The sequence below is a fragment of the Epinephelus fuscoguttatus genome, linkage group LG3, assembly GCF_011397635.1.
Source record: "Epinephelus fuscoguttatus linkage group LG3, E.fuscoguttatus.final_Chr_v1".
NCBI lineage: Eukaryota > Metazoa > Chordata > Actinopteri > Perciformes > Serranidae > Epinephelus > Epinephelus fuscoguttatus.
The window spans coordinates 28024741-28146636 of NC_064754.1; the positions used below are offsets into that span (position 1 = coordinate 28024741).

The 121896-nt window shown below is 40.7% G+C and overlaps 1 protein-coding gene across 3 annotated transcripts; it reads left to right on the forward strand.

Moving 5' to 3' along the window:
• The first annotated feature begins 31489 nt into the window (after positions 1-31489).
• Positions 31490-112301, forward strand: mad1l1 (mitotic arrest deficient 1 like 1). 3 transcript variants are annotated; one of them, XM_049571371.1, is made up of 18 exons: positions 31490-31564; positions 32180-32334; positions 32419-32559; positions 32758-32937; positions 33728-33852; positions 33957-34038; positions 34664-34794; positions 36364-36478; positions 36893-36954; positions 42309-42395; positions 43169-43313; positions 48098-48238; positions 48780-48836; positions 51326-51417; positions 51613-51703; positions 72498-72729; positions 79765-79958; positions 109512-112301. In XM_049571371.1, exons 2-18 carry the CDS (start codon positions 32191-32193, stop codon positions 109659-109661), a joined length of 2169 nt encoding a protein of 722 aa, XP_049427328.1. In that variant the 5' UTR covers positions 31490-31564; positions 32180-32190; the 3' UTR covers positions 109662-112301. The 3 variants fall into 3 exon arrangements, with proteins under 3 accessions (XP_049427328.1, XP_049427330.1, XP_049427329.1); XM_049571373.1 differs by having other exon boundaries at positions 31496-31524; XM_049571372.1 differs by having other exon boundaries at positions 31508-31599.
• Positions 112302-121896: the final 9595 nt, after the last annotated feature.

The window sequence follows — 121896 nt, forward strand, 5'->3', positions numbered from 1 at the left end:
CTCGTGTTCCTTCAGTGTCAGATGCATTATTTTTGATCACTCTTTAAGCTTCTTTTCAATTAAGACTCGACTGATTGAAATCATTTCCTGACTCCAGCTCCATACTTAATGTGAAAGTATAGTTAGGGTTATCAATCTTCTTCTCTAAGTCTTGGCAAGACACTAATAGTTGACTTTTGATTTAGCAATCTTTCTCTTCCCTGAAAGTGCTTCTCGTAAATCAATCTTGAGCATACCTTTGCGTCTGTATTACCATAATGAGGAAGCATGAAATAAATAATGTATTTGAATGCATGTAAATACTGTAAGATGTGGTAGGAATGAGAGGTCAAAATATTCCATAAATATGATATCAATCAAGCTGTGATTTTCTTTGCAGTCAGCCTGTTTGTGAATTTGCTGATGCCTTCTTTAAGTTTTTACTGAAAACCTTTAATTATAGAGTCTTGTGCCAGCTTGCCTTGTAACTCAGAGCTCCTGCAATATCCTGTACAGTGGGTGTCTGAGGTCAGATAAGAAGAACTGGTGCAAGAGAAGAACAAGGCACAAGCTTCCCTGGCCAGACTTAAACCCAAGAAATCAGAAACACATCTCTAACCACTAATTCTGGACACTCCAACAATAGTGAGATATAATGGAGTTTTTTTGGAGTGGGATCATATGGAAGACAGACAGAAGAATGAATTTATAGTTTTCAAGGTGAAAATAATCAAGCCTCTTACATTTTTACATAATAACATTTGGGTAATTTCACACTCCAGTGAGCCTTTGCATTAATCACTCTGTGTTTGCCGCTGGTATAAGAGAAATTGTAATTTCTTGTTATCCGGTATTAGAATATTTACCAGCCTTTGAAGTGAGAGGAGTACACAGTAATTACTGTGAGAAGGAGGGACAGAAAAATCAGCTGTCAATGAGCAGAACAAATCTTATGGTAAAATTAACTAATTTATACAATGACCATCCTGAAGAGGAATTTTCTAAGAGTTTGGTTTGATGTGAATTGGCTTCCATTCAAACCAATCTTTTAGGCTTTTCGTGGTTGGCAACACGCCTATGGCTTCGTCATCTCTTGGTTCTTTATTTAGAAATAACAACCTTTGTGTTAGGAAAACTTTGGTCATTGTTCAAAATGGTCCACAACTGCTTTAATGAGTCCTTTGTTAATGATGGATTAGTATTTCAGTCAGGACTGCTTTAGTGGAAGTAAACTTTATTTCCATTTGCATTTAATATTTGGCAGTATGGCTCTGTTCTGGGGCCCCTCTCTTTCCTCGGGCCTACGCAGAAAACCTCTTCCACGCACCTATGTGGAAAGCCTGAGGCGAAGAGAGCACACCTCTCCACCCTTCCATGCGCCTGCTTGGAAAGCCATAAGGCAGAGAGAGCACACCTCTCTGCCCTTCCACATGCAAATGAGGAAAGCCTGAGGCAGAGAGCAAACCTCCCTGCCCTTCCATGCACCTACATGGAAAGATTAAGTCAAGGAGGGCAGCAGCAAAGACCCCCAGGAACCGAACAGAGCAGTACCAGTGACAAACAGAAATTACATTGGTAAGTCAGACACAACATGAAAAGGAGGGGCTGGGGTGGAGGTGGGTTGCAAAGTGGCTTGCAGAGGAAGCAGCAACAGTAGGCAGGCCAGAGCAGTTTAAACAGGGCGCCCTGAATGAGATTCACCAACTGGTTGCATAGAAAGGAATCATGTGATCTATCAGCTAACTCCCTTCCATCAATCAGCTGCTCCATCAGTTGAATGGCTGTTTGAGATCAGCTGTGGTAGCTGGGATGTGAGCTGAGCTTGACATCGCTACGCTCAATTTAATATTATAACAGTTTTGTAAGTCTAATAGAGGTTTTTTTGAGATATCAGAAATCATACTTTAAGTCCTTAATACTTTAATTATTATTATTATTATCATTATTATTATTTGATATTTATTTTACAAAATAAATGACCAAAGTTATTAGCTGGCATGTTATAACCTATATCTTTATAATAAATTAGTAACTTAAAATCAGTATTTTTTATGTGTGAAATAGTGAATATAATTTTCTTAAATGTAAGTTTATTTTTTCAAGTTTGCTTTTTTCATTTTGTTATGTTCACACAGCATTCACACACTATCTCATAAAGTGGCTAACATTTTAGCAGACAGCTGCTTTTTACACATCCAGCAGTCATGACGCAACATCAGTATTCATTTGGAGTCCACCTGACAAATTTAAGTGCAATATTCACTCAATACCTGGCTTTTTGGCTCTTATATGTTCCACTGTGTTCACCAGCTAGTTGCTGACTGTGTCTGCTGTTTGGTGCATTGCAGGTAGTACACAACTGGTTTATTAGATTTTTATCCCCAGAAACATGCCTTCTGTAGAGCCTGACACAGAGTTGCTGATTGGGAACCAAACATTGAAGCTGCACTCCGAGAGGAACTGAAGAGTGATGACAGTTCTTGCTGGGTTTCTATTCTACTGCTTTCACATTAAAATCATTTGACCCATTGTTGCTATTAATGATATTATTGCAGGTTTAATCTTTGGTAAATTTGAAAGATGTCTGATAATCCTGCTTATTTAAAGAAAGACATGAATTCAAACAACTGGAGACCAGTTTATACATCACTGATGTTTTCTAAAGCTGCTTCAATGTCCGGCTGATAAACAAAATACACAGAAGTAACATTTTTGTAAGACCATTAAGATTATGAAGACAGTAAAGATCACTGTGTTTCAGCTGCCTGCTGAGAAAGCTTTTCTGTCTACTTCCATCTGAAGTGAGTAAACCCTCTCTGCTACAATCTTTCATCAGTCGAGACACATCTGTCTTACCAGGCTTGCACCTGCTGTGACCACTTACTGTCTGGTACATAAAACTATATTCTGCACTGCAGGCTTGAGCTAGTGGGCAGATTCACAGATCCCAAAGTATACCACTAAACATTGTCATTATGATGCAACTTCTCTCTACAGCTGCACCTGGGAAAATCACATTTATCTTATGGACTTGTGAAGACCTCACTTTATGTAGCATGAGAGTGTAAAACTGTGGGCGAGCGTAGTGTTTAATAACATCTGTTAGTTTGTTAAAATATGTTGTAATCTAGCTCTGACGTTCTGATGTGGATGTAATCCATGTCTACTATTTCTAACCAGGTTTGTGTATGTTCTACTTCCACACTGGAAAAGTGACTAAATTAATTATGCTCTGAGATGTCATTATGTATACAACATTTAATTTATCACAGACTACAGTATTGATTGAATCTGCTATGACTTAATGCAATGCATGAAGGAAAGAAAAGAAGAAAAGAAGAAGACTATTAAGAGTCTTTCTTTAAAGTAGAGGTGAAATAAAAAAATTCCCCTTAACCCTTTTAGACCACGTCTCCAGCCATAGTGTGCACCTATTTAACAATATATATTGAAAAATTAATAAATTTCTTCTTCTTTTTTTTTTTTTTTTTTTTTTTTTACAGTGGTTACTTACTGGCCCACTGGCTAGAATTTATTCCCTTTCAGGAAAGTGGTATCTGCGACAGCTCCAGATTGTGGGCAGTGGACTGCTTCAGCAGCTATGGTTACATATGAAGGACTTTATCTCTCTCTGTCACTGATGAATAGTGTTCTGTTCTGACATGTAGTTACATGTCAGAACAGAACGTCAGCTTTGTCAATGTAATCTTGTAGTCGCCACTGGTCCGGCACAGTCGAAGTATAAATCCATCCTCACACTACTTGCAGATGATGAGACAGCTTCAAAAATGTCTCAGAAATTTTTGGGGGGATTTGAAGCAGGCTACAATTTTCCACAGTCATAGTTTGACTGACATCTGCCTGCACAGAACTGTTAGCCAGTACTAGTATAGAAGAGACTCGGGAGTGTCCTGTTTTTTATTCGAAGGTTAGATTTTTCATTTCATTTCATTTATTTGCACATATGAAATAAGAAAACAGAACATAGAAGTACCTTTCTACCTTACCTACACAGCATGTGCGGGTAAGGTAGGAACCCATTACAGGCTTATGTTAGGAAATCTCACCTAGAAAAATATAACAAAACTATGCAAAAAAAATAATGAAAAACAGAACACACACGATAACAAACAATAAACGACCACAGATTGATGTGGTCTGGTCTGCTCTGCTCAAGCTATAGAAAGTGTATTGGCTAAGAGAGCACACAATTTAGAGGGGGCCTATGCAGTGTGTCACCTCTGAGGCCACTGGGAATAATGATAAAGTGATAGAGTAGGCTCAAAAGATGTGCCGGTCTTCTTTGGTGCCTGTAGCTCCGGGGAAAGCGAGAAAGTCAGGGGTAGCAGGAGATGGGGAGATGGAGGGGCTGATGGGACTGTTTCCATTAATTGTGAAGTTGATTTTCACTCCTTTATAAATCCCAGTGCAGGTCATCCTGCTGGCTGCCTGTGCCCTCAGTGATCTCTCCTTCACAATCTTCCAGCGCTGCATTAAAAACTCAAAACTCATAACAGCTGGTGACCTCTGAAAAAAGCTCTTCCTGTCCTTGCTTTACTCCATCTTTCTTTATCTGCTGGCTTTGTGACTGATAAGGCTGGCTTACAACCAGAGTGCCCACATCATGCAGTTTAGTGCAAATTGTTTGCTTTTTTTGTGTGAGATTTGATTAAATTCATGTTAATCCGACAACTTCCACCACACATAATACAGAATTAACAAAGGTGGAACATGCGCTATCACTTAATCTTAAACAGGGATGTAAAGTTACTTAGTACATTTAATCAAGAACTACACTTCTGTACAGATTTGAGGCAGATTCTTCTTCTTCTTTACCTGAGTTCTCCAACTTTATCTCTCTACTCCACCACATCTCGGAGGGTAATACTGCACCTTTTACGCACGCTTTGGTTTTTTATTCGATTAATACAAAATATAATCTTCAAAGAAGTAATATAATGTATATTATTTTGAATGAGGCCATTCTGCATAATGTGTACGTCTACTTTTAGTGCTTTAAGTATATTTTGATGATAATACTTTAGCACTTTATCATGTACAGTTTTGAATACAAAACTCAGAGTATTTCTGCACTGTGGTATTACTACTTTTACTTAAGTACAAGTTTTGAATCCTTCGTCCACCACTGATCTTATACATTCTCTTGTGGAAGGGCTCTGTAATATAATTATTAATCTAATATAATCATAACTGTTAAGGATAGAGCTGTGATATTGGGCTGTAGAATTACAATTGACCTGACTTGACCTTATACCCAGAACTACATTAACTGATTTTGTTTGGCAGCAGGATCAAGTTGTAAACACAACATTAACATATCAATATTGTGAATATAGTAGCCACCAGTGGTTTATTGACACATTCAGCAAACACAGAGCAACATTACCTGTCATTTGGAGATATATTTGTGTGTACATGATGAATGTAAGTCCAGTATTAACTCTCCTTGTAGCTTTGTTTTCGTCATCAAGCTTAATGTTCCATTATGTTCACTAGCCTGTCGATAATTTCTGTCCACTGTGTGGTACTGCGCATGTAGTGCTTTCTGCTGAAAACAGCTGACTGGGTCTGAAAATCATGTTGGCGGGAGAGTTGGCTGAGAAAAAACAATAATTTTGCTTCAAAAATTGAAGAAAAGAGCTAAAACATCCTTAAAAAAGCTCAGTAGAGCTCAGGGGTTGTGGACTGTAGCTGGGTAATGATTGTCTGTGCCTTTGTTCCTAATAGCAACCTCCTTCACATCCACGTGAACTGATCCGTTGCTAATATAAAAATATTGATTATAGCAGCTTTAATTATTTTAGTCTATATTGTGCTCACATGGTGCATATTCCTAAATGAAAGTGCTTCATCAAATTAGCACTGACACAGAAAACCTGGAGTCCAGTAATTTTCCAAAACACTGGTTGGTTTTTAGGTCTCTCTGTGAACATAACACAGCTGCTACGCTGCAGTGTGCACTGTTCTTAATGAGGACTTGGAAGAGAAAGGGTGTTTTAGGAGGTGACAGTGAGGGGTCAAATGGGGGTCTAACAGTAAATTTGTGCCCCAGGCCATCCAACGGGTTGATCCTGTCACACTGACTAATCAAGATCCAAAAGGGGCAAAAGGTCATCCATCGCAGCAGTCTGAGTCATCCGTGAATTGTCTTTTGTTAAACTCTCCAAGGGCAGCACTGTAGGGCAATAATGGGCTCAACATTATTAGTGGTGGTGGCATCGGTGTCCACTTCTCCAACAGCACAATATGTAATATCTGCTGCCAAGGGTCTCTCAATCATAACACTAACAAAAGACAGACTTTGATTATGTCTTGAGGTAACATGGGATCATGGGACTTGCTGCCTTCACTGTTAGACAAACACCACTGAAGATGAAAAATTTCTGATGTGGCTCAGGCAGAAATTGTGTTTATGAATGGAGAAATGTATTAAAGTTTTATGTAGCTAGTAGCTGGTGCTATTATTCATTGTCAATGCAATCATACAAAAAATAACTTTTTGATCATGTTGTACAGTGTTTCCTACAGAACTAGATTATATTTGTGGTGGTAGCTGGGAACTCAAATTTAGCCAGTAAAAACCCCAGCTCTACTGAGTGCCTGATCCTGGACTGCTGTTCCATCCCACTGCATCAGCAAACCTTCGGTTGCTGCAGTTACACAGATCAGACCCAGCTGCCCACCAGCCCACTGTGACCTCAGGAGCTGGGGTTTGTGCTGGTTGAGCCTGTCTCCGGAGTTGCTACCTGCTCTTCCTTCAGCAAAGTACCCTCCTTTAGGGGAGTGAGGGACCGCAGGGTGTGCAAGCTAGCTAGCTTATCGCTTTTAGCTTGCCTCATAGCTTGTCTCATTTGTGGTCTGTTAAACAGAGAAAGAGAGGGCAAAGCAAGAAGGAGAAGAAAATAGAAAATCAATATGTTGTAGTCAATGTTAGTATTGTGGGGGGCACCACAAATAAACCACCCGAGGAGAAACACTATTGCTGTAACGTTATAGCTCTACCCTATGCATTAGATCCATATCCATTAGCTTGGTGGCTGGAATGAGCCACTTGTCATATTAAGGGTGCTTTCACACCTAACATTCAGCTAACACAAACTCAGGTCCGACTGACCAAACACAGACTACTCGAAAAGGTGAGTTTCGGGGCCGCTTTCAAACAGAGTCTGGTGCGATTCGTTTGTGGTGTGAAAGAAAACAATCCAACCACAAAATTTTATGATAGCAGATGTGTGATTTTAGCATTATTTCAACAGCTAATAAATCCATGCACTGATTGTAAAATCTGTCCCCGATCTCATAATTGAGCCTGACAAAGACCATGTACAGTATATCCCATAACCTATTTACGCTAATGCATACATGTAACCATGGTAACACATATGCACATCAGTGAGGGTATTTTCCCTGATTAAAAAACTGGCATCATTGTATCTGACACCTTGTGCACTGTGTGTTCATTAAGTCCATTGACCATGTGACAGTGATCCCACAGTATAAGGCCCTGAATTACAAGATGCCTTCTTTTCATCCTGTCTCTGTGTTAGTCATTATTCATAACATGATTAATTAATCTAATAACACCCTCCTAATGATGCATACAATCAGTTATTTCTCTTTGATAAAACAAGACATAAACTATTAAGAATATTTAATTGAATGAATACTTTCTTATTTTATTTGGTATTTTTGTCATATACTGATTGGCGCTAATGATTTGCTTGGTATTATGTTTACTGATGTTGTCAAATGTCAAGTCATAGCTAATCTTGCACCAGGGCCCACCATAACAACGTGCACCGGGGCCTGTCCTAACTACCATATGCCACTGCTGTACATGCACTGACTTGCTAATGGACAGCACAAGATTACATTCAAAATAAAGACAGAAGGAATACACAAAGCATATGCACACACAGAAGATCAAGTGACACCAATTAGTGCCAGTACGTAGGAGCACTGCCTGTTTATCCCTGCTGAGACAAGAACCTGTTGTTATTTTTTCGAGCCACTGACTGACAAAGATGAATCTGCAATTAAACTAAATACAGATGGTAGCTCATAAAGGAAAACATCACTGGAAATGAGGACATAAAACACATTTAGGCTGTGCATGGTTGTCATCCTACCATTGAGTCATTGTTGGAAATGGCTTTTGAATGTGAAGGAAGGAAGCTGGGAATAATTATGAGGTCTAGAAACAGAATCCAGTTTACTGCCAGGTAGGTTTTCACGTACTGTACAAGAAATGTGCTTTGGTGTCTTGATGCATTGCATAAAAGAAAATACAATGAAAATACTGTGTTGAATACATGAAAATTATATTTAAAAAGGTTTTAATCAGACATACAGTCCGTTTCAGTGCTCTCCATGACCTTTAAGTCTGCTATTGTAATGCAACATAGTGCAACATAGTGTGGCATCATGCATACAGTAACACACAAGATGTAACTTGTACATGCACAGCAGACAGACACAGAGGTAGAAGGTGTACAGATATCTTTTACCAAGGAAAGAATATTGGGCACACTGTAAAAATACATAATCAATAGTAGAAGTAAAAGGCCAGAAATGTAACTCCAAGTGAATGCTAATGTCGCGCCGTGTCTGCTGGATGTTTAAATAAGCAGCTTATTGTTAACAAGTTAGTCATATCAACTTTGTGAGGGGATAATATGTCCATGCTTACAGCCTGTTCTGCTCAGTGGCACCCTCGATCAACACATTCTCACCCCGACCTCACATCGTCACATACTGATGTTTGATTTCAAGTGCAAGGTACCTTGGGTGCATTGGCTGTTGACCTTCTGGGACGCAGTGTCAAATTCTGCCTGTTACATTCATTGTCTTCTTTCAAAATACACTTCAATTTTCACAGGGAAGTTAACGTTTACATACAGTCTCTTTCAAAGTAAAAGGAAATGCACTGCACTGGTACAACACAGCAAACTGACATATTTTTTTCCTTCAACAAAAAACGCTCATGGTTAGGTTTAGGCAACAAAGGGAAGTGGTTAGGTTTAGGAAAAAAGAACAGGGTTTGGCTTTAAAATCTTTCGGTAGGGTAATACCACTCTCCAGAGGCGGACTGGCCATCGGGAGTACCGGGAGTTTTCCCGGTGGGCTGCTGCGTCAGTGGGCCGGTACGGCTGGACTGAGAGAAAAAAAAAACGACTTTCGGCGCAGTTGGGCTGGCCTTTAATATGATAACCAATGTTTATAGTTTCTCTAGTGTCTGGCTAATCAACATTGGCCCACATGGGTGTGTCACACCCCTTTCACCTCGGTCCTGGGGATGTTGGCCAACCACAGCCGAAGGCCTAGGGCCTCGGTCCCTCCTCCCTCTGCATCTGTCAATCAATCAATCAATCAATCATACACACATGCAAAAATGGAGAAGAAACGGAAAGGAGGAGCGGAGAAGTTGAGAGACAAAAAAGGCAGGCACTACAGGCAGATGCTGCCAAGTGTCCAAAGCTGACACATTTATTTTCTGCCGCTCTCAAGCAGGACCTTAAGCATCCGCAGCAGCACCTGCAGCTCTCGCGTCGCCCTCTGCAGGAGGAGGACAACGTGACCGGGAGGGGGATGCTAGTCAGGTGAGGCGGCTGTAAGCTAATGTGATAATATTATTTGGCTAGCTTGGCTGTCAAAACGTCATTATTGTGTAACGTTACTAGAGCCAGACAGCGCTCAGTAGCATTAGCCAACATCAGCATGGCTAAGTAACTAATAAAATAGCTGAACATCTGATCTAACATCATCTCTTGTGTAACGTTATTTCCCTTAAGCCGGTGAGCTAAATGCTGCTCTGCTGTATATTCCTTTGCTAATTCATCAACATTAAAATGAATGTCAGTTTTATTCTGTTTGTGTGGGTATTGTTGGATAATATAGAAATTGAGACAGTCGGCATACACTGTGAAGGGGAAATGTGTATTAATGTGTTGTTCTTAAAGTGTATTATTTGCAGTTTATAAAACTTAACCTGTGCTTATTCAGTATATACTTAAGAACATGTAATTGTGCTTATCTGAGGCACCATAGGTTAATGTGTTAAACATTTTTCTATATAATATAAATGAAATAGGGCAGCACGGTGGTGTGGTGGTTAGCACTCTCGCCTCACAGCAAGAGGGTTGCCGGTTCGATCCCGGGCGTGGGAGCCCTTCTGTGCGGAGTTTGCATGTTCTCCCCGTGTCAGCGGCTTCCTCCCACAGTCCAAAGACATGCAGATTGGGGACTAGGTTAATTGGTGACTCTAAATTGTCTCCAGGCTCCAGCCCCCCCGCGACCCTCAAGAGGATGAAGCAGTTAGAAGATGAATGAATGAATGAATAAATGAAATATATGCATATTTAAAACATAAATATCAAACAACACGATGTAGGAGAATGTTCTTCAATACATGTAAGTAAATTTTGACATTTAAAGTGCATTTACTATATGTTAACAGTTAGTAGGGTTACAGAATAATATGTTCACTTACATGCAGCCTACATAAAATCAACTTAATGGTGACTCAGATGATGTGTACTGTTGGTGTTTACTTTTCAACATGTTCTCTTTTCACAACACTTGGAATGTTTTGGATGAATTAAAGCCTCATCTTTTTGAAGCATTCAGACAAGACCATCATAGCCTTTTACTAACTTTTACTAAACCTGGTTTAGAGACCATTGTGTACTTGTGAATAAAACACATACTGTATAGTACATTACATAGTACACTTTTCACCTGTGTTTACTTATCTGCTGCAGAAATTGCTACTTCAGTAAGGTGATGATATGTTTATTATTATATTATGATAATTATTAGTGTGACTTACATGTTCACCAGTCTTCACACTATTAAGCGACTATTGCAGACTAACTATTTTAACTAACATTAAAAATATTACATATTTGTTCTAATCAAGGCCTCAGGTTAAATGATGTGTCATTATCCCTTCAATAATGTTTACATGTATATTTTTTTGTCTCCCACATATATGTGAACATACTTGTTCCACCACCAGCATCCATCGGCATCATCCACCGGCATCATCCACCACCATCATCTACCGCCATCATCCACCACCAGCATCCACCGCCATCATCCGCCGCTAGCATTTGCCGCCATCACTCGCCTCCCCGGCCCCTGAGTGGGCCAGTCAGGTACTAAATTCCCGGGCCTCTTTTTTGCCTCAGTCCACCTCTGCCGCTCTTATTAAACTTAACTATTATTGTTGGTCAAGTGGAGCTAATTTTCTAAACTGTTGAATCCATAAATTATATTTTACTTTATGAGCCCATCATATGTTTTTCCTATATGGTGGAATGAAATGGAAATACTCTACTAAAGCACAAGTGCCTGGATGTTGTATTTGAGTACAGTACTTAGGTGAATACACTTAGTTCACCATTGTATAGACACAAGTGAGTCCTTGAGGAACAGTGTTTTAAACTCTCAGGGTACTCAGTAAGTACCCAGCGTATTAAATATTAATCCAGTTAAACTTAATTAAGTCATCTAGTCCGGATTAAAAGATGGAAGAGACTTCAAATAGACACAAAGACTACATAATACATATTATGTTGAAAGATATTCCCTTTATAGGGCAATATTTTTTGTTATGTTAATAATCTTTCAAACTTTCACCACCTAGCTTTGTTGTTTGACCAGCTCCCTTTGAGTATTCATTGTTTGATGTACTGAGGTCGACTGCTGACAGGACCACAGAGGACAGATTTCAAAAGCCGGCTGCTAGAAATAATCACTGAGGAAATGATGAGCTGAACCTTTTGGCTAAAGCAAACAGAAGCCCGATGTGGATTTGTGTGTGAATCAGTGCGTGTTTGATAACAAGAGAGAATAATTGAAAAGGAATGAACACTAATGACAGGAAAGGAAAAAAAAAACTGTCATAACATTTTATGGGAGACATTTGCAAGAGATAAAATCCACATTTAGACAGGAAATTCATGCAATTCTTTCTCCCTTTTACACACACACACACACACACACACACACACCCCTCTGCTAATGTTAGAGGCCTTTTATGTGCGATAGGTCAATCTATTAGACAAGGCTTTTTATATCCCTGTGATTTTTCTCTTTTCTCCGTCTCCTTTATTCTCAAAGACAGGGTGCAGTATTTAAAGCAACAAAACAGGAAAACAGTTTTGACACTGGACTGATGCTTTGTATTTTAAGTCTTATAAATATAGCAATATCATACAAATATGAGCTGTAAATATAGAAGCAAATGAATCTTTTGTCATCCATAATTGCTTTTTAGATTAGCTTGTGGAATTATGACCTATAATATCATATAACAATTATGTGGTATTTATAGGCTGATAAACTTCATTACCTCCTATTGCCTACTCTGCTATCTCTCCAATATGTGCTTGTATGGAATTATTTGCGTTTGACTTGGATCGACTTTATATTTTTCTGTTATATCACATAATTGGAAAACAGTGAAGCAAAAAGCACCATGCATTGCACCTTGATGTGCAGCCACAGGCCACGGGCTTCCATAATGTGTAGTCATATTATGATGTCCTGATAAGTAATAATTAATTCTTAACAGGCATGGCTGCTCTGTGTGGTTTCATGATGCCGGAGGAGGAGTGAGAAGGTGAAAATGCACTAAACCCAGTAAATGAAGAAACAAATCATTGTTAGAAATGAAACACAAACAAATGCTAAAATTTAATATTTTGACTGTATACTATAGTTCTTACCACTATATTTTATTTCATTGTTTTTTACTGTAGGCTACATATGTGTTGGGTGCATGGGCATGCTAAAGCCAGCATGCTAACAAAGACAATTCTAGCATGCTGATACTTTGCAGGTAAAATTTATCATGTTCACCATTCTATTTTTTTTTAATTCCAATCTGGTTTCAGAGCTTTTCAGAGTACTGAATCAGCTTCACTAAGAATAACTGATGATCTCCTCCTAACTGCTCTGTACTCTTGCTCCTAGATCTAACTGCTGCCTTTGACACAGTAGATCTCTCTATTCCCATTCACAGATTAAAGGAATGGGTGAGGGTCTCTTGTTCTGATTTAGACTGGTTCTCCTCATATTTATCCAACAGATCATTCTTTGTCTCAATCAGTAACTAATTTTCTTCCTCAGCTCCCATTTCCTGTGGTGTACCCCAAGGTTCCGTACTTGGTCCAGTTCTCTTCTCCATTCATTTACTTCCGCTAGGCCACATTATTCAGAAACGTAATATATCTTTTCACTGTTATGCCGATGACACACAGTTCTACGTCCCCTTAGAGCCAAACATTGCCAGCAAACTAACTGAACTCAATAACTGTCTTTATGACATCAAATCCTGGATGGCTGCAAACTTTCTCCTGCTCAATGAGAGTAAAACTTAATTGTTATTTTACTGTTATGTTATTTGGACCACAGCCATATTTTTTTTCTCCTCATTTTGGCCCTTTGGTACCCTCTGTTTAATCTCATCTTAAAAATCTTTGAGTCATATTTGATTCTGAAGCTCTGACAGACAAATCAATAGTGTAGTAAAATTAAGTTTCATGCAGATGCGCACAATGTCCAAACTCAGATTAATTCTCTGTATTTCTGACCTGGAGAAAGTCAGAGAGAGAGTCAAAGTCGACTATAACAATTCATTGTATTTTGGTATTACTAATTCTTGTTTATACTGTTTTCAACTAATCCAAATTGCAGCAGCAAGAGTTTTAATAAGGTCAAAAAAGAGGGAGCAGATTGCACCCATTCTTGCCTCCCCATACTGGCTGCCTGTTAGCTACAGGATACATTTTAAGATTCTGATGTTTGTTTACAAATGTTAAACAGCCTCACCCCTCTTCCATTACAGAGTTCCTCCCCCCGAATTACACTAGGTAAGAACTGAGATCATCTAATCAAAGACTTCTGTCTGTCCCAAGATCAAGGACTAAGGGTTACGGGGACAGGACTTTGTCTGTCACTGCCCCAAGCTCTGGAATTGTCTTCCTCCCACCATCCGATTCTCCCCCACCTCTGAGATTTTTAAGAATCGTCTTAAAACACAATTTATTCCATTGCTTTTAACTGCGTATAGTGTGACTGTCTTTGCTGGTGTTACTGTCACACTGTGGTGAGAGTATAAAAAAACCACTATACTTGGGTGCAATAATAGCAGAAGTGATATTATGTTACTGTTATTATCATCCAAATTTTTGTTTCTCTCTTCTCGTTTGCTTCTGTTCTTTTTTTTCTGTGTGCTGTAAAAGCACTTTGGATCAGCTTTAAAGTGCTATATACAGTACAGGCCAAAAGTTTGGACACACCTTCTCATTCAATGCATTTTCTTTATTTTCATGACTATTTACATTGTAGATTCTCACTGAAGGCATCAAAACTATGAATGAACACATGTGGAGTTATGTGCTTAACAAAAAAAGGTGAAATAACTGAAAACATGTTTTATATTCTAGTTTCTTCAAAATAGCCACCCTTTGCTCTGATTACTGCTTTGCACACTCTTGGCATTCTCTCCATGAGCTTCAAGAGGTAGTCACCTGAAATGGTTTCCACTTCACAGGTGTGCCTTATCAGGGTTAATTAGTGGAATTTCTTGCTTTATCAATGGGGTTGGGACCATCAGTTGTGTTGTGCAGAAGTCAGGTTAATACACAGCCGACAGCCCTATTGGACAACTGTTAAAATTCATATTATGGCAAGAACCAATCAGCTAACTAAAGAAAAACGAGTGGCCATCATTACTTTAAGAAATGAAGGTCAGTCAGTCCGGAAAATTACAAAAACTTTAAATGTGTCCCCAAGTGGAGTCGCAAAAACCATCAAGCGCTACAACGAAACTGGCACACATGAGGACCGAGCCAGGAAAGGAAGACCAAGAGTCACCTCTGCTTCTGAGGATAAGTTCATCCGAGTCACCAGCCTCAGAAATCGCAAGTTAACAGCAGCTCAGATCAGAGACCAGATGAATGCCACACAGAGTTCTAGCAGCAGACCCATCTCTAGAACAACTGTTAAGAGGAGACTGCGCGAATCAGGCCTTCATGGTCAAATAGCTGCTAGGAAACCACTGCTAAGGAGATGCAACAAGCAGAAGAGATTTGTTTGGGCCAAGAAACACAAGGAATGGACATTAGACCAGTGGAAACCTGTGCTTTGGTCTGATGAGTCCAAATTTGAGATCTTTGGTTCCAACCGCCGTGTCTTTGTGAGACGCAGAAAAGGTGAACGGATGGATTCCACATGCCTGGTTCCCACTGTGAAGCATGGAGGAGGAGGTGTGATGGTGTGGGGGTGTTTTGCTGGTGACACTGTTGGGGATTTATTCAAAATTGAAGGCACACTGAACCAGCATGGCTACCACAGCATCCTGCAGCAACATGCCATCCCATCCGGTTTGCGTTTAGTTGGACGATCATTTATTTTTCAACAGGACAATGACCCCAAACACACCTCCAGGCTGTGTAAGGGCTATTTGACCAAGAAGGAGGGTGATGGAGTGCTGCGGCAGATGACCTGGCCTCCACAGTCACCGGACCTGAACCCAATGGAGATGGTTTGGGGTGAGCTGGACCGCAGAGTGAAGGCAAAGGGGCCAACAAGTGCTAAACACCTCTGGGAACTCCTTCAAGACTGTTGGAAAACCATTTCAGGTGACTACCTCTTGAAGCTCATGGAGAGAATGCCAAGAGTGTGCAAAGCAGTAATCAGAGCAAAGGGTGGCTATTTTGAAGAAACTAGAATATAAAACATGTTTTCAGTTATTTCACCTTTTTTTGTTAAGTACATAACTCCACATGTGTTCATTCATAGTTTTGATGCCTTCAGTGAGAATCTACGATGTAAATAGTCATGAAAATAAAGAAAATGCATTGAATGAGAAGGTGTGTCCAAACTTTTGGCCTGTACTGTAAATAAAGTTGACTTAACTTGACTTAATTTAAGTGTGACTGCATGCTTATTTGCTAATTAGCACTGAGGCCTCTAGTTTCGCAAGACAGGGCGAGGCAGAGGCGCAGCGCACCTGCGCTTCGCCAACTGGGTGTGGCCAGGAAGATTTTGAAAGTTTGGCACACCGTGCGTGCTGGCGCAGCTACTCCTCTTGCCCACCTCCGTCCCTCCTACCTGTGCAAGTCGGGAAGAGGGAGGAGAGAAGGCGTGGAGTGGGTTTTACACACATCACACCAATCAAAAGAGCCCCTCTCCTCGCCCTTAAATGCGCCGCGCGAAGGCGTAATGAGAGTTTACTCAATTCGCCATGGCGGAAGAGAGCAGCAGCATCAGACGGCCAAACTTCTCCCAGGAGGAAACTGGTGTTTTGGTCCGGGAGGTCCAAGCTCGCAGTGTCCAAATATACGGAACTGCAAGCAGACCTCCATGGGCAGATGATGCGAAGGTAGCCTGGGAGGAGGTCACCACAATTGTAAATCAATGTTGCGTTTCTCTCGTGCGTGCGGGCCCTCTCTTTCTCTCTCACAGTCTCACTCTGTTTCTTTTCTTTTGGCTTTTCTAAGATGACAGATGCTGAATATATACTCCCTATCTGATGCTGTGGCTGTTTGTGGTTGGCTGAGAGGGATGTGAATTTATTAGTTTGCAGCTGTGTTAATCAAATCAGGTTGGGTTTCCATTACACGTGCCCAGGGTGTCTCTTGCCTGGGACCCCCAGATTGTCTTGAAACAGCCCTACGCGTGCCAAATGTGCCAGACGGTGCCAATCCTCTTTGATCTGACATCAGATGTGACGGGACAGTCGATATAGAGATACATTTATATGCTGATTGCAGATAGTTGCATTGAATAGTGTTTTTTTGGGTATTTATTGCATCGTTAATGTGCCTGATATTCTGGAAACCTGCCTGTGAGGTTTTGGTGACGTGTGCGCGCTGTCCGCCGGTCAGCCAAACTTCCGCTACACCGGCTGCGCTCCGCCTGCGCTGACAGTAGACGTGGTTTCAGCTGGCAAGCTTTTAGCGCACCTTCAGCGAAGCCTTTTGGCACAAAACTGTCACTGCGCCAAGCTGGATCTGTGGACACCTCCCCCTGCTGCGCCGCCACACCCATCTCAGCGCACCTTGGTCTGCCAAACTACCAAACTGAGCGCACCTTGGGTTGCGCTGCTCGAAACTAGCTCTGCGCGGGGTTCGCCATCCTGCGCCAAGCCGGGAAACTAGAGGCCTGAGTGTCAGCCTCAACTATAGTTTTGTTCAGATGACAGTGCTTATTCCACTTCATCCTGAGCAGAACATGAATGTCTGTACCAAAATTTATGGCAGTTCATCTGATTGTCGTTGAGACATTTCACTCAGAACCATTTCACTAAAATCAGTAGGATTAATCCTCTGACTTTTTAAAGGGAATATTTGTCACATTTTAAGTGGATGTCCAATTACTGCAGATTGTAAGTGCAGTTGATTGCAGAGATAAATTTCAGCATGGGCAGATGCTGTTGGATGATGTCACCGATGCCAATCCCAAGCATTAAAATGCATAAAAGTGTCATTGTCGAGATAAACTGGAGAAGACTAGCAGGTCTGTGAGGGCTGATGACCACTGAGTGAGTATTTTTGCTACGCTATGCGTTGGCCAACAAAGTAATAGCTATAGAGTAGGGTGGTGATGCATCCTGGTACATGTTCTTGGCCCCCGGCATGGCTCTGGGAGCAGGAAAACGTAGCTTCTTAGACTATGTAACCTGCACTGAGGAACTTATTGCTTCAACTGACTACATTTACCTTAGCCACTGATTGGACATCCATATAAAAGGTGGTGAATTTTCCCTTCAAGTACAAAATTTCATGGCAATCTGGCCAATATAGTTGAGTTACATTAGAACACTACTAGCACAGCTGGCACGCGCGCACGCACACACACACACACACACACACACACACACACACACACACACACACACACACACACACAGAAAAAATTGTATAACTCTTGAATTGACCTATATTTTATTCTCAAAAAAGATTAATTTAAGAGCACACACTCTTTCCATGCTTTAAAGTCTGACCCATATTTTTTAAAAAAAGACTTCCAGCCTTCAATTGACGCAGAACTATATCACCACTTATCACTGCTTCCAGTCTCTCCCTTCCCTCTCGCAAGGAAGGTACTAAAAAAAAGCTGAAAATTGCCATCAGTGTGTTGAGAGAGAGGGAGGAGAGTCTTGGGACACTGAAAGGACATATTTTATTTGTTGTGCCTTGAGATAATCTCCCCTGCTGTTTCTTTCACATCGGTGTGAGTGAATGAGCCTGAAGAGAAACTGCCATCCACTCTCAACACTCCCCTGTGATGGAGTGGGCTGAAGATAAATGACTCCACTGTTGGCTGGTGAAAGTGGTATATTACTCAGATATAGAGGAACACACACACACACACACACACTCACACACACACACTGACAGCAACATGCATTCATATTACAGGCCTGTTTCTATATGACTATGTAATGTGAAAGGTGTCACTCATAGGTGACAAACAACAACAACACCAAACAGCAGACAAAGTTCATGACTGTTGAACATAGCTGAGCATTTAACAGCTTAAGGGCCGGATTCCTTCAGGAGATGGTGGAGATGAGCCTGGTGTGACTATCCTGATGAAGTGAGTTCAACATTCTGCTTCACCCTCTCTGTCAGTCTGGTTCCGTTGCCGTCTCAAACACCTCAAGTGAGCATGAGTACTCACCTTGACAGACAAACTCCCTCAGCCAGTCAGCATACAAAACACCCGGGAACATCTTTTTTTATCACCAAAGGAGACAGTTGATAAATCAAGTCTATGCCAAATTCAGTCGGGAGAGTGGCAAAAATGTCTTTTCCTCTGAGAAACTCTGAATTCACACTCTTGTTCTTGTTTGTTGTTATTGACTCTATTTCTGCAAATACTTCACTTATTTACTCTACCTGGGAGTGGAGCTGCCATTACTGCTCTGCAAGCTGCACTCTGCATTTTACGTCATTGACTACAATGCAGTCCCTGATTGTCTGCTTATGTTGTCAACTATGGCGGGCATTCCTTATTGGCCCTAATTTGATTTCAATTTCTGGGAAGTGTTTGGGGTGGCAGTGGGGCCAGAATTATACATCATCAGGATGGTCTGACCAGGCTAGGTGGAGACCAAAACAGAGATAAAAGGAGAAGGACCCTAAATGAGTGCCAGTGTAAAACTAAGATGTGCTGATCAAATATAAACCAAGACTGCCTGTTTCTTGTCTAAGGTGTCTCCTGAAACACAGGCTGTGTCCGAAATCACCCCCTGCTTACTGTATTATATCGCCATTTTGTAGTGCTGTCTGAATGTATAGTGGGAATTATTATACCCTACATAGTGGACTCAAAGTATCCCACAATGTACTGTGAAAAGTAGTGAAAAACTGATGGTCATTCACCAAGCAATATATCCCATCATGCATCACGCCAAAGGAACGGATTGACTGTATGGGAAGGACACTGAGATGGACTAGGGTTGAGAGAGCAACTTGATTACAAACTGTTGTGCATGTTCACCTATAATGACAAGCTGAAGTTTGTTTAACCAGTTTCTCTGCCATGTAATAAACTGTCTGTTTAATGTCAGCAACTGATCATCTTTAGTGCTAAACAGTCACTGTGCAGAATAGGGCCAATAACGCTAGCTAATGTTAGCAAGCTGAGTCGCTACTGGCCATAATATGTGCTGTAATGTCATAATGCGCAACGTTATACATTCAGTTCAAAAGTAATTACATGACTGACTGGTAAAACAAATGTCAACACAACAAAGGTTAAATGGATGACTTACATTAGTAGGACATGGGACAGTAGGCCAATGTTTAACGTGAGCATAGCAACACATCTTAACACAACACAAATGGCCCCAAACTACTTTGCAATGCAGAGGGTCCGCTGCGAGGGTCCTAAGGACAGAGGGATGTCATATGCTGTAAAGCCCTGTGAGGCAAATTGTGATCTGTGATATTTGGCTTTATAAATAAAATTGATTGATTGATTAATGTTATTAATCAACTTGGGGAAAATATGCTCAGTATAATGTCATGTTTTTATCATAAATATGCATGCCAGTATTTGTTGTGGATGGTTCACCAGCTGATGTTGATATGACATGTTTTAATTGTGTGACAGCAATGACGTAACTAATGGCACCTGAAAATAACCTGAGTAGTGTCCGAAAGTGTTTTTTTATGTTGCAGGTGAGTTCATTATATTGTGCTCTTCATTGAACTCCCTATAGTGAGTGTGAAGTAGTGAATGAGTGAATGATTTTGGACACAGGGATATTTTAGTGCACTATATGGCTGTAATACAAGAATTCGTCAACAGGAAGTGGGCACCATACTGTTTCCTGTATTGGTAACAGTAAAACTAAGCAGTGCTGATAAAATATAAATGAGGATCCTGTCACTGAGTTTCCCATTCCTTGTCTCAAATGTTTTCAGAAACATATTTTAGCTGTTTAACTGTAATACCAGATGGTTTGCTACCAACCAGCTGCCATTGTTTCCTGTGTCAAACAGACAACCTAACTTTACATCTCCCTCTAGCAGGATCATTTGTTGGTTCGTTGTGGTGCTGTACATTCTGGTAGTTGTAGGTTTTCTACCTATTGAGCAAAAGTGAATGCCACAGCCCTTGTCATCTGTTTTGTCTGGTCGTGTAGCACCAGTTTCAAAAGTATTAGTGTCTCTCCACTGCTTACACAGCCTAGTTTTATGAAAAGACTATCCTTCCAGCAGTGAATCATATCTTAAAGTTACTTTTGCTCTCAGAAGATTTAAAGGCTTTAGTGTACATTTGACAAGTGTGAAATGTGACAAAAAGGGCTTAGGGGATATAACTGATTTAAAGTTTTAACGGACACATGGAGTAATGAATTTCTCATGAAGCTCCCCCTCTCTTTGTTCCCTTAAAACCAGGAGGCCCTCTACCCCAAGCCCCCCTCCGAACTGTGATTAATTACCTACCCAGGAGATACCAAATGTAAGTGGGAAGATGGATTTTTCATTTGTATTACTTGGCTCACACTTCATTGATTGATTTATTGTCATGTACCATACTGCCTGACATGTATGTCAGCACAAAAAAAAAAGATCAGGATTATACAGGCAACATTATTAATGTAAGCTGGAAGAATAAGTATGATCTTAAGTTCTCTCTGTGATTTATTCCTTTGTTTTCTACGTGCTGTGATTTCTAATATTTTCGTCTTCTACAGGCAAAATCATCCATCCACATATTGATTCATTTCAAATGAGTTGTTGAAACAGCTGCTGGATCCTTGTGTTTTAATGTGCATCCAATTCCAGATGTTCTGTGAACCAATGGCATCATTATTCTTTTTTTGTTCTTTTTCAAGGCTTTTTCACGGCCTCTACAAGGACTGTGACCACAGCAGCCATGTGCTGCATACATGTAAGGCTGTGCTCACCAACAATTGAAGTTTCACTACAAAGGCAGCTGAAGGTTTTCATCATCTATGAAGGAGGAGTCGAGACAGAGAAAATCAATAGGCCAGAGGTGCTGACTGATGAACTGACTGCATGAGGTACGAGGGGTCTCACCTCTATTACAAGTCAGTCCCTCCCATGTTAACTCACTCCTCTTCCCTGTTGTGAGACACTGAGACGAGTCAGCCTCTGTCTGACTTCCACCTAATCCAGCCAAAGCTATCAGATCTGCAAAGGTCGAGGTGGGTTTGTGTTACGTGGTGTCACACAGATCACACAACACAGCTGGAGCAATTTTTGAGGCTTCAGTGATTACCAAAGATATTCCTTTCAAGGCTGTCATAAGTGCAGTAACATCAGTATTCAGTGTAAAGCCACACCCTGCATGACAGAAGAAAAGAACGTGAACTGGAGGAAGAAACGATGCACATCATATTGTATCAGTGTATTTTACCTTGCTGTAAAACTGCTTGTCAATTCCTCTTACGGTCTTTACCTACTGCTAGGCTTACACTGAAATATCAGTTCATCACCAGTTCCCTGATGAATGTTGGGGATCATTCAGAAGCAGTTACTGAAGTCATACCAGCTTATTGCTGTAAATGCTATAGACCTCCAATTCCGGGAGAAAAATAAAGCAGTGAAGTTGTAAAGGCCATAAATCGAAAATGATCCAAACAGCCTGTCTGTGAGTATTTTAAATGCAGCCAGGAATTGAGTTTCCTCACACATTACCTCTGTACATGTACATAAACGAAGCTCATCATCTGGGAAATAACAACAAACAATGCCTTATAGATATACTGTGCCGGATTTCCCCCCAAAAGCAATGTATAGACTCATACCAAAGTAAATCCTCTCAATCATAACGTATGACCCACTCTCGGTGTGTGGCGGTGTATTTTTCTGCGGAGACTCTGCTCTCTGCCTGTATTTTCTTATTTTCTGTGTTTCGGGATGTTTATGGGCGTGTAACCCCACAGCGCTCACATGAGGTCAGGGCTTTATATAAAGGTACCGACCAGCTGACAGACTGTAGGCAGCAGACATCCCAGAATCACAGCACTGAAAAAATGAAAATAAAGCAAATGTAGCAAGGCAAAACACCAAACGGGAGTGAATCTGGGGTTGGTTTTACTTGTTTACAACAGTAACCGGCAATCCTTTACAGCATACCTTTAAGCCACATATGTAGATGCGTGGCGATGTGTCAGTCTGATCAAACCCAGGAAGACTTTGACTTTTGATTTTTATTATGACTTTATTGCTTCTCTTTAGCCTTCTGCAGTCAGAAAAACTTCTGCCTGAATTTTCTTTCAAAATCTGTTTGCGTGCTTGACTGCACAACGGCTCTTTATGATTTTTGCTCTCTTCGGTGTTTTGCCTGCTGATGCTGACACCCTCTACAAATAGTAGTGAAAAAAACATATTAGTTTTGGTAATAACACTGAAGTTTGAGAGGGTTATGATGGGTTCATGTTTTCTTGATTGACAAGTTTTCCAGGTCGTCACTCGACCTTGACAGCTGTTGTTTGCAATAATGGGCTGGGGACGTCCCAGTAGCACAATGGTTAAGCTGCATACCATGAAACCTCACTGTCCCAGGCTGGCGCTCTTTGATGGATGTCATTACCCCTTTCCAGTCAATCAGCTGTCCAATAAGGCAAACAAAAATGTGAAAAAAGAGCGCAACTGCTACCTCTGCATACTCTGCTTTGTAGGTGACCCTTGTGATCTGACACATGTAACAGTTAAGTTGATCCAAAAATCATTCAACATGGCAGATAATAACTTTGTTGGTGACGTCAGGTCACAAACACCATTTACATGTTCATCCACAATCTCTGGCAACAATTCTTCTTTCTGTTTACCTGATGTGAAGAGAAAACACAGAGCAACACATCAATTAAACAATCTACATCATGCTAGATTCATTTTTGTGAAGGCTTTATATTATGCAGTCAAAATGAATTTGTGTATATTGAGGAGTTTAAATACTGGATATTGGTTTGTTAATATGACTTGGTTGTACATTTATTGTTTATTTAACAGAGGGTTTTGTGAAAAACATATATTTTGTCTTAGAGTGTATTTCATTGTTTAACCGCTATATGGCTTTTAGATCAAACCATAGGCTATGTTATGTCAAAACTATGAGCAAATTACAGTCAAATATGAGACTGAAAACAACAAAAGAAAAAGTCACTATTGTGCTTCAAGGACAGCAGTCATGCTCATTTATATATTTATTATCTATTACAGTTGACATGGCACCACGGCTTGTGGTGCTCAAAGCATCAAAAAATACATTTGAAAAACTCATCAATGTCTCTTTCCAGAAATCATGACCAGGTTACTTAAGATAATCCACAGACCTTGTTGTGAGCAGTTTCATGTAGGAACTATTTTCCATCGAAAGGAATACACCAGCTGACTGGATCCTGTGCAGAAAGAAGGATGCATCTACTCATGAATGAGAGGCTCCTGCTCTTGACGGTGCAAGATGTAAACATTAATGACCTTGTCATTGGCTAAACTGTAAAATTAGCTAGCTCAGTGGTGCTGGGTGAGCTACTAGTAGATACACCCTGCCCTCTGTGCGGTGATACAGTTGGCGGGTGAAGTTTGTGTAACGACCTCAGACATGAAACTGGTGGACTCAAATGCACGACTCGCAGTAGGTTCAACAAAAGTATTTTACTTGGCAAAATCAATTTAAACAAAAGGCGCTCTTAGGGAGGATATTCAAAGTACAAAACAAAACACTCACAATGAGGATCAAAAAAATATCACAACTTAGAATCAAACCTGATAACATGAAAACCTGGCATCACACAGACTGAACAAGATGAACTGGCAACAAGACAAAGGGAGACAGGGACTATTTATACATGAGGTAGGGGAACACAGATGAAACCAATCAGGGCCGGGGTAGACAATCACAATGGCGGGAAAATCACACAAAGGGAGGAAGTCAGGGTCTGAAACGAGAGGGAAAAGGTGAGTACAAAATCAAACAGGAAGTGCACGACGAGGCTGGACATGAGTGACTTTAACTTAACATAAAGTGCTCATGACAACAAAAGACTAAACATGAAACTAAACTAACACATGACATGAAATATGAAACATTAAACATGAACATGAATAAAATTAACATACTTGATGAGACACAACAGTTTGGTGGAATGAAAATAGTTCTTACATGAAACTGTTGAGTTTTTCAAATGCGGTAATGCTGCTAGGTATGCTTCCTGCGTCGCTAAAGCATTGGATGAATCTGAATCTGAAAGGACACACTAAACTCACTATATAAATAATTGTTGTTGTGTGACTTAACATATTTTAAGTCTCTCTCATGTCACAGAAACCACTGAGAGTGAAACTTGTGTTTTGGATATTATTGTCATACTGTCCGTGATGTGTCAGTGTTTTTGCATCGCTGCTCTGCAAAGATCTGACACCTGTCTGCCCACCATCATCCATAGCTCTCTGAAGCTCAGTGCACTAGATTAATAAAATGTACCCAAATTCATATGTAGGCTATTACCACATACATTCCCTTAATCTTGCAGTGTAATGTCTGCCGGGACAGCAGGTGCTGTATTCACTTATGTCAGTGACGATGGCGCTTTGCCGTCCAAAGGGCGCGCATGTTTTCCCAATAATGCTACATTGTGATAATGTGATTGTGCCACTGATCAATATTAAATTCACTTATGTCGATGATGACCTGTAAATATCATATTACGGCAAGAATGATATGATATTCCTGAGCTAACTACTACAAGATCCCATTTTGTTCATAGTCTGAATAAGTAAAAGGAAAACACTTATCATGAAGAAAAGACAATTTATAACTCAAAATGTTGAACTACTAAATTTATACAGTAGCTTATTTAAATTGTTATGGATTTCAGTCATACATTTTACAGTCATATCACATTTGAATTAGGCCCACTTGATTCTGGGGAGATGACTTCAGTGCTCTCTATACTCAACTCCAGATGTATTATTTGTATGTTTGTACATGGACTGCATATATAAAGATACATATACAGTCTGTGCTTTGTAAATTGTGTTTTAAGAGTTGTGATTTCATGTTTAATTTTCAGATACATTTTCAATATACACAAATATAACCATATAACACCAAATAGTTCAGCACTACAATTTGTCCAGAAAACACATTATATTGGGGACCAACTGAATTTCCCCTGAACCCACTCAAATGACCAGCTGTGAGTCCTGGAAATTCACCACTTTGAAAACCTATCAACATCTCTGCAGATATATTTATTTATTTTTGGGCACTTTGAGCACCACAAGCTGAGTGACATCTAGTTGCATTATATTTGAGAGAAGGCAGACATCGCTACGGTCGATATCTCCAACAGTCAGCAGCTCACACCAAAACAATCTAGACTGATAAATAGCACTGCAGATAGGAAGGAAAATATGTATTTTTGATTTTGGGGTGCACTGTCCCTTTAATGCCTCTTTTAATTATTTTCCTGCTGAATAAGTGGGGAGACAGACTTATAAGAGAACATAAGAATAACTTATGTGGATCACTGCACCATAAACAACTGCAAGCCTTAAAGAATTTCATTACCCTCGGGTTATTGATGATGACATCATCCATTAGTGACTCTGTAGATATTGGCATCTGTATCAGCCCTTAAAATCCAATATAAGTGGAACTGCAGTATCAGCACGCCACATTCACATACATCTTTCCATACAAAATGAATTCCTCTATCTGCCTAACTGACTTTTGGTTGCATGCTTTTTCCACATCTTCTCCACACATCTCCCTCCTCCTCCTCATCTTCTGCCCTTTCCTGCCTCCTCTGTTTATACCCCTTCCATCCCTTTCCCTCGCACCTTCTTGTTACTACGGTCGTCCCCCCCCCCAGTGAGTCCGTTCTATATTCTTATTCTCCTTCCATTCACCTGCAGCAATGACCTGATGCTTCTTATTTCCTTCTGTCGATCAAGCCACCCCGCGGACAAAACGCATCTGTGCAATTGGTTGTATTCCAGCTGATGGCTCACATCAGACACACACACACACACACACACACACACACACACACACCAACATAAACACAGAGTCCTATCTTTCATAACACAGCAGGTGAGTCCCAGTGGAATGCTGTTGGTTAGGATTATTGATCTGAAAGTGTGAATGTGTGATTGACAGCAGGTCTTGGAGAGAAATATAATGATAATGCAGACTACACACATAAACACTCACATAATCACATTGTATATAATGCATACTTTTGTGAAATGGTTGAGCATTACATGTTACTTACATAAAGGGTCGTGCACTAGAAAAATGCTCATATTTTTGTGGCGTGTTCTGTGCTGACGATATTGCTGGAGGGCTGCCCTGCGGACTGCAGAAATGTTCTGAATGTTGGAAAACCCCGGGGGGGGGGGGGTTCAGAAAATCAAGTGAGACACACATCCTCTCCTCATCTTGACTGCTCCACTGCCTTTGCTTATGTTATTAATTAGTAAGTGTGATTTATTTTTAAATTCCTCTCTGATTGTGGTTTCCTCTGTGCATCATCGGGAGCCTCTGCATCCCTCTCGCATCCCTCTGTTTGTGAGTGTGTGTGCATGAGCATATGAGCATGCACTTCACCCATAAACTAATATTGTTGAAGTATTCCCTGGGGGCTGGAGAACACAGAAAACCCGAATCAGCTATTGACTCTGTCCTCCTTCATTAGAGGAATATAAAATCACTACTTTATTGATTCCTCTCTTTAACCTTTGTGTCGCTTGATCTTTAACATCGTTTTTCCCCCCAATTTCTGTCTCCCGTCCTTTCCATCCCTCACTGCCCTCCACTTTACGGACCCATCATGACTGCAAATTCCTATTTCTCCGTCCTCACCTTCTGCCCCCTCTTATCTATTTAATATCCTCATTTCTCCTAATTGTCCATTTTCCTCCTCAGTTTCCCGTCATAGATTTACTGTTACAATTGTTACTGAAACAACACATTGTGTCGCGGTGACCTTGGAGTGACCTCTCCCTTTCTGTCTACTGTGAGCGAAACATGATTTGACTGGCTTCATTTCTATTTCAGGCCCTCACACAGCAGCTCCCATGAGGGGTATTCGCTGCATCACGAAGACGTCGTGACTCAAAAGTCTAAAAAGTAATTTTAATAAATGTGAAGCCTGGCAGTTTAAAACTACAAGACAAATATATGAGCACAGTCTGGACATTAAAAGACAATTCAAATGCAATAAACCACTGAAAAAATCTGTAAAAAGCTTAATAGTGTGTAGTGATTGAGTTTAATGACTTTACTACACCACCTCAGATGACTGGGGATTCGAAAAAGCCTTTTTTTATGGTTATTTATATCAACAGATGATTAGTTTTACCAGTCTGACCTTAACTGATAAGATGTAAAAGCTGACATTGCTGCCGACAAGACAAGGTAACAAACTATAATCTAGATTTATACAGATTAGATGTCATCTGCCAAACCCTTTACAACCTACATAAAACTATAATATTTATGTTTGCTGTGATGTTTACATGCTGTGGGTGGAAAAGCCACTGAATGTAAGATGGCTTTTTGTGAGCTGCTCTCACTTTTTTTTTCTTTTTACAACAGATGGCAATGAAGGGCACATCTGCAGGCACTTCTGCTGATTTACTTCTTATGGTGTGTGTGTGTGTGTCTGTGTGTAAACGCGTATGCCCATATAAGTGTGTTTTTCTTGTGCATTTACGTCATCTCGCAAAGATTGCTGCATTCAGGCCGACCTCAGGAGGGCAAGGGCAGGTGGAGATGGCAAGGAGGGTGACAGAATACACAAGAGAGAGAGTGAGCAACTGAGTCAGACTGTGACAGATAAAGAAAGACAGCGGGGAAAAAGTGTTATTAGTCACTAAGCGAGGGAGATAGGGGGTCCAAGAAAAGGAGACAAGAGAGGCGGGAGGGGCAGAGGGTGTGAGGACAGCGGACCGAAAACAGGCTGAACACTCTTGGGTGCGAGGGGATGAAAGAGAAAGAGACAGTGACAGAGCGAACGGGAGCTCCCCTGTCACTCTGAGAGGACATGTCTTCCGTCTGACCTTTTCAGACGAATTCACACCCCTCCACCCTCTCCCTCTTGGATCTCACCCAACCTTTTAAACAACTGCCCTCTGTGGCTCCCCCTATCTCGTATTTTATGTTGTCCGGCTTTTTTCTTTCATAAATATTGGTGAGGGAGGGCACTGGCTCCGACCTCCTGACCTCCTCCTCTCCACTGGGAAGTGGCCGTGGTAATTTATAGTTTTGTAATTAAAGCTTATTCTACTGTTGCCAAAAACTGCTCTGGATTAGTCATTCAACTACTGTCCAAGATGTGAAGGTGCTGCTGCCTTGTCAACAAGGGCTGGGATAAAATATTGACTTAGAAATATATTGCATGACATCCTCTTGCCACATGTTATCAATACACTGGTGCCAGATATTGATATTTTTATTTCAAACATGCAGGCACTCTAAACGCATTTCCCTGCTGATTTGATGTACAACAGTTGACTAATTCACGACTCCTCGAGGTGGCGCTTATCAAATGAAAGAGGGTGCAGATAGCGCAGAAAAACAAATCAAAGAGGAGCCGTCATCGTTCAAATCGAAAGGCTGAGCCAACTTCGACTTTTACAGCACAAATGGGACAAATAAAATCGATAAAGACACATATGCAAGAACTGTAGCTGAAAGCACAGACAACACAACGAACATGTATAGCTTCCTGATTCGTCATTATCGTGATCTCGTCGTGGAGAAAACTGCTGACGCTACCACAGCTGTAAGTCAGCCTACAATGAATACCATGGTTAAAGCACAGCTTCCTTTTACATCCCTACGTCCATCACTGGACATTGGACAAGCTGGAGTCAGAGTGTGTGTGTGTGTGTGTGTGTGTTAAAGAGGCAGTAAGCTAAGACTCTATGCACTGTTTTGTCCATTGTTTCATTGTTTGTCACATTCTGTGAAACTCTTACCATAATGCAGTGAATAAATTCATCATTCCTGATTTTTGCCTTTTTTTATGTATTTTTTCTTCTTTAGTTACACAGATATTGTGATGTATCATAGATGATTGTCTTGCTATGTGTCAATATCGCAAAATCGCTGTATTGTGATAATATTGTTATCATGGGCAATGTATCGGGACACTATCGTTTTGTGAGGCACTCTGTAATTCCCAGCCCAATCAACAAAGTCTACAGTTGACGAGGTGGCGTGACCGCTTCCTGTTAACAGCAAGACAATGAAATACTGTAAAATAAAATCCTTGGATGTCTTGTCTACTACATTTTGATGATTGTTTGGTACTTTCATCTTCCAGGTGAGGCCTCAGTTCTTCCTGAGCCTTTTCTCTCCTCTATGTTTACATAAATCCTCTGAGTCTTCCAGTTTCTAACCACATCAAAAGACATTAATGTATTCCAGGTATATGAAATACTCTGCCTGTTGGTTGGACCACAGCACTTGTCACAGAACCAGAGTTAGTCCTCAGGCGCTTCGCTGTGACTGTCAAATCAGAGGGTGGATTTCCTTGTGGGAATCAATTAAGTATTCATGTAGAAGCAAACTGGATGCATAATAATCAGAGTCATTGTTAGTCAAAAGGCTCGATAACGGCTGTTAGTGGCTAAAATCAAGTTTGAATCAAGAGCATTGTTTGTTGTAGTTTCTCATGAATTAATTAAACATGAATTTCAGTGCTTCTGGACAGGGCATCATGGTCCACATAGACCCAAATGTCATCTATGACCATGGGTGCAGATCCCAGGGGGGATGGGGGGGACATGTCCCCCCCAAATTCTGAAAAACACAAACTGTCCCCCCCAATTCTAAATAGCTTAAATGATTGAAATTGAACAAATGTATACAGTAGTCCTATATACTGGGAGAAAGGGAAGACGATGAGGAGAAATGGGAATCCGTGAGAGGCGAGAGATGAGAACGTGAGTGGACATAACATGCCTGAGACCCTGAAACTAGAAGTAGCATTAACTAACAGTGAAGCAGTGAAAAGGAGGGTGATGGCTGGTTCCATGTACTACTGGCTGTTTAAGAGAAATAAACAGTAAAGGTAAGCATATGATTCTCTTTGTAGTGCTTTTTGAATGACTTGGTGATGGTGATGAGCCTCTATGAAATCATGAAATATACTGGCAATCTCAAGCGCTCTGTGGGCATGATTTGCACACGTGCAATTAAAAAAAAAATCACAACTGATTGTGTCCCCCCCAAACTTGTCATCAGATCTGCACCCATGTCTATGACAATCAGCTCAGCTTTAAAACTGCGCCATCAATAGCACACCTGGGTCCATGTGCCTTATGCCAGTACCAAATGAATGCCACCAGCACCAGATCAGTCTGCTGTGCAGGTACAATATCCATATCCACTTGCTCACACTTAAGAATATTGCACATTATTATAAAGTGACCAGTTTCCTCACCAGGCTGTGTAAAACTGATGAGTAGAGCAGTGCTGCTCTCTGTGGGACAAACTATGCCATTACATTTTCTTGTCAACAATAATCACATACAAGCGCCAGACTGATGATGGAAATAAAATAGTGTGGGCCTACTGTATTTTCCAACGTGTTTTGTTTTTATTTCCTCAGTTTTATTAGACATACCTGAATATATGACAGCTGTGATGACGATGTTAATGATCTTCATTACTTTAGTGAACTGATTATTAGTCCTCCTGATGGTTCTGACTCTATTCGCCTGAAGGTGGATTTATGTCTTGCTTCATCATAAGAAAGCATAAAAACTGTCATAAACAGTTCATCTGCGGCCTAAAACGCTTACATACTTTTACTAAATAATCTTACTCGTTAATCAACGTAGAAATATGTGTTCAGTTTTGTAAAACAGCTCTATAATGCTAGTGTAAAGTTGATTTCTCCATAACCATAAACACAGCTGAAAGAAAAGGCTGCAACTGACACTCTCGCGATACGACGAGAACGCTCGCGATAGTACCACATCTCATTCGAGCTAAACTGGAGGGATTTCTGTGAGTATCTGCAGCTAGCACGCTAGCAGATAACTTATCTGTAAGTAACCTAACCTCTTCACAAACAACTCTGAGGTGAGGACATGTGTTTCCAAGCGAGACTGTAAACCCAGGTTTAATGCCAGCTGGTTATTTTAGGATTACTAGCTTGCTAACACCTTCTGAATAACTACAGAAACTAACGTTAACACTGTAGATTTAACTTAGCTTCGAGCCTAGCCTGCAGTGACACAGAAGTGATAACAACAGTTTAAACCGCTAAACACGGACACATGAACGAAAAAGTGCCACTGATACTTCACATAATGTCTCAACATAACATTAGCTTTTGTTAAAAGCTGAAAAGTTAGCTTGGACACCTTATTTTGCTGTGTGTGTTAGCGAGCATGAAGCTAATGCCAGGTACCGTTGAGTTACATGGCTATGTTTTATTTAGCGTTAACTGTTAGCTTTGGAGTTTTAAATGTTGTGCCGGTGAATCTGACCTGTGGCAAGTAGAGCGTTAACATAATGCAGTGTTATCTGTCTGTCTGATGTGTATTCTGACTAAGCAATAGCTGACATAGCCATGTTGTGTTGTTTGTAATACTGCAGTCAAACTTAACTTACTCTTTCTTTTATCTCTGAACCTTACATCTGGCCACTGCAACACCAGTGACTCTCAAAATGGATTTAGAAGACGACACCACAGTGCTGACAACCTTGAAGTCCTTCAATTCCTTCATCAGCCGCACTGAACCTGCACAGCGGCTGTCAGAGCACCCAGCAGGGAGTGGAGTCCTGCAGAGTCAGTACAAACGCAGCATGGAGGTATACAAAAACTGACAGCATCAACTGTACGCTGTGTGTTTAACATGCAACCTTCTGCACTCACTGACTTGTCTCTCCTGTTAGTTGTTGGAGGCAGCAGAGAGGGTTCACTCCAAGAATCGCTACCTTCAGCTGGACCAGGAGAAGAAGCAGATGGAGCTGAGTCACAAGCGAGCTCGATTTGAACTGGAGAAGGCTGCTTCAGACAGCGCACGAGACTTGGAGGTACATTTCATGCATGCCTACACATCCATATGATACAAATGACTTTTATGGTGATAGTGAACTCAAATATTAAGTTTCATCATAGACTTAGTAAACAGGATTTTTCCTCACCTCTCTTGTCCAGAGAGTCTCACAAGAACTAAAAAGCATCAGCGAAGACATTCAATAAAACCTATTCTCTAACCTGTCATGTCACAGCACGAGGTCGACCGGAACCAGGATCTCTTGGGGAGAATAAAAAAGTTGGAGGAGAGAGAAACTGAGGCAGCTAAGAACCTATGCGAGCAGGTGGAGGCAAATCGTGCACTCCGAAAGAACTTGGAGGGCCTGAACAGGAAACTGGAGGAACGAGATACTCGATTGAACACGGCTAACCAGGTACACACAGACTCGCACACACACTTAACGCAGTTGTACTCTGGTCATTTGGTTTGGATACCTTTCATATTTGAACCGATACGGTACTGTAGAAAATAAAAACATCTCAGTTAACGCATAATTATTTATTTAGAAGGTTTTGTTATATATGTAAGCTATTTTGTTGAGTTGCTTCTTAGCGAAATGCTATAAGTGAATTATAGGTCCTTCTGGTAAGCAGTGATTCTTTCTATGTGGTTACGGTTATGGGTGCTTTTATTGTGAAAAGTAAGAACAGAAGGAGCAAATCTGTGATGAGCTGCAATAAAGAGAATATTACCTTCATAAGTTCAGGTGCAACTCATAAATTTCGACCACATTTATTTAGAACATTTTACACACCACACAAAATAAAACTCCTCCGAAACTTGCACTACAACTTTCAGCCTGTCACAGTCTGTCACCAGGGCATCGTGTGTCATGTGTGTCTCGGAGCCAGCACTGTCAGGGTTGAGTTTTGAAAAGTTTAACTTCACTTGGACTGCTTTCGGCTTGCCATTGCCCTGACTCTATGACTTAAACAAGCTGCAGGGGTGACGTGTCAGTCTCTCTTGTCCTGTCAATGCTCTAAGTTACTCTCTCACCCAGATGCGCTCTAAAGTACAGAAATTTGGCATGAATTAATTTTACTTTCATAGGTACTGGGTAGCACTGATGTAATTTGGTCAGTACCCTTAACAATACTTAGTTTGATGCCCAACCCTTCATGTCTCCTGTCTTATGTTGGCTTACTTCTGTTATCTGTTCCCAGACCATCAGTTCGTTGAAGGATGAGATCAGAGAACTGAAGCAGAAGAATCTAAACCAAGACGCGACAATTTCTTCTCAGACCCTGGAGAACCAAGAACTGCAGGAACAGTTAGATTTACAGCGCAGGTACGGAAGCATACAGAGACTACCAGCTTACCTAGCTCTGTATCAAGCTGTGCTGCATATGATAAATGCTGACCACACACTGTCTGATTTGGTATTCTAATCAGGAAGTATCAGGAAATCTCTCAGCTTTGCCAAAGTCTCCAAGATGCCCAGTCGTCCTGCTCAGAGCACATCATCAAGATTAAGGTAGGCTTTACTTTTGGTCACTCTGCAATCTCAGTTTGTGATGACAGCATTTTTGCGTGGTGGATCATTATCATTATGTGGAACCTATGCAATTGTATTTTTTATAAATACTAAAAAAAATGTTTTCTTATTATAATACTGTAGTTGCTGATAGGATGGGGCAGGGGAACTAAAGTATACAAGTGAAACTTGGCAGTTCATATCACAACCAAGTCACTTATTATGAAGCAGTGGCTAAGCAAGTGGTGGGGAACGGCTACAATCGTGTGATCGGATCTAAATATGGACACCTTTTACTAAGAGGTGTAAATGTAATCAGGTGTAATCATATGTAGATACATTCAAAATATACCAAACATTTAAATGCAAGGTGTAAAGGTGGTTAATGTCACTTGTATAATTCATTAAGTTATAAATGTAGGTCAAAATGCTTTTTTTAAACCTATTTTTTCATGTTTGTTTCACGTGTTTGTTTTTTTTAATAGGTCATAAATTGTTAAGGTATTTTCATTCTTAAAAGATGTCTGTATGTGAAACAAAGGCAGTGCACTGAATGCTTTTGCACTAAATACACACATGGCATTGGTCTTTAATTTGCCTGATTTCTCTCTTCCTGTTTTGGCAGGAGTTGGAGAGGCGTCTCGCCTTCCAGGAGCAAGACATCGCCATTGTTAAGACTGTTAAGTCAGAAGTAGCCAAGGTTCCAGACCTGGAAAAGGAGTTGAAGCGCCTCAGAGATGATAATGCCTTTCTCAGGTCAAATACATTTTTAAATTTGGAATTCCTTTCAAAATGTCTCACCTTTTAATAAAATAGACAGGCTTTCATTTTTAAAGACCACAGCCTAGAGCCACCCTACTGTGCTCAAAAGTTTTGCACTGAACCCTTCGACATTTCAGTGACTGCAGGTCATCACACCAACCCAGGAGGCACTAGGTGACAGGTGACTTTTGGGGAGGGGAAGTGGGAGAAAAGCTGTGCCACATGAGAAATGTTAACCTACAGTCTTGACAGACCGAGTGCAGAAATACAGCATTCAGTGTATTTTTATGCACAGGACTATTTCCCTCTGCTGGCAGTATTCTGATTTCAGAAAGCATGAAACTCAGTTTAATTTCTCAAGATAATGGATGTAAAATAATGCTACTTACACGACTAGAATTCTGCTGAAGGTACTGTAAGAGACAGTTCATGGTCACATCAACTCTTTGTTAGTTTTCAGACTATTCATGGAAAAGAAGCAGAACGGGTTAAGTAATATCATGCTGGAGAGTAACGTCTCTGATAACATCTGTTGTCATTGATAACATCTATTGACTGTCCTCTGCAGGACTCAAAGGTTGTAATTTGCAGCTAAAAGAGGAAAACAAAAAACACCAGTTTCTTCTCTGCTCATCTTTGTTACTGTAGTCCATTTGACCTGTTTTTGGAGAGAAATTATATGTAAGATTGGGTTTTAGAAACATCAGATTAAAGCACTAAAGGTTAATGTTACCCTATTTCCTGCATTAACCTGCTCATTCCCAGAATTATTTGTTTTAAAATATTGATCGCACTATGTCTGAAATCAGACCTATTCTGCTTTTCTTTGTTTTGTCATATATATAATATAACAATGTCAGATGTTCATATTAAACATGACCAAAGTTTTAAATGTACTGTATGAGGTAATCTTATGTAAAAGTAATTCCTGTGAGCTAAACCCTCAGGCTTCAGATGGTTCTGAAAACTCTGTTTCGATCAGTTTATTTTCCATTTCTGAGACAAGCTGGCGTCAACTTGTGACTGATTTCTTTATATGGTCGTCTTCTCCATGCATGCTACTGCTTATATTGTGCTGCGTATTAGCTACATGCTAATGTCGGAGAAACATGTAGGCAAATTTGCTGTAAATATTTTGGTTTAGAAGTTTTTGTTGGTGATTTTTCACAATACAGTGCAGCTGTGTTCCTTTACATCATTCCTCAGTTGCAATGACAGTGCAGAGACGCTGAGATATGGAACGCTGACCAGTCGGAGCAGACTGGGCTTTACTGTATAAGGAGGCAGTTGTAAGAGAGGCGCTAAAACCAAAGAAGTTACATTGCCTCCTTACTCATTGCCTTCTGAGACAGAGGATGAAGACGCATGTAAACATGTTCTAGTAGAAACCCCCGAATACAAGTATGAATCTCAAAATGAGCAAAATAGATCCCCTTTAACATCAAGTCTGAGTGTGAATGTAGCCCTGGATCAAAAGTTTGCTATTTCTACACCAGACACCAAGTCTCAAGCTTTGAAGTTAATTGTGTGTTTTTATTTCTTTGTTTACTGCGGTCTGTCCAGGGAGAGCAGGGAGAATTGCAGCCTGTTGAAAGAGGAGGTGGAGGGGCTGAGGAAGAAGCTGGAGAGGATGGAGAAAACTAAAGAAGAGCTCATCAACATGGAACTGGAGAAGGAGGTAAGCTCACTATGTGTAGTTATGAGATTACATTGTGCATTTCACTCTGTAGCATATTATGATTGTATTCCACTACTCTAAACATGAAGTGAAGAGAATAAATGTGTACTTACATTAGAGCTGACCAAGACATTTGGATTACACCATTACAGGCATTGTCTGATCACATCAGATTATATTTTAAGCTGTATGTTGATATATCTTTGACTTTTCTTGGTTGAAGTTTAAAACATTTTTGTAGTGGTATTTTTAATATTTATTTAATTGCCAGTAAGTTCTACTTTTCAAAATTTAGTGTTGTTTGTTCAACCGTGGTATATAATGTATTTTTCTTGCACTTCATTGCTGTCATAACAACAATATAATGTATTCCCTATGCATGGACAAGTGACCCATATGTTCTTGAATCCTTAGAGGTTGGCAGAGAAGCTCCAAGCATGGGAAAACCTGGGGCAATCGACTGGACTCAACATAAGGTCAGACACGGTGTCAAAATGTGCTTGTGTGCGTGTGTGTGTGTGTGTGTGTGTGTGTGATTATAGACACTTAAAAAGTTTTATCAGTATGTTTTTTTTATGAAATATGATTGAATACCACTAGGTGGAGCTGTGGTCACTCCAAATAAATTTGCCTCATCACTGTGGATTGATTCCACCAGTGTGTGTAGAGGTGTGTGTGTTTGTTTTATACCTGCTCGTGTGAGCGTGTTGAGTGTGTCTCAATGCATCCAGTCAAAACTGGTAATGAGAGAATGATTGCATGTTTCCTTGTGAGCAGTGGAGCAGATCTGACAGATTATAAACACTGCAGTCTTGTCCATGGCATGCATGCATGCACACATGCACGCACGCGCACACACCATTTTCTCTATGATTAACTCTGGCTGTGATGTAAACCGAATGTTAAACGGAACACATCCACACAGTCAGTCTGGTTTGTGTGTGTGTGTGTGTGTGTGTGTGTGTGTGTGTGTGTGTGTGTGTGTGTGTTAAATGTGTGTCACACCTTCCTACAGGGCAAAAAGAAAAAGGTAGACTTAGTTTGAAAATTATAAAATGAAATCCTTCCTCATGTAAGATTTCATTTTCGTGTTATGTGTGTTATGGGACCTGACAAGGTTTGTCAAATTTACAGTTATTAAAAGACCTGGGAGGATCACAGGAATGTAATACCAATCTCAGTTTAATATACACAATGATTTGGTTGGGCTGTCCATCATTTCTCTGAAAATCTAAGTCAGACTAGGCTGTCATCCTGGGTAAATTGAGTTGAATATTTGAAATCCTCCTCAAAAATTAGATGTTCAGACTGCCGTGTCACTGGCTGCCTGAGTGCCTTTGCTGGGAAAAAACCCCCAAAACGAACAACAACAACAACAACAGCAACAACAAAAAAAACAGCGTTGCACATACGGCTTCTAAAGGGCAGCCATATGTGTGAGGCTCATACTGATCAAAAGTAAAGGTTAATGCAGCTTGCAAATCAACAGTTAGAAACTCCTTCAAGCTGTTTTTACTGTTGACTAAATGGCCGTCTTAATTGTCAGGATGTTGTTTTCCCGACACAGTCCTGTGATGTAGAAGCAAATGCAAAGTAAGAGCGTTTCATTCAGCAATCTGTTCACCTTTACTTCACCCAGAACAACAGTGCTGCCTAAAAATGAGTATTGACTGAGATTTGTGCATTTGTGGCATATATTGTGAGTGCCTTATAGACTGTTGAGCAGTCACATTATAATTTGCAGTGTGCTGAATCTTTTCAGGTACATAGATTGTATGAGTTTTATGAGATAGTAACATAATGGTGACATAACAGTGTTTCCCACAGAGTAGGGGCAGCGGGGGTGCGTTAGCTAGCTAAGTCTTGTCTCTTTTGGGGTCTGATAAAGAGTAAAGTCATCAAATTCAATGTCCCGTATTGCTATTTTTCAATGTACCATAGCTATCACATTTTGTGGGACCGTGTAATGGCGGTTTCCATGGGAATGCAGCAGGTTTCTTCTAAAGTAGGTTGGAAAAATGATAGACGCAGACCAGTCTGCTGTCAATGAGTTAGTGAGAGAGAGAGAGGACTTGATGCACAGTTCTTAAAATAGAAAATCAATATGTGTCTGGCGATGTTGATATTGTGCCGAGCCGCCTTAAATAAATGAATGTATGGGAAGCACTGCTCAAGTGGAACTGAATGTGGATTCATGTCATTGTGTCTTTAAGAGTTAAAAATGATCAGTAAGTTTGAATAGAAAATAAAATGGATGACACCACAGTGACAGAATGATAACATCACAGTGCCATCAGTAATGTTACAGCATGTGAATTAATGTTGACATCAAAACAAAGCTTCATCTTGGAGCCCATGCTTAGGCTGCTTCTTTTTCTGTCATCAAATATGAAATATTTCATATAGGCGGCAGCGTCTTGGTGCACTGCTGTGTATTTGTAATATTGATTTGTTAATTTTGCTGGCATGTAAATCATTCCTCATGACTACCAGCCACTGATACTGAATACTTTTGCTTTAGTTTGTATTTTGTAACTCTTTTTGTCACCAGACGGTCATTAGTGGTGTGAAAAGAATATGTTGTGGAGCAGTTGTTAATGAGGAGTAAACACACTGGTGCTGTAGATGAATATTTTGTTTCTTACCGGCCATTTGTGCTGTTTTGCCAGTTGAAAATAACTTTTGGACAGAAGTTAACCCTCCCGAACAACAATCAGCGTGGCTGCCTGGCAGAGTGAAGACAAGCCTCACAGCCGCAGCTTGAATTTGCCAGCAGTTGGCTGGTCGCTGGTGTTTATTTCCTTTCCTTCTGTTACGCAGTCTGATAACATTGTGCTTGCTTATGTGTGCACCCATGTGGTTGACAATTCAATGTAAGACTGACAGAAAGGGAATGAAAATATTTTCTTAAAATTAGGCTGCTATGTGGAACAACATTGGAGGGAGAGATAATGAAAATATACAGAAAGATTTCCTGGAAATGTTTTTTCTTTCTGAGCAACATTTTCACCAGCTGAAGAGGAAATTGAGACTGTTTGGCGTATTTGTATTTCAAGAAGAAAGAAAGAAGTTAGAAATACAGTTTGACGTGTCTGTGTGTGTGTTTGTGTCTACAGTATGTTAGGGGTTTCACAATTTTGATTCTAAATCTAAATTGATTTACCATGGTTCTTTATGATTAAAAAAAATGCAGTCGGTTGAAATTTCTGTCTGAGCACTATAGTGTTTCCCAAAACATTGAAGCTAGAAGAATAATGTGCAACAATTTAGAAACATAATTGCTCGTTAAAGTAATGTATCAAGCACAAATGCCAAAAAATGATTTGTTCAAATCTCTAAAAAGACCATTTGCTGCGTTTCTGTCATTATAAACTAAATATCTTTGGGTTTGTGGTTAGCACTGTTGCAAAGACGTGGGGTTAATTGCTGACTGTAAATTGCCTGTAGGTGTGAATATGAACATTGTCTGTCCATCAAGTGGCAGCCTCTGGGCCTGAAAAATGAAGTCAGTGCATTTGCCAAAAACTGCAGTTCCTCAAAGGGCCACTTGAGGCTGGCTCCAGGAGTGAGTCAGTTCCCATAGACCCCCATGTTAAACTTTACAGAAAAGGAAGCATGTTTACAGCCTGGTACAAAAATGGTTTTGGCCTCTGAAGCTAATTTCCCTGTTCATGAAAACTGTACGGCAGTGAATTTTTATACAACTCAACTGTTAATATTTTATTAAGGCTTAAAGTTATGCATAATTAAGGGCGAGGCTGCTTTGAGTGACAGGCTGCCTATGGATAGTATCCGGGGCTTCTCAGTCAGATCCAACCTTCGCTCCTCCACAGCTCCACCCTCCAAATATGATCACTTCTGGCTCCAAAAATCCAAGATGGTGACAGCCAAAATGCTTAACGGGAGTCCACACAATGTCAGAGTCAGGAATGTGGAAGTATTTTAGATAGCGCAAGTTGTAAGTAGTAGACGTCATCGTACTTCAAGTTTGAGAAGTAAAAAGTAATTTGCCACTCTGTCTGAAAACACACGAACATTGGTAAGAATGGGTTTGTCTTCAGGCCCAGACAGACCAAACGGAACTAAAAGAGCAAGCCGCGACGAAGCCCCCTTGCTGCGTTGCCTGACTTCGCCGTGTCTCGACCAGTTGCACACAAACACACCACAAAGACTCAGCCGTTTGTCAACCAGCACGTACGTTCTGCACCTGCGTGGAAGGAGATAACTCTCCACACCAGGACATGGCGGTAGTTTGTAACCCTCATTTAAAAAGGGAAACTGCAACACTGTCTTGACACAAGTTAGCCTGTTAGCACATAAAACACACAATCTAATGTTGACAGAACAAAGCATATTTACCGTGCACCAGTGAACAGTATAACAGACCATCTCGAAATGCTTCTGCTAAAGAGCTCAATGACTAAAGAAAAATAATCGTACTTTGTGTAACAACTTTTTTGGTCTCACTCCCTCTTGACATTAGTTTTTTTGTTACCTTTTCTCACTTCCGCTTCTCTTGTAGTTCACTGAGCTGAACTGAACTGAGAACCAATCAGAGAGATTTCATTCACCGACAGGTTTCGCTGTTACTGACATTGATTCAACATGTTGAATAGGCCAAAATAAAGCCGATGGGGAATGATGGATGCCAACGGTGCAGGACACACCGCACCGCCAAAGGTGGCAGATGCTCTAATCACAAATGTTTTCTTAAACTAAACCCACAACATGTTAACAAGACTTTGTAGTAGTTCATGACATCTCCCCCAATAATCTGCAACCAACCTGTTATTTGCAACATTAGCAGAGATGGCCGTTTCGTGACCTGCAAAACCCCAAAAAACAGCAGAACACTTAAACAGCCTCTCGTATGGGGAAGGCTAATCCCTCTGTGCTCAGGGCATTGTGGAATTACCTACTTTGGGTACCATAGTTATTCCATCATATGATTCATGAACTCATATTTTAGTCATGAGATTATTTCCATACCTCAGGCTCCACCTCGCTGAATTGGAAGTGGTGATAAATCCAAGCCACCCAACTTTCACACGGCATCCTCTGGTTTTCCAGCCTTGATGTTAACCTCGACTGCTCAGCCTTTTCTGTCCACATGCCTAATTTGTCATATGACTCAGCGGACTGCCTAATGCCGGACCACAATTGCAGGTCTCAGGCTGCCACTGACAGTCTCTAGTCAAAGCTTAAGTTTATTTTTGTTAAAAGGAAAGCAATCTTAAACTGACCTCTCTATGGGTAAGAAGTTTGACATATTTTTATGAGCACACAATGTCAAGTTGCACTGCAGAGCAAGCGACATCCCTTTTTAGGTGTGTAATTTTAACCGCGAGGTTTTGAGCTAAGCTCCCATAATGTATGCCCATTTCACAAGGGATAAAGAGATAATGGCATTCACTTTTTGGACGGATCCATAGTTACAGCCAGGATTTACAGTTTGGAGGTCATGTGTTGCATCTCTGTTGGAGTATGTGACCTTCTGCATTGTTGCCTTCCCATTGTGTGTTGGTGTGTGCGTTTTATAATCTGTCAATCTCTCCCATGGAGTGAGTTTGTTTTGCAGAACTGTGACCAGTATTTAGCCCACTATCCTCCTCTCATCTCTCTTTCTGCTGCTCATGTCATTTTATTTCCCAGCTCCCCACTGGCCGAATAACAAAAGAATATGGAAACGTCGTCGTTTTTATCTATTCTCTGTCCTCTCTGCTCTCTCAGTCATATTGATTTTTCATTGTGTGAGTCTGTGAGTGTGTGTGTGAGTGTGTGTACACATGTGTATGCTAACCGTTCTGTGTGTGTGTGTGTCTGTCTGTAGGAAACCAGAGGATCTGTCCAGGGAGGTGATTCAGATCCAGCAGAGAGAAATTGCTCTGAAAGAGCAGAACTACACACTCAACAGCCGGTAACACACACTCCTTCACACGTACACAAAATCCTTCGCTCTGCCTTCAGACCTTTTTCTCTCATCCCGTCTGCCTGCATGCCTCTCTTCCCCCATGTATCTATTAGAGCGTATCTCTGAGAAGTTCTTAATTGTCACAAAGTTAATTAAACTGGTCCTGATTCTGATAGCACTCCTGACAGTAACCACTGGTGTGTGTGTGTGTGTGTGTGTGTGTGTGTGTGTGTGTGTGTGTGTGTGTGTGTGTGTGTGTGAGATTGTGAGTGAGAGAGAGGGGATTCACTAATTAAACTTGTCCTGTTTAGGCAGAGGTGATGTCTGTAGGGAGGGCTGCGCGCATGCTCTGGTATATTCATGCTGCAGCTCAGTCCAGCTAAGAAAGCTTTCATTAGCTAACAAGCGTCTCTCTTCTGCTGAGCGTATTGGGCTCATTATGAAATATTAGAAACAGCAGAATGGGAGAGTGGTGGGTGTGGAGGGGATATGAAGGGAGCTTGTGGTATAATTATTGTCCTCTGGTATAATTATTGTCCTATTGATCAGACCTGGCACAAATTTCCACTGCAAATAATTTCTGGACAGTCGTCCAGTGTCAGTCAGGTGAGTTATCTGTTAGGGGTATTATTCTACATTGACTGTGAATTAATTTCCTGAGATTGTCTGAACATAGAATTAAACAAACTGTTTCTGTCTTTCCCTGCCCTTTGCTCTCCCATGTTATTAACCCACACACACCTTTGCTTCCCCCCCATTCATTTGTCCTGGTCTGTCAGTGTGAGGAGTGTGGAGCGTTCACAGTCTGAGCTGCGTGCAGAGTTGACCCAGCAGCGCAGCAAGACTCTGGAGGAACAGAAAAAGAGGGAGACACAGGATGCTCTTGTCCGTCGACTACAGAAGAGAGTGCTGTTATTAACCAAGGTGCCCGACAATCAAAGAGATGCACAAAAACAAACCTATAAATCTAGACACATTAGCAAGTACTCATACTCTCATGACACGACCTTTCTGTTATTACCCACTGTCAGAATTCCTCTTAAAACACTCAGGGAACACTGTGATACTTGAATCTCAAGTCCACAACAGAATTCCTAATCTGCCCTTTACCCTTCTCTCCCTCTGATTGGCCAATGAATGTCACATGACTCCTCTGTCTGTCTTGCTTCCTCTTGCTCTGCAGTTCCTGACTAGACCTCCCTGTGATATTGATTTCTCAGTGTGTGTAATTCCCTAGGTCAACACGTTCAGTCTCTTAGTACACAAATCACACACACACTCTCAGGCACCACCATAACTAAGCAGAGCTACAGGCATGCTGGAAATATGACTTGGCCCCCAGACTAATTTGACAGCGACTGCGCTCGACCGTTTGCACTTAACCAAGCATTCAGAAGGTATGAATAATTGTTGTTTACCATCCAGTAATGATGGATTTTAAAAGATATCCATCGCAGTTGTAGTTGAATGCTGGGCTTTTTAAAACTTTGACCCTTTTTATTTATTCAGGGATGGTTTGCTGAACATTTCAGTTCCGGTTAGCCAAATGTTCATAAAGTAATATGATGCTCAATGGCTAAAGTTGAGTATATTAATGTCTCTCACCCAACCATGTCTACAACTGCCCAAGTACATTTAGTCTTAAATTCATCAATTTTGTTTTATTTAATTTGTATAATTCCAAGGAAGCGTACTAAAAAAATGTGGGAGGGATGCAACTAATCAATGTTTTTATTGTCTAATATTATAATAAATACACCTAATGCAGCCAGCTTTAATTATGATTAATTTTGGACTAAAAGTAACCTCTTTCTGCATGTTGTAATAACTTCATTTTAAAGATGTAGATATTTTATACGTCGAGCAATAACAAAAAAATTTGATTAATATATACCGATGAGCCAAAACATTAAAACCACTGACAGATGAAGTGAACAACACTGGTCATCTTGTTACAGTGCAATGTTCTGTTGGGAAACCTTGGGTCCTGGCATTCATGTGGATGCCACCTGACACACTCCACCCACCTAAACACCAGTGCAGACCAGCTGGCCTCCAAATTCCTTGGATCCACATCTGATGAAACATCTGTACGATGTGCTGGTACCTCACCTCATAACCCATGGGACTCAAAAGATCTGAAGCCAACGCCCTGGTGCCAGACACTGTAGGACACCCTCCAGAGGTCTTGTGTTCATGCCTTGACAGGTCAGAGCCAAGTCCGGTTCAACGAGCACCCACCATGGATTGGGGGTACCTCTGGGTACCCCCAATCCATGGGGGTACCTCTGGGTAGCGGCACATTCCTCAGATGTTCAATGAGATCGGGATCTGGGGTATTTGGAGGCCAGGTTGATGCCTTGAGCTCTTTTGCCCATTCCTTGGGTCATTCCTGAGCAGTTTTTCTGGTGTGGCATGTCGCATCATCCTGTGGGGGGCCTCTGCTATCGACCAGTGCCGTTGCCATGAGGGGGTTTACTTGGAGCACATCAAGTAGCATCCACATAATTGCCAGGACCCAAGGTTTCCCAGCAGAACATTGCATTGTAACAAGATGATCAATGTTATTCACTTCAGCAGTCAGTGGTTTTAATGTTTTGGCTGATCGGTGTATATCGCCTTGAGTGTACCTATTAGTCTTTCAGCCCGAATCACCTACCTGGCCTGCCAGCCATTACAGCTCACTGCTGTGGGTGTGTATTTTGTGCTAATGTTAGCTACCATGATCTGCTAAATGAGATTTTGTTGCTGCGCAGCGGCTCGTTTTTTGTGTCAGCGCCTTCAGCAAACATGCCCCCAGGGTTTCAACACATTTACTTTTGCTTTACCCACACTTCAAACTCAGAATCGATTATATCAAATTGTTGTCACTTCACATCACATTGATTATTTATTTGGATAATCAACTAACTGTTTAAACTCCATACAGATCTTCAGTTCCCTTCTCCACCTGTGGAAATGACTGTAGCCACATACCGGCTCACAAATCAATGATGATTAAGTGTTGTGCTCAGCTGCACCTTGACAGCAGGTTGTTAAGGAAGTGGAGAGGAGAACAAATTTCATCCGTGCTTCTCTGCCACAAGGCTGCGTCTCCTTTATGCTTTTGTTTGCCCTGCTCAGATGTTTTGTTTCTCATACACTTTAGTGGGACAGACTCGCTGACCCATTAGAGGCACAGTCACATCTTCACGCACCAGATAAACTGGTTGACATAAAAGCAATTTTAAAAAAATAGGTGATGAAAACAGTAATGATAGTTTTATCACTCTGTCCTCCCACTCCCTGTTTGTTTGTGTGTTTTTTAAAATTAGAGTTTATATCAGAGACGAGGCTACAGATTTTTGATTTAGATTGAGTGAATTTCATTGCACGTTAATAGACAGTAAATAGCCAAAGGGCCTGCTGGTTAGGATTGGCAGCAAACACACACACACACACACACACTGACCTCTAAATGTGTCTGTACCTTTTTGTATTTACTTCTGTACAGTCTGTCCTCCACTTGGTCTTCTTCCCTCCTTTCCAAGGTTCTATTAGGATGTATTAGGCAATTGTGTAATGTCACATGACAAATGATGCCGCTTTGGTGCCAAAACAAATAAAGTTGAATTAAGGAGGATTTCACATATAGTGTTTTTAAATGAACCAGACTCAGTCATCTTTAAATGGATTATGTTGGTTTCGATCTGGCTAATCACAGGCTGAATCTGATTAGGGTAATCATGGTTTGTTTTCAGATACTAGCCTATGAGCTAATCTGACAGAGAAATTGCAGCCTATTATTCATAGATTTTTACATCCAGGAATTACAAGGTGCTTCTGGGCCATTTTAAAAAGACAGCACTACTTGGCAATCAACATATATTACATGTAGTTATCTCAACTGGTATTGACTGCCAGTTTTTATTACCTGACTTCAACCTGAATATCATACGCTTCCCTTTAATAATAGACCATTGAGCTTTCAATGACCCTTAAAATTCAAGGATGGTCTTAAGCAGCCTGGCTGTTTGTGAAATGTTTATTAAAAGCCTGATTGCCACAAAATGCAGCCTGCTTTGCTTTATAATGCAGAGTGGACCAGTGTAGTGAAGGGAGGGGAGGAGACGCATCATTTTAACAGACCTGACTGACAGTGAATGAATTTGCATTCATAAACAGGCCGTTTGCCAGTTTTTAAACAGATGAGTTTGTTCTCGCTCATCAGGTTGCCTGGCAACTATTGCATATTTACTATGTAACATAGTGATTAAATGTAGTTATCATTCATTGCTGTTCAAAGCTAAAAGTTTGTGTCAGGGAAATTTTCAGACTTGTAATGTTATGGTAACGGGCTGTGATGGTATAAATTTTGTCTTACTGCCGTGTAAAGGCAGCGTATCATAGCAGTTTAGAAGTTACCCGCCAATGCTCTAAGCAACCCCACCCAGGCATGGGTGTGGTACGATAGCCTTCATTGTTGATAGGCCATTTCTCATGATGTGTAACCAGTCAGAAAGCGTAGTGGGTGGGACATTGAGTGAGGCTACAGATACAATGATAACATTGTAGCTTTGTGAGATATAGGCTACGCCAACTAGTTGACAGCATTGGTAATAATATATTCCATTTTTGTCCACTTGGAGCAGTTTACTGGCCACAGTTTGTGCTCATCCTACACAGACATTTAAAAGCAGAGCATAACTTTGTTCTGACAAACAAGTTCTCAGAGTTCATTTTTTCACATATGGACTTCAATGCAGACTCGTTACTCAAAGTTTAGTGGTTGAAGAAAGTTTAATGATCTGATGCAGCTACAAGGCCTTTGCTGTTTATGTTTTGTGTCTGTCAACTAGCATTTACTTTCTTCTTGCCCCATCACGATTTCTAATTTCTAATACTGCCTGTAGATGGCTGACTTTTCTTCCTACACATTGTTGGTTGCAGGAACCATGCCGAGAAATGCACGTATCCATGTGTGAACATGAACATACACGCTCCAGTATCAGCATACAGACACACATTGATAGAGACTCGTGAGCTATTTGTAGACGGTGTGTCAGTCTGAGTGACGCTTGTGAAGACGTTGACTTGAGGATGTTTTTATCCTCTCTTCTCTAAGAGAAGCAGCTGCTTGGCGTGTTGATTTACTGGACAGGGTACAGTGTTGAAGCCATGTCTTTTATTCCTGTATTATAGAGGATGAAAAAATTCATTTGAATTTTTAAATTATCTCAGTTAAGAGAGATGAGGCAGCATAATATTATATGCTTAATTTGCAAAGACATTTCTCTGTCATGACTCCGTGATTATTTTTTTAATTTATTATTTATCCTTTATCTACAAAGACATGTGTCTTTGATTTGATTATTACATGAGGAGAGATGCAGATGAGCATGACCATAACCCTGAGTTTCTCTTGTCACAGCTTGGAAGAGAAAGGCACAGCTGCCTCATACTTTGTTCCTCATTTACAAAGGCATTTGCCTGTCATATTAACACACCACATAGTCATGCAAAAGTAACACAGACAAATCAGAAAAACATCAAAGAGCATCGGCGTCCTCAGTGTATTCACTCTGCACACCAACATATCTGCACAGAATTTGCTAATGTCATGACTTTCCTCTGTCTTGGCGTCATGGAAATTTGTTAAGTGTTCAGCAGGATTTCCATTTTGTAGTGTTATGTTAATGTGTGTGTGTGTGTGTGTGTTTTTTTTACAGGAGCGTGATGGAATGCGTGCCATACTGGAGTCCTATGACAGCGAGCTGGCACCTACTGAGTACTCTCCCCAACTCAGCAAACGGCTCAGGGAGGCAGAGGACGTGCTGCAGAAGACACAGAACCACAATGCAGAGATGGAGGTGGGTGTGCAGGCTTGTGCACGCGCATAACCAAATGCAACACTTCCATTTATAGCATCCTGCTTAAGCTTCCATATAGCCAAGTTTATTGTTTTTGAAACAAATTTGAATATAAAGCTCTGATTTATTCTCCTCTAAGCTGCCGGCCAATTCAGCATGCATGTCATTGAGTGACACTTTGCTCATAGCTAAAAGGCACTGTAAATGTGTGATGCTAAGCTGCTCCTTGTCTACACACTCAGTACTCTTGCTTAGTGGACAAATTGACAGATATCTGTACTGAAAACTGATAAAGCTGCACTTGTGGTACACAGGGGCATTGTGAGCAACACTGGAACGAATTGCAGAAGGCTAGAGTGTCACTGTTTCAAAACCGAATGAAATGCACACTTTGGATAATATATGGTCTCCCGGACTCAACTCTGCTCTGCTCACATCCTCCGTTTCTGTCTATGCTGTATATCAGTAGGAGGACAGGAAGCCATATATCACTTTATGTATTTTGAGTATGTTTACCTCTTTGTTCTGTCCTTCGATTCAGGGCCAGCTGACCAAAGCACAGGAAGAGACGGGGAGTCTCAAACTGCAGCTGCAAACAGTAAGTATACATGTGTGCGCAAACACTCTCGCACACACGCACACACTCACAAATGTTATTGGAAGTGATTGATTCTGTCACATACAGATAAAACTCATAGTTTTCCTACATTAATTAACATATCTGACCTTTTAATTAACTTCAATACCTAAAAACAAAGAGAAAAGAAACAAGGATACAAAAGGTTTAAATATAAAACACTTATTACAGCTGAAATCTCAATTAGTACTTCATGATTAGACACTGTAACCTCAGCCATCAGCACTCAAGCTGTCTCAGGTACCTTTTTAGTCACAACTGCAATCCTGGCAGGTGTACTTGGCCTTTCTCTGAGTCAAAGATGCTCTAATGCCTCTGTGACTAACATGCTGACTAACATCTTTTTTTTCCAGTGTTCCGAACAATGAAGTTAATCCTGCAGACCTTTTCAAAGGGGCAGTCTTATCTAGCAGCTGCCTTTGTATTTCTGGTTACAGTAGCTTTCTTTTGTTGACTACTGTTTCCCTTCTCTCACATCCCGGCTTAAGTGACAGTAATTGACGGTTGACAAGAAGCATACTACTAATATTGGAACGTCTATTTAAAATTGTTACTTGAAGTGAGAAGCTGCCAAATTGCTCTGAATAAAATAAGAATAAACAGTATTGAATAAACAGACTGCTGGAAAAGTGGTCTCTCTGAAAATTAGGCTGTCTATGCAGTAGAAAGATGCAAGTACTTTTGAAATTGGTGCTACATGACTAGAGGAAAACAGCTGTGGCAGTTGGCTTTATCTCTAGAGGTAGATACCTACAACTGCTAGAATGCACTGTGCCGAACTGGACCAGTAATCGCTTCCGCTGTTGGGTGATGTAATGCAAGCTTGTCCATTTTAACACAGAAAACAATATGGTGGCCCGCTGGTAACAGACAATCTCGAATTGCAGTTTAACTGTAAGCTACAATATGTTTTTGAAAACATTTGGGGTTAGTAATTGGCAGTCTTGAATCTTGGTTTATGTTTTATCAGCACTGCTAAGTACACTGTGTGATATCAGTTTTTTCAGCCTTCGTCTTTACAGTATAGGAAACATTATGGCACCCAATTCTCAAATTAAAGCAAGGTGGTGCCCTTAAATATGTCTTTGAATACACTTTAGGCTAAAAAACAGGCAATACAGTGACAGAAGGGAGGGGGCTTTGCTGTACCATAAGTATAAATTAACCATTTCTTGGGTGATCTGTGTCTACACAGTGACAGATTAATGAAAAATTAAGGTAGAATGAATGTTAAATTTTAAATTAACTTACTTCCAGGATTGCATCTAAGGAATTTAGTACTGCTATCAGTAGATTAATGGTTAAATCATCACATTTAAACTGGTTGAATTATAGAAAATATGAGTGACATTTTACAACCACCACTACTGAAGAGGGAAGACACTATCTTAGTTGGTTTTGCTTTTCATGTGCTTATTGTTAGAACATAATTACAATTTTTTGATGGCCCCCAAACATTTTGAAAATGCCCCCATTTTTTAGACCGTGGGGGTCTAAAAAAAAAAAAATTGCCCCCAGAATATTTTGTTAATTTCATACCCTGGATAGGAGTTTGGTCTACATTTGAGTGAGGCTGGGGGGCGGGTCTGTCTCTGGATCTGCTTCTTTTCCGTGTCTTTGGTATCAGACAAACAAAAATGGTGAATTACACTCTGGAACAAAACTTTCCATCAGGCCTATACTGACCTGGAAGATAAGCAGGGAGATCCATGCTGGTAATATGGAGGAAGTTTACCAGAGTTCATTTACACATACTACCCACATGTAATGATACAAAGCTGGTTGAAAATCAGCAAAGTATCAATTACCCTCACACTGAGGGTTGTGGATATTACAGAAAAGTTCCAAAAAAGTTGACAGCTTTAAAATATGGTATTAAAGCAGAATAAAGCAGAGTTGGCAGGTGTGACCTAAACTCTCTTACACACTCTGTGACTCTGTCTTTGTGTCTTCACTTGTTCTATGATCTCCTTTCTTTTCATGCTCCTTGTTGCCGAGGAGACATCAACATGGCCATGGCAATGAGTATTGACGCGTGAAATCCACCTGTCTGGTATAGCAGTAATTACTTATCCGTCTTGGGAAGACTGAGAGTGAGGATGAGCTGAGAGACGGACAGATGCTCTTAGAAAAAAAAAAGAGTAAAATGGGTGTGCAAATGGAAATGAGGGATAATTGCAGAGACGAGAGCGAGATTGGAGAGAAACTAAGGCACAGTCGGTCTAAAAACAAGTACTGGGGTGGGGGGGGTGGGACATTGTGAAGTGGAGAATGAATCAGTGGACTAATGGTGTATAAAGGATATATCTGTTTGGATGTCTGTCTCGAAAAGATTGCAGCACATTGGGATAGAGTCCTTAGTCTGTAGCTGAAAGGTTTCTGCCAGGTGCACAGCCAAAGGTGGTGTGATGTTAGTGCACCAGGCTCATTTTCCTCTCCGTCTGTCCCAGGTGGAGCTGGAGCTGGAGTCTTTAAAGAAGCAGCAGGCATCTGCTGCTGACAGCAACTCTTCAGTGACCAAAGAAGAGGTCAGCATACTCAGGTAGTTAACACACACACACAACCTGTTGAAAAGACAACCAATTCAAAACCTGACACATGAAAGATTAATGCATATACAAGGGGTGGATTAACTTGTCTGTGAGCAGCTATACCACTAGGATTAACCTATTGAGTCAACAATGTGCATAGTCATATAAATAAACAACTCAGTGAGTGTGTGTGCTGCATTTTTCAGACAGAAAATTGAAGATTTAGAGGCAGAACGGCAGCGTTTGGAGGAGCAGAACAACATTCTGGAGATGAGACTGGAGAGACACAACCTACAGGTAGGCACCAAGACTCCCTGCGACAGTTTTCTGTGATGGATTTACCCGTCTGGCACAAAGGAACCAATTTAATAACCCCAAGGGCAGCAGACTAGCCCATATGACATTGCAGATTGATTCACACAAATGCTTCCCGTATCTGACAGTTTTTCAAGTACAATTGGACCCAGGTGTGATTCCAGCGGCGTCCAGTGGCCAAGTTGTAGGACCTGTGGCTGATTTAAGTCCTCCTTTATTGGTTGAAGGGATTAGAATGGACAGGGTGGCAGAAGGGTGGGGGTGTGTTGGGGGGTATCGTCAAAATAAATGTAGACCTTCCCCAGTGTCAGCTGGAAATGAAACTGGCTGAAATGAAATGAATCCTGGTTGGAAGCCTCCTTATCACTCACACACACACAAACACACACTTGCATGACTGTGTGCATCTAATCCAGCTACTTTCATCTTGCAAAGTTACTTAACTAACTCCCTCAGTTATACGCGATCCCTTCTCCGTTTTAAATTGGCTGTGTGTGTGTTTCATCTCAGTCAGGTCGTCTAACTCCCCTGACTCATACTGTGCCAAACTAAGCCTACCAGGGCACTTTAATGAAACGTGTGTGGGCAAGCGTGTTGGTTCCATTTAGCCGAGGGGTGAATGAAATCCATGTGTTCTCAAGCATGACCACCACTTTTAAAGCAATTGACAACTGAGTGTGCGTATAGGAGTGAGTGTATGTGCACACAGGTTTCAAGGTTGCACGGTCAATGGATCAGGTCAGTTCTTAGGAGTTAATTTTTATGACTCCACCATGGTCTAATGCACACAAAGAGACCTCTACATCAGACCGAGTGGAGAGATGAGGGACTGAATGGAGAAGCATTTGAAAGGAGAAATGAATGGCTGAATGAATAGGCATGAAAGACGTACAGAATTGAAAGCTTGAATAAATGGACAATGGGATTTTTCATTATATCAACTTGCACTTCAGAGTCTTGTAGCCTAACCCATCATTTCCGCCCTGTCTTATTGAGATCACAGTGACTTGTGTGACTGTCAACCACTCGTATTACAGTGTAATGAGACTGCTTTTCATGGATTCGTGCTCAATCATTCCCACCAGTAATCTGTCAGGAGGTACACTGAGACACGCTGACTTTCTTACATCTGTATTTTAAGTACGTATACATTGTACAGTGGACATTTTTAAAGAGCTATACGTCTTTTAATATGTAAATTCAACACATGCAACTTTTTCAATTTGCATCATGCAATTAAGAAGTACTCATTAAGGATGAGATGGTATAAAACCTTGATGCTACAGTAATCGGGGGTGGGGCAAAATATCACTGTAAATGGTACTATCACAATATTGCATCAAACTTTCCTGGAATAGAATGACTACTACTTTACTTTATTAAACTTTACAAACACTAATCAGCGAACTAGTATCTTGCGTCTCTTTGCTTGTCGGGTAGTGTGAGCCGTGTGTTACAAAGCTGAAATTAAACCCTCATCACAGGCAGAGCTGATTTGATTTGCGCAGTCTTTTGGGAGCAAGTTTTCCCTTTGCCAGCTACATTAAATGCATGCTCTCTCTCTTGGTTATCAGCACCAAAAAACACTTCAGTGACTTGACGAGCTAATGTTAGCATTGTCACGGTAGCTAAAGCCAGACATGAGTTTGGGGCCAAATTTGCAACATGCAAGCTGTGACTTGCAACATGAGATAATTTGCTCTTCTGCTTATTTTGACATGTTTGAAATAATCACAACAAACACCAGAAGGGATCAGTGTACTGGTTAGGGAGGCCCTTGTTTTTATGGAAGCTTAAAATGTAGATTTGCAATTAAAGACTGGACTCTGTCCTCAACAGGCCTCCATGCTGGGCGTAACTGCCATCTCTAATAGAATTACAGATAAGAAATCAAAGTTGATGAATAGATGTGAAATTTGAATGTGTTTTGCAAACTTAATTTCAGCCAGTAATCAGTGGCATAGGTGTATTTTTAGGGTACATCTTTTCTGCGTTTTCCTTTCCAGTTCAATTCATGATCAAAGTTGAGACATTTGTGAATTTGCTTTTGTTTTGATGTTTGGTTTTTTTTCAGTTTACATTTCTTTTAGCCGCTGTGTTCTTTGTCTTCTAATGTTTGGTTGCTGCTGTTGGTCGTGCCAACTAATGAGTTTTCTCCTTTGGAAGGGAGGGAAATGCCAGCTTTAAGATTACAGTATGTATGGGAAGGAGCAGCAGAACCGCAAAGCTTTCATCTTTTTATTTTCAGAACTACTGGATTCTCTATTTATTCCAAACATTCATTATTGATGATGACAGAAACGTAAACACATTATGTCCTGTGCACCAGATTTTTTTTCCCCCACCACCTACTCGGTTGTTCAGAATAGTAAATGCAGAGGCTTTATGAATTGGTTATAGATGCTACCAGCTATCATTTGGCGACAGAGAGGAGCAAAATATAAACTTGACAGATTATTGCTTTGTAGGCTAAGACAGTGATTCGAACAGAGTGTACTGGATGATTGTTGAATTGAGTTTTTAAGGGTGGTTTTAAGGATATTTGGTCCAAATTTGTCCTCCAAAGAACCCGCAGTATTCAGTTCAGTCATATTATGAAGAACGATAATGTTATTTGCGGCCATTTTTTCAGAACCTGTCCAAGTCTGTTCTGCTCCCCTTCATGTGTTCTATCTAATCCTCCATAGCCTCTCTGTGGTTTGGACCTTGTTTTCTTCCTGGTGAGACAGTCATGTTCATTAGCACACGGAGGTGAATTACATAATCATCATGGCTTCAGCAAGTACAGCAGAATTACTATTTAGCTATTTTGAATTTATTCATAACAACAACAGAAGATTGTCTAATTTAAATGTACTCCTTACAATTTATTTTTATTTGTTATTGTCCCCTGATATTTTTTTCTTGCACTGTAGACCGTGACTGTGGCAGCAATAATGGAAGACTTAACAGTGCTTTACTTTGTCTTTTTGCTCTTGCTGTCATGCCAGTGTCTAGACAGAGATAATTGTTGGCGTTGCAAGAGGTTGCATCAACGTAGTGTCTCTGTTGTACATGTGCTTACATGGGCATGCCGAATTGTATAATACTGGGCCACAGCAACGTTATGTTTAGACATTATTTTCAGATTGAAAGAGACATAGTACGAGGTGAAAAAGCTGTTCATATTTTGTCTCGACTGTGGCCTGCTAGTAGCCTGGGAAAGGTCTTGTCCAGTCTTAAACCGTGCCTCTGCTGAGCAATAAATATATTTAAAAATGTGACTAAATGTTTAAGACCTACAAGCAATCCCTTAAGGCTGCAATGTTGGCTTTTTTGCTTTTGCCTCTCCAGTAGTGGGGCAACAACTTCATCCTCTACGCCGTCACTCCACCAGCAAACCCCCCGGCTACCAGGTCATCCACTTGTGGCAGCACATCAGCTGCATTATGGAGGTTCGACCATTTATTCAAAAACATATATCCCAAACTGTTACTCCTACTCCAACTCCTATCTCCCATCACTGCAGGCTCACTGTAACCATCACCTGCACACATGCTGTTTTGCTCTTGCCCTTACACTGTTTGTCTTGCACTCTCACTTGTGCTCACTCTCGCTACTCACTCAATCTGGCACCAAAATGAGGCCCTGAAATCTGCGTTATGATTCAGTCTGGTTGGAACTGGTCGTACAGGATCGGCACCAGGTTACAGTACCCAAACCTAGTCTCAAAATGACAATAATCATGTTTATTGCAATTGTTTCTGGCACACTATATTGTCCAACAAATGTAGTTACGGTGACAGGCCTAGGCAGATGGACAGACCAAGTAAATGCCAGCACATGACACACCTGCTAGCAGGGGAAATGAAATCAGGGCCTTCTCAAACAGTAAGCTGTTGTGACATTAACACTTACCACTTTCATAATCATTTTCCTTTGGGCAACCTTGTCTCCACAATATTTCACTGAGACAATTCAATACAATAGTGCTCAAGACACATATTTTTAATGACAATGTCAAAGACAGTTCTGTTTACTTGTGTCCTCTGACCGCCAGATTTTTTAAGTAATGAGGCTGTTGCATAGGGTGACAGTTAAGCTCAGATTGATGATGATATCGGTGTCTGAAGGACGGCAGCCACAGCTGACGCCAGGAAGGAGCTGTCTTTTCAGTGATGTTTGGTGTAAGTGTCCCATGTGGCCTTCCACATTCCAGCCTTATTTTGAATTTGTCTAAAAGTATTTGAACCTACCCTTTTGAAGCTTGTGTTCCAGTGTCGTATCTGTATGCCGCTGACTGAGCTTCATTCCCACCAGACAGTGTGTCTTCCCATCACCCATCACAGGTCTGGCATGTAGGGGGTTGTGTGCACTGGGAGGGAGAAAATATCATGACGTTTCTGTATAAAACAGATAACAACTTTCTGACTTTTGAGCCAAAGAGATGATGGCAGCGCAGCTCCGTACTTATCCAGTAAATCAGTGAAGTGATTTGAGACGTCAGAAAAGAGAACCTCATCCCCCTTCAACCTGCTCAGTGTAAGATGCAATTTAAGAGAGAAATGTCAGTAATGACAGTTATGGTGAAATGAATTTGATGAAACATGCAACTCTTTTTTCACTTCTATTTCAAGACTTCTAAAGGGGGAGAAATAGGAAAGGTTTCTAAATACTGAAAGAAAATGTTCCTTATACAACCTTTTAAAGCCATAATCAGTGATTTCTTGACCATATGGATTATAGCTCCAGTATATCTTGTTCTATAGATAAGTATTTCAGTGATAAAACAGAGAAACCTATCTGTCCAGTGGCTGGCACAGCAACTGGGAGTCCAATTACCAGCCGAAAGACACAATTAAGGTCACTCTTGGTTCATACAGGTGAGATGGTTCAACGTGACCAACTTCTGATGAGGAAGAGGTTGACATATTGCGCATTCCAGTTGGTCCTGAGGGAATCTTCGGCGCTGTACTTGTCTCCATGTTGAAAAGGTGCTGAACTAGGAAGGAAGAGGGGAGACCTTGCAGCTCAGTCTTCCATGGAAGATTCTGCTACTCTGCAGACCTTTGCCTTCATGCTTGCTAGCCACAAAGTCAACCTACCCTTGCGTATCCATAAACTCCCAAAGCCTCAGGTCCCTGTGGCAGAGCCTACCAGAGATTCTGATGCTAATGCTCAAAAAAGCTGTTTAACTTCACCTTTACTGAGGCCTTTCAGATGGTCCAGTACCCCAAGGCCTCCAAGGAGGAGTAAGTTGTCTATGCAGTCCACCTAAATTAGTACTTGGCTGCTCTTTCTTCTTCTTGTCTGTCATTTTTAGGGACATGGTCGTAAAAATTCTGTTATAATCTATTATTACTGGTATGTGAGATCAAAGACAAGACTAGACAATAGGTAATTAATATGCTAAAGCCACCAACTGGACAGGGGTGTAAATCACTAAAGGTTACCATAGTTTGCCCCCAATGTTCTAATCTGTCAAAATGATGGACGACTTTCAGGTTATATATCATTGTTGCAAAAAAAAAAAAAGAACCAGTCGTTGACAGAAACTATTTCGTTAGTGCGACCCCTGGTCCAGCATCCACTTGTCTGCTCTTTCATAAAAGGCACAGAGGCTATGACTTGTCCCAAGACCCTTTTCTATTTTGTATACCTCCTTGTTTTCTGTGTATCCACTAAGAAAGCTCTAGGATTCCCATATACCCACTTAAAAAGCACAAGAGTATGTACCAACATAGTTTTGTGACAGAACTTCAACTTCAGTAATTTGCTTTTGTAAATACAGAGTTGAAAGATATGACAGGAAACTGTACAGGGCTGCAGAACATGCAGAATGACTCTTGTCATCTTTCCTTGCATTTATCCCAAAGGAGACAACTCATGCTGACCTGTGGATCTTGGAGCCCTTCATCTGCAGTCCTACTGCTCTTTAGAGCAACATGTTCTGTTACCAGTGTGTACTTTTCATGTGTATCTGAGCTTAAAGAATCTCTATGAAGATTTTTGCCTAGTGACATTATGGAGTTGTTTTCGAATGAGTGGGGCTCCGTTTTGTTTATCTCTTGCTCGAGCTCGCATTGGTGATGGTGTCACACTAATCCACTGATCAACTTGTGGCAATAACACACCAAGAGATGCAGCAATATGCAAACAATGAAGAAGAAGTCTTCAAGCTAGTAGACATGGAGGGAAGCAAAAAAAACCCCAAACATTAAGAAGTAAGCAAATGTACTCGACACTTTGTTAGATCTCAAGATTACACACATTGCTTTTTGCTGAATAACACTGAATGTAAATATAACTTTTGTTTGTGTACAAGAAAACTCCACAGCTCTTCTTTACTTAAGGATTTTTTTATCAGAGGATATCAGATACTTGTGCCCTGGATAGAGCCTTACAGAGAGAACCCATAATTATCTGAAGTCATCTAAAGGTCATCTAAAGGTGTGGCTCAAAGCTAACCAGTTTTGTGACTATGCTTAACTGTACTGTTAGAATAGGGTTATGTGCAACAGGGTTGGTGCAGTATAATAGGGCTATGTGCAATATAATGAAATGTGCAATACAATGAAATTTCAATTTTCATCCTCTTTTCAGTTTCTATGGTCACTCCTGATCTAGTTCCTCAGTCACTCCTGACATATTCAAATGTTTTCTACTGTTTACTTTTTACTATGTGTATATTTGTACTGTTTCTCCATGTTTCTAGTGTATCTCGTGTGCTATTTATGCATTTTGTTTTTATGTTACTAATGTAACAACAACCTGCCTAGGGACGACAGATGGAAATTAGCCGTGGGCTATACGTTAATTGTAAATTGTAAATTATCAAACAAATCTTTCTCAGTGCACAGTGGACGCTGTTGCACATCTACCATTACTCCTAACTCCATCTTGAGCTTTTAGGCTCTAGTTTAAGAGAATCTCCATCAAGAAATTAATGCTGCAGGTAGCCAGTTATCTTCAAATTTTACCCATGCAGGAAAAGTCATTGAAGTGTAACCTGTACTTAGATTTATCCATGGTTTCTCTCATTACCTTATGGACAGAGGTACAATACCTGCTAAGCTCTGCATTTATCATGGCCAGTCCACATCACAAAAAGCTGCAGTGGGGATTTGCTTGTTGTGATAGTTTTCTAATTGACATCACACTGTTAAGTAGCAGTTATCATCAGTCTACTCTTCGAGGTGCATGCTGCTTGATGCACTTTTGCCATAAGCAAGCCCACAGATGATATAGACAAAATATGAGGACTAGAGCCGAGGCAATTCACTGTCATTGTCAACAACACGAAGGCAGAGTGGAGCAAGGTGCTCTTGGTCAAAGTATGGATTCCTCCTGAGAACAAGCTGCAGCTAAAGAATCTTGCCAGCAAATTGGAAATGACTTCTCATAGCAGTACAACTGCTATACACAGACACTTGAAGTGAAAGCATCCCGGAGCGCTTTGTTAAAACAGCAGCAGACAGCACCGTCCTGTTTACTTCAAAGGATGGGTTTACATGTGTCTAAGATTTCTGTCACTACCTCAGTGCAGTCAATGTATGCTATAACGTGAAATGTTTTTGCATTTATGTTATGAGTTACCCAAAGACAGCCATACATTGCATCTAGGTTTAATAACAGAAGTGGCAGTAATGGGAAGCAGCCCGTATCGCTGTAGAGTTTTGGCAACAGAACTGGCATGAAATAAGGGGAAAGGGGAAAACCTTCCCCAGAAATTGGGGGAAATGGATCACATTCACTGCAAACAACAAGGGACATAACTGGATCCAGGTATAACTAAGGTACCAGACTCAGAATTATGTCAGTCGAACCAGATTTGGCTGTACAATATGAATATTTGCTGATTCAGGGTTTTTTTTCTATATAAAGTTTTAAAGTTTGAACGGGCTCAGTGGGACATTGAGTGTGACAGCAGCATTCACGTAATATAGCAAACAAGCTAACAGTGGGTTAGAAATGTATACCAACATTTTTTGTCAACACAAGATATCAAACAAAAGCCAGGGATTGTGTGATACTAAGTATCTGTGAGCAGTAAGTTCAACATTTCTCAGCAGAAGAGAGAGGATAATGTGTTCTCAGAGCCTTACAGTGCAGAGTCTCTCTTCCTTTGTGCTGATGCATCTTGTCTTTTGCTCCCTTTATCAAAGAGTATCATGAAAGTCAAGAGCACTCTCTCTGCAGCAAAATATGGAGACCAAACGGCTCTAGAAGTACACCACACAGCACACTGGCTAGAAAAAAAAACAAAACAACTGCTTGACTTGAAGCTATCTCAGTCAACTGTGGGGTCTCCAAATGACCATTTGAACTCCGCACTTTCAAAGGGCAGCCCTACTGAGAACAAGTTGAACATTATGACAGTTGAGTAAGAAATGTACACACTCTCTTGAGGATGTTTTGTCTTTTGTAACACATCTTCAGACTATTGTACATGGAAATCAGCAAAAATTTACAAAATAACCCAACAACTACATTTCCTTCAGAAAGTGTCCCGCATACTGGACGTTTACTTTGAATACTCCACAGACCTTGCTACCAAAAGTTTTTGTTCAACAGTTTTTAAATAAGAGGAAGAAGAAAGTTGTTTTGGGTTAAAATAAATGTTTCTTACGTAACATCACATCAAGGCAACATGACTTTTGGTTTCGCACAGGACATGAACTGCATTCTCTTGGATGAAAGTCCAGTTTTGTTTGACCCATCCAACTCCCCACTCCCATTCTACTTGGACTTTCTTGCTATTTTTCCTCATTGTATTGGGGTAGCACCATAAATTTTGAGGTTACCATTTAAATCTGTATGGTCAGTACCAGTAGGTAAGTTGTGTTTTCTTTTTGGTAATTTAGATGAACCGATCCTTTTAAAAGCACTTGTGTGTTCCTTGTTACAGGTATGGCTCATTTGTAAGGGAGAGTCGTTAAAAAGCCAATAGAGCTCCAATGTGTTTTCAGTGATGTGACTCAGTGGAAGAGGTTTGCCTCTCCAGTGTGTCCTGTGTCTCCCCGTTCTCACTCCATCAGTTCATGGGGGTTAAGGGTGTGTGTATGTGCTTGTTTTTCCTCGTTATTTTTTGATGGTACCCCTCCGCTCTCACACTCCTGCACACTCACTCAGCATCAGTGTGTCACCTGTTCCATCAGTGACTCATGTGTCCCCTGTGGTTGGTACTGTATTTAGTATATAAGTGGATGTTTGAGAGCGATTTGTTCAGCTGTGTTAAAAACAGACATTGTTCCCTGGACTTCTTACTCCCTCTCTGCCCCGTCTCTCTCTCTTTCTCATGCTCTTGATCGACTGCTCTTTTGCTCTCTCTCCCTGCCTCTTGCTCTTGTTTATAACAGACCCTGCTCTCTGGTATTAGATGTGTTGTTATTGTTGTTCTATGAATAAGAGATATGTAGCCTCGAGCACTTAGAATGGCTCTCCACCTTGCTGCACTGTAAATACGGTGTTGAAGAGTAGGCTGTATATATGCATGTTAACACATTGGCACACACAAACTAGGCCATCTGTAATTTTAAGCAGTTTGCAGACATCCAATATGAAACTCAGGCAATTTGTCGTTTTTCTGATATTGCAGCAGTGAACTTGATTATAATTTATAAAGAACACAGTGCACCTCTTTCCCCTTTTTCTGTCAAATGCAGACTTGCATGTGCTGTGAAATGTATCCACCTGGCTAGCTAGTCGCTTGCTTTGCACTGCCCTTAATACTGCAGTTACAGCTGATATCAGAGCGGCAGCATTATGGAAGCATAGCACCCACCCTTTCTGATCTCTCCTGGTTAGCACTGTTAGCTCTGTCAGTACTGTCGCCACTGTTCAGTGGTGGTTATGGTGGCAACACCATTAGCTGCTGGCTGCCATCTCCATGTTTAGAGCCATATCTAGATAAATCATATGCTCTGAGCCCCTTTAATAATACCTTTCTCCATTTGAAAAATGATTATCCCTGTTGGAATTTTTAAAGTTCATGTTTCCCTTTGTCAATGGATCATATTTATGTGCTTGATTGCATTTTTGTCCACCACACCCTGTTTTTCTGCACAGACGGTAAAATGGATGAAGACAAGAGGATGGCCTTTTTCCATTTTCTCACTTTATTTTTATATATGAGGAGAGTTCAACCAATTAAAAAAAGATTTTGTATTTCTTGGCTCACTCGAAAAGCGATGTGCAGTAATGCCAAGGAGAAATACATTTCCTTTGTTTTTTGCTGTTGAGCAGTCAATTAAAACTTTGCCCCACGGCTCAGTCCAGGCATCCAAAAAGTAAACTATGAATTCCACGGCCAAATCATTCTAATTTTCTTTAGCTTGACCTAATTTTAAGGCAGTACGTTTAAAAGAGTTTTCGCTTTTTGACAGCACATAGCTGTTGGCTGCGTTTTGAGGACTTTACTCCTCTTTTTGTGCTGGGTTTACAGCTCTAATCTACATATCTGTCTCACACTATCTGGCTCTCCCTTCCATTTTCTCTCGGTGTTTATCACAACACACATCCAGAGCCATCCTTGAATAAACCCTCCATTTACAGATGTACAACTTCAAAAGATTTCCGCAGGAAGAAAGTAAGCCTTGACTTTATGTGGCTGTGACGTGTGTGCAGTCCAGTTGAAAATCTTTTGATATAAATACACACATTCTCTGTTCCTCATTTTGGAAAGCTCAATCCTTCTGTTCCTTTTAAATTATACAAAGCGTTATTTATAAGCGTGCAAGTCATTTTTCCCTTCATCCGTGCTGCTTTTTCCTTATGCTGTAGGCAATGATACCCCAGCCCTCTTTGTTTTCATCGTGTTCTTTTCTATGTCCTTCACCATTTCCCATCTTCATATCCCTTTTCTCCTTGTCTGCCTCTTGCTCTCCCACACGCCTGTAGTTTATTTGGCAACCGTCGCTTGGGGGCATATGGAATCTAATTTAGCCAGTAATCAAGAGCTCAGATTGGTGTGTGTGCATGTTGTGTGTGTTTCTGTTTGTGTGTGTCTCCTTATATTGGCATTAAGCTAAGATAGACTCTTCTCATTTACCCAGACCTTATAGAGTCAGAGGAAAAACAAAGTAAGAAAAAGAGGAAATCATGTTTTCAGGAAACAACATTCCCATTTTTGCCTTAGCTCCCAATGCTGTGTTTTCTCTTGTCACTAACATCTGTCTGTATTTAGCAATCATCGTGTATTATGTAATTTTGTGTTAGTCAGTTTGATAGATAGAGCTCTACTCTGAAATCTTGTGTAGTAAAATCTAATACTGGCAAAAAGATTAAATGAAATGTTTATGAAAACCTCTGTTGCCAGTGTTCAGTTTCAGATACGTGTTTATTAAAATTCAGTAAAACTATTTTAATTGCCTTCATATTTACTGTGGCAGTATATGTGGGATTTTATTGAATATCACATTATGTGTTTCTGAGGTTAAAACACAACATTACACAACAGAACATTAATAAATACTTACATTCGCTGTGAATCAGTGCAGGGTATTTCTGCTGCTGTGGTCCACACTGCTCTGTGCTGGGGGCAAAGAGTAGCATACTGGGAAATAAAGCAGGTAGGCAGTCTGATGCTCATAACTTCACTGTATGCTCCTGTAGCCTCTGTAGAGGAGATTTTGGCAGGCTAGGTAAAGCAGAGCAGTCATAGGTTACACAGAAAATAAATATCTTAAGATACAGGAAGCTGAAAATAAAGCTACTTGTTTGAATTCCAAATGCCGTCTCCCACACAAGTAGACCTGCTTCATCCATGTAGTATTACCATTACCTTTTATTGCACCAAATAAATGTGATCGTAAGCTTCAAAGCGACTCATCAAATTGCTGATATATCCTGTGAGAGTCTAGATGTTTTTGTACATATATCCCATCACCTCTTTATGCATGTTTTTAATTTGTGCATGAAAGTGGTGATGCTGGAAATTTGAAAAAAGGCAAAACATTGCACTAAGTTTTTATGCTTTGCTGAGGTGGAAAAGTTAGTGTATCGATTAAAAGCTAGTGATGCACCCATCCAGCTTTTTCAGTTTCGATACTGATCCCGATGCTTTGGCTTTGAGTATCAGCCGATACCCGATACTGATCCGATACCATGGTTGACCTAAAAAGCTATATACCCTAAAAAACTACAGGCATCAGGCATTGATGACCGCACAGTTCTTTCCTAAGATAAAATGAAATGCACCCACACAGCAGATTCTCTCCTTCGCTCCATGGCGTATGGCGTAGCTTGTGTCGCAATAGATTTAAAGGGAAAGGATCGCCTCAGGTATAGGTTGTATTTTCTGATACCCGATCCATCTATTTTGATGATATCGGGGCCGATATTCAATCCAGATATCGGATCGGTGCATCCCTATTAAAAGCAAAGGCTGCATTTCAAATTGCATAGTTTTTTGTCTTACTTTTAGGAGTTACTGCAGCTGCCCTTACAAAGTATGAACTATTGCATGCAGTATATACACAATCAGGACACACTACTTTGACATAACTTGGGCCCTGATCTTTGACCCTCTTGTTCATTCAGTTATCTTGAAGATAAAACAAAATGACGTTTGCTGAGTTCATTAGAGATGGAGATCAACCCAGAGAGCTCTGCTGTTGCTGCTTTACAGTTCATGTAGTTTTAACTTTTAAGAAATAACTTCATACATTGTGGATTCTAAGATATTATATTCACGACAGTAAGATTACATTGGCTATGCACTACTGTGTTACTGTTATTATATATTCATGTCCTTTTTTGTCTGTAATCTTTGTGATTATTTTGTTCACTGAAACAGTCAATATTCCTGTAATTACTAATCGACTAGTCAACAGTCACTTTTAATGTGCTGTCATCTGTCATTGCGGCCTCTGACAGCTGTCAACAAGCTGTCAAGCTGTCGACTGTTTGCGGCTCAGTCGATGTGACGTATCTTTCGCTGCAAAGAGGATTGTTTGTCAAAATAGCAAAGAATAGCATGCTGGCTTGCATACCACAAAATCTGACGGGATGCAGTAGGACATCCTGGTTTTTTGTGGCATACTGCATTTGACATACTATATATTGGGACCTACTAAATCCTTTTCTGGCATACTAAATAGTATGGTAGTATGGCTACTGGAACACACTAGAAACAGACTTGGGAATTACTTATGATGTACATTAAGCATGTGACTTGTTGTCACTTCCACTTTGCTAAAGAGATGAAAAATAGTGGCAGACGAAAACATCAGATATGTGTGGAACAATGAGGAGACCATAACCTTCATGGAATTAATACATAAAACAATCATAAATGCAATATTTCCATCATATTTTGCCTGTGGTTTTCCACTATTGAATGTTTGACTCGCGTTCTATTACTCGCCTCATCGCCCTCCTCTGTGGTGGTTAAATGGAACCCAGCCTGAGAATTAGTCCCACCAGCTGTTACTCTCGATGTGCTTGACTCCTAATATTCACATAACAGTCTTTGATTGGAAATTTGCATTTTCTATTGCTGATTTTCTGAACATATGTTAAAAAGTTGCACTACATTTGGAAAGAAACTGAACTTACACAATGCATCAGTGCCTTTTTCTGAAAAATGAATGGGCCTAAATGCTGTAAAGTTGAATTCTAATTCACTGTGAGTAATAGCTGGACCGCTGTTATGTGTTGCTGATTTCCTGGACATTTGGTTAAAATTTCCACTACACTTGGATGGAAACCTGACTTATGCCATGCATCTACTTTCCAGAAAATGTTTGCTTGTATGAATGGATATTTCTGAAAAATCAGTGTGCCAAAAGGCTGTAAAGTTGCATTCCAATTCAGTATGACTAATAGATGGACTGCTATTTCCCTGCGTTCCCTGCGTTTCCCTATAAAATGAATAAGAATTACTTTGTGTACTGTGCAGGATTTATATATTTGTGTACATTGACTTTTTAGGTGCTGTTTTGTCACATAACCATGTACAGTCAGACTTTTTCAGCTGCCTTTTTCAGCCAACTATTGCAACACAGTTGTTGTCACAAGGTAACCTGACGTACAACATACAGTTACTAAAAATATGCTTTAAGACTTGCATCACAAAAGCAGCCTGTTTGTGTTTTATCAGATCTAACAGTGGTACAAAGAGAACAGAGACAGGGCCATATCTTACATCCAAAATCTTTTCAGCAGAACTAGAGTAGGCAAAGTGGAAAAAGAAATATAAGATTAAATGACACTTGGCAACAGAGTGTGTAATATTTAAAATGTATAAGTGGGGTTTTTTTTTTTTAATCATTGTGACTGAAAGCATGGATTGATTTCTTGTAAAGCACTTTTGTGCACACACTTCACCTCTCATCTCCTCTCCATTTATTCCTCTGAATCAGTCAGCACACACTCTCTGATGCTTTCCATAAAACTCTTCCTGGCTTTTTGATTCTGAAAGTCTGTTCAGGCTTTTCTGCCAATGTCCGTGCTTTTACCACACTTCACAGAAATGCGTAAGTACAATGAATGATTTCAGTTCTTGTACGGCCGTATCTGGTGTTTCATGTTCTGTAGCCTTGTGCAGCACTCATATTCTAAAGGCCTGTGAGTTATTATGTGTGAGAACTTCAAATGCTGTTTACTTGATCAATACAAAAAAAGTCCATTGGGGAGGACAAGGGGAGACTCTGTCTTAGATACAAACACTCTTCAGCCCAGTGTTCTTTTTCATCCAAACCAAGACCTGATGGACCTGAATTGACTACCAGTGAATGAATTTGATCTAAAGACTACTTTTCAAAGTTGATGTGACAGAAGATGCAGCTCAACAAAGAATGACCTTGTGCAGTCATTTACAGCTGATACAGTCCATTAATTGATGTGCTTATCAACAGAGTACACAGAATACAAACGTATCCGCAACTGCTTTAATAATCAGTTACTTGCTGAATTATTTGTAACGTCTCTTTGCACACAAGTGAGAATTGTCACATTGGTTATTATAGATCCAACTGGGTGCTGTGATTAGCTAGTACAAGTCATATTAAAGGGCCAGTGTGTAATATTTGGCATGGTTTATTGTCAATCTGAATCCGAATCTGAATATTCTGCCCATTAATATGTTTATACAAGTGTATGATCGCTATAAAATAAAATTCGTTTGGTTTTCATGGCCTTATAATTATGCTTTTATTGATATATATATATATATATATATATATATATATATATATATATATAGCAAGGGCCTTGCTTTAGAGAGATGGCCATCTTGCGCCGCCATGTATGTACGGCAGACCGAGTGGACAATCCAGCCAGCCAGAGAACGTGTTTCGCGTGTATAAATGAACCAAGGAAGACAGCGGAAGGAAGGAAGAAGAGGAAGAAACAGCAGAGTGTTAGTAGTTCGTCGATAGAGAGTAGTGAAAAGTTTTTTTAGTTATAAAGTTTGCGAATGGACCACACTTACCACGCAACAGGAGAGAATGAACCCGAACCGTCATCTGTGAGGAAAAGAAGACGTAACTTCACTCCTTGTGATGCACTCTCTGCTGCGCTTTTCCTCCTGATGATATATCTCCCCAACGATGGTAGCAGTAGCACCGAATCCCATTCTGTGCATTCAGCCTCTCTCTTCCCGCTCAGCATCAAACACATGGAGTTCCTCATCTGTATGCTCCGGCTCAAACAGGTATGGCTCAGGGTCTGTGTCCGCTACAAGAAACTCTTCAAAATCGCGTTCAAAGTCGTCCATTGCAGCTACTATAGTCCGGAGATATTGCTAGGCTAAATAAACAGCTGAGCACTGTTTACAGGCTACGTTGTCAGTGTGCGGGCTGGAGATTGAGCAGAGAGGGGAGGGGGGTCCCCAATTGTTATGGTGAACGAGTATGTGTGCATGGAGTGTTTCTGTTACACTAGAAGAGTCAGAGTTTGGGACGGAGTGGTGTGTTACTGGAGTTTCTGGAGTGCTCAAATAAACTGGCCTTTTTCCCGAACGCTCCTCTGGTCTCCTGCTCATGAGAGATTCATTGCAATATCGTAAGATGGTTTAGATTTCTAAATAAACATACACCTCGTCGCTAGATAGACCTACTCCTGAAAAACTCCTGCGCAAGGCTTTTTGTCCCTACGAGGCCACCGTCATTTACCCGACGGGAGGGGTGAGTGAGTGAGCCCTGCAATCTAGAATGTGACCACTGATGTCATTGTTTTCAACCCATTTTACACACTGGCCCTTTAAAGCATCGGGGTTGGAGGCAATTAGGTTTAGGGCAAAGAGGTCATGGTTGGGGCTAGTACTAGTCTATTTCACTTCACTTTACTTTAATAATTGTCCCTTAAAGGGCGATTTGGTTTGCAGCAGACGATGACATAATCACACAAGTCACATTAAAAAAGGTCATAAAACATAAAACGCACAGGCATGAGCAACAAAATACAACAGGTAAGCCAAGTGTACGTTGTTCAACACATGACAGGTAACTAATCCAGATAATAAATAAATAAATAAATAAATAAATAAGTAAATAGGTTGAACAAGCACAGATACATATACATAAACATATAGCAGCAACTACCTCCTTCTCTCCGTGGCATTTAGAGCCCGGATGGAAGTAGCCACAAAGGAGAACTTATACCTGTTTTTAGTGGCCGGGGGGACAGTTAAGCGCAGGCCAGAGGGAAGCAGCTTATACTCTTGGCTGAGAGGATGAGTGTCATCCTTACGAATGGATTTCGCTTTCTTAAGCACCTGTTTGTTAAAAATGTCATCCAGGCTATTGAATTTCACCCCAGCTATTTTACAAGCTACCCGTACAATTCTCCCAAAGGAGTTCTTGTCCTTGCTACCAAGGTTTCCATACCAACAAATGATGGAGAAGGAAATAACTGACTGATGAAAATGTTTTATAGTGCTTTCATTGAAAGTCCTATCAACCTGAAATTTGGCGAGCTTCCTCAGACAAAAGAGCCGTTGCTTAACTTTGTTTGCACAGCAATTCACAGTTCACATCAAATTTCAACTTGCTGTCAATTATGGTGCCTAGATGTTTATAATTGGTCACCAGCTCAACTGGCTGGCTGTGGACAACACTACGCTGAGGAACTGGGGAGGGTCGTCTTTAATCTATACAGATCTCCTTTGTTTTAGAAACATTGATTTGAAGGAAAGCTTCATTGCACCAAGATATAAAATCATCAAGAACCTGGTTCATATTTTGGACATTCTCTGAGATTAGGAGTTAAATTTACCAAAAAAAAAAAAAAAAAAAATGACATCTACCATCAGGTAGTCGAGGTATGTGGTATGAATAGCAACAAAGTCCATACACAGAGGAAGATGTAATAGATGAATGGCTGATGCACAAGATTTTCACAAAGAAGTGTGGGTTTTGAATTTCGAAGTTGATGATTCATTGGTTAACGATCCGATTATATCGATGCAAAATGAAAACATCGATCCATATCGTCATCTTAAAGATACACATTTGTTTTGAAATTCACATAGCGCGTCTGTGTCACCATTTCTGGGCAAACGCGCCTCCGCTCAAACAACAAACAGTGCTCAGAAATAAAATGGTCAAATCATATTCTAGTTGTTTTTGTGAGTTGATGTAAATGATTGTGTTAGATGGGCATATGATATCGCGTCATATCGATCGCAGGCTCCTGAATCAAATTGAATCAAAATCGTATCATGACAGACTTTGTGATATTGGCAAACATTGTATCGTCATCCAAACAAATCAATATAATATAGTATCGTAGTGAAGCTGGTGATTTACACCCCTAATACCCAAGAGAAAATAGCCACATTAGCTATAAAAGGGTTTCCCATGCATTCATTTATTTGTGTCGGACTGCCATGATACCAACATCTACCACCACGTATTACTTTTTTATTTTTGGAGCTGGACTGTTTACTAGGAGCGCTGTTGGAATATTAACAATTCGAAACATAACCATCCATTGCATTGGGTCTAAAAGTTTGCTTTCACTCACCTGTGCAGCAGCTCCTCTTTTCGTCCATCAATCTGATCAGTTCTCATCAGATCAGCCGATCGATTCTCTACCCCGTAACTCAAATTCCAAAAACTGTTGCAGAGGAAAAAGAGATGCAGTGTAGTTCTGCACCACCAAGTCCATGGACCTGCAAAAAACTTCCAAATTTAGAGAGGGACACACCATGATACAAGAGACACAGACACACACACAGACACACACACAGCTACAGCCACACATAGATTTGAAGTCTTTGGGAAACACTGTGTTTACACTTCAGGTTTTTGCAAGGTCTTCTTGGGTTGACTTTTGCACAGCAAGTAAAGGCATCTACCAATCACATTGCACCTATACTTTAAATAATTACTAAACAACAACATGGAGGCTCCATAGCCCGAACCAAGACTGCAAACGTTATTACTTCTTAAACCTTGACAGAGGCAACACGTACCAGATCCACTCCTTCTATTCTTACCTTTCATAATTAAAGTACTAGACTTATACACTGTGTTACAGTTTTCCAGAGGGAATTCAAATACACTCCGACCATATTACTTAAAGGAAACTCTATAAAATAGCTTACGGTAGCTTAGGCTATACAACCGCTTGCCTCAGTACACCCTGGACAGGTCACCAGACTATCACAGGGCTGACACATAGAGACAAACAACCATTCACGCTCAAATTCACACCTACAGGCAATTTAGAGTCACCAATTAACCTGCATGTCTTTGGACTGTGGGAGGAGCCCATGCTGACACAGGGAGAACATGCAGATTCCACACAGAGCTTCCTCACCACACTGGCTCTGAAACGACAATGCTAACCACTGCACCAGCGTGCCGCCCCCTTATACATGTGAATTCTCAAAAGTGTGTTTAAGTCACTACTAACTGCCTTTCATTTACCTGCTTTAGAAGTGCATGTAATGCTGCTTGAGACATTTGACTTCACAAGGAATTCATTATTGGCACATGATGAAATAAGAGTTAGGGTGGAGGACTCATGGACCCTGCTGTATAGATGTCTGCACTCTTACCACCTATCAAATACTACAGTGGTGGAAAAAAGTTTTCGGACACCCTTAAAATTTTACACAATCTCAAATATTATCATGAAATATTTGTGGAAAAATCTTTTTTGTGTTTCAAAAGGTGTGGCTGCATTAGACAGATACAAACAAATACAAATGATATTTTTTTGTTTATTGTTTACAAGAAAAACTAACAAAACTAAATTCTTGACAGTTTCAATATGTCAGTTCTCAACATTGTCGGTATCAAAGTCAACAAATAACAGAGAATGTGTTCAAAACTGAACAAAAAATAAATAAACCATCACATCATCAAATTAATATTTAGTAGTCCTGCCATTGGCACGTAGTAGAGCTCTAATCCTGGCTGGCATGTTCCCCACGAGCCTTTCACACTGTTGAGGGGTAATCTTGTCCCATTCTTCTTGAATTACTGCTTTTAATTCTTCTAAATTCTTTGGTTTATGCTTTGAAACAGACCTTTCGATAATCCACCACAGATTTTCAATGGGGCTCATGTCCGGGGATTGAGCTGGCCACTCTAAGACCTGGATACTGTGCTCCTGCAGCCAAGTTCTACTGGCCTTGGATGTGTGGCAAGGGCCATCATCTTGTTGAAACATCCAGTTTTTACCTCGACGGAACAGTGCACGCGCAGAAGGGAGCATGTGGGTTTCGAGAATGGTACAATACTTGGTAGAGTTCAATGTGCCATCACAGACAGTGAGATGACCAACACCAGCAGCACTCATGCATCCCCAAACCATGATACTGCCTCCACCATGCTTGACAGTAGGTACTGTACATGCTGGAGATAATGCTCGCCTGGCCTTCTGCATACCCTCACATTAGTAGGAGGAAGATAAAGCTGGAAACTGGACTCATCTGACCACAAAATCTTCTTCCAATTCCTGGCTGTCCAGTTCTTGTGTGCCTGGGCCCAACGACGCCGGGCTAACCTCTGTCTCTCATTGATCAGGGGCTTCTTGATAGCCTTGTAGGACCTTAAGCCATGATCTAAAAGTCGGCCACGTACACTGGACACCAGTTTGGTTTGACCACTGCTGCTGAAGCTCCTGTGATGTCATTCGGCGGTTTTGCCTGCACATGCGGATCAGGATGCGGCCATTTCTTGCTGAAGAAACCCTTGGACGCCCAGATCTTGGTTTGTCTTCCAAGCTGTTGGTTCGTCTGTATTTCTGCAGAGTGTATCCAACTGCTGAAGGACTGCATCTGCACTTCCTGGCTATCTGGCGGCAGCTGTACCCTTCCTGGCTGAGAATCTTTATCTTCAGGCGTGTTTCCTGCGTTAGGTTCCTTGTTTTAGCCATTTTTGTGTCTGAAGAACTTTCAAATGTGCTGGTTTTATGTAGACAGGAAGCTTAGCAACAAAAATTGTGTCTTTTAATAAAAATAACGACCTTCATCACTGGTACCAAAATGACCCAATACTCAAAATTTCTTATGTATTTTTATGGAACCAATCAATTTTAAGTTTTTAATGGCTTTTTTAGGATTTATTTAGTATTTTGGCTGTGACTGTACTAAAAGAAATTGCACTTGAAGACCTAAGAGTGATTCTTAATGCAATATTTCACAAATGCATGGGGTGTCCGAAAACTTTTTTCCACCACTGTATTAATAGTATGTCATCTCTGTATTTCTTTATTTCGATAAATCTTGAGACCAGAGTTTGGACTAGAAGATTTTATTCCACTCAAGTTAAAGAACTCTAAAGAAAAAACTGTACAACTGATGGACGTGTGGTCTTTGTCTTTATGTTTCTGTCTATCACAGGGAGACTATGATCCAGTCAAAACCCGAGTTCTCCACCTCAAAATGAACCCTACCACTGTTGCCAAGCAACAGCGCCAGCAGGATGTTGAGGCTCTTCGGGAGGAAGTGACACGTCTCAGGGAACTCGTGCGTTCATTGCAGGACGGAGGCGCTACGGTCCACTCACAAGACGACTCCAGTATGCACGCCTCCAGCCTCAGCCTCAGTTTGCCGCCATCGAAGGAGGTGCTGGGTAAGATCAACAACTCAAACACACGTTTAGAGACCCCCTTGTACTGAATTACCTCATTAGCTTGTACTACTCTCATATGAAGTGAAACAGGGTTGGGCAGTTACATCCACTTTTCATTGTCTAACACATTATCATAACCGTAAACCTGTGATAGTGCTGAACATGGGTGCCACTGCATTTTAGGAGACATAAATCTTGACTAGTCCAGACAACATTAATACAGAACACTGTAAGTGCACGCACATAAAAGGCTCAACTTCAGCTGTAATTAGGTAGTTAGTTATTTTATGTACCATAGAAACCACTCTGTTTGGTGTGATTGAGCTAATAAAACTGAGATATACTTGACAAGGGTTAATATATTTGAATGGTTATTTATTTGATTACATGACATGGTCATTAAGGTAAGCGCAGGTAAAAGACTATCACAATCAGCATTAAGGAAGGATATTTACTTCTTTCCAAACTGCACATTTTTGACAGGTTTTCACTTCAGGTCCTATTCCTTTTTAGACTTATGAAAAATATGGTCGAGAATAATATATATGATATAAATGAGAGAAACTGTTTACGTACGCCCTCTACTGGCTGTGTTCCTAAACCAGAGTAAGAAGGAGATTGCTTCATCGATATTTGAGGCCACTGAGCCCTTTGTCCTCTTAGGTGTGAGTATATGACAGACAGTTAGATGGGGAAAGTGTAGTTATGACAGGGTTAAATATTTAATTATTTAAATATTTTTAAATATTTAATTGGAGTTCAGGGCAGTTCAGCTGTTGGCTAATTTGTCTTCTGAGAACCAAAGTGCCCTGCCCTCTCTCTGTCTTATATTCACTCCTTCTCTCTCTCGCTCACCAGCACCTAAACTCATTTCTCGTCTCTTCTGTCTTTACAACTTCCTCCCTTCTTTTTCTTTTTTTTTGCACTTAATTTCACTCGTGTCTCCTCTCTGTCATTTTTCCCCTGTCTTTGTTTTGCCTGTCTGCCTGCTCCTGACCCATTCCTCTCCCGCAATGATAATTAAGTTTCTTACCGGTGTGCTCAATTTAACCTCCAGCAGATAATACAGACCTAATGTTCGATATCTCTGCTTATCTTCAGACCAGGGTCAAAGCCATGGAATGTCAGGAAAAGTATCAAAGATAAACTGAATAAATGTCATGTCTTTGAGATCAGCACAGATTTATATATAAAAAAGTATAACTTCATATACTCCATATAGCCAAGAATTAGTTATAGACCCTGTAGAATAGGGCTGGGCAATATATTGATTTAATATTGATAATGTTTTATGAGACTCGATATCATCTTAGATTTTGGATATTGAAAATTGTAATTGTTCTAGGGCTGCCCCTGACCAAGAATTTTCCAAGTCAATCAATAGTCGTCTTTTAGAGCCATTAGACGACTAGTCGCCTGCATGTTTATGATATTAATGTAATTATTAAATGATATATTTTGGGCGGGGCAACACAAGTGTTTGAGTTTAAGGTGTGAGAAAGAATAGTATCAGTAACATTGTTAACACTGCTACATTACAGAGAAATACAAACTGTAATAATTAACCTTCATTAATATAGGCCTATATTTTATCTACAAGTGCACGTCACTCACTGAGCGAGCCGCCTGTTAATGACGCTGTCCGCAAAGCAGTAATGATTGTGCTAAGTGGCTAATGGGCATGTAGCTACTTAGATGTTTCAGATGATACATCATGTTTGTAGTTGACCAATGAAGATAAGTTTACATATCACCTTGGGTTCGTCCTTCATCTTTTCAAAATGATCCCACACTTTGGATTTCCTGCCCGACATGTTACTAACTAGCCTGTGTAATAACCGCAGGTACCAACCCTGTAAATTAGCTGTCTTACACATGCTGCATCTTTATCCGCCTGGAAACGAGATGTCGGGAGCTGGGCGCTACTCTTGTGCCTTTTTTTTTTTTTTTGCCAGCTTTCAAGAGCTTCCAGGCGCTGTTTATAAGTGTGTAGGCCTAGCGTCCGTGGGCCAGATATAAAGCTCTGGGTAGCCTAAAATGATCAATTTTTTTATATTTATCAGATTGATTATTTACAGAAGAAGGGAATATCCAGGGCTTGAAGTTCTCCGGCACGGTGCTGGATTTCCGGCGCAGGAATATTCGAAGGGCAGCGCCCAGCAGCGGAGGCAGTTTTCAATCGGCGCCCATGTTAACCTATCTGACTGACTGTCCACACAGGCCGCTGAGCAAAGTGGAGCATCCACGGAGGCTCGCGCACTGCAGTACTTCAGTTCGGCGTCTGGTCTATTTTTCACGCGAGCTGCGAGCACTTCTGTTAAGCTGGATAGAGCGGATCGTACCAAACAGGAAGTCAGACACAGAAAAGACGAGAGAATCCGGCCAATTTTCAAAATAAAATAAATTTTAAAAATAAAAGCCTGTTTAATTATGATGTTGCTTGTCCGTCTATAAATATTTGTTCAGTTTGGTCTAGACACGAGAGAGATGTAAACACACACACACACACACACACACACAGAGAAATGGCTACAGGTTGGGGGCTGCACTTCAGAGAGATAGAAGATGCTCCTTGATGTCAAAGGTCGTGAGTTCAAGCCTCAACTGATGTAAAATGTACATTTTAATGCAGACGTTTTTGTTGTCTTCCTGTTCTGCCTCTTGTTGCTCAGAATTGCCTAAAATATCCCGGCCCCAACCAGATTAATTCATTTAGATGTCAAAATTTCAGGCACAGGATTTTTTTCTTGCTTCAAGCCCTGGATATCTGTCGGCTGTGATTGGTTTGTAATGTCACTCCTGTCTGACTGCTGAGCGTGGCCTCTTCCTGTGTCTGTCCTTTCAAATTAAATTCCCACGTTTTCTTTTTTTTTTTATTTGCGACTAAGCGACCAAATAAATCTTGCCGACTTCTGGTCGACTAAAGTTTGGTGTGACTATTAGGGGGCGGCCCTACTCTGTTCTGTTACTTTCCTTTACCCACTTAGTCATGATATCCATATTGCTGATGATTATTTATCAAAAATCTCATAGTGTAAATATTTTGCGAAAGCATCAATAGTAAACCCTCCAGTATCATTGTAATATTGATGTATTTGGCCCAAAATATTGTGATATTTTATTTTCTACATATTGCCAAGCCTGACTGAAGCACCTCACCATGAAAGTCACATGTGCCATAAAGACATGACAGATCTAAAGTAGACCTTTCAAAGTTATTTCTTGCAAAACACACAAGTGCTTAATATTGCAATAAATGTTGTGGTAAAAATCCTTAATCGTCCCTCAAGACTCTTTGTCTTTGTTATTTTGATAATAGTGGATATAAGTCGATTTGAACATTTTGTGCACGTGTAAATTGATGTCGCTTATTTTTCATATTTTCACCATACACAGTTTCTCATCTTAAATTCTCTTACATTTTCGAATGTTCAATTCTGTAGGTGCACCATGTTTGCACATAGGTAAGCAGCGTTACTAGTGATAAACCTCAGTGCGCTCTACAGTAATGGTTTAATGAGCCAGTTATGATTTCATAAACATGTAAAAACAGGCTTAAAGTGACAGAAATTATTCTTTAATTTGGCTCATTTTTGCACCGGATTAGAAATCCTTCTATTCTACTCATTGAGCATTTCTTTAAAAATTAAATTAAACCATTGAATTAATCTGTTGTCATTAAATATTATTCTAAGCTTTACAGATGACTGCGTTTTGTGAATGAAGGATTTTTTTTCCATTTTGGAAGCGTCCTGAGGGCTACTTTGCAGTAAAAAATGAAAAATATTGTTGAACAGATTGAGTGTGAACGCACACTTTACTGCTGTAGGGCTTCCACATTGATTTTATTTCAGTAACAAGTTTTGTCACTGCTCTGTGATATAGCCAGGAATTAGACCATACCACAGACAGGTTAATCTGCAAAGCCATAATTATATTTTGTGCCGTCATTGCCCATTTTTACATGTTACATCCAGCAGATACAAGTGCATACTTTGAACATAGTTTGGGTTGGAAAATGAGCAGACAGAAATATATAAATAAGAGTCTCGCTCAGTGGAATTTTTTTGACAGCTTTTAAGAGATGGCACGCCCAGACCCATAGAGACCAATTAAGGGCAAAAGTCAGGAGTCACATACTTTGGCAAAACTTGACAGTTGGTGTTGAAATCTTCTTACCCTTGATTTACCAACTAAACACACACACTGGCACATTTGTGTGTGCGCTCGTACATATTCCTCTTTGCTCAGGCAATAACATGTTCATTTCCCAGCGAACGTGTCCATTTGTCTGCATGTTGCAGTGAATTTAAGCAACGTCTACTTCATTCTGTCACTTGTGAATTTACAGCCATTTTCAGGGCAGTTTGATAGCTGTCATATAGTGACAGTTTTGTCACAATGCTGAAGTCTTGAAACAGTATTTATCAGCACTGACTGACACTCAAGAGAAGCCCAGTCACCCAGGAGACAGACAGGCGCACAGACAGACACACTCACAGACTCTGCTAAGTTTCTACTTTCTAGCCATTTTACTTGTTTGATAATGATGGATAAGCTGTAATAGGCTAAGATGTGAGAAGAGAAGAATGATGAGTCGAAATATTTATCAGTCAAGGCGAGGTTAGAAGCCTTTGCTGTGAAAATGCACCACAGTCACTCTTAACTGCTCCTCCAGGAATATAAGGTGTGTGCCTTTCTGATGGCACAAGAGAATTGAGAATTTGTGACTGGTTGGTGTTGGCTGTAAGAAGGTAAATAGCTCTGGTTGTTTGTTGATTGTTGATGCATTTTTGAGCAACTGAAATGCGTTTTACTTTGAAGAAATTAAACAAGAGCTTAGCTTTTCAGATGTGTTAAGTAAGCCTTTTTATCTGCCTTGGTAGAGTAGTTTCCCTTCCTTCAGATTCTCTTTCTGGTGCTCTTGCCTGACTTTCTGACACGTTTCTAATACTTATTTTTTGTTTAACTTTAACACAAATGAGGAAAAGCCAAGATGGGTATTTTGTGTGATGTAAATAGCCGGAACAAGACTGAGAACAAAACTCACTGCTGTTTAATTAGAGCAATTTGTCCACTTTTCATCATGCATGGCCCTTTGAAAAGAGCAGAGCTTGCAATCCCACTAAAGACGTCTGGATTCACATAAAAGCATCCAAACTAAGCTCCATTTTTCAGCTGGAGTCATAGAAATGGCAATCAAAGGATGTTGACTATTGATGACTCTGCCAGTAATGGAGACCGTGCTTTACTGTGTGGATCAAAGTTTGCCCCAGCTGTCTGGCGCTGTGGTCAGATGTTCCAGTAGGACTTACACAAACCTACTGAGAATGCTTTCAGTAAAAGTGAACAGTTACATCATGGAAACTTTTGCCTCTTTGTGGCTATTCTGTTCTATTCACTCCTTTTACCGTTTCTAATGTTACATTATATTTATGCACAATCAGACACATTGACATGCGTTTGTATCACTTTGAACTTTTAGTGCAATTATAAAACTTTAAATAATTTCCTCCATAACGACTCATTTTTGCTCAGACAAACTCATCTCTCTGCCTTCTCAAATCAAGTCTTCAAATTAAAGTAATTATCGCAAATTGATTTTCAACAAATTAAAGTCAAGCCCCCATCCTGCTTCTCCTCTCCATGAATCTTTTGCTCCCAACTCAGAGACGCAGCTGACTGCTTTAGTCACCACTACAGGCTGTGCATTATAGTGTTTTGTTAGACCCTAAGTGAGCAGCTGGAGTGCCTCAGGGAGTGTATATTTGATATGGAGCCGTCCGTCTATGCTGCATTAGCTAAGTGAGTTGAGCATGTACTTGTGGAGCTCTGTGGAAAAGAAGTCTTGCACATGTTGCAAAATCTTACAGGATGATATCTGAGCTGCTCATGCACAGACGGAGTGATGTTATAAAAATACACTGCTTAGCCACAACAGTAAAACTACTGACAGGTGAAGTGAATATCATCTCTTTACAATGCAGTGTTCTGCTGGAAAACCTTGGTTCCTGGCATTCATGTGGACGCCACTTGACACACAGCAACCACCCATAAATTGTTGCAGACAGCGGCACTCTCCAATGGCAGTGGACCCCCAGCAGGGCAATACACCATGCCACTCTGCAGAAACTGCTCAGAAGTGATCAAAAGATTGTAAAAAAAAATAGCTCAAGGCATTGAACTGGCCTTTAAATTCTCCAGATCCCATTCTAATCAAGCATTCTTGTGATATGCCAGTATCATATCTTGCAGCCCACAGGACTCAGAGGATTCACCACCAACGCCCTGGTGCTAGACTCCAAAGAACAGAGGTCCTGTATCCCCACCATGGATCAGACTTGGCTTTGACTTGTTGAGGTATGGACACAGGGCCTCTGGGTCTCAGCCATGTCCCACAGATGCTCAATTGGATTGGGATGGCCACCGCCATCTTGCGCCATTGAGGTTATTCGGAGCCAAGAGTCTGCCTAGTGATCTCCGTGGTATCGAGTTCCCACCCAAACACCCATCCAACCAATCTGGAGCTCATCGATTGGCACGCTCAGCTGTCAATCATGATGTAAAACCTCCTTTTTATAGACTCAAATAACTCATTAAATCAAACTTTTCAGGAAATCGAACAATTGAACACCCATCAGCATGATAAGAACTACCTAAAATGATAGAAACCATCTTTGAGCAAAATTCTGTTGACATGGGCTTTGACTTTTCAGCTTGGCCCATGTCCCATTCACTAACATAGAGGGGGCGGGATTTATGACCTACACTGCAGCCAGCCACCAGGTGGTGATAGAGTTGTTTTGGGTTCACTTATCAGGAGCTGTCATGTCGTCCATCTTTATTATACCGTCTGTAGTCAAATGGCATCTAACTGAATGCCTGGACCCAAGGTTTCCCAGCAGAAGGTTATATTGTAGCGCGATCATCAACATTATTTACTTTGCCTGTAATGGTTGTAATTTTTTGGCTGATTGGTTTATAGTGTCTGAATATCTGACTGATGTATTCTTCCAACTTTTGTGTGTGTTGCAGATTTGCGTAAGCAGATGGAGAGCTCAGAGCTCAGGAACCAGAGGCTGAAGGAGGTGTTTCAGAGGAAAATTCAGGAGTTCCGCACAGTCTGCTACGTCCTGACCGGTTATCAGATCGATATCACCACTGAGAACCAATACAGGCTCACCTCAGTTTATGCAGAGCACATGGACGACTCCTTGCTCTTCAAAAAGGTACAATTACTTAACATTTAGACGCAATGTGGACAGTTATGTGTCAGTGACATTACTACTTTGATGCTTTCAAAGACACAGTGTTTACACACAAGAAAGAAATAAAAGTGATGCATAAATGTGCTAAACTTCAAGGGCCCTGACACACCAAGCCGAAAATTGGCTGCTGGTCCATGTTGGGCTGTTGGTGAGTGGCTGTTGGTCTAGTTTTTGCGGTGTGTCCCACACGTTAGCATGAGTCAGCACTTGTTGCCGTTTTTGGCCGACTGCATGCTGAATGAACGCCCTTGCCTGTCAGTGCGTGAAATCAGGCTGATTAGCCATTCAGCTCCGTGCATGAGAAGAGAAGCTGAAGTGCAGAAAGTAAACAGATTGCTTAAGTTAAGGAGGTGTGACATCAAAACAAACTTGTTACGTAAGTTAAGATTTTTTTAGCCACTAAGCTCTTATTAATTGTTTGTGTTACTGTTCACTTGCGCACCGTAAATATCCTTTGTTCTTTCAGTGTTGGGTTGTGCTGGTAATGTGCTAACTGTCTGACTAGCATCTTGACTCCATCCTATGGATCATCTAGTTTCCCTTTTTGAATATTGAATACAGAGCACCGCTGCCTGCTGGTATAGAGAGTTATCTTTTCTCATGCAGACGCAGAAGGTATATACTAATTGGCCGTTGGCTGTTGTATTGGCGGGATGTTCAAGTGCAACTATTTGGTTGAGGCGCAGGAAACGTCAGGGGACACAGCAATTGGCATTTGTTGCCACTTGTTCTTTGATGTCGGTTTGGTGTGTCTGGACCTTAATTTAACCTCAAGGGCTGGAAAACACAAATTGAAACTTAATCACAATTTTACCATAAACAAAATCCTTGCTATCCATTCTCATATAATATCAGTATCAGTGTTTATGTAGCTTTATATACATCTGTACCTACACACTCATTGAGATCAGGTATGGCTGCATGTGGCTATGAGCCACTGGTGGTGTCTGTAAGCATACGCACCGCGATCATTAACACAGAAGTGCGAAGTTGAAATGGAAACACTGTCAACATCAAATTTCCTACAGGCTGTAGCATCTGTGCAAGTGCTGATATCTGTCTCAGTGGGATCTTTCATAAATGCTTCAGGAAGTGCAAATTTGACCTTACAAGGTGTTTTGTTCCCCCTTTTTACTGAATCCTCCCATATCCACGTTTATGCACCATTACGCCAAGTTATAGCTTTGTGCCCGAGTCAGCCATGCACAGAGAGGAACACTTCGCCGACAGAGACTCTCTTCTGCTGTGTGTATTGATTGTGTGTGTACCTCATGAGTGGAGGAATGATGGTGTGTGTGTGTTTGTGTGTTTGAGAGAGAGTGATGACTGGGCAGTGTCACAGGGCTGGGCTGCATGAATCGATCACCACTCCCCATACACTCATTGAGTGGGCTAAATAAAAACTGTATGTGTGTCTGTCCCTTAGCTGGTGAGCAAATCCTTTTCTTAAGTAGCTTTTGAGTAAAAACATCCCACTGTGCTCCCTTCGCACTTACCTCTCTCCTTCCTGCCCTTCTCTCCTCCTTCCATCCTGTCCCGCTACACTTTTTCTTTCTTTATCTCTCTCTCGTTGTTTATCTCTCCCCCTCTCTCTGTTGCTCTCTGATCTGAGTGTGTAGCAGCAGTTAATCACCGTGTTGTTGCTGTGTTGTGTTATGATAGGGCGTCTAAAGCTAGAACAGACACCGTGGAGAATCCGTACCGGCAAGGTAGTAGGCAGCTCTATTAACTTGGCAGGGTGATTATAGTGGTCAAGTGCTAGGATGATTGCAACTGGTCATTACTGCCTTGCTCAAGGACTCACTCAAATGCTAGTAGTAGTTCATAACATGAGAATAAGAAATGGGGGGGGGGTTGAACGTGCATGTGGGCGTACATGTATTTTTATTCTCGCTGGTGTGTCCAATCTGCTCCATCGAACCCACCTGCGACCCTGCCAGAAGAGATAATTCACTGTCAATATTTATTAACCTCAGTCTGCATCCATAGAACACACACACACACACCACACAAACACACAGTCGTAATGCCCTCATAGTGCGCACTGTCACACTCAAATGCACACATACTCACTCCAATCTCAACCCTCTCCGTCACACCACACTTCACCACACACCACCTCCCACCCCCCCTAACTGTTGGGTGCACATGCATACAGATGTACAAAGACACACACACAAAACAGATGCTAACACTTCCTCTATTAGTATTCAGGGTGTTCTCTGTCTGAGTGTGTATGACACACATGCCTGGTGGCCTATGGGAGCACAGAAGCCTGTACTACTAATGGAGTACGACACTCACACCGTGCACATGCACACACATATAAAGGAACACCCACACTTAAAGGAACACAAACACATGAATAAGAATATATATATACATAACATGCTCATGTGTGTGTGACTGTAATCTGGGTTATGAGAATATAAAGTGGACTAATTGTAGGATGAAGCAGGAGTAAGTGGAGAGCAAATGGGGGATTTTGGACAGGAAGCATAGAAGTCTTTACAAATAGGATTCTAATGTTATTCACCTCAGCAGCAGGGTTGCCAGATAATCCTGCTAATATCCCCCTCAGCAGAGGCACCCAAATCCCCCTCCTATGGTGTAAGCTGTTTAACCTGCAACTGTCACGTCCCCCCCCCCCCCCCCCTTCTCATGCATTCATTATATCGCACTCTCATTTAAATGATTTCTTTACCCTTTATTCACGTTTAGTTTTCAGCCTTTTCACATCGCTATAATTTGGTAAGCGCAGTGTTTCAAGTTAAATTGCCAAACGAGAAGCTTTTCTCTTTCACTCATTCAGTCTCCTGTGAGTCTGAACAGGAATGGTAGAGAGACATAAAGGTAGAAGTATTATGACTGCAAGAGAGGTTTTATGTATACCATCATTCTAAGACAGTAGTTTATAATTTAAACTACCTTTTCCCCCACTTCATTTGTAAAAAGTGTCAAATGCAAAATGAAGGTTTTGGGGGGGGGAAGGATACTGACACAAGACTTCAGTGATCATCACCAATGTAAACTTGTACTTGAGACCTGGGGTGCTTTCAAGTTGTCTCACTTTGGTCCAAATCAGGGACTAATTTTGTTACAAAGTTGTATAATTGCCTAGAGTTGGTTCATGTTGTCACAGCAGCATTTACAAGTGGACCAGATAAAATGCCTTGTGCGAGAAAGCTGCTCTTGATTGGCCAGAATTTCCATGCAGGAAAAATCCAGGAAGTAAACAAACGTTGAAGAAGAGTACACTTGCAAGATAAATGTGACACTTTCTAATGTCACAATGGAGGGACAACTACGCAGGTTGATTTTAGCGCTGCTCATCGTGGACTATATTGCTGTCATTGTTCATTTTAGTCAAACCATACAGTTTGAAAACGAGGCGCGGCTCCAACTAGAATACAATGTTTTGATGCAATGGATGTGCTGAATGTGCATATTAAGGCAGTACAGGAGGAGGTGCACATTAATAATCCTCCAGGACTGTAACATGCTCATGTTTAACCCAAACAATGAGTAATGTGACAGTAGTTGGTTCAGATCGAGGTCCATACACGTTCTCACCACAAAAGAACCGCACCAGAGTTCATTTATAACTGAACCAAGAACCGGACCTTCAAGAAGGTCTCAGTCCAGTTGTTTTGGTGCGCACCCAAGTACGATTGCTGTGTTCACACCTGCCTAAAGAAACCGCACTTAGGGGGCACACGAACTTGAGTTTGATTGCACCGAACCGAACAGGGCAGCTGTGAAATTACCCTTAGAGAAACCAATTTATGTCCAAATAGGACTAAAACTTTTGTATTTGACTAATCTTCTGAATATTTCCTCAATGAATGCATAGTTTTATCCATAAAATGTAAATGAAATTCAGAAAATGCTGCTCACGGTTCCTAAAGCCAAAGCTCATTAAAAGCATTAAATTAAATGTTTTATTCAACGTAGTCCAAACCTTCAAGATATTCAGTTTACAATGACATGAAAAAGCAGTAAATTCTTGCTTTGAACAAGCGACAACCAGAGGAGGACTGGAGTGGTTTGTAAAGACTAGGAAGACTTAAGACTAATCAGTAATTGACTAATCATTTCAGCTTAAGTTCAAGTTTATCATCTCCTTAGTGCATAGTGATATACTGAATGTCAATAACTATTGGACCATCTGCCATGAAATTTGGTATAGACATTCACTGTCCCCAGAGAGATGATTCATAAGGACGGGTGATCCCTGAGCCCCTCCAACAGATCAAAACCTCCACTAGCTGTAAAGCATTAATAACATCACCATAAGATCTGAATGTAGGACTAAATGAATATTACTGATATCCAAACTTAAATTCACACACCCCTGTAAATAATGACTGAATTCCTGTTATCTTCAGTTGTACTTTGAAAGTAGTGCTAACATGTTAGTATATTCATTTTGAAGGCGCTGACACGCCAAGTTAACAGTCAGCTGTTGGTCTATGCTGGTCTATCGGTGAGCATCTGGTTTTGCGATGTGTCCTGTACTCTTGGCAAATCTGCTTTGTCCGTCTGATTCAGCATGTTGAATCAGGGTTGGAGACCGTGGTGCCCATCATTGAATGAAATTAATCTGATTGGCAGTTCAGCTCAGTGCACAGGAAGAGAAATGTGAGTGAGGAAAGTAAACAAAGAGCCATAGTCAAGAGGGTTTGAGATCGAAGCACATTGTTATATAGCTGAAATTACTTTTCTAGCCATTGAGCTCGCTAGCAGAAGCGGTTCTTATTTGTTTGTTTGCCAACACAGAAAATTTACTAGCAGCTTGAATTTGTCCAAATGGTCTTCTGCTTTCCCTTTTTTTAATTACGAATATAAACTACCCCCGCACGCTAGTATAGAGAGTTTATCCGCTCACAAAGGCACATTTGCTAGGTGGCTGTTGGCTGTAGTCTTTGCTGTGTGTTCATGAGCAACTTTTTGGCCGAGACACAGACGACGCAAAGCTATGTGACGGTCAGCCTTCATTGCCACTCGTTCTTCAATGTCGGTTTGGTGTGTCTGGGCCTTAACATGATGATATGGTAAACTTATGGACTGTTAGTTCTGTGTTCAGAGTTATTTCATTATTGCCTTACCTTTATTTTTTGGTTAAATAAGATGCACACCCCCACAGCATTTACCATAAAATGATTTGAATACATTTGTAGACTTCAAAGTCAAAAGGAGTCTAATTATGTTGCACCTCCATGCAGTTGTTTTTGATAACAGAATAAAGTCAGAAGTTTGAACGTCTGTTTGAGTGGTGGGAGATCAAAAGTTGGGGGTGTCAAAGTTGTCTGTAACTTTTCTATCGTTGTAAACAAGAACCAGAGCAGTGCAAAAAGCTTCTTAGACATAGCTAGTTTATGTGGATAAATGCTGTTTGTCAATTAATAATGGATTAATGCAATGTTATGTTAAAACGGCTGTGATGACAGAATTATTTTGATAGGGAAAGTGTGCAGAGACATGTTTGTGTATTAGCTTGACATGAGCGTGTGTGATTTATATTTTTAGCTCACCCCTAGGTGAGAGGGCTGATTAGCATCAGTGATTAGGTATTTATGAGGCTCTGCTAATCAGCGAGATAAACACCTTAGCTGTGTGAGCGAGTGAGCTATTTGAACATTTTTCTTCCAGAAGTTTCAAGGAGGGGAGGGGGCCACTGCTTGCATTTTAGAACATTTACATTTACTCATTTAAAGGTTCAGACCAACACAAAGTCTATAAAGCCAGTCTGCCGTTACAGGATAGAGACCTCTTTGGCAGTTTTAGTGCACACAGTGATTAGATTGCTGCAAACCAAGAAATAAGTTTTGTTCATTTTTTCCCCTTTTAATTTCCTTTAAGGTATTAGGAAAACAGTGTTTTGATTTTATCACACAATAATTCTGACTAGAGACGGGCAGTAGCTCAAATAAAGCACTGCAATTGTCTCAAGAATAATTAAAATTGACCTGTGATGTTTGTGTTGTTGTAATTTGTACTGGAGAAACTTCAATTGAGCAACTTTAGTTGAGTCAGAGTGGTTAAAAAAACAACAGAGGCACATTTGTAGACAAACAAGTCTTACAAGTTGTGTGTCTCTGTAAGTAATCTCCCAATGCAGGGACCCACTGCTGGGCTCACACACCTCTGCTATTGATTAGCTCATTAACAAATAAACAAACACACATACACAGAGCTGTGCTCTCCACAGCAATGACTAAAAACTTCTAGATGCTCTGTATCGACCGGCTGACTTTTCTGTCTTTTTCTTTTTTCTTTCTTTCCTTCCTTCCCTCCTTTGCTCTCTCTCCCTCCTCCTTCACTTCCTTGACACTCTCTCCCCTGTCTTCCCTTCCTAATGAAAGGAGAAGATAGAATCTCAGGGCCAGCTCATTAAAACATACTCCCAATTAACTGTCAACCTTCTCGCCAGAGAGAGATAGAGGGAAAGAAAAGAATGTATGGAGGAATGGTGGAGGGTAGGTGATGCGCAGACAGAGCGGAACGTTTAAAAGATGGCGATGTTTTAAAAAAAGCAATGAAATAGTGGCGTTTGAAAAAGCAAAAATAATTTGTGTCCGTGCGTGAGCGTTAGAGAGAACAGGACAGTTAATAAAGTACAGTTTATGAACACTGTCGAGTCTTAATGACCTGTCTCTGTTTTATCAGCCACTTGGGAATGATTAACACCACACAAATGTGTGTTTGCCTGTGAGTGCGTATGTGTGTGTAAGACAGATTGTAAGCCATCACTGCTTGAATGGTTTAGTCATTTGTCTGTTATAGCTTAATTTTAAAATAACTTTGAAGCACAGCTCGACTGTCAGGGTTGCTGCTGGCTACAGGGCCAATAAGACCAGAGCCAAGGGAGCGGTCAGGAGCTGGAGCAATGTGGCCCAGCTGGGCCAAAAAGGTTTATAATTGTGTCACTCTTTCTCACCCAGTGATAAGCCTGTTATCTTTGCCTCTCTCATTTTCTGACCAATCAGATTTAATGTCACCAGAGTGTTAGTCTGTTATTTGTAGCAGGCAGTGTGGCAGCTACTTAAAATGATAAGGGCCGATAAAGGTGTTGTGTTTTCTTTTTAAAACATTTTTTATCGATCAGAGAGTAAAGGGGAATGAGTGAGCTCATTTTAAAGCAAATGGCAGTTACGGTACTACAACAACACTATTGACAGCAGCCAGTAGGGTGTAAAAAAATCAATACAGCTGATTTTTAAAAGCAGGACAGTTAGGGAACTATCCGTTTATAATCAGGGTTATCCTAACATGTTGGTTTTCTTATCTCATGTTGGCCCTTAGGCTGCGTTCACACCAAATCCAGCTTTGCTGCTAAAATGCCACTCCTCCCATTCATTTGAATGTGGGCAGTGTGTCTGGGCTGCAGCAGTGGGGACTGGGCTGCAGCACAAAGTTGGGAAGGATTCAACTTTTGAAGAAACGCAACTTGTCTTCAAGCTGTGGTGGCCAATCATGTAACTGACAATCAGACAGGAAAAATGCCCGACGTCCTTGGGAACCATTTCAGTCTCCTTCTATTGTTAAATATTACAGTGAGGTATGCACGTTTAACAGCTTGTGTGTAGTATTGTACGTTTGCATGTGTCTTTTGTGGCAGTTGAGATACTATAGTAATGAAAATCAAGAAATTCTACAGATCTTATAAGCCAACATTAACAAAGTTACCGGAGACAGATACTCATTTGAGTGCACTCCTCCACAAATGGGCCATTAAAGTGACACTCCTACACCGCCGCATAGCCCTACGGCTCATCACCACATCACTGGATTTGGTGTGAATGCAACCTCACTCTCAAAATATTCAAGCAACAAAACACCTGTAATGACTGTGCCATAGATGTTTATACATTTATATCCAAACAGCAGCAACAGGCACAATAACATCGACATAGCATTTGTCTTATCCAAATGATTGAACAGTGAGCTGGCAAACATGCAAAGACATGAGGAAAATGTACCTGCTGATAAAAACATGCCAGACAGTAAACTTTTTCAGATTTTGTGTGGCACATACTGTACCATTTACCAAATTCAGATGTTATCGGCCCATTAAATGGTCATTATCAGGATGTTTCATGTCATATACAGTACAGGCCAAAAGTTTGGACACACCTTCTCATTCAATGCGTTTTCTTTATTTTCATGACTATTTACATTGTAGATTCTCACTGAAGGCATCAAAACTATGAATGAACACATGTGGAGTTATGTACTTAACAAAAAAAGGTGAAATAACTGAAAACATGTTTTATAATGCCACACAGAGTTCTAGCAGCAGACCCATCTCTAGAACAACTGTTAAGAGGAGACTGCGCGAATCAGGCCTTCATGGTCAAATAGCTGCTAGGAAACCACTGCTAAGGAGAGGCAACAAGCAGAAGAGATTTGTTTGGGCCAAGAAACACAAGGAATGGACATTAGACCAGTGGAAATCTGTGCTTTGGTCTGATGAGTCCAAATTTGAGATCTTTGGTTCCAACCGCCGTGTCTTTGTGAGACGCAGAAAAGGTGAACGGATGGATTCCACATGCCTGGTTCCCACTGTGAAGCATGGAGGAGGAGGTGTGATGGTGTGGGGGTGTTTTGCTGGTGACACTGTTGGGGATTTATTCAAAATTGAAGGCACACTGAACAAGCATGGCTACCACAGCATCCTGCAGCGACATGCCATCCCATCCGGTTTGCGTTTAGTTGGACGATCATTTATTTTTCAACAGGACAATGACCCCAAACACACCTCCAGGCTGTGTAAGGGCTATTTGACCAAGAAGGAGAGTGATGGAGTGCTGCGGCAGATGACCTGGCCTCCACAGTCACCGGACCTGAACCCAATCGAGATGGTTTGGGGTGAGCTGGACCGCAGAGTGAAGGCAAAGGGGCCAACAAGTGCTAAACACCTCTGGGAACTCCTTCAAGACTGTTGGAAAACCATTTCAGGTGACTACCTCTTGAAGCTCATCGAGAGAATGCCAAGAGTGTGCAAAGCAGTAATCAGAGCAAAGGGTGGCTATTTTGAAGAAACTAGAATATAAAACATGTTTTCAGTTATTTCACCTTTTTTTGTTAAGTACATAACTCCACATGTGTTCATTCATAGTTTTGATGCCTTCAGTGAGAATCTACAATGTAAATAGTCATGAAAATAAAGAAAACGCATTGAATGAGAAGGTGTGTCCAAACTTATGGCCTGTACTGTATATGGATTAGAGGAGGCCTGCCACACCTACTATTATTAGGTTGAAAGACCATTATCAGCCCCTTTCAATGACTGTTATCAATTTGTGAGTCTTCACTTTCACTGTCCTTAGGTTTAAGTACTAAAACTATGTGGTTAGGGTTAGAAAAACATCATGATTGGGTGTAACTATTGGTTTTACATGGGAAATTAACACAGTTTTCATAGGTGAAAGTCATGTTTGTTTGACCCATCCATCATTATTCCCTCTTACCCTCAGCTGACTCTCTTGCTCTTTATATTACACCAGCTAACGTCATTAGTTACTCCCATCGTAATGCTGATAATGGCCTTCTGGACCTAATAATCGGTGTGGCAGGCCCCCTCTGATCCATATCTGTGACGCTTATCACAACTGATAACAACCAGGTAATACCCTTGTAACAATCAAGCCGACTGTACAGTTTCACAATAAAAATGTATTAGCACATTAAGAGTTTGTTTAATAAAAAGCCACTTTCTTATCCTTTGAAATTAAAGTCTGCGTTGTACCTTGGGTGATGCTTGGCCTGTGGGCTGACAAATATTAAGCTAAAACCCTGCCATCGTTGGATGAATGAGGAGATTTACAGGACCACTTCAATGAATTCCACTCTCAATTTCCATTTAAAATATCCAGCTTATTGCTGGCTTTATTTATCATATTTAGGTTCTCCTGCTTCACCCATGAATACTGTGCAATCTGCACTTGTGCTGGAAAGATAATTCAACTCCTGCTGCAGCACTGTAGTATACCTATTTTTAGCTAAATCTGATCAAACAAGGTCATGATGCAGACTAAAGACCAGTGCATATATAAAAAAGAAAAAAGTTCCACATAGATTTTGCTCGGCCATTGTTTGTGAGTTTGTTGATGAATGCTTGTGTGGTCCGTTAGTTCATCTTTAAACTTTTCATCTGCATAATGGGTCTTGTATAAAACCGCAAATAAGGGTAACATCAATCATGTCTTTTGTTCCCATCATTCATCGTTTTTTGTAATCAAAAAAGTCTTTGTGTGTGTGCACATGCATGGTCTTTTCACATGTGTAACAAAGAGTTGAGAGCAATAAAACTGAATATGGAACTTAAAAGGATACATGAGTGGGTGTTTTAAATATTTTGAGATGAGAAAGAAGGCTTGCTGGGACTGAATTTCACTTTGCTCACTGACTGAAACAAAACACTCACTGATGTATCGCTGATAGCTATGAAGATAAACATGAGCAAAGCACTAATAAACAGTAAACACAAAGGCTGATGGGAATACAAGAGTGAATAAATTAACTGTGTTTTCCTTGGATATGACTTTATGTACTTAAACCTTCAGAGAGAAATCTTGGAGTTAAAATCCCAGAGAAAGAAGAGAATGTTGACTCTGATTTCTCCTGACAGTTTCCTGTCCTGCCTGCCCCCGGGGTGTGTATGTGTATATGTGCCAGTGTGTCTGTGTGTGTGTTTGTGTGCACACCCTTGTCAGCGTCACTGGCTCCTTTAGTCGATGTTTGGAACATATGTCTCCTGTCTCCATGGTAACGTGATACACCAGAACCACACATAAGTCCACCTGAGGTTGTGACTATTCTGATCAGAAGAAGGCCTCTCCAGCTCTGTCATAGACTCACAGTAATTCACACATTAATCTTGTCCTCATAACTCAGTGTTTATGAATTATAGTCATGATTGTATCTGTACTTTGATTTTGTAATTTAGAAGAAAAATAAGATCTCATAAATGCAGTGCAGTGGTTAGCATTGTCGCCTCACAGCAAGAGGGTTCCTGATTCAAACCCAGGGTGGGGGAATGGTTGTCTGTCTATATTTGTCAGCCCTGTGATAGTCTGATGACCTGTAGCCTCCAACAGGATAAGTGATTGCGGAAAATGAATGAATGAATGAATAAATAAGTTATTATTTTTAGATTAGTTTGACTGTCATGTATCAAGATTAGTTGTAGTCCATGATCTCCTGAGGGGTATTCCAGGTAGGAGGTCCAACAAACTCCGAGTCTAATCCTGAACTCTGAGTTGACTTACCCTGAGCTGGGAAACTCTGAGTGTCCGGTTCCAGAACAGCTGATTTGAATTAGTTCAATCAACTCTGAGTAGGTACACCTTGAGTTAAGCACGTGCACAACCACAATAAAAAGCCATCATCAATGGAGCCCCTATACCTCGATTCACCATGGCAACTGGAGAGAAAAGGCAGTTAACTTATTTTACACCTGTGGACTTGGAGGTGCTCATGAATGCCTACAGCGACTATGAGCATATATTTAGTAAAAAAAAAAAAAAAAAAAGTGATATCGCTAAAGCTGCCAAGGAGAGAGAGGCGGCATGTGAAATTTAGCAAGCAGAATCCTATTTGACGGGATGTTGGTGCCATAGTACAGTGGTGGAAAAAAGTTTTCGGACACCCCATGCATTTGTGAAATATTGCATTAAGAATCACTCTTAGGTCTTCAAGTGCAATTTCTTTTAGTACAGTCACAGCCAAAATACTAAATAAATCCTAAAAAAAGCCATTAAAAACTTAAAATTGATTGGTTCCATAAAAATACATAAGAAATTTTGAGTATTGGGTCATTTTGGTACCAGTGATGAAGGTCGTTCTTTTTATTAAAAGACACAATTTTTGTTGCCAAGCTTCGTGTCTACATAAAACCAGCACATTTGAAAGTTCTTCAGACACAAAAATGGCTAAAACAAGGAACCTAATGCAGGAAACACGCCTGAAGATAAAGATTCTCAGCCAGGAAGGGTACAGCTGCCGCCAGATAGCCAGGAAGTGCAGATGCAGTCCTTCAGCAGTTGGATACACTCTGCAGAAATACAGGCGAACCAACAGCTTGGAAGACAAACCAAGATCTGGGCGTCCAAGGGTTTCTTCAGCAAGAAATGGCCGCATCCTGATCCGCATGTGCAGGCAAAACCGCCGAATGACATCACAGGAGCTTCAGCAGCAGTGGTCAAACCAAACTGGTGTCCAGTGTTCCACCCGCACTGTACGTGGCCGACTTTTAGATCATGGCTTAAGGTCCTACAAGGCTATCAAGAAGCCCCTGATCAATGAGAGACAGAGGTTAGCCCGGCGTCGTTGGGCCCAGGCACACAAGAACTGGACAGCCAGGAACTGGAAGAAGATTTTGTGGTCAGATGAGTCCAGTTTCCAGCTTTATCTTCCTCCTACTGATGTGAGGGTACGCAGAAGGCCAGGCGAAGCATTATCTCCAGCATGTACAGTACCTACTGTCAAGCATGGGGGAGGCAGTATCATGCTTTGGGGATGCATGAGTGCTGCTGGTGTTGGTCATCTCACTGTCTGTGATGGCACATTGAACTCTACCAAGTATTGTACCATTCTCGAAACCCACATGCTCCCTTCTGCGCGTGCACTGTTCCTACGTGCCAATGGCAGGACTACTAAATATTAATTTGATGATGTGATGGTTTATTTATTTTTTGTTCAGTTTTGAACACATTCTCTGTTATTTGTTGACTTTGATACTGACAATGTTGAGAACTGACATATTGAAACTGTCAAGAATTTAGTTTTGTTAGTTTTTCTTGTAAACAATAAACAAAAAAATATAATTTGTATTTGTTTGTATCTGTCTATGCAGCCACACCTTTTGAAACACAAAAAAGATTTTTTCACAAATATTTCATGATAATATTTGAGATTGTGTAAAATTTTAAGGGTGTCCGAAAACTTTTTTCCACCACTGTAGATAGAGCAGGCATCATATATGGCTTTTGCTGCAGCAGCCCGGGTTTGACTCCGGCCTGTGGCACCTTGCTACATGTCACTCCCTCAGTCTCTCTCCCCTTTTCACGCTTAACTGTCCTGTCAATTTAAGGCAAAATGCCCCCCAAAAAATATTAAAGAATCCTTGCTAATTTCAGCAGCTGTTTTAAGCACATACAGATAGTTGATGACTTATTTGAAATTTGAATCCTTTAAAAACCATCATACCCAAGAAGCACGTCTGCAGGGTGTCAGATTTGATATGTGTGGCCGGTAAATGATTGAGTCTAAATAAAAAACGGTACGGTTCAAACAGATATTCATTGGGGAAAAACAGCACATCTAAACGGGGTCTGAAGATCCTCTCCCGTCATAAGGCATTGCAAATTAAGTACGCCTCGATATCGATCAGATTTCCTACGTATGGACAACCCATGTCTGTCTGCCAGCTTGCTTCAGGCTCGGCAGTAGGGAGGAGACAGGGTGAACTCAGGGTTTCTTAAAGAAAACCTGCAAGCGAGCAGGTTAGGTTCACAGAGTCAGTTGCCATGGTGATTGACTCAGAGTTTGACTTACCTCTCTTTCTGGAACTGAAAACCCAGACTTTCCCACATTTCAGGGTTAACATACTCAGAGTTTTCACTAAACTTTTCCCCGTTAAAGGGTTTTTTTTTGGGAGTTTTTCCTTATCCGCTGTGAGGGTCTTAAGGACAGAGGGATATCGTATGCTGTAAAGCCCTGTGAGGCAAATTGTGATTTGTGATATTGGGCTTTATAAATAAGATTGATTGATTGATTGATTGATTGATTGATTGATTGATTGATTGATTGATAAACCCGCTTTCTGGAATACCCCTCTGGACTTGTTTGGTTGTGTACAGAAGACTGAATGGATGTTTTTATCTCCATGAGACGTCAGCTTAAAGGGGATCATGAGTTTGGTCGTGTGTGTTTGTCTGTATGTATCTGTCTATCCACAGCTAACCTCACAAACTACTGAACCAGTCAGCCTCATATTTTGTGTGCACTTGCATAACTATATGTTGAGGGACCTCTTATGGTTGTGATGATATGCAGTTGTTGAAAAACCTTTTTTATTGACAAGTTTATACCGTCATTGACTACTGACTCCACACTCTTAACCGGCCTGTAGAGACCACAAGTTTTCTAGAAAAATTAGCTAAGCTAAAAACAATAAGCCTTACTGTCTGTTGCAGGACACACATTGGCTTTTGCTGTCGCTCAAAACCTGACATTCATAGAAATGTTTGATTCTATTTTGAACAGAAGCTTCTTATTCCATAAGTTAGGTGCAATACGGGATGAAATAGTCCGGTGTTTCCTTACCGCCATCCTGACAACAAGGGACCTTGGAGGGACAATTCCTTTGGGCGCAGCTGCACTGCTTTCCTTACTGGCTGCCATGGCTATGACCTGATTTTGTTTAGTCCGCTACACGGTGTTATACCACACCAGGAGCATTTCAGGAGTGGAACATTTTGCCTGTCTGATTTTGTTGATTTGGACATTTACAGTAGGCTACGTAATTAAATATTTTTGTCTGCTTTAATTGTGTTTATTGGTATTTCCCACTTTGTTGTGCTGTAGCCAACAGACAGAGTTCATACCATACAAAGTCCAGCTTTGAATGACATGGATCAAAAATTTGTGGCTATGTTTAAGTTCTTAAAAATACATTAATTCCCCAAATTATATTGTATCTATATTTCACAAACAGTGCCTGTTAGCAGAAAAACTCAGTCGGCTCTGTGCAACCCATTGCTTCACCCCAGGGTGCCGCATAGCAGCCAGAAGGTGGCCGCCTGGTGGAGATCTGCACACTACTGAGTGTACTTTTTTAGTTGATTAATATTTTCTAAAGGGAAACCTCAAAGCCGGTTCATAAGAGAACTGTATAAAGCCTTTTGTGGCTCCTGAGGAAGGTGCATGGAGTTTGATAACTGAAGTTACTACAAGTTTAAAAATCTGGGGATGTGGACTTAGAGAGAAGTGTTTACCAGACCTGTGTAGCTCACTTCTCAAATCTGCCAGAGGCCAGCGGCTCGAGGCTGCATTAGCCGGAGGTCAGTTGGTGGTCAGTTGCATTGAGGGTAATGTTAGGCACCAGGTTTTGAGAAGGATGCATGGAATGAAAAAGATAAAGTTTTGATTCCCTTTTTTTCAAGCTGTCCACTGTGCAATGCTAAATAGGTGAAGTGCTTTTTTAAAGTTTTCTCCTCACTTCCCCACAGTAAGAAAAGATAAGGGGAATGCTAAGGGTGCACTAAAGCATCATAGTAGCTACCATGTTTAATGCTGTAAATATTCCGTACAGTACTATACAACAACACCTGTGTTATGACCTTCCTCTGAGTGTGTGTTTGATAACAAGACTTGTAATTAGCCACCTAATCTCAGCATTCAACATCACTTTGACACAAGGACAGGCTATTTAAATTTCATTTTATTTAAAAACTTGATCTGGGATTGTTTTTTGAAGTCTATTTATCGCTACATATACTGTATACTAAATGTTATGTGCTATAGCTTAAGTAACACAAAGCATCAAATAACTTCCTAAACATCACTTTTTCACTTTGATTTTTCTCACAGACCTGTAAAAGTGAGGATGGTAGCGGAGTAGCGTTAACATCGTTTATCCCAAACCCTTAAACCAAATGTAGATATGCTAGTATGCCTGAGATATGACAGGTTCATGTGTGAATACATAGTCAAATGAGGTCTACACAGTACCTCACTGTGTGTGTATGTGAGGCAAACAGATGCACGCATAAGCTTAGTGATTCCTACAACTTGCAGCACACTTCTGCCCGAAACTTGCCTCTGTAACAGTAAATGAGTCAACAAACACAGCATTACCGCACATTCACAGTTTATTTAGAAAACGCACCTGTTGCTGAGCTTCTCAAAATTCCAACAGCTAAATTTTGTTTACCAGCCCAGTTTGTTTTTGTCAGGAGTCCTGTCTGAAATGCATACTGCATATCATGTTGTTTATTGAGTTCTGGCTGAAAATCACGCTGCATAGAAATGCCCTTTTTCTATCCTCACTTGGAATATGTTGTTTGGAATTTTAATGGTGAAAAATCCGCCCTGGTGGAGCGGTTTCTTCTGTAATAGCCCAGGCTTTGTTTAATACTACACAGAGGTCAGCACGCTGTCATTCTCCCAACTCTAACTGGCTGATTAATGACCTGTCAATCACACATAAAAGGTGACGGCCAGGGCAGAGCAGTATTGCATATTTAGAGTTTTCCTCTCTGTGACAAAATAATTCACAACAGTTCAAAACCAATCATTAAAGGAGGACAAAATATGATAAAATAATTACAGTTTAAAACCATCAGGGAAGCAATTAACAATTATTGATGGCATTTCTGGGAGGTTACACCACCACCACCACAGTTAATAAGTATTAAGCACAAATTTAGAGATTTCTCCAGCTTTATCGAAATGCTCAGAAAATGAAGTTAATGCAAAGATAAGAGAATTTAAATATGAACAAGTTATGACTTCTTTGAACATGTAAGCACCTTGTAAGTTTTAAGGTGTCTTGTATTGACAACTATAACTGATTCTATGTTTTATGTATTTATGCGAGTGAGAATCAGGTTGATCAGTCATTCAGGAAGCCGCTCACAAAACACCTTTCTGTCAGATGTATGTAGTCATCAGTTATTTATTGCCCTGACACATGAACAATGCTTTAAAAACAGTAAACAAAAAGCTGATTAGAATATAAATATGGATAGAATTGCTGCTGATTTAATTATTTTTTGGTGGGAGCTCCACTCTATCTGTCACTCTCTCTCTCACATCCTCCTTCCGACAGCAGAAAAATGCCAAAATCTGCATTTAAATTGAAAGCTATTCATCTGCATATTTCTGATTATTCAATTAATTTGCCTCCTATTTTTTTCCTCAACCCCACCAATCAGCAGCTTTGCCATGCAGTGGAATAGTTTGTTGTTGGTGATGCTGCTGTTGGTGTGTGTATGTGTGAATACTGTATGTGTGTGTGCAGGGATGGAGCAGAGGTGGGTGAAGGTGGAATCTGAAAAGAGGCAAAGGTGTAAATGAGAATTAGATCTTTTGAATTTCAATGCATCTCGGCCTCAGCACAAAGATGAATTGGAGGCAAATCTATGCAGCAGAGGGAGGACAGAACCAGGCAGAGAGGGTAAGACAGGGAAGAAAAGTCCCCTCATTAGCAGTGGAGAGCAGAGATGGAGGTCAACTGATCTGTGAACTGGATGTCACCACCTCAATATAGAGCCATCTGTCACATCCACGCATGCACACACAGGCTGAGGCTCCAAATTTAACAGTACAGTTGCAAAGACCAGCGCAAAGTACTGTAGTATGTCATGTCTGTAAGGACAGCAAGGCTGTCTATAAGCATTTCATATAGGCGTAAACAGCTGGGGGAGTTAAAATATAAATTGTAGGAGAGTGGTGATTAATCATCTTTTCAGCCAGTCACATTACTTGTCTCACCAGTCACATTGACATATCATAGAAACGGCTCATCCAGTTGAAATGAGAATGCGGAGAGCTTTTCCGAGTTAGAAAAATAAATAAATGTTGTCCAGGGCACTCAGAGTGGCAAGGCAAGAAGATGATAAAAACAGGCCTCCGTAAGCAGATCACTGTCCTTTTAAAGTTGAATTCATGTTTGAGTAGGTGGTGTGTTTTCTATGGGTGACTTAATTTATTCTCCTGCAAAATGATAATCCACATTAGTACAATACAAATGTGTGCCTTGTATTAGACAGTTGATGAATAAGGTTGCATTTAACCAAATTTTGTTACATTTACATACAACAGTAATGTAACTGCAACTTAAACGGTGAAGTAAGCAGTAGTTTATTAAAGTCATTAATATGATGGCATCAGTTGACATCATTTCACCAATGACCATCCTCAGAGAGACAGAAAACAGTTTGTTTACCCGCTGCTATTAAATTAAATGAAAACAATTACAACAACAATCCAGCTGTATCACATTATATCTCAGTGACAAATGTGTTTTAAGAATTAAAAATTAAACGCCACTTAAGCCAGACAGAGAGAATGCCATGACACACACGGCTGTTGCCCCCTGGTAATCCTGTGATTTTTGGATGAGCAGAGGGCGGCAGACGGGGATGAGAGAGGGAAAGGGAGAGAGTGTGAGGAGATTGATGAATGGATTGGTAGAAAAGAAATTGAGGGTTACATTTCTAAGAAATAACCAGCCAGTCTAATGTGTGCTAAAGTCTGTGTGGTTATTTGGCATCACTCTGGTGTTTTCTTGCAAGGTTGTGGTAACTGTGAGCGCAGTGGATGGACCGCAGTGGCACTTTTCAAATTGGATGCTACAGATGCATATGTAAAAAACAAGCGGCAGCCTCCAGGGCTGGAAAATGAACCCAGAATGCAAAAGTGCTGAAAACTTCAGTTCCTTGAATGGCCACTTGAGGCTGGTCTAGAGTCAGTCCCCATAGATCCCTATGTAATAACGCTCAACTTTACAGCAGAAATAAACATGTTCACAGCCTGGTACAAAAAACAGTTTTGGTCTCAAAAGCTAATTTCCTTGTTCATGGCAACTGTTCAGAGGGTTGGATTTTTCTAAAACGTACCCATTTAAATTTTACCAAGACTTAAAGTTACGCATAATTAAGGGTGTGGCCTATATGAGTGACAGGCTGTTTGTTAGGCATTAACACAGCCTATGACTGTACATTCAAACCAACAGCGATCAGACCTTCCAAAACAGCGGAAGTCATTAATTTTCAATGAGAGCCTGGCGACTTGGGCAACCTGGTCATCAGCCGCGCATCTTCATCAGCGGGTCAGGAGGGGAGTTAAAACTCATTTAACTTTATGGTAATGAGCTCCGATGCGGTTTGGCGACAACCAATCGAATGCTGATGTGCTTCGATGAAGCGGGTCCCAGAGAACAAGCCATGTAACTTTGGGTCCTACAGCACACTTGTTCCGACAATTGATATCGAGAAGTTGATTACTTGCGTTTGCGCCCACTCAGTCCTTTATAATGTGTCGCTGTTCGAATACAGAGACCAAAATAAAAAGAATGAGGCTTGGGACTGTGTCGCAGAGGTAGTTTGTTGGTCTGATGAGTTTTAAAGTGTGTAATGTTAGTAAAAGAGAAGAGAATTGCAGGGTAATGTTGCGACGCAGCATGCAAGTTGTTCTATTTCTGTTTTCTATTTTCATTGACCAAACATAACCCTCTGTAGGCCATCTGTGAGCTTTTTGACTGGACAACAGCAAGCAGCAACTACACTGCTTTCAAGCCAGTAGTCCGCTTTGCGGCTCCTTTAAATTGACAAGCATGATCGAACGTTCGAGTGATTCACGTGATGAGCGACTAGAGCGACTAAAGCTGCCACAAATATTTTTGACAGCCCTGCTTCTTGGGCGTCCGCGAGAGACTTTGCCTCTTTGGAAGCCTCTGGTTTGAACATACAGTGAGTCAGATCCACCCCTTGCTCCTCCACAGCTCCACCCTCTCGTCCAAACATGGGCACTTCTGGCTCCAGAGATCAAATATGCGACGACCAAAATGCTGAACTTGAGGCTTCACAACAGGAGTACACAAACCAATGGGTGACATCGTGGTGTCTACGTCCATAATTTTCTTACTGTCTGTTAAAAAAACAAAACAAAACTGTAAAAGCAGGTGAGCATGACAGATTTACAGTTTACACTTCCTTTACTAATCCTCAGAAGGGGAAAAGATGACACATACCTGGCAGTGCTGGAGCAGTGTTGACTGTCTTGTCATCCTGTGTCTCTACTTCTCCCTTTTACTTTGAGACTGGGGGCTTCAATTCATGTTGTGTTGCCTTGTTCATAAAAGTTATCATCATGAATATATCTTCATATCACATACTGTAGTCCCTGCTGTTGGCTTCTCAAAGCTATATTGCTTGACACCGAGAAACTATCCTATAAAATCAGCTGTACCTGGCTAAGCGGAACCAGCGTTTCCGTGTTTCTTTTGTCAAACTTGTCCAACTTGTCCAGTTATAACTAAGGGGACAGGTTATAGGATTAGAGTCGGTTGATCAAAATCAAATTAATCGTGCAACTATGTTTATATTTAAGCCACTCTAATGTAAGGATAGTCTGCTTTTCTCTGTCTCTTGATTCTTTTTAACTTCTGATCAGACTCATCAAGATGTTTGAAGATGTCACTTTACGCTTAAGGAAACTGTGCTGCATCTGTTTGTCTTTTTTTACATTTCACAGAATAAACCATTAATATATTAATTAAAAAAGTAATCTGTTAATTGAGACTGATTGATAATGAAAATAATCTCCAGTTGTAGCCCTGATACCAGCCTATCAGGTCTCCCTGAGCCACCTCATCTGCATTTACTCTCCACCTTTGCACTACGTGTGCTGTGCAGGGCAAAAAAAAAGTAAAAATCAAATGTTATGAAGTGTAGAGGCAAAGCTCATTTCAAGGTCAGGAAAACAGCAACTTGTAGTGCTGCCTCTTATCCTTGTGTTGGCGAGAAAACAAAGGGCTCCGTCATTTGCTATTGCTTTCTTGTCTTTCCTGGGTTCCTGTCTAACTGTCTAAGGGCGTGGGTGTGCACCTTTACTCTGACCCTGTCTGCTTTGGGAGAGGAGCGTGATTGTGATTCAGGCAGCATGCAGCTCCTTGGTTGGATGAGGTCACTACAAAGCCCCGCCCTGCATTTCAAGCCAGGAAGTATTGATTTCCTTTAATTGGATAGACAAATGAAAAGAGGGGATGAACGGGGAGGCACTCCTCCTCTTGATTGTTGAGGTCTGTCCTTTTTAGATTTGTGTGCAAGTTTGTCTTGTTAGATTCTTCCCCCAATCTTGGAGAAACCAATACAAGTTTTCTCACATCTTTGTTTATATTCTGGATGCAGTTGGTGTCTCCCTGCAGGAGGAGTCTGCGCTACTGGTTATTACCTTAACCTCACCTTGCATTTTTCTCTCACTTCCTCAGCTGAATGAGGGAAATCCAGTTGTTTTCAAATATAAACAGAACCTTGTTGTTTTCATAAAGGTCATATATTGTTTAAAACACTTTTTAGTGAAGCGTGAATATGCAAATAAGCATTGATAAGGTCAGTATTTGAATAAAGCTGATTTAAAAAAAAAAACCTCTTGTGACCTTTTATTAACTTGTTTTGAATTTTTCCGTGCATAAGAAAAGAGAGAATAAATCTAACAAGTGTTGCCAAATGTGTGGCCCTCTGGGTTGCATTTGTTTTAAACCTGCTCCGTTTTAGCCGTCCAACAAGGCTTTTTTCCCCTTTTCCTTTTTAGAAGAATGCTCAGACAATACAGTTTAATTTTAATTAAAAACCTAATTAATAGGTTAATAAATCTGCCCTTAATGGTGATAACTAGTAGAAATGACTCAACCACTCCATCTGTACTCTGGTGCAAGATGTTTTTAACGTACGTGAACAGAATCACATAACGTTAGTGCCAAGTGCTTCATTATGCAGATTAGCCAATATAAGTACAGCTAAATTCAGGCATACAGGTATTGGCCCCCTGTGAAACATTACCAGAACATGCATGCTAATTTTTATTAATGTATTCATTAAATGAATTATGCGCTTATATTTGTGAAGCAACTATCATCCATTCAAGAATACTTTACATTTTTTTATATTTTTCCTCATTATGTTCAGCATTTTGTCCCACTTCATTGAGCTGTTAATACCTCCAGTTTATTCAGTGCGCACCGGCACAGTCAACTTTGATTAAAGATAAAATAAGAAACACTAGCTTCTTTATTTTCAGACACAGAAACACAGCACATGTACCTGTGATGAAAGAAACAAAAACATAAATAGAAGCTACCGATGAGGGGTTTCTGTGTAAAACATTATGTTGTTCGGTGGTGAAACTTTATCTTCTCTCCATGGATAGTTACTGCCTGAATGTCGATTGTGCTGTTATGGTTATGAGTTTAGCTGGAGAAACATTCTTTTAACAATCTGAAACGCCCCTGGCATGAAAATCACTGTTGTAGTAGACTTTAGTCTGCAATTTAAAATCATCTGGATGCAGCAGGTGGAGAGGGAAGGAGAATATGACAAGGTGAAGTACACACATCATCACAAAGTATTGTGTATGTACTGTAGCATTGTCCAAAATACTAATTCATCGATACATATCTTTTTTGAAAATTTGAAAGAGTCTCAATACTCACTTTTCACCCTAACAATTAGGGATGTTCCTGGTGACTAATTTCCCTGTCGACTAAATGAAAATTTTAATCAAGACTAGTCGACTAGTCTATAAAAAGGTCTCAGCACAGTGTATTCAGGCTCAACATATTGTATTAACTTCCTGAAGCTTTTACCTTCAACAAAGTTAAGTGGAAGCATATCTTGCGAGGTCATTGTCATGATGAGCTGCGTTATCTTCTCAGACTGGGCGGGATTACAGCATCTCCAGGTGAACAGTGTCAATTTGGTCTGAGCAGCCCTCGTTCCATGCAGGTTAACATCCAAATGCTTGAGTTGAACGTGGTTGCGCATTGCTCCAGTCGAGTGATTGTGTGCCAGTTTTCTCTGACACAGCCTACATGCTACCTTGGAGGTCATCTCTCCAATTTCCCACCGTGCTGTTTCAAAATTCTAATCTACATGAGCGTTACAGCGGGGAGGGGGACTGCTGTCTGACGGCTCTGTAGCACCTACTAGTGGCAGGCAGCTGCATGACAGTTAAGCAGCCTTGTACATGAATAAAACACTAATTGGTTTAACCGCACCAGCTGCACTTTCTAACTCTCTTACTGTTAATGTGAACTACAGTCATTCTGCTCTTCTCTGCTTCTAACCAAAAACAGAGAAGTCATCATTGGCACGACTAATAAATAATACAGTTTTTTATTTGTATGCCCTTAATGTCAGTTTTTTTCCCTGAAACATTGATATTTTTGTTGTGTGGAAGTTAGAAATTCCAGTGTTGTGCCAACAGTAACGTAATGCACATCAGAGTGTTACAGTTTAATTTTGCAGATAGCCAATGATTCTCATCTGAACCTCACAACTAGAAGCATTTCAGCATTTTTTCATTATATTGTTTTCTTCTCACTTGAAAAGTTTGCGTCTCTTCCTTGAATACATTTGTACAAGTACCTGAGTGCTTGACTGAAGCTTGACGGAATAACATCAGTGTACCTCAACATTAAAAGGGAAAAAAACATATAGAGAGAAATAAACATTTTGTATAAAGCAATGTGCGTCACATTTACATCTGTATTATTATATTCAGAAAGATGTATAAAAACATGAAATTTAGTGCCATTTTACAGGCAAATGCAGTGCCTCTACACGGCAGAAAATTACACATGCGACAGAAAAAAACAAACAAACCGGAAATGCACTCAGTGCTGTGTTTGGATGACGAAGGGCACTGGCTGAAAAAATATTACAAGCTGAGTCAAAACCTTCTGCGTGTAGGATGTTTGTGTGAAGGCTTTGCACATCAAGTGTCACCAAATAATGAAGTTGTTACACTGCCCTTGTGTATGTTCTGATACACTGTGTACGGCTCTCACTCTCTGTCACATGAGGAGGAATAGCCTCGGTGGAATTGTCTTTAGGTGAACTCTGATTATCAGTGTGAGAGTGTCTGTGCACACAAGTACCTTTGCTTTATTTAAAACATGTAATAGGTGTCATCGGGCCATGCTTGTGGTGTTGCTTTAGGGATGGCACTGTCAGTGGGTCCACCCTTGGGTTGGCAACATGGCCCTATAATATTCTCACAATATTTCAGGGTATATTTACTATAATGATATTCTTGATGATATGACAAAATACTGAAAAATACTGTTTTATTCATGTCAAGAAAATACAACTGCAACAAATTAACTGTTGTGATTTTATATGTCAGCATAGATATATGTATAAATCAACCACAAATCTAAAGTACACATTTAAACTGTTGCCAGATACAGAAATGTATTTTTCAATATGTATATAGTGTACACTGTATACATCAATTGAATCAACAGGCAATTTCAACCATTACTAATAAGTTACGGCTTAGGCTAACTTTTTCTTCTTTCTTTTCTTTTTGAAAAAGAGTCGTTTTTCAAGTTGATGTTTTTTTCCACATGGTGCGGTTTGCTCTGTCGTGTCTCGTCTGCTCCACCTGCTGTAGTCACTCAGCGCTGACAGTCAGACCCCTTCACACAAACACACAGACCTACATTTATTTTGACGGGCTGTTACGTTACGATGATGCTCACATTCACACATATTGAGGGTTTTTTTTGTCAAGCTTCACTTAGGCGTACATTATGACAGGCTTATGACAAAATGACCTGGTGACTGCGATTCCTGTATGCCGAATGATGTGGACTGAGTTTACTCTGAGCAGCAAGTTGCTAAAAGGCTCTGAAAAGTCCAGGGCTGTTCATGAAACATTCAGGGCTGTAGCATCGAAGGGCCAGGACTAACAACGCCACTGATTCTGCACTCCTGAAATCACTCCTTTTTTGTAACCTGACTCCTCTACCATGGAGCTGGTAGCAGTTCCACTTTCAACCATGCTTGTTTTTGCTGTTTCTTAACAGTATGACATCATTACATCAACATGTCTGAATATCACCATTACCATGATATTATGGGTGAAAATCACAAGTTTTGTCACGATACGATATATCGATTCTTCGGACAATGACAGGATCCTTGCTGCTCACAAAAGCCCTGTTTCCACTGAGCAGTGTGGTAGGGTCAGTTTAGTCAGGTGTGCTTTTTTTCCTTCTCCACTGTGAAAAGTTGAGGATGGTACCAATGGAACCGTTACGTACTGACCCCAGTTTTGGTCCCCCCTTTGTTGGGGTACCTAGCACACAGATCTGGTACTAAAAGGTGGAGCTGTGAACACTGCAGTCTGTTGATTGGTCAATAGAGGACGGTCACTCTGCTCAGGGCTGAGTTGTGGCTGGTCTTGAGACTCATGTAACCACTGTTCATACCGTGGAGAGTTTTATTAGTAAACTGTAACTATAAAATGATAAGATGTTTTGCTGCCTCTTGCAGCTGGAGTTGGAGAAAAAAATAACTCAATGGCATATATTCTAATCCTCACTCAAAAAAAAAGGGTCACGGAGCGTTGTTCCTAAACCCCCGAGATTGCCTTAAAAGGACTAAATGCACAAACAAGCTATTTTTAAATATCCCATGGAGAGAGACTCTCACCATAGCCTGTTTTGTATTGTTCTAAAAAATGTCAGCGTGCAACCTCGTTCTATGGACGATAAACGAGGTGCAGACTTTGCTTTGTGTCACCGGTAATGAGGAAATACAGTGAGTGCTGGACAGAGCAGTGAGTGACAACAACCACACCCACATTTAAGAGTACTGTTTGAGTTGGAAACGCTAGGGTCTAGGTACCATGTCTGAAGGGTTACTTTTGGTTCCAAACGTACCATACCCAAAGTGTTTGGTGGAAACAGGGCTTAAGTCTGCCATGATGCGATTCCGATTTGATTCAGTTCTGTGGCCGGTGGTCGATACGTGGTGATATCAGTAAATATTCTCACTGTCTTTTTCTTGGCTGCTTACTAGTGGATGTGTAACATTAGGACGCCAGCCCAGTTTGAATGTTTATCAAAGAACTGAGCTTGGATGGAAATGGTGACACAGACATGCCCTAGGAATTTCAAAATAAAGGCTCATCTTGAAGATGACGATAAATATCAATGTCTTCGTTTGTCATCCATGATATTGGAATTGATATATTAATCCAGGCAGATGTATTGTTACACCCCTACATGATATTAGTATTTTTTTTTAGCATTTAAAACTTATACCAGTAATACTAAAAATGATATGGTGTGACACATTCCCATTAGTCTCAACTATACTGTGTTTAATGCTGATTAGCAAATGCTAGTATCACAGTCACAGCAACAGTGTCATAGTATTGCCAATGTAAGCATGTTAGCATGCTGACGATACATTTACTCGAGACACCACTGTTCCTAAGCACAGTCTTCGGAAGCTGCTATCACAGCCGTAGAATCTCCGTCTGTAAATGGACAGACAAATTGAAACTACAGCTGTTCTACAATGCTCGCACGGTTTCATACATGCAAGGCCTCAGTCATGAGCTAAAGTTGCTAGTATTGAAGCACTGACTGTTCTATTGTTGCTGCGGCAGTTGTACGAACAATATTCAGTCAAAATGGTGAATGTGCCGACATCAATAGATTCTCCATCTTCTGCCTACCTCCTTGTCTTACTGTAACACTCCTTCTCTATCTGAGACCCAGAGCACCGCCGCTTCAGTTTTGTGTCTATAACCTTTTGTAATCTGTGTAAATCTGGATAACCTTTGCTCAGCTCACAACAGTGTGTGTGTGCGTGTGCATTTGGCCACTTGAAATCTAAATGTTATGTGGGGGCACTAGTGTTTCTCCAGAGAATGAGACTGTTATCTTCTCGACTTAACTGTGGGAGTCCGCGCTGTCCTCAGCTCCCATAGGCTCCCATCAGCTTGTCCACTGTGTCTCACACACGCATGCACACACGCGCATGTACACACACGCTCACACACAAAGTCTGTTCCGAGGACAAACTTCGGCAGAAGGTGTTTCAGACATTGAGATCTCCATGGTAACTGGTCGCAGTGTTTTTCTTTGATGTATGTGTTCCATGTTCCCAGAGCCCCAGCAGTTTTTAGATCCGTGTGCACACACGTGTTTGTGTGTGCGCCTGTGATGAGAGCAGCAGCCTGAGGATATGGCATAGCTTTCAGACAGCCGCACAGGGGAAGGAAACACCAGGGACTGTCAGAGAAATAAAGCCACTGAGTGAGGCAGTTAGATGGAAAGTGGTCACGAGAAAGCTGGTGTGATTAGAAAAGCCTTTGGTTTGCTTCACTGCAGTGTCCACGCCTGTGTAATAAAGACATTTTTAGAATCACATCAAGATGACATGTAACAAGTAATTCTTGAAGACGTGACCAGCACCGTGTCCTTGGTAACGTATATTTTCTGTAGACGTGGTATAAATCAGCTTCATATGTCTGCATGAGGTGGTTCCCGGTGTGTGAATGTTTTTGTTTTTATTTTTTTGTCAGTGTTGAAGTTGGTCCATTGTGCAGATGTCAGTGAGATACTTCAAGAGGTGTATTGAAAGAATCACTACTAAAGTCACATTCAAACTTATGAACCAGACTATTGGAAATGCTTTGAATTGTGGGACTTGAAGTCTGTCATTTCATTTCCACAACATATTAGATGATTTTATTTTTTTTTACTATGTCGTCTATTCATAAATCTAACTCAAAGGAAGCACCTTTTTTTAAATGAACAATTATTTTATGTTTGATAACTTTTTGATCATGTCCCAATTAAAGACAGGAGTACACATTTAATCTTGGAAGTACCACTACGGTCGTGTGTCACGCTGGCCTAGTAGTCTAAGGTGCTTATCACATAACCGCAACGAATCCGGCTGGAGACCTTCGCTGCATGTCATCCTCTCTTCCTAATTTCCTCTCTCAGGCCTCTTCAGAGTCAGATTTATTTTTGACTCTTGGCTGTATACTATCATAAAGTGCCAATGGCCAATAAAAGCTGAGGAAGAGGAGGAGTCAGTGCCACAAGGGCCACATGACTTGTTATTTAAGAGCAATGTCAGAATCAGAATCCTTTTTCAAATACAATGAATTTGCTTTTGTGTTTTTGGTGCATAGCAAAAATATTAAGAAAAAGTTAGATTAAAAAATAAAAGCAAATATTGAGAAATTAAGAGACAAATAAAGGATAGAATTTTTTTAATGAAAACATGAAAAATTACTACAAGAAATATTGACAATATATATCTCAATAGAATTAAAGAGCAGCGCAGTATTTAGAAGTGGTAATTGTGCAGAAATTATCCAGTGAATGTGCAGAGTTGACTTGTACTCAAATTTATACTCGGTAAGTTGAATATGCCCACTTCACATACACAAAAAAAGCACTGAAGCCCAGAGCTCCACATACAGACTCTCCACACTTTTGAAAGTTGCTCTGAAAGTTGAAGTCTTTTTATTTATGTCTTGATAGTGGTGGCATCGCCGACATCAAAGTGGATGTGATGTTGCCTTACACTTTGGTGGTGGGGGTAAGGCAGCAGATCAGTCTTTTATTTTTTATTTTTTTGGTCTAGAGTTGCAGACATACTTGGTATTCTGTAGAAAGGGGGCAAAGAAAGAAACAGCTGGTGCAATTAACATATAGACTAAACCCATAGTCATTTCATAGAATGATAAAGTGACTGCGCAAATACTTGTTCTAACTCAAGGAAGTGTTAACTGACTCCATGTGGAAGGCGCCTCCGTGTGGAAATTCCACCAGATCAACCAGATTAAGTCTTTTTAAGTGAAGATGAAAACAAAACTTTGCCAAAAATCAATCAACCCTCACACTTCTTTCAGCTCGACTTTAAGATAATGTCGGTGCGTTTTTGTACGTTTGGCGAAAGAACAACAGAGAAACAGCAAGTCATTCTGTCTGTGTCTCTCCAGCACTCTCCATGCTGCGTTTAGCCTCGGTTTAGCGTTGTGCAGTCAACTGGCAAATGTCATTAGTTCAGTTATCCTCTCCTCTCACCCCTCAGAGATTTGTCGCTGTTCACACAAAAGTGAACAGCTGAGTTCACCTCAGCCTGTTGTGTGTGAGGAAGCACACTAATTGGTTTATCAAGTAGGATTTACTTATTTATTTATTTTTGCATCAGCTACAATACCTTCCAATGTAGCATGCTCAAATCTGGTCCATTTATAAATAATAATGCTGAGCTCAAGTAGGAGTATTTTGTATATTTTAAAATCATATTTTTGGGAACTTATTTAGCTCAATATCACATTCAGTAGGCGGACATTTACTGAGTTGGAGTTTCAGTAAAATGTCCATGTGGGAAATAATGTGACGCCATATGAGATCATTCTCCCACTTCCTTTTTTTGTCCTCTGGACTTTAGTTTCTTGTCTAATTTCTTCTCGGAGTATTTCCCCTTGCCATTTGCTTTATAAGCCTTCTCATGATACATATCAAATAAAGATCTGTGTCTCTTACTCACATTGACACAGGACATTTCTCAGACGTCTCAATATCTTCCCAGCATGCCATGGGACTCTGCTCCTCGCTACCTTCCTCCTTCCCTGCAATGCTTTAATTACTTTATCCCTCGTTTCTCTCATCCCTTTCTCCTTCACTCCATCGCCCCGAGCTGCTCCTCATTCCTTTTAATTAATCCACACAGATTTAGACACCTTCACCCTGCTGTGAATGCGTACACACACACACACACACACACACACACAGACACACGCACGCACTTGACAATCCCCTGTAGACAATAACAACTTTAAGTGATCTTGCTCTCACTTTGAAAGTTTTTTTCTCTGGAGATGGATCTAGTGGAAAACTCAGGTCTTATTGTTTGATATTTTGTATTGTCTTCTGATGTTTGTGTGTTTGTGTGTGTGCAGGGCTCCAGTGGAAGCATGCAGCTCATGGAGACAGAGTTCTCCAAAACTCTGGCAGAGATGGTGGCCCTTCACCTGCACCACCAGAAGAGCATCCCAGCATTCCTCTCCGCTGTGACTCTGGACCTCTTCAGCCGACAAACCACATTCTGAAGTAACTTGACACCAACTCAGACGTAGCGCTGAAAATTTAAGATGGGATTTTTTTTTAATTTCCTGTGTCTTTTACTTTCTTTCTTGTTTTGTTTTTCCTTTATCTCGCATTTGATATTCACAGAGTGCTCTCTGAACAGCTCTGACATGTGAATAGTGAAGTCAGCGCTGTGTTGTGGAGGATGAACACCTTGTTTGATGAAATACTTCCATCTTGTATTCAGAAAGGCTAAGGAAGCAGCTCAGTATCCCTATTTGTACGCTGAATATTTCATCAATGAAGCTCTGAGAAATGCGTTTTTTCTTAACAGGACTAAGTCGTCATGAAAATGACACACAGAAGCCACCGACTTTTGGATTTGGAGTGGGGGTTTTTTTTACAGAAAGGTTTTGAAGTACATTACCCCTCTTAAGTAAAATACACACGATGTGGAGAAACATTTTTGTGGTTCTCTGGATCTGCAGTGAATGTGTTTTGCATGGCCTTCACCAAGGCTGCGTCTTTGTTGACTCCCTTTTATTGTCTTTTGTGTGATCTTTCTTGCTGCCTTATACAAAAGGTTTTACACGTGATTTGTGTTTACAACTAGTCAGAGCCAATCCAAAGATAGTGTCAAAGAAATCCAGTTAAATACAAGACATGTGGATTCTATCAGAATGTCTCTTTCTCCTCATTTGTGTCCTGCTATATATCAAAATTAAACCTCATCATCAGGATAAATGTTGGCATTGTATGTGACTTCCAGCCACGGAAACATACCATTTGTATGGTATCATGTAGCCAATATGTTGAATCATAACATTTCTTTGTGTGGTCATATTTATGCACAAAATCCGCTTGGCCCTGGTTACTCACGGCTGGAAACGTAGCAATGACTCACTAAAAAACAACCAGTGTTGTTGTTTGTTGGTTTGTAACAGTGACCCGCAGCGGTCTGCAGCTTGGCAGCCGTCTCACCTAGGTATCACGCTGTCAGCCATCCCCTCCACCTCCTGATGATGAAGTGAGCTCATAAACATGTAATCAGAACCACATCACCTTAGAAACATTGATAAGATGCATATGAAACAAACAAATGCGACGTAGCTGTGGTCTGCAAAAACATACAATGCAAAATCTGAAGCTAGTTTTCATCAGAGTCTAACTGATTAAGGAAGTACATGCACATTCTTTGTTGTTAATGTATTTTATTCTTTTAATTCATTAGTATGTGCTTAAATATAGATAAGTTCAAACTAAAGTTTCCTGAACTCGGTCTCTGTGGTCTTTTTTTATTAGAAGAGGTAAAAAGGGAGGAAATAAAATGTTAGATGAAAACAGAGATAAGAGCCAACCTTGCCTTTATACTACATTCAAAATATGCACTGTGGTTTGACCATGAGAAAAAAATCCAATATTTGATCTATAATAGCCTCACTAAATTCAGAGTTCACAGTGTAGCACAACAAAAAGTAGAACGCACAGAGTCTGTGAGTGTGTCTCCTGGATCTGTTGCAGTAAGCTCATCAATTGTTGTTTTCGTCTTTAAACTGAAGCATTAATTGTGACACCAAACCTTTTGAGAACTAAATGTCATTTCAGATATTACATATAGCGGTCATACTCTCCCTTTTTTAATAAAAAAAAAAAATGCAGCAGATTTATTCTAACATGACTGCAGCAACAAAAAAATCACTTGTCATTGGTGAGGCAGTGAAGGCAGAGCGAATGAACCGAATCACATCTGTTTTACAATTTAATGTTAGTTTAAAATTAGATTACATGGGTGCTGTTTGAAATAATTTGAACAAATTACATTTTTGTTCTCATTCGTTTTAACCCTGAAAGGAAAAAAAAACCCGTATCAGCCTCATCACACAGACGCAGTTTTATCACCTGCTTCATGCACATGGTTAACCGACATCAGTGTGTCATACAATAAGGATTAGACCAAGAAAGCACACGTGCAGATGCTTGAATGTCTGTAAACATTTGGTAAAACTCACTAAAAATGCATTTTGCTTACTGTTAAAGCCTTTATAACCCAGACAGAAGTCTTAGGATATGAATTTGATTTGAATGAACTATGAATTCCTCCAGTTTCGAATTTAGCTAACGACCATGCCTGTGTGTGTTGGCGCGAGCATGAACACGAGATAAGACAAGGGAAATTTCTAGGCAGCAATAAAGAGAAATGGCAGAAATAAACATGGGGTGAAGAGGAAGCGAGGGAGCAATCCAATAAAACTGAGAAACAAAAGGAAGTGAGCTGAGAATAAAGCCACTTATCACAGCAACAATATAAGAACTCCAGCTGGTGCAGCCATATGTCTCATGAGAAAACATATTCTCCGTACAGTACATGCCACATACTGTCTTTGTTTTGTTTTTTTCCATTTTCGCATGCTCGTCCATTTTTCACAACACAGCACATCTTCTGCTCACCCCGCAGTTCTCAATACAGAGGGTTTATATATGAGAGGGTTTCATATAGGCTGTACAAGACATGCAGTACTGTAGCATACAGCGTTCCCTTTCAGCAGAGTGTGATGTTCTGTGGCTTTATCTCTAATGTCCGCATCCCACAAATTTACTGTACCTTGTTACCGTTTTTAATTTGAAATGCAAATGTAATCAATAAAGCACACTGTGTGACTTGACTTGAAAGTATATTCATTTTACAGCAACTCATTTACTGTACCTCTGAAAGTGACCACGACACACCACATCCAGAGGCTGCGAGAAGCTGGAAGATTTAATGACAATTCTCACCACCGATTTGTTGCGTGACCCTGCGTGCTCTGTTACCAGGTGTAATGGCTCTGTTAGGTTCTTCAAAGTCAGTCCCAGTGAGCTGAAGACTTAAATGTGATCAAATACTTCCATGTAACGGTGTCTTCATGACAGAGCAAAGCCAACAGGGACTCCTGGGAGGAAACATAAGCCCTGTTTCCACCAGACACTTTGGGTATGTTACCTTCGGAACCAAAAGTCAGACATGGTACTTGACCCTAGTGTTTCCACCGCAAACAGTACTCTTGGATGTGGGCGGGGTTGTTGTCACTCACTGCTCCATCCAGCACTCACTGTGTTTCCTCATTATCAGTGACTATGTGGGAAGTCTGCACCTTGTTAATCGTCCACACAACGAGGCTGCACGCTGACGTTTTCAGAACAAAATAAAACAGGCTGCAGTGAGAGTCTCTCTCCATGGGATATTTAAAAATAGCACATTTGTGCATTTAGTCCTTCTCAGGCAAGCTCAGGGGTTTAGTGTTGCCATGGCCTGACGTTACTCGACTCTTTTCATTCCTCCAAGTGAGGTTTAAAATATATGCAGTTCACATAACCTGGCCGAAATTGATTTATATAAACGCTTTAAGATCCACTCATAACTAAAAGTGTATGTCATATAAAACTAAAGTAATGGTCAAAGTTGTCATGTGGAATATTTAAGGTGTGTTGATAGGGTCACGTTGTCGACTCATACATTGAGTAACATTACAAGTTAACGTTCCACCTTAAAAGTTACCGGCAGTTGGCCCAGTAAATAAAGTTAGCTGTTTCTCTGACGCCAGCTGTTGCAAGAGACAGCAAAACATCTTTTCATTTTGTAGTTAGATGGAGCTTAACCAACTGTATGCACGAAACCTGCTCTGGAACCAGACTCTCTGATCAGTCCTGCATCGGGTCCTGGAGGGGCTAAAGGAGGCTTAAAAAAAGAACATGCAGGTCGGATCGTGGGTGTTTCGTAATAAAATTGGTAATAAAATATGTACAGTTTACTAATATATGTAAAATTCTCCACGGTTCGAACAGTGGTTACATGAGCCTCAAAACCAGCCACAACTCAGCCCTGAGTGACTGTCCTCTATTGACCAATCAACAGACTGCAGTGTTCACAGCTCCACATTTTAGTACCAGATCTGTGTGCTAGGTACCCCAACAGAGGGGGGACCAAAACTGGAACGGTACAGAACTGTTCCATTGGTACCATCCACAACTTTTCACAGTGGAAACAGAAAAAAAAGCGCACTGAACTAAACTGAACCGTACTGTACTGCTCGGTGGAAACAGGGCTTAACTTGGAGGGAAACATCTGGTGGCCGGGCCTGTACCCATGGTCATGGTTGAGACCGCATTCACACTGACTTCAGTACATGTACTGTGTTAAATAACAAAGCCCCCCATACGTTTGGATAAGGCCACTCTATTGACACAGTAGAGTTGCAAACACAGAGAGCTTCAGCAAAAAAGAGAAGTGCAAGGTTTTTCCAGTAGAAAACTTATGTTGTCATCTGGCAAGATGTGTTTGCCTATCAAATATGTGCAAGATCACGTTCCTGGATGAATCTGAAAGCCGTATTGCTAGCATTTACCTTGCAATCATTGCAATGAAAGATAAAATTATTTCCACTGAAATCAAATAACTTCATTTTATTTATGTAGCCCAATATCACAAATCACAATCATTTTTCAGAACATTAAAATTCTTCTTTATATGTTATAAACCACTGTGCTGTGTTTCAGCATCTCTTAAACCTTCAAGCTCATGGCTCTGTGTCTCCAGCTGGACTTCCTGTTTCATATCTTACTGTCTCACCAGTGCCTTACACACACCTTCACTAACACAGATCCTTGTATTTTTTTTTTCAAAGCAAGGCTGTTTTTTGTCTGAACACCCACAAAGTGTGATTCAAAGACCTCTGTCTGCTCGTACTAGGATATCAGATGCCCCCGGAGATCAGAGCTTGTAGGCGAATCTGGAAGCTGAGCCTGGTCTACCTTAACCTGAGTAACATGGGGCAAAATCCCACAATCCTGTGCAAGTGCACAGAGCCAGATGCATTCTCAGTTTGGTGGCAGGTGCTTTTTTATGCAGATCCCTAGTGACAAAAACTTTCTATTTTGATGTGCAATTTCAGCTCTTCGTCATCACTGTAGAAGGAGCCTGAGCTTGTGAGAGATGGAGCTTCACCAACTGTATGCATGAAACCTGTTCTGGAACCAGACTCTCTGATCAGTCCTGCATCGGGTCCTGGAGGGGCTAAAGGAGGCTTAAAAAAAGAACATGCAGGTCGGATCGTGGGTGTTTCGTAATAAAATTGGTTGGTCATATGTGCAAGTGGCAGGATGGGTATGGTCTTGCATTTGGCGAGCCAGTTCTGAAGCGGGTCTTGAAATCAAATCCATGCAGGATCTGGGCTGAGCTGGGCCCTTTTCTTTCTGCAGTTATAACCAGTTGATTGCTGGAGTCAGTCTTTTTGGCATCCCAATAACTCAGTGCCGGACACCAGCAGTGAGGGAAGCTGAGGAATGAGGTTTTTTGAGCTTAGTTAGCTTTATTTAAGTATCAGACAAATATCAAGAGGCCAGAAAAACAGGGTCTGCAGTAGTCATGTAAACAACAACTCCGATGTGGGATACGTTTGAAGAGGTCATGAAATGGGACTTATCTGACAAGCCGTCAAATAACCTCCAGAGATACTGTTGGATGGTGGAGGAACTCTTGAACCTGTCTAACACTCTGTGGAAGAGGCAAATTTGGAATTCTCCTTTTATTTTTATTCTTCTTCGCCCCAGTCAGACCGTCAGGACTCCTCTGTGTATTATGGTGCTTACACAATAGTCTCCAGTAGCCTCTAGCTACAGCCGAAAAGGAGCTGTGTTTAAATCGTCATTCATTTTTTAAAGTTTGTGCTTGTAGTCAATTTAACCCATGGTTGGCTCCGTTTCACCAGTGAGAATTAACTGACCCGCGAGTAATAAAATAAAAGGAGAAGAAACAATTATTTTCTCTACATGAAGATAAATGTTTGCTCCACAACGGGTAGGAAGTTACTGCCACGTCATTAGTGCAAAACAGAAGCCACTCTGTAGAGACCCTTTTGATGAGCTTCTGCAGCTGTAATGTTCTGTTCTTTGAGTTCTGCCTACAGGGAAGAAGTAGACCCTCTCCATTCAGCTTTCATCCACGTTATTTCCATTTCTGTCTTTCACTACCTGTTTAACCTTTATTTTCTTCCTTCCCCTCAACCTCTCTGCTCTTCCCGCTTCTCTCCACTCTTTTATTCATTCCTTTATCTTTATTTCAACAGCCCATCATCTCTCAGTCGAAAACAATTAGTACACCCCCTGATATCTCATTAAGTATAAATGAAGAGGTAGGCTGAGGTTGAAAATGCCAAAGCTGAGCTTTATAAACTCTGCAGCGTTCTTCAGATTTTACGCACCAATCCTCATCAAGCAGTAAACAATCTGAAAGGAGTGTTTTAAAAATTCGCAGCAGAAATCATTTCAAGGCGGCACTAAATCTTTAAAGGCAATTCTTGCACATGTTTAATTTATTATAATATATAGGAGTGGCATTTCAGTTTCATCTTCAGCTTTTTTTTTTCCACCCACAGAGAAATATTGATAAGTAAGACCTGCTGTGAGGACGCATCAGCACTACAGAGACAAGCCTCAGCTGGAAACCAGAGAGGCTTATGGGACGGAAAGAGAGGAGAGACAAGACCTGTCACGTCTTTGTTTCATCACTCGTCCCTCTTTTCTTCCAGTCTATACCTTCCTCACTAAATTCTCCATCTGCCTGTTTCCACTCACACAGGAAGCTCCGTATCTTTCCCTCTGAAGTGAGTCTTTCTCCCACCTTTTCCTGCAGTTTCCCATTCTCTCCCTCTCTTAAGTCCCAACAGAGAGAGACAGAGCAGCTGTCATGCTTTAGTTTAGATCTGAGTAGCTTTCCCTTGGGCTCCCCATAGAGTAGAAACAGCATAATACTGTACTCACTGGGAATGGTGTGTGTGTGTGTGTGTGTGTGTGTGTGTGTGTGTGTGTGTGTGTGTGTGTGTGTGTGTGTGTGAGTGAGTGTGAGTGAGAGGGAGAGACAGCATGCATGTGTACATACAGTAATGTGTGCTGTGACAGCAGTTAAACTCCTAACTCTTTGCTACACAAGCTGTTTTTGCACCTGAATTCAGTACAACTTTTACCTGAAACTGCTCTGGGCGTTGTAGCGGATGCATCTCTTTTAAATGGTTTTTCCTGTTTATTACAAACTGGGTCTTGTTTTTACAGTTTTAGCCATCATTTTGTAGCTGTAATAATAACAAGATAAGTGCTGGGATATTGAAACACATCCGAAGTGTTAAAAGGAGTCCAACAGGGAACAGTCAGAAGATCCTGGATGGTTTTAAACTATTGATTAGAGATAGATTAATACAAAAACAAGCCCGCACAAATCGTATCACCACATGTGACGTTTCTGGCACCAGCCTTTCATCAAACATGATCAAGTTAAGGATGAATATCTTCTTCTACAATTGCACCTTGAATTTGCATGTCATCATGACATTTTTTTTTTCTGATGTTTCAGTCATGATATGTGAGGTGTTACTCTAGACACCGCTGGCATTTTTGTAAATTTCGCACTGGTTTTGCACTGTGTTGTACTGGGTTCCTGTATAGCTGTATAGGGGCGGCTGTGGCTCAGGAGGTACAGTAGAGTGGGTCGTCCACTCTGCATGTCAGTACCCTTGAGCAAGATATTGAAACTCAAACTGCTCCAGATGGCTGTTCCATCTGTGTGTGAGTGTGTTAAAAACTGAGTGGCAGGTGGCACCTTGTATGGTAGCCTCAGCCACCAGTGTGTGAATGTGTGTGAATGGGTGAATGTGAATTGTAGTGTAAAAAGCACTTTGAGTGGTCAGATGACTAGAAAGGTGCTATACAAGTGCAGGTCCATTTACTACATGTGTTATCCCCAGGGGTCGATCCTGGGCCCTGTTCCCTTTTCCATTTACATGCTCCCTCTAGGTGACATCATCCGTAAATACAATGTCCATTTTCATTGTTATGCAGATGACACACAGTTGTACATCCCAATCAATCCCGGTGATCAGTCTAATATAGCAGCCCTCCGCAACTGTATCACAGAAATAAAATACTGGATGTCAGACAGTTTTCTCCAACTCAGTCAAAATCCGATGTCATTGTTATAGGTCCATCCACAACAAGAAAACTAATTTTGGAAAGCCTTGGCGATTTAACACCTCTTGTAAAACCCTCAGCCAGAAACCTCGGCTTCATTTTTGACCAGGACTTGAACTTTGAACTTCATGTAAAAAAGTGGTCCAGACATGTTTTTATCATTTGAGAAACATAGCCAAAGTCAGGTCTTTTATCTCAGCCACAGATTTGGAGAAACTCATCCATGCTTTTATTTCTTCACGCCTCGACTACTGTAATAGCTTATATACCTGTCTCAGCCAGAAATCAATTCACCATCTACAGTTAGTACAAAATGCTGCAGCTTGGCTTTTAATTAAGTCTAAAAAATGTGACCACATCACCCCCGTTTTAGCATCCCTGCACTGGCTGCCTGTTCATTTTAGAATTGATTGTAAAATTCTTTTATTTGTTTTTAAGACCAGACTTGGGCTAGCCCCTGCCTATATTTCAGACCTTTTATCCTCACACAAACCAGCTCGCAGTCAGAGATCCACTGATAAGGTCCTGCTAGCTGTTCTAAGGTCTAGGCTGAAAACAAAAGGTGACAGGGCCTTTGCAATCAGGGCCCCTAGACTCTGGAACAATTTGCCTGAGGAAATCAGGTTTTCAGAGTCTGTTCCTCGTTTTACATCGCTCCTCAAGACATACTTTTACAGGAAGGCTTTTATGAAGTAATGTTTAATTTGTATGTATTTTTTTATTCTCATGTCTGTTTTTATTAAATTTTTTTAAGTTATAAAAGATACAATTTGATATACATTTCAATACAATCCCACCCCACAAACAGCCCCACCCCACTGCACCACCACAAGTCCACATTAAAGCACAGGTTCAATAATAAATGTACATGATTTAAAAAAAAAAAAAAAAAAGAAAGAAAGAAAAGAAAACGCATACACACATACACAAAAATCTGCAAATCAAGTTAACAAAACAAACAAAAACATACACAAATAAAAATAAAAGGATAGTAAAAAGAAGAAGGGGTTATATCTATACATTTAAAATGTCTGACGCATCTATCTTTTCAACATGATCTAGCACTGGTTGCCATATAGCATAGAAGTTGAGGGCACAGCCTCTTGTGGCATAGCGGATTTTTTCTAAAGTCAGATGGTGCAGAAGATCCCTGATCCATTGATTGAAGGTTGGAGGAGATTTGTCTTTCCATTTAAGCAATATGAGTCTTCTAGCCAGTAGCATAGCAAAGGCCATCATGTTTTTGCCATGTCGAGTGGGGCATAAATCCTGCGGTGCTACACCAAACATTGCTATTATGTCAAGAGGTTCTATGGGTATTCCTAGTTGTTACCTCGTCTGAGCAGGCGGAAAGGCCTCGTTCCATGTCCAACACTGTCACTGACAGTGGGCGCAGTGAGCGCACGCTTCAGCGCCGCTTGGAAAAGACCAGCTATTTCCATTTTGAGTGAAGAGAGTATCTCAGTTTTCATGTCCATCACATTTTGCTCAGTGGGCTCGGACATGTTGCTAGGTGTGTCAGCGCTTGTCTTGCTAGCAGCGGCCTTCCCCGTATAGCTGTATTTACGCATTTACAAGGAAAAAGTGGGAGTAAACAAACCGGGAGTCTGCTCAAAACTTTAGTTAGTGCTTTAGATGGTTTTCTTGTATCTTATTGTTGGTGTAGGGCGCCAAAAAAAAGAAGTTAAATCATATTTTCTGCAGAGCTCACCCAACTCACGACCTACTCCATTAGCTGCTCGACAGCGCCCCCCAATTTGTATGTATTTTGTGTTGATATTGAGTGTGTGCTGATATTTTATGCTGTAAAGCACTTTGTTATTTATATTGAAAAGTGCTATACAAATAAAGTTATCATTATTATTATTGTTATTATCACATGATCTGCTGGGAGACCACCATTGGTTGTATATATAGAGGTGTGTCTCCTTATCTTCTTCATGTCTGATGAAGGGCTGGTGCCCGAAACATCACACGTGGTGATGCAATTAAAATTTCCAAAAGGAGCAGTTTCTGGTGTGTGGACCTGGTTTTGTATTTTTATATTTTTTCTTTTCCCCCAGCACCCAGTATTTAACATTTTTGGATGTTCATGCTATTTTTTGATATGGTTACATTAATCAAATGTCATTTTCAATTACAATTTTGGCTTCCAACCATTATGAAAACAAGATAATAAATAAAAGGATAATCCATTTTGCAATGATACTCTCGCTTTGTCTGGTGTTACAAATCCAATGCGAGCTGTTCCTTTTGATCGGTGCACTCGGTGTTTAAGATTAAGCAACTCTTCAGAGCCTCTAGCAACTTTTTCTGTTAAAAAAAAAACAAAAAAAAACCACCAATTGTTGCAGCCCATTGAGTTAGTTACGAGGTGGAGCTGTCAGGGTGGCTGCTAACATTTCATTTCGATGGCATCACCTGAATGTGTCGATTAACAGAGTGAGACAAAAACACATTGGAAGGTGAGTCCTTCTCAGCAGTGTTCAGGCAACCTCCTGCCTCAGATTCTGACTGTGCCAAAGTAATAACTAACGCTGTGGATATCCGTCCACACTCCTACCTACTGCACCTTGCATCAAATAGAATACCATATTAAACCATATGGTTTGAAGAGCTTGAGCCCAGCTACAACGTGTCATCACATGTGTATTTTAATCAGTCTGTTGTGCCTATCCTGTGTAAATGAGCGCAAGCTGCAGTGCAGTCAAATGCCTTAACTTACTGTAAGAATCATGGCCAATAAGTCAGCAACAGTTAAATCATATTTAGAGTTCAAGGAAATGTTAAAGTTCAATAAACGCATGATGTTTCTAAAGTATATAAGTACAGTAATTGTGTTAAATAATCGTGTTCTCAGTATTGACCAAAATAATCGTGATTATGATTTCTGCCATGATCGCGCAGCCATAGTGCGAGCAGTTCAAGTGAGTCCTAGTTGTCTCATTTGAAGTGTTTTTGAGGGCCTGTAAAGGGGAGAATATCCGTCATTTCAGTCAAGTCAGAAATCGTTTCTTCATCTTACAACCCCACAGATTCATCATGGAAACCACTGGCTTGGCTCAATCACTGACTTCACATTGTGTTTACTTTGAATTTTTGCTGACCGTTTTCTAAAGCAAACCCTTTCTTGAATAACTTTCAAGATTGATTTCCTGCCTTCCAGGCATCCATTGTGTTCTTGCTTTCCTCAGTTTGCAATACAGCAAGAGACATAGAGACAAAAAACTTGAAATTGGTAATCCATTACATGGAGCACTTTTTGTTTGTTTATGCTGTTGTTATTGTGTAATTCGGCTCTGAGCAAAGACTGCTTTGAAAACTGTGGCAGTCACTACAACAACACAAAAAGCATTGCATTGACAAGCTACAGTATGTTGTCAGAAATACATCAACAAGAAAACTATGTGTTAGGCCTAATGTGATTTTTTTTGTTTTTGTTCCTTGTATGAAGTGAGTTGCTTTTCTTTGGCCAACACCGAAATGTCATTTGTCAGCATGCGCTTGAAACACCAACAAGTAGACCTTTTTAAAACACTCGTTGCCTCCTTCATTATAACAATAACTGAGAAAACCCAAAGGAAAGGAACTGTTTGTCATTCAGGATTACCAAACCCAACCACATTTCAAGGTCCTGCAGGTTGATTTTCATGCTTTCTTGGAATGAACTGATATCAGAGGCTCTCTGGAGGGTGGGAAATCAGTATTTGGAAAATATTCAGCAGCAATGTCATGTTGATGGTTTTCAGCTCACTCTGTATGTGATGAACCTGCAAGGTAAAATCTTAAATTGGCAGTTTGTAGTGTGAGGGCAGAAAGCAACATAGAGACAGCTCTAGTTTTTAGTGGAATTGTCTCATTTTTTCACATTTAAAATTTATTTATCAAAGTGAACTGAAAGATGCTTTAATGACAAAACACATAGTTACTTTGAGTAGCATACATCCTGCTAAATGGGACAGTGCATCCCAAAATCAAAAATACATATTTTTCCTCTTAACTGTTGTACTGTCTATTAATCTATATTGTTTTGGTGTTAGTTGCCGAGTGCTCGAGACATTGGCCATAGAGATGTCTGCCTTTTTCTCTGGCACTCGGCTTGCGGTGCTCAAAGTGCCAGCAGCAATGTCTCTTTCCAGAAAAAGATAACCAACAGATCATGTGAACAGTTTGATGTAGGAACTACTGTCTTTCACCAAACTGCACCCACCAACTATCCAACATTGTACAGAAGAAAGCGTGCATCTACTGCTAGCTCATGTA

Coding starts and splice junctions, on each gene's coding strand:
- mad1l1 (XM_049571371.1), top strand. CDS start 32,191: ATGGATTTAGAAGACGACACCACAGTGCTGACAACCTTGAAGTCCTTC. Junction 34,795..36,363: donor GATGATAATGCCTTTCTCAG/GTCAAATACATT, acceptor CGGTCTGTCCAG/GGAGAGCAGGGAGAATTGCA. Junction 36,955..42,308: donor TCGACTGGACTCAACATAAG/GTCAGACACGGT, acceptor GTCTGTCTGTAG/GAAACCAGAGGATCTGTCCA.